The sequence below is a fragment of the Talpa europaea genome, assembly GCF_964194135.1.
Source record: "Talpa europaea genome assembly, chromosome: 2".
NCBI lineage: Eukaryota > Metazoa > Chordata > Mammalia > Eulipotyphla > Talpidae > Talpa > Talpa europaea.
The window spans coordinates 35,128,715-35,234,755 of NC_140068.1; the positions used below are offsets into that span (position 1 = coordinate 35,128,715).

The 106,041-nt window shown below is 37.5% G+C and overlaps 1 protein-coding gene across 1 annotated transcript; it reads left to right on the plus strand.

Annotated features, from left to right (window-relative positions):
* Positions 1-5,251: 5,251 nt before the first annotated feature.
* On the plus strand, positions 5,252-98,118 carry FAM184A (family with sequence similarity 184 member A; the record flags this gene model as incomplete). Its single annotated transcript, XM_084228200.1, has 18 exons — positions 5,252-5,419; positions 31,453-32,307; positions 33,203-33,338; positions 34,972-35,153; positions 37,404-37,601; positions 40,880-41,002; positions 49,883-50,044; positions 53,027-53,148; positions 54,348-54,498; positions 77,294-77,506; positions 78,939-79,092; positions 83,033-83,160; positions 84,506-84,690; positions 85,126-85,272; positions 91,471-91,588; positions 93,531-93,635; positions 96,379-96,581; positions 98,037-98,118. The coding sequence occupies 18 exons, from the start codon at positions 5,252-5,254 to the stop codon at positions 98,116-98,118; spliced, it is 3,432 nt and encodes a 1,143-aa protein (XP_084084326.1).
* Between the last annotated feature and the right edge of the window lie 7,923 nt (positions 98,119-106,041).

Consider the following 106,041-nt stretch of genomic DNA (forward strand, 5'->3'; position numbering starts at 1 on the left):
ACTTGAGCCCCACTGTCCTCAGTAGTCATAGGTACTCACATTCCCATTTTTCTTTTCTCAATAAGCTCACTCTCTCCACCCTACTTTCCCTTCTACCTCTGGGATCGTCTTGCAAATAAATTGCTTAAACTGTGTCCTGACTTTAGTGTCTGCTTTAGAGAGCCCAATCTAAGGCAATAATAGATATAATCCTGGAAAGCAGACCCTCACAATAGTTTTCTGGAAATAGTCTCCTCACCTGTTTGATGGAAATAAAAACTCTGTGGCTGGTGGTAATTGTGATGTCCATACCTCTGGCATAAATACTAAACTGTAAACTGAGATAATCTTACAGGGAAGTTTAACTTATATGCTATATCTAATGCTGGAAAGAAAAGTAACAATTGTCACGATAGATGGAGTAGAATTGAATGGCTTTTGTAGATTGCCTTAGAAGCTTTGATTTCAGCTATAGACGTGTTGGACAGTTCCCATGTGTTCCAAAACCCCCCTAAAGCGCTCGCGTATCTCTCTGCCTTTTGACTCACAGCTGTTCAAAGCCACAGTAGCTCATCAAATCCACACTGAATGACCAAACAGGGGAGTAAATTTCCCTGGGAGTTGCCCTCCACCAACGAGTGATGGAAGTCAATGGGTAATGTTTAGGTTTTCATCCTTGGGAAGCAAAATTCTCAGATGGAGTTCATACTAGGGTTTTTCAGAGTTCCTAGTGGGACTGGGTCCTAATTTATCAAAGTGGTAGCCAATTCAATAATATATATTCTAATGGCTTTTCTTTCTTATCTCTGTTTCTCTGCTTCCCAAGATCACCTACCATGTAAACTATCTAATTCAGGCTCTGATTTGTAGAGGGACAACACAATTAGCCTCTAGTTGTTGGTGATGTGTACAGAGAGAGTTGACTTTATTAAGAAAGGAAAATCTAATAATAGTTTGGTAGAGAAAGTCAACTAAAATTAATAGGCAAATATTGTCGAGTATTTATTATGTACTCACAATTTTAGAAGGTATTCAATACCATTTACAATTGACTGGTGTGATGGAGATAAGTTTTCTGAATGGGGGGGGGGAGAACAGGGGAAAAAAAAGGAAGGAACACATAGCAAGATATCAATGAATGAGGGCCTCCCTGGTGGCACAAGGAGTTAAGACACAATCTATGAAGCTATCTGCAGCCACTGCAGCATGAGTTCGATCCCCAGCCAGGGTGCTACCAACAGGGGGCAGCAGACCTCTCCTGACTCACCTGTTGTTCCCCTCAGCAGTTCATTTTAGTAGATCTGCCTATTCTGTTCCCCACTCTGTCTCTGGTAAATCCTCTCACCCCCACACCTGTGGTCTTTACCCAGTTCTTGTGTGCATAAATAAAATAAATCTTTTTTTAAAAGTTATCAATGAATGACAGTAAAACTCTTGTACAGCCATCTGGATTTTTCATTTCAAATCTAGACAGATTTACAATCTTATTTGGGATTATACTGTAATACTCTGCTTTGGGTGAGTGTGTTAAAAGGTGGAGCAGACCTTTTATGCCTAGCATCTCAAAAGTAACATATTCTATATTGAATGTACCATTTTATGCCTAGCATCTCAAAAGTAACATATTCTATATTGAACGTACCATTTTTTAAAAAAAGATTTATTTATTTATACATACAAGAACTGGAGTATAAGCCTGATGTGTGTGTGGGGGGGGGTGAGAAGATTCACCAGAGTGGGGAGCAGAACAGGCAGTTCTACTGAAATACACTGCTGAGGGGAGCAGTGGTGGAGACAGGAGTGGTCTGCTTGGCCATGTGGGTCAGCTCCCTGGCAGTGGCTGGTGATAGCTTGATAGTGCTGTCTTTAACCCCTGAGCCACCAGGGAGGCCCTGAAGTTACCACTTTTCCTTACATGTCTCATGGGGAGCACTTGCTTATTCTCTTGTCAGTCCCTTTTAACTTATGGGCAGTTTAGATCCATTTCCTTCTATTTTCACTGCCATATTTTAAGTCAACAATCTATCCTCTCTCACAAGAATAATGGCAATAGCCTCTTAAATAACTAATCTCCTTAAAGTTGCCCATGTAATCCATTTTCCACAGTCACAAGAGTTGTTACTAACGTGCAAATCTGATTATTTCATTCTCCTGCTTAAAGCTTTACAGTGGCTCATCACTGCTTTCAGAACGAAGCCTTAATGCCTTTATCAAAACAAATAAATTCTTCCTCCTATGGATTATTTGATACCTGTTCTACTCATGTTCTGACATCCCATCAAGCTCTGTGCTCTAGCCACATTATTTCACTTTCTATGTTACTATGTTGTCTCTCATCTCCAGAACTTTGCCCTTTGCTACTCTCAGAAATTATAGCCCATTCTCCCAATCCTCATTTATCTGAAAAACTCATCCTTCAGGAATGCCTTCAAGTATTACCTTTTTTGGTGTCTGAAGCCTTTTCTGACACTCCAAAGCTAGGTTAAGTGCCTTAAAGGCCTCTAAAGTGCCTTTAACACTTACCATACAGTGTTGCCATATTTTTTACTTGTCTGTTTTTCCTAGTGGTCTGCTAACTGCTTCAGGACAGAGATTGATGCTTAGTCAACACTGCAGCCTTAGTACTGACCAGAGCACCTGGCACACAATAGGCCTTGGATAAATATTCCACCATCAATCATCTCATGAAATAAACAGGACCTAAATAAACAATTCTTGTCTAACCAGCTTCTTCCATTTTCTCATATTGCATTATCTCCCTTGCTAGTTTTTTTTTTTTTAAGATTTATTTATTCATGTACAAGAACTAAGGTACAGGCCAGAGGTGCGGGGGGTGAGAGGACTCACCAGAGACAGAATGGGGAACAGAACAGGCAGACTGACTGAAATACACTGCTAAGGGGAACAGCAGGTGAGTCTGGAGAGGTCTGCTATGCCATGCGGGTAGCTCCCTGGCTGGGGATCGAACTCATGTTGTAGTGGCTGCGGATAGCTTCATAGATTGTGTCTTAACTCCTTGTAACACCAGGGAGGCCCCTTACTAGATTTTTAAGAAGATTCTGGGTGATAGGCCCACGGGTGTATTTATGTTTCTATGTATTCATTAAATAGAATCCTGTATCAGGTGATCCATTTTATCCTGCTGTGATAAGCCAAAAAATGTTAAATTCACAAGTAATATTGGGTGTCTTTTAAGCAAAATATTTAGGAAAAGGCTCCACTTTGGCTAAGTTGTATAGTGATAGCAGGAAATTGGATCATGGAGTTCAGAGTGAACTATCAGTGGATGAGGGTCACAGCCTCTGACTTCTGAAAGAGGCTGGTAAGTCTGTCTTTTCTCAGAGGAGTCACTTGAGGAAGCAAGAGGATCAGTGACTCACCTGAGGCTACACATTTGTCTCCTTCTTTTCAATCCTAAACTCTTTCCACAATATTGTGATAATAAAAACAAAAACACCTTTGCTCTAACAAGACTTAGTCATAAAAATTCAGAAACCATGGAGTTTTTTGAGTATATATTTCTGCTTAGAATGTAAATGACTTGAGAGTTCTGAAATGATTGCACATCTTTTATGTCTAGAATTTTATGAAATAACTCTAATTCTTAATTCTCTTTCATTTCACTTAACCATTAGAGCTTAAGAAGGGAGAAAAAAATACATATTTGTTTTTGCTCCATTGAGATCCTCAGAGTCTGATAACATTTCTTTCTGGAAGGTGTGTTGAGTCATGGTGGTTGACTGTCTAATATCTTTGTAAAGATGTCACCAATTTAGTCTTCCTTTCTGGAATCCCTATAATTCTAGAAGTATTTCAGGGTCTGATTCAATCTTTACCTTGTTGGCTTAGATTTTGTCACAACTAGATATTATATGTTTATTTGGCTTCGAAGCAGATTTATAAAATAGTTAATTGCATGCGAAAGAAAAATTACATAGATAATGTGGGGAATTCTGTGTCACAAAACTGCATAACAACAGATTTTATATTTAAAATAGGCACAATTCTATATTCTAAAGCTTGCGTTAAGATTGCCCTAAATGACTTTATTTCAACATGGGGTACAAGTTAAAAATCATTTGACCTGCAGGGCTAGAGATGTTACCAGAAAATCAGTAGGATATATACTTAGGTAGAGTAAATGCACAAGTAATGATTAGTTGGGCCCAGCTCTAAATCCTAAAGGAGCTGACAGCTTGCTCTAGCTTCTGTTCGCCTTCCCCACCCTTTGCTTGCAGACAATTAAGATTTTATATATAATTATCTGGAGTTCCGTTAAGACAGGAAATGTAGGAGAGCAATGCTCCACCAATCGACAGGTGAAGTGAGTGCTCTCTCCACAATTACACTTGGCATTGAATGAGGAACATTGGCCAGTGCGTAGTAGGTCAATCTAAAATATTGTATCGATCATATTTGTGTGTTGGGAAGGCAGAGTCCGGGCAGGGATTCTAAGAGTCCCCTCCGCTTCATTACCCCCTTCTGCGGTGCTGGGGTCATCGCTGAGGAAGAGCTGGATGTGAACTTGTCGCTCTTCTTGGGGTACAGTCACTTGGGCCCAAGGTAGACAGTGATGCACGTGGCAAGGCTAAGCAATGCCCCACGCGTTCTGCAAACCCAAGGTGACACGGCCCCATCTTCGCTGGCCGGACGCTTCGCCAAGACCCGCACCGGCCAGGGTGCCCGGGCGCAGGCTGCAGGGCAAAGCCCCTCACCCCTGGGTCCGGCTCACCCATCGCGGGGCGGGGCCTGGCTGCGGGGAAATGACGTCGCCATCCCCGCGCGCTCCCCCGGCCGCGCGCCGCGCGCCCTGGAAACCGCGGCCCCGCGGCTCCCGCGTCCTCCTCCTGTCCCCGCCTCCCCCCGCAGCAGCCCGCCCCGTCTCCTCCTGTCTCCGCAGCCCCGGCGGCGGCGGCCGCCTCGCCGGACCCGGGTGTCAGGTGGGAGCGGGAGCTGCGGGGCCACGCGGCCCGCGACGCACCTGCCAGGCGCGATCTGAGCGCAGGCGCCGGCGAGCCCCCCGGGGCAACCGCCGCCGGACCCCCGGCGTCTGGTCCGCGCCTCGCCGCTCGCGGCCTCGGGTCGGCGGGGCTGCCCCGTCCCTGGACCCGGGTGACCCGGGGGTCTCGGGCGGGAGGGCGCTTGCGGCGGGCGGGCGCCGGGTGTCGGGTCTGCGGGCACCTGTCCCGGCTCTTGCTTCCCAGACGCCGTCGCTCCGCGGCCCGCCCCCCGAGAGCGGGGACAGTTGCCCCGGCCGGGGTCTGTCGGGAAGATGGCGACCCCGGGCATGAGCTGGCAGCAGCACTATTACGGCGGCTCTGCGGCCGGGGCAGCCAAATTTGCGCCCTCGCCGGCCGCGGCGCAGCAGGCGGGGCACAGCATGGACTACAGCCAGGACCTACACCTGAAAATGAGCAAGAAGATCGCCCAGCTTACCAAGGTAAGGGCGCGCCGGCGGGGCTGGCACGGGGCGACCCAGGTGTGGGCCGCGCGGGACTCACCTGCCCAGCCCAGAAGGCTGCTGGCTCTGCGCGCGGGGCGGATTGAAGGGGGGCTCTTCGGGGGAAGCAACAGCCGGAGACTTACCTCCAAGAACCGTTCAAACTTCTGTAGAACGCTGGCGGCGTTCATTTAAACGAGGCAGCTCAACTGCACGAACTGGGGTTATAGAGCTTACACCCGGTTAGCCTTTAAGGGCTAGTCAGCGCGGTACAAATTAGTGCCTACTTTCTTTATTCCACAGTAACAAATCCCTCTAGTTTTGCTTTCATGCATCTGCTGAGGCTCCACGAGGCATTACACTACAGCAGTCTCTGAAGTACAGTGCTGTCTTTACCCAACGTGACCTGGAATCTTCGGAAATAATAAATATCTTTTATCAGTTACAGAGTTAGGGGGAGTATGAACCTGAGCGATGTGGGAAGGACAAAACATACCATGTGTGCCATTCTGGGGACTTTAAATCATTCCTTACCTTGACAGAATGTCAAAACAAAGCTTACTAGATGAATCATGTTCCTGCATTTAGTTAAATGTTTCAGACTATCAAAAGATAATTTTTAAAGAGCAAAAAAAGTCTGCACATTTGGCTAGCTGTAGTTTTGGAGGGTACTTGGATGGCTAAGGTATTATCTAATTCAGTAAATATTGATGATGAGGAGTTGGTGTCTGTGAAGCAAGAGCAATTCAGATCGCTTGTAGTGCTCTATTTATATCTAAACTATCTGGTAATACACATTAAATGAGAAGAAGTGATTTGTGGTTTCTGAAAGTTAATAGAAGTGATCCACCTAAATGTATTTAAGCTGAATCGTCTAACCACCTGTTTGAAGTGTTGGTAAGTGGATGAGAGGTGTGCCTCCTGAGGGTTTACTTTTAGATAACCTCTAAAGTATGTCAGCTCCCAAATTATCATTATGTAATTCCCTTGCTAGTTAGCACTCTTGAGAGTGTGAAGTAAATCAGAGTTGGAAGGGTAGGAGAAAGGAAATGGAAGTAAAAAGGGGATGAAAAAAGGGTTAAAAATTTGGGGGAGGAAATGTGACTGTTGGTAAAGAAAGATAACATGAAAGGACCACGGATCAGATGAAAGAGCAAAGAAAAAGGTGCAAGTACAAAACCTTAAAACTCAAGCATGCAAAGCAAGGCAACATTTTATGAAGTTTTGCTTTTTGTTTTTATGTCAGCTCTGTTGTTACATGTTGAGTTTTTACTGTTCTTGTGAGAGAAGGTCCTCAAAATCAGACGAAGGAATAAGAAGGAATCACAATAGTATACCATCAGAGCATTTGTACATCTGGGAGCTAAAAGCCAGGCTTCTGAAATAGTGTTTGGTCTTCAGAATACTGATGTCCACAATGAAACACATGAATATTTATTTATGCTGATTTTCTCTTATGGTGCGGCCACAGCACCCATTGTTCTCATTTTGGATTGTAAGCCTCTAGAGTCCTGCTGTAATAGAAACACTTGGCGATGGAACTGGGGACCGTTTAATAAAAGTTGTTTCTCATCTCTTCAGTAAGCTGCTTTTCTTTTTTATGATTTTTCAATTTCCTGGTTATTATCAAAAAAGAAATGCAGAGCAACTGTTAAAAGTAGGAGTATTGAGTAGAAGTTGCTATCACTTTATTTCTTTGCACTTCCCACCTCCAGTGAGGCAGGAAGCTACCCCACAACTAGTCTTTACTCAGTTACTTGGATGCTTTGACTTAGTGTTTATAGTTACAATCTCTAAACACTTACACCACTCTCTGCTAAGACATTTAATCCCTTATACTAGGTTTTCTCAACCTCAGCACAACCGGCAATTTGGACTAGATAATTCCTATTAGACAAGGCTGGGGGTAGGAAGGGAGCTGTCCTACGCACTATAAGATTTTAGCAGCATCCCTGGTGGTACCTAGCAGGTTGCAATAGCATACATCTCTCCCTCCCTCTCTCTCTCCCCGCCCCCCCACCCAGTTGTGACTATAAACCTTCTCTGCACAATACTAAATGTTCCTAGGGTGAGCAATGCGGTATCATCCCACACTGAGAAAAACTGACTTAAACTGAAATATGTCGGGATTCACCCACCCCTTCCTCTTGCCTTTATTAGTAAAATAAGACCCAAGAATGAAACACTCTGATAACAGGACTCTTTTGCAGCCAACACCCTTCGGTTTCTGAAACATATAATAAGATCTTCCCTTATGATCCATTCTGGAAGCTGTCAAATTTTGTAGTCACATATACTTTTGTAGATAATATACCATGAGGAGGACATCATGAGCAATATGTTGGCAATTAGAAACTTTCCTTCTATCTGCTGTATGGAATTGTCACTCATGAATAGTTTATTTACATCAGTAGAGGTATGTTAATAGAAGTATGGTTGGAACTTGACAATAACTTACGTTTCAAAATTAGACATAAAAGTAACGATTAAAGTAGGATTTTGTGTGTGGGGGGGGACTGAGGGGGGGCATGAGTCAATAGAATCCAACTCTTCAGCACTGTGGTTAGTGTGATTTGGGAATCTGACACAGTTTTAAGTTAAAACACTTACTGCTAGTGTGACCTTGAGTAAGTCATTAAATACTGTCTCAGTTTCCTAATCTTTAAAAGAGGAATAATGATACTATAACTCTTTAAGATAGTATACTTTTTTTTTTTAAAGATTTATTTATTTATTCATACAAGCACTGGGTACAGTCAGAAGCACGGGAGGGCTAGAGAATTCACCAGAGCCAGAGCGGGGAACAGAACAGGCAGAAGGACCGAAGTACACTGCTGAGAGGAGCAGCGGGCGGCAGGAGAGGTCTGCGCGCCCTGTGGGACCCTAACCCAGTGAGGCCGGGGGGAGGCCCAAGATAGTATACTTTTAATTCAAGCTGTCATTGAAAATAGATATTGTATGCCAAACAAAGTAATTAGCAAATACATAATGAACTTAATGGCATTATGTAATATTGCATTTTTTTGAGAATTTTCTGCTAAACTCTAAAAAGCATACTGTCATTTTTTCCCTATTTGAATATCAAAGTTAAAAATTTTCATATTCTACATTGTTGTAGTGCAGTATTGAAATGCAGTATGCATTTTTTGGCCATTTGATTGGCTTCAAAAGAATAAAGGTGAAAGTAATTTGTAATTTCGCAGATATTAAGAGTTAAAATGTATTTTAACAAAATAAACAGTGTTAGCTGAAGACATCTTGTTCAGATTCAGTTTCCTAAGAACCTAGCGTAGCAACCATCTCATAGAGAAGCAGTTCTTTAAGCACCTTTTATGTGAGGGGCACTTGGCTAAGTATTAGAGGTACAAGAGGGAGCAAGACATGGTCTCCACCTTTTAAAGTGAATCTATTATATTTAGCTTGCTCATGTCAAATTTCAAGAATTCCTATGAGATTCTTGAGTCATGTGCTGACAGATCTCTGGAACTGTTAGTGACTAAGCCATCTCAGGATAGGGAGAGAAGCTGGATGGGTTGAGTTATGTTTCATAAGATCACTTTTGTGTACTCTCAACTGTGTTGACTCTTTAGTTCATTAGGTTGAAAAGCTGGACTTGTGTGCACATAAAACAGTGTTATTTTTGCCTCTCCCTGTCCCTTTCAATCTACTGTGTGATACAGGCTCATTCTCTGCTCATGGATAACTTGACTTTTCTTGTTGCTCATAAAAAATACATTCTTTCTGCAGTAGCAAATTTGAAAAAGTCTCAGTATGATTTTTAAAATGTCCAGTACCAAAAAAGAGCTCCCAACCAAAGCTGAATTATAATGAAGCTTCTTCCCCATTCCCAGATGCCTAGTACATGTGGGCCGGGGGGCTTCATTGATTTTTTATTCTGATCAGGCTTGTCTAAGCCTTTTTCTCTCCCGTCCTGGTTTCTGACCCCTCTCCAGTGGGACAGGGAAGAAAGGATGAGAGGAAGGAGCAGCAGCAGACTTTTACTTGATTCTTACATGGTGATCTGGCTTCAGTACTGTTGTAGGTTTAACAGATGTTTAAATATCATCCTTTGCCTATTTAAAAAAAAAAAGTTGTCTTTCACTTGTGGTTTCTCCACCTCCCACATCAGTTGCTCAATGTTTCTCACCTCAAATACCTGACACTGAGAATACCTCAGCCTCTTGGAATGGGCAGGACCTTTTGTGTTCATTTTGCTGAGGTCTGTCAAAGTTCCAAGTCACCCTCTTGCATGGTTTCAGGTGACTGCACCACAGCTTGCTCTACCTCTTTCCCATAGGAATCACTCATTCTTTGTCTAGATAAGCTCTGGGGGTGGTCTGCATTCAGCCCACTCTTTTGCTCTCACAGTCCTCTTCATCCAGTTGCTTATCTAGATTTTCCATAGGTGAGTTAGGTGTCCTTTGAACATATATTTGAACATTAAGGCACATACCCAAGCTCTTTAAGTGGTCTGATCAATGCCCTTCTCCCTATGTGTTAGGTGCAGAACGTGTAAGCAACCACTTCCACCTTCCCCTTCATGGCTATGCACTGTTCCTTAGCTCTCCCCAAGAAAACCTGCTCCAGCATCTGCATCTCCCCTGCCCCATGCTCTGGAATGTTGATTGTCTTGGATTCTCAATAGAAAGTAATATCCTGTTAGCTGCTCATTCAATGCCTCTTTACATGATTGTACTTTTGATAGAACTTAGCCACCAATTACAGACGTAACTGCTTAAGGTAAAATATGAGGTTCTAAAGAGCAGGAATAGTTTCTCTAAGTTTTCTGTGCTTAGCAACAAGCCTTCCTCTTCTTTTTTATTTTTATTTTTATTTATTTTTTAAAAGATTTATTTATACATACAAGAGCTGGGGTACAGGCCAGAGGTGTGGGAGGTGAGAGGACAGAGTGGGGAACAGAGACAGAGACAGAGTGGGGAGCAGAACAGGCAGACTGACTGAAATACACTGCTGAGGGGAGCAGCGGGCAAGTCAGGAGAGGTCTGCTGCACCATGTGGGTAGCTCCCTGGCTGGCCGGGAATCGAACTCATGCTGCAGTGGCTGCGGATATCTTCATAAGTTGCATCTTAACCTCTTGTGCCACCAGGGAGGCCCCTTCTTCCTCCTCTTTTAATAACTGTCTTCTATCCCGGCTGAAAACTGATCTGATCTACCTAGGTTTATACAATACCAAATCAGGCCTATAATACCAGATATTTTCAAACAATCCTGGTTTCTCTACCTTAAATAAAACTGAGTTTTCACTGGTTGTCTTGTTTGAATTACCTAGAACTGTTTCATAATAATCTGTTTGGGTTATGATTGGGGTTGTTTTAGTTTAGCACATGCCAAAAGCCTCTTTTTCTTCTTCTCCTTCATTAAAGTGCAATTTTGCCATTCTGTTATACAGTAGCTTTTATGTAATCTTAGTCATGGTTGAGTGGTTGGAATTAAATTCTTTTATTTTACATGTGTGAACAAAAGCATGACAGCTATTGACAAAGTCTTATAAATGGACTGCCTTTAGAGTTCAAAGGTTCAGAGCTAGAGCAAACCTCAATTTCTGACCTCCCTCATTTTATGGGTATGGAAATTGAGGACCCAAAGGCATTTGAAGATTTTGTAGTTGATCATTAACGAATCTGAACTTGCACTCAGGCCTCTGAATTTGCCTAAGAGAGGGGCAACTGTACCAGCAGATTTGGTTTTTCCCTGTCTGCCTTCTTTCTAATAACTCATTGGTTCGCATGAGGTCACAGATTGTTGGTAACGGACCATCCAAACCAGAGACTTTTGTGCCTTACCCATACCCTGGATATATAGGTTGTACAGTTTGTAACTGTAGCTTTGGCAAGTTTGTAACCGAGCTGTTATTTTGTAGCCTCAGAAAAATGTCCTAATATTTTTCTGTTTTTATTAACAGCTTTAGTCATTTCAGGCTTTAAAAAAATTTAATTATGTTGATTTAGAGACTGTCATACTTGCTATCAATGTTACTACCATGCGTTTATTTTAAATGTTCTTTCTTTGCTTAACTGGATTGTTGCTGAAATTCCTAAAAGCAGTTTGGAAGCTTTCCAGTTTCCTCCATCTCTTTCTTCTCAACTTTTTTCTTTGCCTGCACCTCTGTCTTTCCTCTCTCCTCCCTCCTCCCACCCTTGTTTGCTTTTGAAAATCCTTTGTCATCTTTTCTAATGGACAACTTCTTTTTTTTAATTAAAAAATTATTTTATTTTATATATATTTTACATCATTCTTCATTTTTGGGCAAATGTATGCTTTCTCCTCCCAGGTGTAGTCCCTGTGAAATTCCCACCACAAATTCGCCTGTGTAATTGACAACTTCTTAAAAAGTAATAAGAATACAAGTGTTCATTGAAGTGTGCTTGAAGTGATCTGGTCATTTTAAGTAAATTAATACATTTAATTCTTAAGATTGTATTTCTAGAAATTATAAATATTTCTGAAAATTTTTTATCTCTTAAATTTGAGATGAATGAAGAGTAACCTATAAAGGCAGTTAGTTTTTGAATGACAATAGGAAGTAAAGGGCTAGGGGAGGGTTGATAGAATGTAGGTATTCTGACCTTTATATTTATCTTACAAGATTTAAGTTTTCTGTGCACATTTAAATAAATTTGAATTTTATGCTGTGTGATAGAAATATGTGAATAATAGAAACTTTTTAAAAAAATATTTATTTATGCATACAAGAACTGGCCAGAGGTGTGTGTGGGGGGGGGGTGAGAGGATTTGCCAGAGACAGAGTGGGGAGCAGAACAGGCAGATTGACTGAAATACACTGCTGAAGGTAGCAATGGGTGAGTCAAGGGAGGTCTGCTGCACCAAGGGTCTGCTGCTCCCTTGTTGGGGATCCATTCGCACTGCAGACAGCTTCATAGGTTGTGTCTTAACCCCTTGTGCCATCAGAGAGGCCCAATAATAGAAACTTTTAATGCCATACTTGGTTTTTTACCACAGAAAGTTTATTTTTTTTATTTTTTTTTTATTTTTATTTTTTTTATTTTTTTATTTTTTTTATAGAGGCATGCTTTATTTATTTAGTTTGTTTGTTTGTTTGTTTGTTTGTTTTATACATGCACTGGGTACAGTCAGAAGCGCGGGAGGGTGAGAGAATTCACCAGAACCAGAGCAGGGAGCAGAACAGGCAGAAGGACCGAAGTACACTGCTGAGGGGAGCAGCGGGCGGCAGGAGAGGTCTGCGCACCATGTGGGACCCTCCTCCAGTGGCCGGGGAGCAGCCTGGGATCGAACCGGCGCCGCAGAGGCCGCGGGCAGCTTCGCAACCCAGCGCTCAACCACTGCGCCACTGGGGAGGCCCCCACAGAAAGTTTAAATCCTACAGGCCACTTTTGAGTGAAAAGGACACTAGTTAAACTTGTCAGAATTGGTGTTCCTTAGTCTTTGGAAATAAACACCTGAGGAGGGGTGGGAATAAATAGCATAATGTTCAAACCTTCAGTTTAAATGTTTGTGGCAATCCTTTATCCAACAAGTCTATCAGCAGCATTTTTTCCATCACCATGTACTCATTTTATGCCTGTATCACATTCTGGTACTTTTCACAATATTTCAAACTTTTTTTTTAATCATTACTGTATCTGTTGTGATGATCTGTGAATGAGAAGAAACTGAAACAGCCTTATTGCTGACATGGAGAAAGTTGCATTGGTCAAATAGTACAAACCAGCTACAACATTCCCTTAAGCCAAAGCCTTACCTAGAGCAAGGGTTTACCTCTCTTCAAATCCATGAAGACCTAGACAAGTGAGGAACCTGCAGCAGAAAGTTTGACATTAGCAGAGGTTGTTGCATGAGCTCTAAAGAAAGAAACCATCTCTATGACATCAAAGTGCAAGATGAAGCAGCAAACACTGCTGTGGAAGCTATAGCAAGTTATTCAGAAGCTCTAGCTGAGATCACTGATGAAGGTGATGACACACAACAACAGATTTTCAATGTAGACTAAACAGACTTCTCTTGGAAAAAGATACCATCTAGAACTTCCACAAGTGGAGAGGATGAGTGAACACCTGGCTTCAAAGGACAGACTGTCTCTCTTGTTAGGGGCTAATGCAGCTGGTGGCTTTCATGCTCATTTACCATTCTGAAAATCCTGGGGCTCTTGAGAGGGATGATAAATCTACTCTGCCTGTGCTTTATAAATGGAACAACAAAGCCTGAATGATAGCATGTGCTTTACTGAGTATTTGAAGTCTGTTATTGAGACCTTCTGTTCAGAAAAAAAGATTTCCTTCAAAATATGATTGCTTATTGACAATGCAGCAGATCACCAAAAACCTCTGTTGGAAATGTAGGAGGAGATAAATGTGGTTTTCATGCCTGCTAACACAACCTCATTTTGTAGCCTATGGATCATGGAGTTGTTTAGACTCAATTTTTAAGGCTATATCTGGCATAGATAGTGATTTCTCTGATGGGGGCAGTCAGTTGAAAACTTTCTGGAAAGGATTTACATTCAAAATATCATTTAAGAACATTCATGATTCTTGAAAAGAGATCAAAATATCACTGTTCATTGGAGCTTGAAAGCAGTTGATTCCAGCCCTCATGGATGACTTTGAGGCATTCAAGACTTCAGTGAGGAAGTAAATGCAGATGCGGTAGAAATAGCAAAAGAACTTGAATGAAAAGTGGAGTCTGAAGATATGACTGAAGTATTGCAATCTCGTGATCAAACTTGAACAGATAAGGAGTTGCTTCTTATGGATTAGCAAAGAAATTGGTTTCTTGAGATGGAATCTGCTCCTAGTGAAGAGGTTGTGAACATTGTGGAAATGGCAACAGGATTTAGAAGACTACATAAAATTAGAGGATTTAGAATATTACATAGTTTATAAAGTAGTGGCAGGCTTTAAGAGGATTGACTCTAGTTTTGGAAGAAGCTCAATGTGAGTAAAATGCTATCAAACAGCTGAGAAATCTTTTGTGAAAAGAAGAGTCAATCGATTTACCACCCTTCATTATTGTCATTTAAAAAAAATTACTTCAGCCACCCCAACTTTCAATGGTCACCATCCTAGTTAGTCTGCAGTCATTAACATGGAGGCAAAACCCTCTGCTAAAAATAAAGTCTTGGGCTTCCCTGGAGGCACAGTGGGTTGAGCGCAGCGCTGTGAAACTGTCTACAGCCTCAGCAGTGTTGGTTTGATTCCCGTCCGGCCGGGGAGATTCCCATGTGGCAAGGCAGACCTCTCCTGTCTTGCCTGCTCTCCTTAGCAGTGTACTTTGGTCCTTTTGCCTGTTCTGCTCTCTGATCTGTCTCTGGTGAATTCTCTCACCGCCCCCACAACCCCGCACCTCTGGCCTGTACCCCAGTGCTTGTATAAATAAATAAATCTTAAAAAAAAAAGTTAATAGCCTTTTTAAAATAAATAAAAAGTCTTCCTGAAGACTCAGATAATATTTTCCATTTTTTTAAGCAATGAAATACTTTTAATTAAGGTATATACTTTTTTAAAAAAGAAATAGTAGTACTACATCCTTAATAATATACAGTATAGTAGAAATGTAATTAAATGCACTTGGAACCAAAAAAATTCATGTGACCCACTTTACCAGTATTTGCTTTACTGTTGTAGTGGTCTAGAACCAAATCCTCAGTATTTTTGAGGTGTGGGTGTAGGATACTTATATTTAATCTACACCAGTCTTGAATTACATGGAATGCTTTATCACCTCCAGATCTTTGTTATGAACTTCAGTGTATGTATGGGAGATTAGATCAAAACTATAACTAATCCTGTGGCAAATGCTGAATTTTTATTTCTGAATAAATTTTTGCATCCTTGTTTGCCTTGCTCTTTTTCTAATAAAATTAAATGCTATTTTGAGTATGCAAAAATTTTAGACATTAGACTTTCTGATTTGAAATATTATGTTTATTTTGCGGAATGTCTGTTCACGGGTATTTACATTTTTCAGCTTTCCTCCTTGGTCAGTCTTAGCAGAATCTCATTTCTTTCAGAAAACATTTCAGAGCAAAAATACTAAGTAGTATTACATTTATTGCTCTTCATGTTTTCCCTAGTGAAACACTATATAAAGAAAGTACATCTCATTTGGAGGGCAAGCATATGTTTGTGTGATTGTGTGTGTTCAAAGTAATAGCCTACTCAAAATAGCAAAAGAAGATTTACTTAAATTTGATTAAGGTGAGTGTAAAGGTCCATATGTTAAACTTATATTGAATGCCTAGTTTATGAAACATATTTGATAGGCACTATTGACTACTTTATATTATTAATTTACTATTACATTTTTAAATTGTATATTTTTATTTATTCCAATAGACTTTTGAGAAAATGTAACTAGAATAAAGTATGGTGAACAGTTTATATAGTAGTAGGTTAATCTGACAAATTTTAGTTATTGGCAACTTTATCTGTTTTTTGGTTTGGGTAAAATTTATGTGTCTGATTTTCTTAAAGAAACTCTACTAGTACCTAGTTTAAGGTTTTTAAGAATAATTTGAAAGAGTAATGTTGAAATACTATGTTTCCAAATCTCTGACATATTTTTCCATAAGTAAAGGGAAATTTCAGTCTTCTGAAAGCCAGGAGTGCATGGGTCTATATTAGATTGAGGTTTTTCATGGGCAGACCAAAGAGCACAATCTCAGAGCCACAGTGCCCACCATCTGGGCTAGAGGTGTGGTTCTGGGTTAGACAGGTCCAGTTTGAATTTCACTTACACCATTTACTAACGTACCAGGCCCTCAGTTCTTCATCTGTAGAAATGAAAGTAACAATACCTATTTCAGAATTACTGCAAAAACTGAGGTGGTTTGTGCAGGAGGAGAGGTCAGTTAATGGCAGTTTGTACCCACTCTCCAGGTCCCTGCCCCTTGGTTCATTCTCTCCTGGAATAGTCATTGATATATATGTTTTTGTATATATTCTTTCCTCTGATGGCGATAGGACAACACTATTAGGGACCACAGCTATCAAAAGTAGAGATGAGCAGCAAATAAAATAGAGTTGATTCTCATTATTTGAGGTAGGTATGTTCTATCAATTATGTTCTAGAGGAAATAGTTACAGCTGACATCCTCTGGTCATGTTTTCATCAGTTGTTCAATAAATAATCTTGTTTTAGGTGCATTTCTGTTTAAAGACTACGGACTTTGTACATATTATTGAGTAATGAGCTCATGATCAACACACTATAACCCATGCCTGAATAAAGTATATCGAACACATTGTTAAAAGAGCACATATAGGGCCTCCATGGTGGCGCAAGGGGTTAAGCACCACACTATAAAGCAATCCGAGCCTCTGTAGCGCAAGTTCGATTCCCAGATGGCCAGGGAGCAACCCACATGGCGCAGCCGAACTCTCCTGTCTTGCTCTCTGCTCCCCTCAGCAGTGTATTTCAGTCAGTCCGCCTGTTCTGTTCCCCAATCTGTCTCTGGTGAATCCTCTAACCCTCTGCACCTCTTGCCTGTACCCCAGCTCTTGTATGCATAATAAATAAATCTTGTTTAAAAAAAAGAGCATGTATAAATTTTAACAAGTAGGCAAATTTGGAAAATAGAGAACCCACAAATATTGAGAAATTACTGTATCTAAAAATGGAGGCAGATGGTTGCCTCTGCTGTTTACTTAGTTCCTGCTCTGGTTTGTTAGCTGTTGTCATGGGCTTGTGTGTCTATGACTCTTATTACCACCCTAAACACCCTCACATGACTGTGACTTTCACTTCTATTATCTCCCTAAGCACCCTCAGATGAGAGGGTGGAAAGGATAGTGAGGGTGGGAATACTCATCTTTTGTGTGAGTTGCCAGTCACCTGGCAGCCACCCTGCAATCATAAGCATGGGATCAAGTTACACTCAGATTCTTTCCTTGTGTGTTCATTGGAATCTTCATAAACTGACCTTGAATCTACCACATTGCCTATGTTAGAAAAAAAGAATAAAATTTATATTATTCTAGGGTATGAAGGGAAAACTGTAAAACATAATGTTAATTTAATTAAAATAAAGTCTTTTTTTTTTATAGTCATCATTTGCCTAAAATATGTTTGCAGTTACTTCCTTCCCAGCATAAACTGTCAGTGTGGGAGGTGGTTTTCTTAAAAGCCTTTTTTCTTTTAGATACCTAAAGATAACTAGAAATTTTATACTCTCTGAGGCTACAGTGCATTTGATTGGATGTTTTTGCATTAATTTTATGCAATAAAACTTTAAAAGAATCTATTCAATCATGGAATGTCTTTGGCATATAAATTAGTCTTACGATTTCTATGCTGACATACACCTTCCTTAAGTGACCTAAAAGAATGTGTACTTCCAATGTTGTTAGTTGAATATGTTTACATTGTCCACACATTCTTTTTTTTTTAAAAGATTTATTTATGCATATAAGAGCTGGGGTACAGAGCAGAGATGCAGGGGGGTGAGAGGATCCACCAGAGACAGAGTGGGGAACAGAACACAGGCAGACTGAAATACACTGCTGAGGGGAGCAGCAGGAGAGACAGGAAAGGTCTGCATCGCCATGTAGGTTGCTCCCTGGCCAGCTGGGGATTGAACTTGTGCTGCAGAGGCTGTGGATTGCTTCATAGTATTGTGCTTAACCCCTTGCGCCACCAGGGAGGCCCATTCTTTTTTTTTTTAAGATTTATTTATGCATACAAGAATTGGGGTACAGGCCAGAGGTGTGGGGGTGGGGTGAGAGGATTCACCAGAGACAAAGTAGGGAACAGAACAGGCAGATTGACTGAAATACACTGCTGCGGGGAGCAGCAGGAGAGACAGGAGAGGTCTGCTGCACCATGTGGGTAGCTCCCTGGCCGGGGATTAAACTCATGCTGCAGTGGCTGTGGATAGCTTCATAGGTTGCTTCTTAACCCCTTGCACCACCAGGGAGGCCCTTGTCCACGTATTCTTATACTAATACCCTGTGATAATCAGAAAAACTGGTGAATAAGGAGCCTGGATAAGAGTACTCTGTGGTCATAAAGGAGTTGGCAAAGTCAGCTGGCCTAGAAACAGTTTGAACTGAAGCCAAGTCTATTGCTTTATTTTGCCCTCTTCAGCGACCCTGCATGTCTTTAAACTTTAATCCTAGGTCACTTTTATTGTTGGTTTTCTCTGTTTTAACTTTTGGATTGTGGAGTGTTGATGGAGAAAATTATGGGACTGGATGATGGTAGAATAATGCCTCTTCTCTCCCTATAAGATATCTGCATTCTAATCCCTTGAATCTCTATCTATTACCACATTCACCATTGTGATTAAGCTAAATATCTTGAGGTGGGGAGATTATTCTTGATTATTTGGATGGGGCTACTGTAATCACAAGAATCCTTTTTGAGTGAAAGTGAGAAGCAGAATCATTGTCAGAGTGATAGGATATGAGAATGACTTGACCCACCTTTGCTGACTTCCAAGGTGGAAATGGCTTTCAAGATGGAAAGCAATGCAAGGGGCCTCTAGAAGTTAGAAAAGTCCAGAAAACAGAGTCTCCTCAAGAACCTCTAGATTTTAGCCTAGTGATGCTATTTTTAGACTTCTGACCACCAGAATTGTAAGCTTAATAAATTTGGGTTGCTTTAAGCCACTGTGTCATCAGCTGTTACCATGGCAAGTGAAACTAATGCATAGACTTAATGATGCTCTACAATACCATTTAACCCACTTTTATATAATTACTTATTATTGCTGCAGTATATCATGTTGCTGTCTCTGAATTATCCACAGTTGTGCCCTCTTTGGTTTTAGTATACACATGGGATAGATAAGCCAAAGCTGCTTTCTTTTCGCTAAAACTATCAAGACTATCCAGCTTAAGTTTACTTGCACACAAATATATTGGGGTCATTCATTTGTTGAGAGGACATTCTCCTTGTCCTGCCACTCTTGTGTATATGCTGAGTCTTTGTCTTAAATAGGTCACCTTAACGGGTAGATGGAGTCAAGGAAACTAGTAAGAGGCTCTTGTGAATATATTCTGGTGAGAAATTATGAGGGCCAAGATTAGGCTTGGAGCAGTTGAGATACAGGGGCAGATTTGAGAAACATTTTGAAGATAACCTGTCAAGACTTTGTGATGGAGACCAATAGATGTCTGTCACATAGTAGGAACTCAAATATTTGTTACATGAATGTTATACAAGTGTAAGGAGGAAGACTAACTCTAGTCATCACTCTCTGACATATTTAGCATCTGAAAAATCCACTGTTAATTCAAAGACCAAAATATATCTTGGTGCCCACTTCCAAACACAGGCCCCTGGGTCATCTGGCTTATCCTCAGGTAGCTGTGTGCTTTCTTTTCCTGGACACTCATGAGGTTTTCATTCTTGCTCTTTAGAACTCTTATTCCATGGTATAGCCACATCTCTCTAGAAGTTATTCTGTCTTCTCACTTTAATTACTAACCTGGCTTATTCCCTAAGATACTGAATTTCCTGCAGCCTTCATGGTGACCGCTGTTTTATTTTCACACATTTTATCAATCAGAGATCCTGGAGGTGACATCTTTTTCTTCTTGCTCTCATTGCCACCTGTAAATCATTACTCCTGACCCTTATGTAATAAGTTATTGAGGTTCAGGCCAACTGGTTCTTCTATCTGTACTTCCCCTCATTGTTTCTCATTCTCATCAGAGAAAAACTTGCCATGGGTGGGCCATCTAACATCTAGCCTCTCATCTCTTAAACTCTGACACATTTTCCTCCTACTCTTTAACTTCAGAATAACCGCATGGAAGTTATTCTGAATATCTGTTTAAACTTCTTAACCATTTAGCCCTCCCTCCCTTTTTCCAGTATAGCTCATTCTCCTTTGGTTTGTTCATCCCTTCATTTTCTTCTCCCCACTTTTTTTTTAAAGTACCTTTTTTTTTTTTTTTTTTTTTTTTTGTTTATACATGCACTGGGTACAGTCAGAAGTGTGGGAGGGTGAGAGAATTCACCAGAGCGGGGAGCAGAGCAGGCAGAAGGACTGAAGTACACTGCTGAGGGGAACAGCGGGCGGCAGGAGAGGTCTGCGCGCCATGTGGGACCCTCCTCTGGTGGCCGGGGAGCAGCTGGGGATCGAACTGGCGCCGCAGAGGCCGCGGGCAGCTTCGCAACCCAGCGCTCAACCGCTGCACCACAGGGGAGGCCCTTCTCCCTATTTTTCAACCCCTCCTTTCTTCACTTTTTATTTTTCATTCCTAGACTTCATGGGTTGTTACTTCAGCCACTAGCTAGCCAGTGCATCAGGAAGGGTTTCCTACCACACCTTCCTAAGGTAGCAAGAGGATAATATTGACCATATGTATAGTTTGTTCTTAATATATATCTGTGAAAAGCAGAAACTCACCAGAGCAAGGTAAAAGTAGAGGTGAAACTAGGAGATCAGGTCCTTGGATGGCAAAGAGTTCCAAAAGGAATTTTTGAATTGTAATTGATTATAATGCCAGAATCTAATTGAATATGTTCTGAAAGTCTTAAACTTTAATCTAGAAGTGACTAAAATTAGAAGCAATAGCATTAGGTTTTTCTTTGCCAAGTAGCTATAAAGACTCATTAAGGAAGTATGGTTCTGTCAGGAAAATTAACAGCTGGGGTTTTTTGTATTGTGATTTATGAGTGACCAATTTATACCTATTAGTTGTAGTAGAAAATTATAAAATAGACTGAGTTTATAAAATGTAGTGGTTTGAAGAATTTATATTGAGAGTATATATCAAATAAGAATAGTCTCTTGTTAAAAACATTAAAGTGTGTTTTCTGCTAAAATAATGTGGATAAGAGTAGATATATAAAAATCATTATAGCCAATTCTCATTAATAAAGTTTTTATAATGATAATCATCTGAAGTATTGGCATAGTGCCTTATTTACATTAAGTGCTGAAAAGTTCTTATGCCTGACAGAATGCTTACTTACCATGGGTAAATTTGGGTGCACAGCATCTTCAAGTAATGGTCTTTAGTCATCACCAAGTTAAACATAGATTAGATTTAAAAAAGTGAAAAAAACTAAAGTAGTTCAAAAAATCAAGAGGATGTTGAGAAAGAAGCTACTAAAACAAGCTGGAAACCAGGCCCCTAAGAAATTATTTTATTGGATATGATAGTTTCTGGATTTGAATTGTCTAAATAAATTGAGAAATTCGCAGTAGGCATTTATCACTGGCCAAAAACCAAAACCAAAACCAAAAAACAACAGTATTGAAATGAAAGTTACAGGAGAATAAAGGGGAAGAAAAATGTGGAATATGGTCAATAATGTGAGGAGATAGCCATGTCACCCAGTACAAACATTTCAGTTATCTATTGATTGCTGTCTTTCAAAACCCCACCATAATACCTATAAAAACAAAATTATTTTATTATACTCACAAATTCTTGAGGATTCACAGTCATTCTGGGAATGATTTGTCTCTGTTCCATAATGTCTGGGCTCACAGATGGGAAGACTTTACTGTCTGGGTATGACTCTCTCTGTTGGGAGTTAGAATAATTGGGGTTGGAAAATCCATCAAAGATGATGACTTTACGTATTCCTAGTTGGGGATGATTTGAAGGCCAGATTGAGCTAGAGTAGTTGACTAGAGGACCTCTGTGTCCTTTCCAGGTATCTTGGTCTTTTCACGGCATGGTGGCTGCTAGAATCTGAGAAAGATGGCTTCTGCTAATCTAGGTTTGGAAGTCATTCAGTTACACTTCAGCCATTTTTATTTGTTACATGCAAGTAAATCATGAAGGCCACCTTAATTTGAGAGGAGGAGAATTGGATTCACCTTTTTGATGGGGAAGTGTGATTTGTGATTTAAAGAAAAAAATATGTCATTTAAATGATCATGCTATATTACTCATGTAGATTTGATCTTTGTCCAAGGTTCCTGGCTCACAGCTTCCCAAACCTTTGGAATTTTCTGAGTATTGAGAGGAGAATGACAAAGGTGTCTTTCATTGTGGACTCCACTTAAAAGATGTATGCTGGTTGCCAGGAGAACCAACCATGTGAGGGAAAAATCAGTCCCATCCCCTGACCTCTGGGGAGGGTAGAGGGCCTAAAGGTTTACTCAGTGGCCATTGACCAATGAATTGATCAATTGTGCCTAATGTACTAAAGTGTCCATAAAATCCACACACAAAATGAACAGTTCAGAGAACTTTTGCTTGGTGATCACACAAGGAGATTTGGAGAGAATGGTGTGCTTGTAGAGGCCATAACAGCTCCATGCCACTTCCCACATATCAGGCCCTATGTATTTCTTCATCTGGCTATTCATTCATTACCTTTGTAATAAATTGGTACCTAGTGAGTAAGCATGTTTCCTAAATTCTGTGAGCCAGGAGGTGGTCGTGGCAACCTCTGATTTATAACCTATTGGTCATAAGCACAGTAACAGCCTGAGTATCTGAAATGGAGGGTAGTCTTGGAAGTCTGAGTACTGTACCTGTGGAATCTCTCTGGATAGTATCAGAATTGAGTTGAATTCTTGGATTCCTTGTTGGTGTCCAGGAATTGCTTGGTATAGGAAAGCCTTTCACATACACTTAAATGAAATTGGGTCTAGGAACTCATCATAGAGTTAAAGGTTCACATTGTAGAAGAACATGTAGGATGGGAAATATGTCAACATTTTGGAAAATGCAGACTGTTGAAACATATACTTTCTGAGAGTAGGGGGAGAATTTAAGCATATTTATAGCCCTTTGAGTGATTAGCCTCTGACTTTTAAGAGTGGGGAAAAAAGAGGTGGTAACCTAATAGGCATACTTAGGAAACAGCTCTTCCTGCCATTTTAAACACAATTATGCTCTTCAGAGTAACAGAGATTCTTTCCCACATTAGTTAGTAAGACATTAGATACAGTAATTTATGGTGAAAGTCTTTTTTATTAGAAGCATAGCATAAAATAAAATTTAAAACACTCTGTAATGATGTGTATTTTGGATATTGTCAGTGCTCAGTCACTTTCCAGTCTTTTACCTGCTGGGACAAAATAAGAGGACATAATTTCAGGGCTTTTGGAGATTGCTACTAAGATATTGGCTCTTTGCTTCAGTGGTAATAGTGGATATATGTGTATGTAGGCAGTGTATTTAGGATATATGTGTATTTAGCAGTTCTTTAATGGTTTCAAGTTCTGCTACATTAATTTATAACTGTATGTGGAAGAAATTTCTCAGTCTGTTTAAGGTCTTATTTCTATCCTCTTAGCTCCTTTCAGAAAGGGGCAGATGGTGAAATAAATACTGGTAAGTGTCTACCAGACAAGGTAGGATGTAGTCACATCTAGAGGTCTTCAAGGGAATTACCCATCTTGTGGTTTGAATACTGAATATTTGTGGTCATTGAGTTCTTCTGGTATTGTCTGTTGGCTTCATTTGATCATGTTATAAATGCTCAGCATGTGTGAGTGCCCAAATTTATAATAATTTGGAAAGGAAGTTAGTTCTTAGTAGATTACATCTATAGCTTTAGTCTTTAGAGCTATCTGTGATTTTAGTGATAGAGCTGATTAATTGTACGGTATGACCGTGGTTTTAGAAGTCAGTTACTTTTGTGCCCAGTGCCAACTGATGCCCTTGAATAAATTAAGAGCTTTGTGTGGCAAGCATTAAATGGTGTTATGAGGTGATAGAATCCTAAACTTATTTTAGAAAGTTTCTGTCCATTTCAGCTTTTAAGACAGCTGCTGGTACATGGATGTCTGCCATCACCTCAAATGCCACATGTCCAAAATTGAATTAATCAATTTCTCCATTGGACATCTCCCACATGCCAAAGAATTAAAAATAAATAAGCCAAGAAACCTAGTTTCCTTTCTTAATACTAGCATTTCTATCTGACCTTACCTTAAGTCCTATCTTTTATTTTTTTTTTAAAGATTTAAAAAAATCTTTTGCTTGGTGGATTCACCAGAGACAGTGTGGGGAACAGAACAGGCAGGTTGACCTAAGTACACTGCTGAAGGGAGCAGCGGGTGAGTCAGAAGAGGCCTGCTGCACCAGGTGGGTTGCTCCCTAGCTGGCCCTGGGATCGAACTCATGCTGCCCAGGCTGTGGATGCTTCACAGTGTGGTGCTTAACCCCTTGCGCCACAAGGGAGGCCCAAGTCCTATCTTTTAGCTTAGAATTTTGAATTCAATTTTCCTCTTTTAATATTTTTGTTTCATCCTTTGAAATATCTTTCAGATTTTCCTTTTCTTTTCCCCAGGTAGAAATTAATATAAACCCTTAACTATTTTTTTTAAAGATTTATATATTTATGCATACAAGAGTTGGGGTGCAGGCCAGAGATGTGGGAGTGAGAGGATTCACCAGAGACAGAGTGGAGAGAAGAACAGGCATATGTACTGAAATAAACTGCTGAGGGGAACAGCGGGTGAGTCAGAGAGGCCATCTGCGCCATGTGGGTCACCTCCCTGGCTGGGAATCCAACTTGTGCTCCATCGGCTGCCAATAGCTTCATAGTGCTGCATCTTAACCCCTTGCGCCACCAAGGAGGCCCCTAGATCTTAACTATTTTTAAGTCTCTCTCTTTTTCAATTTATCTTGCTTAGTGCTGTGGTATTTTCAATAAATGTAGTACTTCATAAGCACTCATTTTCTCTTTGTTTACTAGATCAAATTTACATCCTTTTTAATGTTTTGCCCATGAGTTTATGGGGTAAGGAGGTTCCAAGCCTTGAACACCTATATTCGATTTCTCTTTCTGCATATATTTTATATAACAACCTAATATAATATAAAGTGTCTAAGTGTTATATATTCTATACACCATTTCTCTTCCTCAGTTTCAATTGGTTCTCCCAGTTTCAATTGGTTATCTGTGCCCTGGGGGCAGGGAGATGGGGTGAGCTAAGGAAGCAGGGTTTTTGCCCTTATCCTAGTAGTTCATATCTTTTGTTTCTTAGATGAATGATATCTGAGGAGGGTTTTCTGCATTTTTTGCAGTTCTTGACTTGTCTCACTGAGGGAGGCTTACTCTCTGTCTTGGCTAAAGTATGGTAGCACAGCTCCAATTACATGGCCCGTAAATAATAAACCTTGTGGTAGGACTTAAGTTTGCTATTTTAGAAGTCAAGTTAAATGTCCTGGGGAAACACATGTATTTATGTAGAGAAAATTATCTCCAGCATTATTATACTTTATAAATACTTTCCAAAAGATTTTTTTCAACAATAATTCTGGAATCACATAGAGAGAAAATATACCATAAGAGGTAATTCTTTCTCAAAGTAATTGGATTTTAAAACTCTTTTTCAGTTAGGATTTTATAGTGCTCTTGGCTTAAATAAATCGAAGTTAACTCTTTTTGCTAATGTTAGGGTGCAGATGGAGGGGCACCCTGAGACTCCCAAACCTGCATGCGCTAAAGAGGTCCTGCTACCCACAGGCATAAGGAGAAAGCAAACTCTTAGTGTGAAAGAACTTTAATAGAAAAGAACTTTAATAGGATTTGTGTGCATAGAAAAGAGAAAGATAAGTTTCCCAGTTAAACAACCAAAGTTACCCATTCCCTCCTAGGTAAATGCCTAGTCAAACAGAATTGGCCCAAAGCAGGCCAATTCTCTCCACAAGTGGCCTGAAATCTCTCCACAAGTCTAAGGCACCTTCCATTGGGGAACCATAGGAGAGGGGCAGAAGGGATTAGGCAAGTCTGGGATAAAAGGAGCAAAATCAAAGTACAGGACCTCCCAGGTGGCGCAGCGTTGAGCACTGGGTTGCAAAGCTGCCCGCAGCATCTGCAGCGCTGGTTTGATCCCCGGCTGCTCCCCGGCCACCAGAGGAGGGTCCCACATGGCGCGCAGACCTCTCCTGCCGCCCGCTGCTCCCCTCAGCAGTGTACTTCGGTCCTTCTGCCTGCTCTGCTCCCCGCTCTGGCTCTGGTGAATTCTCTCACCCTCCCACGCTTCTGACTGTACCCAGTGCTTGTATAAATAAATAAATAAATCTTAAAAAATATATATATATAAAAAAAGAAAACTCTCAAGAAGTTTTCTTTAAAAAAAAAAATCAAAGTACAATTTAAAAAGTAATGACTGTCGTTGTCAGCTTCCCCATGGGTCTCTGAGCCATGTCTCTTCCAAGTGTCTCTGTGTGTCTCCATGTATCTCCTTCCATGTCCCCAGGTCCCTGGTATAATTACAATGCCAAGAAGCAAGCACAGCTTGTTCACGTCTCTGTTCCCCCAAGTCTTCTTAGCTTCTCCTCCCCACTCCACACCACTCTTCATTAGATGGGGCAGGAAATATGTACCCTCCCCCTTTTTATGGACATTATACTTTCAGATTTCATTTCATAAATAGCACTAAGCCTATTGTTATTAATTTGACCATACAACGTATGAAGAACAGCCTTTGTCTTTCAAATTTTTCTTTCTAACTTAAAAGAAACTAGCACAAGAAAAGGGGGAAAAATGACATAGTTCATTGTAGAAACTAAACTACTCTGTCTAAGTAAAATCTCCTTTTCCCCTCACCTTGATCATCAGAAATTCAGTGCATCTTCCTCCTGGATCGAGTTCTACAGTCATTAATAGCAAATTAATATGTGGCTGAATATTTTGTGAGAATATGGGTTAAGAGGGCTTAAATCTCTCTTAATATGTGAAATACCATTAAAACCCTCTTTAAATATCCATCTGCTGGTGCCTTATTTCTTCACCAATCTCACAGTCTCTTAAAAAAAAAACCCTCCAGGACCTCCCTGGTAGCACAGAGGTTAAAGTCTCAGCACTATCAAGCTATCATCAGGCACTTCTTCGGTATGAGTTCAATCCCCAGCCAGGGAGCTGACCCACATGGTGTAGAGGACTTCTCCCTTCTCGCCCACTGCTCCCTTTAGCAGTGTATTTCAGTAGATCTGCCTGTTTTGCTCCCCACTCTGGCTCAGGTGAATCCTCTCATCCCCTGCACCCCTGGCCTACATCCTAGTTCTTCTATGCATAAATGAATAAAAATAAATCTTAAAAAAAAAAATCCCCTCCATGTTTCTGAGCCGTTTCAGCCTGGCCTTTGGCTTTTCAACACCACTCTGGAAAAGTGAGGACAAGTAGCTCACAGAATCAGATATTATTATTCAGGCAAGTCCCCTGGGGGAAAATAGTTTTTATTTTCTGTGTCAATTATAGGTCTTGGCCTATAGCAGGACTTTGGTAAATTTTTTATGTTACTGAAGGCACGAATGTGTGTAGTAGAAATTGACCACTAAAGACTTATTAGTAAGATGTCAGATTTTATTTAGGTAATTGGATTTTTCACATTTTCCTAAAAATATTGTTTTTTATAAACATAATGATTCATATTCATTATTCTTGAAATATTTTTTAATGTATAACCTTTATAAATCAGTTTCATTCCACTAGATAAGTTTTAAGGAAACTAGCAGGGTATCTGTTACAATATCTCCTTAATTTTTTGTTTCCATTTTCATTGTCATTTTAAACTAATATAACACATACTTTACAATGAATGTACTTTATAACTAATAAGCTAGATTTTAGTGGGAGCATATTTGTATACTCCCAGTGTATTAGCTCAATCTGCCTTAACAAAATACTGTGGACTTACTTGATGTGTCCTCGTGTGGCAAAGGGAAGAAGTGAGCTTACTGATGTCTCTTCTTATAAGGACACTAATCCCATCATGAGACCCTAACCCTTATGACCTTATGTGAACTTAATTACCTCCTAGAGGTATTTAATTACCATCTCCAAAGACCATGATATTGGAGGTTAGGAATTCAACATAGGGGAAGGGAATTGGGTGGGGAAGAGAAGACACAGCTCAGTCCATAGAAACCCACAATGTTGAACACCTGAAACTTATATAATGTGATAATGCAGTGTTATTTCAATTAAGAAAAAAGGCTATTTTAAAAACTATTTTACCTAAGTAGATTTTTAAAGCTGTGATTTAGAATTGTTCTCATTTTATCTGTTGGTAAGATTATTTGAAACATCTTAATAGAAAAAGTAAAAATTATTTATCATGGAATATGTAGTTAAATTGTGTACTACTGGCATAAAATGGAACTGTGAAATTGCATGAAATTGCTGAAATGATTGTACTGTCATATTCTGTGAATGTTCATAGTTCCAGAAAAACTGCAAATGGCTCCTAATGTCTTTTAAAATAGTTATGAAAAGAGACATTAGAGCATTTCCTTTTCCTATGTTAAAAATAATAACCAATTTTATGGATGATTATGATCACTCACTGAAGTTTCTTTTAAAATCAGTCTCATTCTCTCCCTAAGTAAATGATACAAACTAATAAGGAAGCCTTACTATCTTTATGGTGCCTTATGTTTTTCAAAAAATCTTTATATGACATCATTTTATTTAAATGTTAATACTAGGCTGATCTTATAATTATGATGTCAGTAGGATAGACTGAATATGATCCCTATTTAATTTTGGAAAATTTGAAACATGAAGAAATTTAGTTACCTAGAGTCAAAAATCCAGTTTTGTTAGTTCATACAGTTCAAATAGAAGCTATCAGAACATATGTTCTGTTGTTCAAAGAACAAATTACATTTACATTTCCTTGATCTGAGATACAATAATAAATCAGAGAAGGATATTAATAAATGATTACCTTTATAACTATGTTAGAAAGATAAAGGATTCTGCATTTTATTTAAGTCAACTTGAACATCTATGGCATTCTTGTTTAAAAATAATATAGGGGCCTCCCTGGTGGCGCAGTGGTTGAGCGCTGGGTTGCGAAGCTGCCCGCGACCTCTGTGGCGCCGGTTCGATCCCCGGCTGCTCCCAGGCCACTGGGGGAGGGTCCCACATGGTGCGCAGACCTCTCCTGCCTCCCGCTGCTCCCCCCTCAGCAGTGTACTTCGGTCCTTCTGCCTGCTGTGCTCCCCGCTCTGGCTCTGGTGAATTCTCTCACCCTCCTGCGCTTCTGACTGTACCCAGTGCATGTATAAACAAAACAAATGAACAACTAACTAACTAAATAAATAAATAAAACATGCCTCTAAAAAAAAAATTATAAAAAAAATAAAAATAATATAATGATATATTCAAGCACTCATTTACAAGAATACCTAAATTTCTATTATGTATGCTAACCTTTTTTTTCTTCCTTTTTTTAATGTTTTTATAAACTTATTATAACACTCTTTTCCTAGAATAAAATATTTGATCAATATGGTATATTTTATATAATATCCTTTCAGAATCACATAATGGGTTTTCTCACTACCTGAGTTGTCATGCTAAGAACCCTGGACTGTTTAGTAGAGGACAACTTAGATTATGCAGTAGAATATGGAATTACCAGGGTATGTAAACCAGGTAATCTGACTCACTTGCTCTAGGCTGCATAAACAAGTTCTCTACAAAAATGGCAGAACTTATTGCATCTTAATTGCAGTTTCTAGTGTTTGGTGTTAGAATACATTTCTAAAGTCAAAGTAAGATGATACTCAAATGAGCAAAACTCCAGAGCACTGATTTTTGGTTTGTAGGATTATGTAGTGTTCATTTCTTTTACTTTAGAATAAAGTGGGCACATCTCTAAGCCTTAAATAACAGTCATAAAATGGTACTTTTTAAAAAAGATTTCTTTATTTATGCATACAAGCTGTGGTACAGCTGAGTGATATGAGTGGGGGTGAGAGGATTCCCCAGAGACAGAGTGGGGAGCAGAACAGGCAGATTGACTGAAATACACTGCTGAGGGGAGCAGCGGGCAAGACAGGAGAGGTCTGCTGTGCCATGTAGCTCCCTGGCCGGGGATATCTTCGTAGGTTGTGTCTTAACTCCTTGCACCACCAGGGAGGCTCCCAAAATTGTACTTTTTGATCACAGTGGTGTGATGGAGAATATCAAAAGACAAACAAGAATGGGAGTGTTACTCTAGAGGAAATAATGTTGTTGTTTGAAATTAAGGTTGGGTGGATCCCAATTGAATCCTTAAAACCAAAGGACAAAATGAAAATAAAGACAAGAACCCAGAAGACTCTGGTTGTAGGACTCTAGCTTGCTTTGCCAAAATTAGGCAGTGAATAAAACTACAGTATTTAATATGTGAGTTGACAAGTCCTTAATTGGAATTTGTAAAGAGACTACTGGGAAATAAGAGGATCGACTTTGAAAACAGACCATTGGATAAGCTGGAAAATAAATTACTAATTTAAAATGTATTGGACAGGGCCTCCCCTGGTGGTGCAGGTGGTTGCATGCAGTGCTGTGAAGCTGTCCGCAGCCTCAGCAGAGCTGGTTCAATCCCAGCCGGCTAGCGAGGGTCCCACATGGCTCAGCATACCACTCCTGTCACGCCCACTGCTCCCCTCAGCAGTGTATTTCAGTTAGTCTGCCTGTTCTGCTCCCTGCTCTGTCTCTGGTAAATGCTCTCACTCTCCCGCGCATCTGGCCTGTATCCCGGTTCTTGTATAAATGAATAAATAAATCTTCAAAAAAAAGTATTGGACATTAAACAGATGAAAAAGACCTTTGAGAAGACTTAGGGCTTAGAGAGCCCCTCAGTTGCAAAGCCTCTCTTACCCCGTAGGACACCAGTACTTGCTATGAAGCTTTCTTTCTGATCTCTGCAACAAGCCCTGAGGAAGGTAGACTGGGCCATGTGCAGAACTTCTTTCTCATAGTCCAGAAGGGCTCCCTTTGTCTTTTTCTTCCTCACTGTTTCATTTTCAGTAACATATTCTTAATTTTGGAAGCTTGAAATCCTAGTTTAAAAGTTTTCAAATGCAAAGTTTTAGATTTTGCTAAGGTGAGATTAAGGCAGATCATCTCTCCGGTCCTGCCTCCTGTTCCCTTGCTGGGCATTTACATAATTCCCCCTTTCCTGTTAAATTTTTTTTAAAAAAATGTTTGCTGAGTAAATCAATCCATGAGTACAAAAACAGTGTATGAAGCTTCAGTATTTAAATTTGTCATAGCCAATGTTATGTACATAGTAGAAAAATATCAGCCGAAGTGAAAAATTAATTTTCAAGTTAAAAAAAAGAAAAATGGTTTACTGATTCCTCCCATCTTCTTTAAAACCATGCAGGTAATATATGCTTTAAATACTAAAAATGATGAGCATGAATCTGCAATTCAAGCCCTTAAAGATGCTCATGAAGAAGAAATCCAACAAATTCTTGCAGAAACAAGAGAAAAGATACTGCAGTATAAAAGCCAAGTAACTGAGGAGTTAGACCTTAAGAGAAAGATTCAAGTTTTAGAAGCCTCATTAGAAGATCACATAAAAATGAAGCAGCAGGCATTGACAGAATTCGAAGCTTATAAGCACAGAGTTGAGGACATGCAGCTTTGTGCAGAAGCCCAGCATGTCCAACGCATAGTCACCATGTCTAGAGAGGTTGAAGAAATTAGAAAGAAATTCGAGGAAAGATTGCAGAGTTTTGGACAACTCCAAGTACAGTTTGAAAAGGACAAGCGGTTGGCATTGGACGATTTGCGAAATGCACACAGGAGGGAGATCCAAGAGCTGTTGAAGTCGCAGCAGGATCACAGCGCCTCTCTCAACAAGGGGCAGGAGAAGGCGGAGGAGCTCCACAGAATGGAGGTGGATGCCTTGAACAAAACACTTGAAGAGCTAAAAGTTGAACGGAAAAAGCTAATTGAGGACTATGAAGGCAAGTTGAATAAAGCTCAGTCCTTTTATGAACATGAGCTTGATACTTTGAAAAGATCACAGCTTTTTACAGCGGAAAGCCTACAGGCTAGTAAAGAAAAGGAAGCCGATCTTAGAAAAGAATTTCAGGGGCAAGAAGCAATTTTACGAAAAACCATAGGAAAATTAAAGACAGAATTACAGATGGTCCAGGATGAAGCTGGAAGTCTTCATGATAAATGCCAAAAGCTTCAGGTGGCACTTGTAACAGCAGAGAACAGTGTTCAGGTAAATTAAGAATGTTATGATGAACACATGGATGTTGGTTTCCAGTTTTCTCTTGTTCTTTTCAATTAGACATTTTCCCCCATTTGCTTTCCATACATTTCTTTTGAGAGAAAAAATATGACAGAGGTTTTTATTATCCTGTAGCTGTTATTTTCTATTAGAATTTCATATATGAAGGCCAGAAAAGGTAAGTTTAGAACTTTGATGATTGTTTAAGAGAGGATTTTATTTAAGTAATGTGAGAGTTAAAATACTGGTGCTAGAATTTAATCATGTCTCTTTTCTTTGGGAGAAAAGAAAATGGTCTGAGCATCAGTTGATACCCAGAACTGAACAAAAAAATTAAGATTGCTTTATAAATCTGAATTAAATAGGGATATGGCACAAGTCTGAAAACAAGCCAAAAGTCTTTCCAGGTTTTGTTAGACTGGCATGGAAAACAACTTGGCTGTATTTTAATATCTGTACAACATTTGAATGGATCAGGAAGGGTAGAATAGTCTTTGATGGTTGGGTCAAATGATCTATGAAGATAAGAAGTTATGTATCACCAATACATATTTTCAATTAAGTATTGTTAAGTGTGACTTATAAATTAGAAGTTGATGCTTCTATTTTTTTTAAAATAATAAATTTTATTTTTATATTCTCCATACAATTGCAACCCCCCCATTCTGACCCCAATCCCTCCCTTCCCGCCCCTCACCCCCAAAAAAGTGTCTCTGGTTCATAGTTTTTTGTTGATTTTGATTTTCGCTTTCTTATAGTTATTCATTTTTCTGGTCCCTTATTTAAGTTTTCTAGATTCCTGCTATGAGTGATGCTTCTATTTTAAATGAATTATTTAGCTTAGCATCACTCTTATATATTAAAAATGCTATTTGATCTTTCTCAGGTTCTTCAAAAACAACTTGATGATGCCAAAGAGGGAGAGATTGCCTTATTAAGCAAGCACAAAGAAGTGGAGAGTGAGCTAGCAGCAGCCAGAGAGCGTTTACAACAGCAAGCTTCAGATCTTGTCGTCAAAGCTAGTATGTCTGACCATAGTTCTTGGTGTATTCCTCAGCTGTAATCACCACTTAAATGTTAGTTCAGGACAAAATTAGTCTTCTCTTCTCATATTGTGACATTATTTATGGTCTAAATATATTCAAGGGCCCTGATATCATAGTAATCATAAGATAAGCAAATGATAACTTATTTTTCGGAAAAAATTAAGAATTAGCAGGTACTATAGTACCAATAAATCATTAACTTAAAAGAAAAGTGAAGCACTCTAGGAGGCTTTGTAGTTAATAATATACATTTTAAAGTATTTGAATATTGTAACTATTTAATACATCATCTCATTTCATTTGGCTTGTTACTAAGGGTATCATTTCATATACTAAAGCCAAATTGCTCTTTCTGATGTGGCTGACCTCCTCATTTCATAGTCCTTATGAGAAGAGGTGGGTGAACTCTGTCAGTTCTGAAGTCACTTTTGACTCAGGTATTTAATGCCAGGCAAAGCACACACTTTGAGCAGATCATCTGATTTGATTGGCCCATCAGTGAATTCCAGATTACCTGTCTCCTAGCATAGTTGTTTCCAACTTTAGCATATATGACAATCACTTGCAGGACTTGTGCAACCCCTGAAGCTGGGCCCCAGCCCCAGAGTTCAGATTCACTAGGTCTGCCTGGGGTGAGCTGCTTTTCCAACTAGAATTCCCAGGTGGGCCAAACATGTTGAGAATCACTTCCCTAATGCATGCTTCCTAAGGCCTTTTTCTCACATGCTTTTATGTATGCATGGATTTATTTTCAATTGAGATGATATTTGGATACCCCTTCAGGTATGGCCACTGCAGTCTCCTACCAGATCACCCACAGCCCACCACCATAGTCCATCGTGGTGCCTCTCCTCTGTTCTCACCCCTCCCTCCATCCTGCCTCCTCTGGATGCTTCAGCTCTATAGTCACCTTCCAAGGGTTAGTTTTGGAGCTTGTCTTTACCTGACCCTTAGTTTGGCTTCTCTGTATTCCACATATTAGCCTTATAGGCACTTTTCATCTCTCTGTTTCTCTCCCCATTCCCTCCACCCCCACCTTTTTTGCTGTTGTCACTAATTTTTTTTTTTTTCATAACCTTACTGTCCTTATCTGTCTCTTACTCTGCCTTAGTTCTTTATCAAGTCTCTTGTCTAAAATAAATTCAACTTCAGCTGAACTGCTGCCTGCCATCTTTGCTCCCTGCATTCCGATTTCTTTACTCTTTACACTAGAATTGAAAAAAGCAATTAGAAAAGAACAAATTATTCATTTTGATTCCATGGTATTAGCCAGCCCATCCTCTCAATTTCTTTACCACAAGACTAAAGAGGTGCTGCTACTTCAACTTGCATAGCTGTAATCTTTTTTTTAAAAAAGAAGAAAGAATGACAGTGGGTGTAGGGAGCAATATCAATGATGTGAAAAAGAATTCTTTCTAAGTTAAATTATTCTACTTGGGTAATAAATACTCCCATGGTAAATAGTTCCCTTTTACACAGTGAGGAAACCAAAGAAAGATCATTTATTTTACTTAGGTATTAAGTACAAATGTGTCATTAAATATACACTGTTTTATACCACAGCACAAATAAATTTTAAATTGAAGGGATTTTCTTTTTGGGGGAGTAGGTCATATTGGAATGCTTCAAGCAACTCAAATGACCCAGGAGGTTACAATTAAAGATCTAGAATCAGAAAAATCAAGGGCCTATGAGAGATTATCTCAGCTTGAAGAAGAAAGAGCTTTTTTGCAAGGCAAAACTCAGAGTCTGGATGAAGAGCAGAAGCAGCAGCTTCTGGAACTGGAGAAGGTAAAAAGCAATGGAGGACCTCTCTCCATCCCCTACCCTCCTCATGAAAGAAAAGGGAGAAAGTTCAATTATTATCTATTTCAGATTTATTATAAAGTACTTATTCTCACTCCACAGTAACAGTGTATTTCTTAATTCTAGTAGTTATTTTTATGTTGAAAAAAGGTATAAAGCTGGACTACCTCACATTGTGAATATGTTCAAAATTTATAATGTGAAATTTAAAACATTTCACCCTATCTTAAGACAAAAATGGAATAAACTTATTTTAGTGGAATGTGTAGTTATGGTTAATAATGTTTGTTTTTTTATTGATGAAACATTTGTATATATACCTAGGAAATTTCTGCAAAACTGTAAAGGATGACAAGCCTCTTGCTCTGCAAATTCATATACCAGCATTCTGAATTTCTAGATTAAACAAATACAACATATTATTTGTAGAATAACTACTGCATATTTATTCCAATTTTTCAGATATCTCCAATACCAAGTGGGAATTTTGGACACTCTTTCTCCTTCCCTCAACAACCAACCATGTTGAAAAATGTCTGTTCTCCTTGCCCCTTGCTCACCTCCCATTCACTCCTTACCCGGGTGCAGTCCAGTTTCTCTTACCACCACTCCACAGAATCTGCGTTTGCCTCAGCCTCCAGTGACATCTTGGTTGCTGGACTTGGTGGATCTTGTCTTACCGTGGTACTTACTCCTCTCTGACTTTTACCGTTTTCTTTTGGTATTTCACATTCTCTCATGTTTTCCTTCTATCTCCCTGGCCTTGCAGTCTTGTTCATGGTCTTGTTCCCCTTCCACTGCTCTCTCACCATTGATGTCCCCCCAGCATTTCATCTCATTCCATGTCACTGACATCACTTGTCACTTGTTCAGTGATAGCTCCAAAATCTGACAGTTTAGGACACATCTTTTCCCCTAACTTGAGTCCTACATATCTAACTTCCACTAGATATCTCTGTTTTTCACATGTGTCAAATCGACATGTCTAGAACTTGCTCCTCACAAAAGTACTGTATTTCTTTAGTTTCTTTCTTCTACAATATCCCTTCAGTCAAATTGGTTTAGTAAATCTAGGTAAATCTAGGAGTCTTTCTTGATTACCATTTCCCTAACACATTTTCTGTCACCATGTCCTACTGGTTCACCTCCCTTAATTTATTTTTATTCCATCCTCTCTTCTGCACATTCATTCACAGATCTAGGTTGAGGTCCCTGGCATTTCTAGCCTGGATTTCAGTTATACCCTTCTAACCATTCTTCCTGCATTCAGCCAGCTTGCTAGCTTCCTGCCAAGATAAATTTTTTAAAAATCAATTTCTTAAATCAGTGATTTCTCATTCCTGTCAGAATAAAATTCAAAGTCCTCAGAATAAATGACACTTCCCATCATTTGACTGCTGCCTACTCTCAGACTCATCCCTTGCCACTCCTAGCCTGATAGTCTATATTCTAGTCCGTACTGCTTAGCTGCGTGGATTTCCTATCTCCCTAAACTTTGCCACCTGGTTAACTATGTTTCATCTTTCAGAATAAATGGAAATGGTTACAAATGCAGGCTTTTGCTGTCAGATCCAGGCTTGAAATTTTCTCATCTCTAGTTTCCTAATGGACTTATTCAGAGAATTATGAGAGAATGTATTTTGTTCAGCTCTGGCTCAGATTTTTTTTTTCCCTTGGAAATCCATCCCTGATCTCTCCCTCTTTTACATACAAACACAGACACACACACACACACACACACACACAGCTTCCTAATTCATCCAGGTTAGACGCCTTTACTATATACTGTTACAGCATGTGGTATGAATTCCTTTCATAGGACTAATCAGTTGTAGCCACTGTCTTTGGCTTTTTTTTTTTATCATTATACTCTGAATGTTTCAAAGGCATATAATTGGCACTCAATAAGTTTGTATTGAACAATACTGAGTAGGTAAATGACAGGCCATTTTGTGTACAACTTTGACATACATGAAGTCTTTCTTCAGCTTGCAGATGTGCCAATTTGGTTCTAACCTAATAATAGTCTTAATTTATCACTTGCTTTAAAATTATTCATTTTGCCTGTGCCACTATGTCATTTTCTAGGAACACCGATGATGTATTCTCATGTTCCATAGTCTAAATCCGTAGCACTAAGTTCATTCAATTTTACATGTTTACTGCATATTCAAAATACTGTTAACAGGAATGAAAAAAGCAGGTGCCAATTATTGAACTTTGTTTTTATTCTAGAAAGTAAATGAAGCAAAGAAAACTCAGCAAGAATATTATGAAATGGAGCTTAAAAATCTGCAAAACAGATTGGAAGGGGAGGTGGCTCAATTAAATGAAGCCCATTCTAAGACTCTGGAAGAATTAGCCTGGAAGCACCATATGGCAATTGAAGCTGTCCATAGTAATGCATTAAAGGATAAGAAAAAATTGCAAATGGTGAGTAAAAATTCAGCTTAGCCTTGCAGTGAGTTTGGTAGAGTATCTGTAATGATCCAGTGTGTCCTATAGTATAGGGTATTGAATTGCTTCATTTTAATGGCTGCTATCTTATAATCACTTCGTAAATCATCATTCACAGTCCCATACATATATCTCTTGGTATGGAATGTCGTTTGTTACAATGGTATATGAGACATTTTCACTTTGTATAAGCCTAGTGGAAACACTCCCTTGATCGCGAGCTGTCTTTTCATGAGACAACATAGGTGGGCTCCTCAGGAAGCCTCAACTTGTCGAAGCACTTTCTGTCCTCTAAACAGTTTCCTTCCCTGAGAAAGTGACTTGTTTTGTTTTCCTTAAGTAATCAATTTGCTAATAGTAATTCATGATAACCTGTCATGCATAATAGTGTCTGACAGATCTGGACCTTGTCCTTGTGCTGAGCTCTTTGTTTACTAGCTGCCTAACCTTGATTGTAAAATCTGTGCCTCAGGCTCTTCATCTGATAGATGAAGGTAAGATTTACCTTGTGATGTTCCTGTGAAGATTAAGTGAGATGAAGTACTAAGACCCCAGGCAAGTCCTACCATATATTGATAAAGAATTGTGAATTATTAGTATTTCTTAATCAATGCCAGACACTGCAGTGATGTTTTAGTTTATTTTTACTTTTAATTCTTACATCACTAGTATAGGTTTGTTTTCTGAACCCATTTTACTAAAGAGGAGATGAAGTCACAGAGAGAGTAAACAAACCCTAAAGTACTTAAACATCACATCATGTGGGCATGCATTAATGATGGTTGTTTCATATAATTGTGCTTTATAGTTTACTAAATACTTTTTTATATAAAATCCTTATTTCTTCTGACTTGGAGATGAATGTCATTTTTATTTTTTTTTGGAATGTCATTTTTAATACATAGCTGGTGATATAAGTTTAACCTGATTTTCTCAGAGGTGCAGACTTAGTAAAAAGAAGTGATGTGAATTGAGATCTTCTACCTTTATGTCCTTTCCTTTCATTACACAACTAGTTGGGGAACATGTACTCAACACCCAATCTAACGTAATTGAAAATTCAAATAAAACTTCCTGTTAGACTATTACTTCTATTTAAGCATACCATTATATGTTTATGTAGCAAGAAACAAACCTTCATGACATGGTGTTTCTCAAGATTGTGATGGTTGTTCTTTCTAAGCCACCTCACTATCTCAGGACCAGTTTGTGCAAGTTTATGTAGGTGGTGCATGTGCATGTATCAAATGTTCAAGGTTTTATAGCAAAGTATTAGCGGTAACTGATGTTTCAGTAATATCTTCGATAGTTGTCTTTTCTTACTACTTTTTATTTCTGCATCCCCTTTTCATTTTACCCTTCTCTCTTATTGAAATATTTAGGTTGCAGGTGTCTCACCTTTAGCCACCCTTTATTCCTCTACAGTATGTTCTAAGTGCTAGAGTCAAGACATCTTTCATCAGTATCGTTTTTGTCTCATTATTTCACTCCCAATCATTCCCCCACTCATTAAATTTCAATTTATGAGCCATTTCAAAATCTTTAAAAAAGCTACTTAAATTTCTTGCAATCTCTCTGCCATAGACAGATGACACGTGTCTCCTATGTGTGAACATAGACAAAACCCCTTATGATACTTTGTATGTAAGCTTCTCTTTTCTCAAAATAGCTTATTTATTACTTGCTTCGCTTATTTCTTGCCTAGCTAACTCATGTCTGAGCCAAAGTTAAAACCAGCCTCCTTCCAGAATTATCTTCTTGCAATGAAAAATTATCTTTTAAAGATTATTTAGCTAAAGGTGACTTCTCCATTTCTTTTTACTTCATTATCAAGAAGGATTACATTTTCCTTAATGACGCTTGTTCATCCACCCCATTTGAAAATGAATATATAGAGAACCCATGCAATAAAGAGTTAACATAGCAGGTCTAAAACTATGTTGCCAAGTTAGTCCTCGGCTAGTAGTGGAAATGTGAATTTCATGAAGGTTCCCACCCTTCCCTAATAAAAATGGCTCTCTGCGTCTATACTGTTTAGTTGAACAGTGTGGTCAGTGCTAAACATCTGCTTTCTTTCTCAGAGTCTAGAATTTTGATACACACTAGTCAGCAGGTGCCTACCTGGCTGACCCGCAATAAAAAACATGGACACTGAGTTTCTTGGGAGCTTTCCTGATGGACAGTGTTTTGTGTGTGTTGTCATACTTGTTGAGAATCCTATGAGAGGACTCTTGGAAGCTTGCACTTGTTTTCCTGCAGAATGCCCAAGCACCTTTTCCTTTTGCTGATTATGCCCTGGTATCCTTTCTCTAATAAATCACTTCTGGGAGTACAACTATATTCGGAGTCCTGTGAGTCATCCCAGCAACTGATCAGACCTGGAATTTGCCTTGGAGACTCCCCAAAGAGAACCCTATTCTTTATTCTTCTCATGTTACCCTTTAGAAATATTGAGCTACTTGTAGCATAACATGCTATTTTGTACCTCTAAGGTTTTTTGCTCATGTCTTCTCCTCTACCTAAAATGTTGTATTTCCTCTTACTTCACCACCTTTCCTTACTCATACAATCTTTCAAACTACATAGCAATTGTTATCTCTGTGAAGGTTTCCCCACCAAACTAGAACTTAATCATTTCCCCATCCATATGCTCCTATGCTCCTTATGCATGGCAATTTCAGTTACATATTCATTAGTTACTTGATACCATGAGCCTATTAAAGGAAGTCACTAGGTCTTAATACTTAACCCAACTGTTAAGTAGCATGCCTGGCAGATAAAAGTTCTTCAGTGTGAATATGATTGACATTGCTCTTCAAAAGTCTCATTTTGTGCTTGTTAATTCTTGACTGCATTCTAGTGCTACACTATTGAGTTCCAAAAATGTTATTGGACTTTGGTTTTTAAAATATAAATATATTTGTTTATGTATAAAAATTCTGAATTCAAGAAGATAGTTAAAATTTTGTATTTACTCACCAAGTAAATAAATGACATATGATAAAATGACATATTTCTGGTTTTTGACTATAAGCAAATATTCTCATTGAAAAAATTATTTTACTAAATCATAAGTGCTTCAGAATCATAGCAACTAAGCCACCAGGATTAAGTAGTTAATCCTGATATTACTAATTAAGGGTAAATCTAACTTGCAAAGCAAAGCATCAAAATACAAAATAGTCTTTTCTTAGAACCTTTGAAGTAAACAGTATTTGAAGTTTTGTTAATTTTTAAAAATTTCTTTTCCTAAGGAATTGGAGGAACACTATAAAAAAGAGAAAATAAACCTAGAAGAGGAAAAAAATGAGCTTCATCAAGAGCTAGAAAGCCTGAAGGGGGAACTGGAAGATAAGCTGAATACAGCCAATCAAGAGGTAAGAGTTCTTTAGACCTGTCACCTATGTTGACATGTTTACAAACTATGTTATTGTTTGTCTTATCTCTTTCTCTCTTTTGCCTTAGAATAGCTTGCCTACTACCCTGTTTTCCTTCTGTTCCTGCCTTGTGTGGCTTGTAGAGTGGTCTTCCTAAAACCCGTACTTGGCTTGACACTTCTTGTCTGCTGTTTCTACCTCATTAGTTTCATTTTTCCCAAGAGTTTTTAAATCCTGCTTTCTCATCACTGTACTTTTGCTCACAGAAACCACACGCAAAACATGCTAAAATTTGCACTCAGTGTCCTTTCATTATCTTTAAACATTTATCCAGAGAAGGTACTGAGCACTGCATTTGGGACTGATAGAGAATTAAGATTGTTATTGGTATTTTTAGCTCAGCCTCTTTTCTATTGTCCGAGATAATCAACTGTAGGCTCCAAGTCTGCATGCCTTTCTTGGCAGAGCAGGATTTTTGTATTTACAGTGTCTCACTCTCCTGAGAAGTGTTCTTTGTGCAGGTCTCCAGGATACTATGCTCAGCTCCAAATGGTGTAAGTGTTTTTTTCAATCTGCATATTATAATCTCACCAAGAAGAATTCTAATAAATTGTTTTTCCTTCTGGATACATTTTTAGATGTGTTTTAGCACACTGATGATATTTTGGGGTCTCATTAGAATGGCTCCCCAGGAATCTGCTTGGCTCTTCCTCCCAATACACCTGCCTTTCCTTCAGCCTGGGGCATCTTTTTCTTGTCCTACTTTGCTGACTAGGCCAAGCTCTCCAGAGATAATAAGCATTCTTAATTTGTCCTTGCTCTTAAAGTGAAGAATGTCAACATTTCACATATAATTATGTTTTTGAAAGTTTTATTTTGTAAATTCTCTTTACCATGTTTGGGAAGTTCTCTTGTAATTCTAGTTTTTTAATTTAAAAAAATCACAAATTGATGTTGATTTTTCTGTACCTTTTGAGGTCATACTTTATCACCTTTAATTTGTTAATGTGGTAATACCTTCAGGTAATCTTCTAATATTAAATTAACTCTGGATTTCCAGAATAAGCCCAAGTTAGTCATGATAGGTCATATCATGTACACATGGTATATATACATACACGCACATATGTATCTTCTTAATATAATAAAAGATCCAGTTTGTTAGTAATCATTTAGGATTTTTGAGCCCAGTAGGTTCAGTAAGATTGCTTTGTACTTTTCATTTTTTTACTATCTTTTCTGGTTTTAGAATCACGGTTATACTATTATCATAAAGTGAAATAGGATTTACTCACTTTTGTTCTCTGGAAGAGTTGCATGAGATTGAAATCCTTTTTTAAATTTGTATCTTTTCCATCATTGTGTATTCCCTGTAAAATTCCCACCACCAATTCACCCGTGAACCATCACCATAGTCCCTTGTGCTCTTCTCTCCCCTGTTTTGATCCCTTTTCCTCCCCTTCCTTGTAGAATGTCTCTTATTTATGGTTGCCTGCTAGTTTTGTTGTTTTTTTAATGGTTTTTTTTTCCCCGATCCCATATTTGGTTCCCCTGTATTCCTCCTATAAGTGAAACCATTTAATATTTTTCTTTTTACTTCTGTCTTATTTCACTGAGCATGATCCCTTCTAGCTCTGTCCATGTTGCTGTGAATGGCATGAGTTTATCTTTTTGAATTGCTGAATAATACTCCATTGTGTATATATACCAAATTTTCTTGATCCAGTCATCTATTTTTAGGCATTTGGGTTGTTTCCTATCTTACCTATTGTAAATAGTGCTGCAGTAAACATAGGGGTGCAGTTATCTTTTTGAATTAATGTTTTGGTGTCTCTGGGTAGAGTCCTAGGAGTGGAATTGCTGAGTCATATGGTAGCTCCATTTTTAGTAGTTTGAGGAACCTCTATACAAGTTTCCATAGTGGTCAGACCAGTTTGCATTCTCACCAGCAGTGTAAGAGAGTTCCTTTTTCTCCGTGTCCTTGCCAACATTTGCTGTTGCCTGCTTTTTTAATGTGTGCCATTTTCACTGGTATAAGGTGGTATCTCATTGTAGTTTTGATTCGCATTTCCCTGATTATAAGTAATGTTGAACATTTTTTCATATGCCTGTTGGCCATTTGCATTTCCTCTTTGGAGAAGTGTCTTTTTAGCTCTTCTGTCCCTTTTTTGACTGGATTAGTTGCTTTTGTTTTTGTTGAATTGTGTGAGCTCTTTGTAGATTTTTGTGATCAGTCCCTTATCAGTTGTATTGTGTGCAAAATTTTTCTCCCAATCAGTAGGGTGTCTCTTTGTTTTGGTTAGTTTCTCTTTTGCTGTACAGAAGCTTTTTAGTTTGATGTAATCCCAGTTGTTTATCTTTTCTTTCACTTTCTGCTTTGGGGGAATGTGTCTTTTTTTTTTTTTTTTAAATAGAGGCATGTTTTTATTTATTTATTTGTTTGTTTTGTTTATACATGCACTGAGTACAGTCAGAAGCGCGGGAGTGGGAGAGAATTCACCAGAGCCAGAGCAGGGAGCAGAGCAGGCAGAAGGACCGAAGTACACTGCTGAGGGGAGCAGCGTGCGGCAGGAGAGGTCTGCGCGCCATGTGGGACCCTCCTCCGGTGGCCGGGGAACAGCCGGGAATCGAACCGGCGTCGTGGAGGCCGCGGGCAGCTTCGCAACCCAGCGCTCAACCGCTGCACCACCGGGGAGGCCCTGGGGGATGTGTCTTTAAAGATGTTACTGAGATGTATGTCGTATAGTGTTTTGCCTATGTTTTCTTCTATATATTTTATGATTTCAGGTCTTACATTGAGGTATTTTTTATTATTTCCTTTCTTATACTGCTTTTTGTGTTGTTCTTTTTCTAGTTATTTGAGATGGGAGATCGGTTGTTTGAGTTCTTGTTTCTTTTTTTTTTAAAGATTTATTTTATGCATACAGGAGCTGGGGTACAGTGGTATGAGGGATGAGAGGATTCACCAGAGACAGTGGGGAACAGAACCGGCAGATCGACTGAAATACACTGCTGAGGGGAGCAGTGGGCAAGCCAGGAGAGGTCTGCTGCGCCATGTGGGTAGCTCCCTGGCTGGCTGGGGATCAAATTCATGCTGCAGAGGCTGCAGACATCTTCATAGGTTGTATCTTAACCCCTTGCACCACCAGGGAAGCCCTCTTTCTTGTTTCTTGATGTGAGCCTCTGTTGCTATGTACTTTCCTCTTATTACTGCTTTTGCTGTGTCCCATATATTCTGAAAAGTTGTGTTCTCATTGTTGTTCATCTCTAGATTTTTTTTTTATTTCTTCTTTGATCTCTTCATTAATCCAGTGGTCTTCCAGTATTGTGGGTTTCAATCTCCATGAAGTAGGAGGGTTCCTTCTTTCTTTTCATGGTTTATTTCTAGTTTAATGCCTTTGTGATCAGAGAAGGTAATTGGTATGATTTTGATCTTAATGTATCTGTTGAGATTTGTCTTGTGACCCAATATGTGATCAATCCTAAAGTATGACCTGTGTGCACTTGAGGGAAATGTGTACTCAGATTTTTTGGGGTAAGTGTCCTGTAGGTGTCTGTTAAGCCCATGAGGTCTAGGTCCTTATTTGGAGCTCTAGAGTCCTTGCTTATATTTTGTCTCATTGATCTGTCCATTGGTGAGAGAGGGGTGCTAAAGCCTCCTACTACATATGTATTTTCTCTATTGTCCTTTTTGGGGCTGATAATAATTGTCTGATATATTTTGGTGCTCCTGCATTTGGGGAGTATATGTTGATGAGTGTTATGTCTTCCTGATATATTGTCCCCTTAATCTTTACATAGTGACCGTCTATGTCTCTTTTTACTTTTTTTATTTTGAAGTCCAATTTACCTGATATAAGTATAGCTGTTACTGCCTTCTTTTTTGGTCCATTTGCTTATAAGATGGTTTTCCAGCTTTACACTTTCAATCTGTGCTTGTCTTTTTTTTTTTAAAGATTTATTTATTTATTTATTTATTTATACAAGCACTGGGTACAGTCAGAAGCGCGGGAGGGTGAGAGAATTCACAGAGCCAGAGCAGGGAACAGAACAGGCAGACTGATGAAATACATTGCTGAGGGGAGCAGCAGGCGCAGCAGGAGAGGTCTGCACGTCATGTGGGACCCTCGCTGGCAGCCAGGGATCAAACTGGTGCTACAGAGGCCGCAGGCAGCTTTGCAGCCCAGCGCTCAATTGCTGTACCACAAGGGAGGCCCTCTAGTTGTATGTTTTTGCCTTAAACTTTAAATAGAAAATTTATTCCATTTACATTTATTGGCTGCTAAGATCTATCTAAGGAAAGGCAGAAAGAAAGAAATAGGGAGTACTTAATAAAGACTGAAAGCAGTTGTTTTAGAAAAATTTTGAAGTGTACTGTCTTCATGTAGTGATGAATCTCAATACCCTTACAAATGACACCCTAAAAACAAATAGCTAAACTATGAATTTGGGTCATAAATTAATGAATGCCAGAATCATAATAGGACATAAAGAGAAGCTAGTGATCATAAAATGTCAGGTGGCAAATAACCATATTTTCCTATGAAATGTTATTTGGATTCATCTTGGATGATAAAGTATTAGGCCAAACAGATAATCTTACCATTATGGTATTTTTAAATATTTTTATGGCATTTAAGTTGCAAATTTTCTTCTGGACCTGTTTTGTTTTGTTTTTTAATTAATTTATTTATTTATACAAGCACTGGTACAGTCAGAAGCGCGGGAGGGTGAGAGAATTCACCAGAGCCAGAGCGGGGAACAGAACAGGCAGAGTGACGAAATACACTGCTGAGGGGAGCAGGGGGCAGCAGGAGAGGTCTGCGCACCATGTGGGACTCTCCTCCAGTGGCCGGGGAGCAGCCGGGGATCTAACCGGCGCTGCAGAGGCTGTGGGCAGCTTGGCAGCCCAGCGCTCAACTGCTGTGCCACCAGGGGAGGCGCTGGACCTAAGTTTTTAAAGCACTTGTATAGTTCTTTATTTTGTTAAAATGAAAATCATTTGGATTTTTTATTATGAGATATTATAGAATACACACTGCCTAACAGATAGATCAGTAAATATCAATATTTGTGAATGAAAATATTTGCTGAATGAATTTTGAGGCATTGTCTCTTCTTATTTGAGGGGTGGGGATTGTCATAGAAGATGCTGACTTGACTAGCATGATTTTCTTTTTAAGGCCCATTCAGTATCCTAAATAAACCAAAAGCATATTTCAGCCATTTGCTCCCTCACTGTAAGGGAGCCAGGGGTTTTAGAGAAGCCTGATCAATCCTGTTTATTATATCTAGTTATTACTATCAAGAGGATAGTTATCAGGTCTGTAAATACTTTCATTCATTAAAAGAAATTTCCTTTTTTTTGTTGCTCTTGCTATAACTGAAATTCCTGAATAGGAGTAATTTTATAGCTCTCATTACTTATTACTAGCTTGGTCTCCTGAAAAATTAGAACTAGATCCCAGCAACATCAGTTATATTTGCATATTTTTATAATTTAGGAAACATTTATTGATTGTATAACTTTTAGGTGCTAGGGATACTTCAACAAAATGTTAAGGAACTTACAGTCAAAAGTGGCTGTTATGACTTGGTGATAAATACAATATATAGAGTTCAGAGGAGAAAGTGATTCTCCGGTTCATAAAAGCACTGGAGAAAATAATTGGAGAATTAAAAAATGGGAGATGGTCTTTGAAAGGTGGATATAAATTTGCCAGATACAGAATGATGAAAAAAGGAACATGGGTATGAGGAATAACTTAAATGTCTTCTTATTGGTGTAAGGCTTCAATATCTCGGTGAGCCATAAAAGTTCACTGTCGCTATGCCAATGTCTACACTCAGAACTATTGGCAGTTTGGGGCCAGATAATTCTCTAGAATGGTTAGAATATCCCTGTACGCTACACACCAGATAATAGTAGTGTGGACCATCCCTTCTCCATTTCTAGTTTCCAAAAATATTTCCAGATACTGCCAAATACTCTCTCAGGACAAAATTAACCCTGGTTGAGAACTGTTGCACTTGACCATAGAATATATGTGGGACTTGTGAAGAAGTACAGTAGAAGGCATATTTGAAGCTAAAATTATGAGGGATTCCTGTGCTGTAACATAGATTGGATTATATTCTGATGGTGGAGTGGTAGTAACAAAGCCACCACACTATTAGATGATCTTAGAAAAAGACCTCCAGAAAAAGACCTCCAATAGCAATAAGAAGATGAATTGTGTGGGGAGCAATTTGGTGATTAGAATTGATAGATGACTTAAGATGCTATTGCATTTGCCCAAGCAAGAAATTATTTTATCCTGACTAGGAAAGTAAAACAGGAAGTAGAGAGGATTATTAAAAAAAAAAAATTCATGGGACTTGATGTGATGAGTAGTAGAAAGTGAGTCCAGTATCTAGTTTAGGTAGTTGAAGAGATAGTGATGCCACTATTTGAAGGTAGAAAGGAGAAAAAAATACTCCGTAATGGCAAACATTGAATTATTTTAATAGGCTAACTCAGGGATTTTTATAAGACATCTCCACTGGAACGAAGTAGAAAGTTCAGGCTTGGAGCTAATGATCAGGCAGTCCTTGAAGGCATTTTAGTCAAAGAGCTCACCCAAAAGTACCTAATGAGAATAAAGCTGGTAATAAAGAAAAGCACCAATATGGAATTAATTGAGGTAGGCAAAGAGATTGAGGAAGAGAAATTAGGAGTATGAGAACAAGGATTAATGGACATCAGAAAACCATAAAAACAAATACAAGAGTACATGTATCACAGTGCACACAGTGATTCAAAGTCAGAGTATGAGACTTGAAAAGATTACGTGATCAAAAGTTCTCTGGGGAAAATTTCAGTAGAGAAGTAGGATAAAAGGCAATTAATAGATTTCATCTGAATAATGGTGGATGACACTGCTCTTTAAAGGCTATCTAAATGAAAGAGGAGAGATAAATCAAGTTAAGTTTCTTCTTTAACCTTATATCAAAAAAAGTTCCAAATGGGCTAAGGATTGAAATGTAATATCAAATCATAATATGAATTTAAATAAAATATGAAAATACAGATGACAAGCTGTAGGAGCAAGAAGGTCTTTTGAAAATGGATGACAAAATGAATTAAAAACCCTAATATATGTACAGTCAAAACTTCTATATATCAAAATACACCATAAGTAAAATTATGAGGGAGGAAAAACTAGGAAACATGGAGTAAGTGATTTTAAAATTGTATGAGTAACAAAAATCCATGTCTTTTTATACCTCAAGGACATTTATAAAACGTAAGAAATATGCAGATACCCTAATTTTTTAATGACTTAATGTGAAAAACAATTTGCACATCACTGTAATTTAAAAACTGGAAATGAAATCAATGAAATGCCATTTCCATTACCATAAATTAGTAGTAATAAAAAATTGAGACTTTGGAGTGTTAAGAAAGAAAAAAAAAGCACTCAAAAGTTACTGGTGGTAATATAAAAATCACATATTTTTCCCAGAAAGAAATTTAGCAATAGGTATGAAAGTCTTAATGATGGGCATGTACTTGTACATTTCTGTATATTTTACCTAAGCAAATAATTAAGGATCATTGACAAAATGTCAGCACTGTTTACAGTAGAAGACATTTAGAAACCTAGATTTCCAGAGAACTCTGCCTAGAGGAAGAGGATTCTTTTTCCAGTTCACACAGAAGCAGATCTTGTGCTTCTGTTCATGTTCTGAACTGCTTCTAGAGGAGAAGGCGACTGCCTTTTTCTGCTTAGAAGTGTAATATGACCTTGCCTGATACACAAAAGGTCAAAAAAGTGAAGGCATGGATGTTCCTTTCAGGAGTTAAATGCCTACAGATTAGAGGTAGTGCTAGTAATAGCAAAGATTTTCTCCTATTGACTTGTTCAATAAATAATGAACAACTGTTAAGTACCAAAGCACTGTGTTAGGCATTGTGGTTATGGTGGTGAATAAGTGTGATATGATTCCTTCTATCATGGAGAAATAGATAAGGAAACAAATAATTATAAGTCTGAGCCATATTGCTCAATGGTGATAAGTGATTTGCCAGAAGAATTAACTAAAAAAGTTTATGCAATGGTCCGAGGCATGAGTAGTTCTAGGAATTAGAGGGATGCCAATAGAGGTGGAGAATGATAGCAGCTATACTTGATATTTATTTAGTTCTTAAACCCCAGGCATTGTTTTATAGTCTTTCCTTTATATACTGTTCATTCCTTTATTTCTCACAATAACCCTATACAGTAAATGCTAGTTACTAAGTCACAAAAAAGTCCTATGACTTGCCCAAGTCACATAGTAAGTGGGTAATAACAAAATTCCAATCTAGGGGGTAATAACTCAATTCTTAACCACAGTGGCACTCTGTGTCAATGACTGTGAAGATCAAAAAAGGAAATCACTAGAGTTGGGCTGTGCCTTGGAGGCCTTGTGGTTGTCATAAAAAAGGATCTTTTTGGTCTTTTCAAAAAAACAGTTAAGTTTGTCATGATTATTTGTGTTTCCTTTACATTATCAAGAAAGATCTATTTAGTAAAACTATAAGAAAAAAAAGAATTTTAAGATAACTAATTTTATTCTTTTGCTAATCCATTACTAGGAGGTATATTAAAATATTCTGTTAAGGGGTTAAGCACCCCACTGTGAAGCAATTCACAGCCCTGGCCTGCAACCCACATGCTAAGCAGACCTCTCCTGTCTCGCTCCCCTCATCAGTGTGTTTCAGTCAGTCTATTCTGTTCCATTCCCCGCTCTGTCTCTGCTGAATCCTCTCACCCCCTGCATCTCTGGCCTGTACCCCAGCTCTTGTATGCATAAATAAATAAATCTTTGTAAAAAAAATATTCCATTTGTTTGCAGATTGGTCGTCTCCAAGACCTGGTAAGGAAAAGTGAACAAGGTCTTGGCTCTGCAGAGGGACTCATTGCTAGTCTTCAGGACTCTCAAGAAAGACTTCAAAATGAGCTGGACTTGACTAAAGGCAGGCTGAAGGATACTAAGGATGCTTTATTAAATGTTGAGGTAATGTAATAATCTGCTATAATCTAAACATCAACAAGGTAAAAATACAATTTAATTCCTTTACTTACAAAGTTTATACTGTAAACATTGCATTGTTTGTAATTAGTGTATTCGTTTCCTAGGTCTGCTGTAACAAAGAACTACACTAGATGGCTTAAAATAACAGAAATTTATTATTTTATAGTTCTGCAGACTGGAAGCTTAAAATCAAGGTGTTATTGGGACTATTCTCCCTTGAAAATTTCTAAGGGAGGATCCCTCCTTGCTTTTTGCAGTTTCTGGGGAACCCTGGAATTCCTTGGCCATTGGCTGCATAACTCCAGTATTTTCCTGTTTTTATATGTATTTCTTCCTGTTTCCTCACATCTTTAACAGGAATACTAGCCATATTAAGTATAACTTCTCCAGTATGGCCTCATCTTAACTAATTACATCTGCACTGACCCAAATTCCAAATAAGGTCGCATTCTGACATACTGTGGGTGAAGGAGGGCTGGTGTTAGTACATCCACATATCTTTCAGCCCATAACAATTACTATGCACAATTATTTTACTGGTCAGAGTTCAAACTCTGACTAAGTGGTTGTTTATAACCTACCTGTTTCAGGGAGATTCCTTCTTTCCAGTCTCATCAAACAGTAAATAGATTTTTATAGATTGCCTTAGAAAGTAGAAAAGAGAATCTATACAACTATAAAAATAGTTACCAAGGAATCTTACATTTTCTTTAAGAATAGTGATATTTAGAATGTGGACTCTGAATTGATTGGCTATGAATTCTGGACCTATCACTGTGGCACTTTATTCTATGCCTTGATTTTCTCATACGTATGTTGCAAGTGGGGTAGGGAATAACAGCATAATTTATACCACTGTTGTAACAAATAAGAGATACCATTTATAGCACAGTGCTTAGCAAAATAGTAAGTACTGGGTAAACATTACTGTTTATTATTACTTCAAATTTTTTAAAAAATTTATAATTGGTAACATTTCAAAAACATGTAAATAAGGGCACTTTAATGGAGGTACCTTTAGAATAGTGTATGTTTAATTCTCTGCATTTCATATAAAAATAATTATAGTCTGTACTTTGAATACTAACTACATTCTATTTAAAATTCTGTGGCAAAATAAAAAGATTATTTCATTCTTGAAACTTTCTGTTTATCTGTCTCTAATAGCTATGTAACATGATAGTGTTAATATTTAACTAGGAATAGGCCTCCCTGCTGGTGCAGGGGGTTAAGACTCTGCACTATAAAGCAATCCACAGCCACTGCAACACCAGTTCAATCCCCAGCCAGGGAGGTGACCCACATGGCACAGCAGACCTCTCCTGTCTCCCTGCTGCTCCCTCAGTGGTGTATTTCAATCTACCTGCTCTGCTTCCCACTCTGTCTCTGGTGAATCCTTTCACTCCCCCTGCACATCTGGCCTGTACCCCAGTTCTTGTATGCATAAATAAATAAAATATTTAACTAGGAATATGTTAGAATTTAGAGCTATTATAATATACAACTTGACATATTTAATTTCTATGATACCAAACATATTGACTATAACTTCAACGTAGAATTTTTGGCATAAAGTTAAAATATATGAGTGAAACTGTGTTAAGATTTTTTAACCTAGTGTCAAGAATAATAAAAAGGTGATTTTTAAAATAGTTGAAATATTTCTAACATGTTGGTAGAATACAGACTGTTGATCAGGTGTCATGGTGGCTACAAGTCCCTGGCTTATGGTGCACACCCAATTCCGCCTTCAGGGCATTTTGTATTGGTTGCCTTTTTAAGCTTGTACTGGGTATACTGGCAGTGAGAATCAGTCTTATGGATTCAGTTTCAAAACCCTGTTCTGCCGGACAATTTTAATTAAGAAAATATTGATATTCCATGGTTTACACAACTCTGGTAAGCTGCATAAAATCAAGTGTTTTCTTTAACTCTTTTCCCTCCCAATAATGTGAAATAAAGTGTTTCATGTTCAGTATAAGAAATACTTTTTTAAGTAATTGTATTCCATTTGATGCTGCTTATAGTGGGGGAAAGAAAAAGAGTTCCTCACAGCTGAGTACTTTTGAAAGGGACACTTGACTAAAATGACAGAATTCACTTTTCAGAACTTACTGCTGAATTCACTTTTCAGTACTTACTGCTGAATTCACTTTTCAGTACTTACTGCTTAATAGCCAGGCCAACAATGTAGAATGGCAATTTCAACATTGATTTGCTTCCTTCCTGTTAATCTGGATATACCCTTTAATAACTCCTACAACACATGCTTTAGCAAAGGAGTGATCCATCCATTCTTCTCTTGTACCCTAAGAGCAGCTTCATTGCTGCTAGAGACCAGTGGTTGATATTGCTATCCAAACAAGTCATCTCCAGCCTCAGGCTCTAAGGAGTCATTTGATTTATGCCAATCTACAGGGATTTCATATATATATATATATATATATATATATATATATATCATAGTACCATTACAAAATGGACCAATAGTTTAAAGTTAGTTAATACAGATAGTAGCCTAACTTTCTCATAATTATTTTAATCATGTCAGTGGGGTAAAGCTACAATGCTTAATCTTTGAATAAAAAGCATACTTTTAAACATGAATAGGAATAAATATGAATAATATCTCTATGTATAATGAGTGTACAAGTGAAAATAATTGAAGAATTGTTAGATTCCCATAATATGGAAAGTTAAGTTATAATTATACTGACTTTAAAAAATTTAAAATAATTTGTGAAGTTATAAGCCTTAATAAAATATAGTTTGCACAAGGATATTTAAAACGTAAAATGTGTACCATGTGATGTATTGTCAGAAAGTCTTGAATAATCATCATAGTGGCACTGCCAATTATTGTTCTGTAATATTGTGTTATAAACACTCTGCTTATTTGAAATAACTAGCAGTGACTTTGCTTTTGAAGACTATAGACTTCAGTGAAAAGCACTTTTTCTGCAGGGTGAGCTGGAACAAGAAAGGCAGCAGCATGAAGAAACACTTGCTGCCATGAAGGAGGAGGAGAAACTCAGAGTGGACAAAATGGCCCATGACTTAGAAAGAAAATGGACAGAAAATCTTAGGTACATTTTTCACTTTGTAATATAACCCACACAAATGTACCAACAACCTACACAGTTGTTCCATTCTGTGGCATATATTATGTTATTGTTAAAGATATAGCAATAGAATTTTAAATAAATATTCCCATCATTAGATGTAGTAGAAAAGCAGGAATTTTAATGTTTAAATACAGGTTACTTTTTTCTGATTTCATTTCCTTGAATATAAAATGGAGTACTATCCTGAAGTTGGAAGACTTATTTTTTCTAATACCTATTTTGCAGTGATAAGTCAATGACCTTGGGTGAGTTACTAGCATACTTTATAGTGCTGAACTATAAAATAATCAACCATTATTCTGAGTTGGCTTATAAAGGAGGATTGATTAAATACAGAAAGCCTGAAGCTACATGCACTATTTCAGTACGACATTCATTGAGAGATACTCTATCTTTTTTTTTTTTACACACTAAATAGTCAGTTGTCTTTATTTTTTTTATCTTTTTTTTTATAATAAATTTTATTTGTTATATTCCCCATACAATTGCAGCCCCCCCATTCTGACCCCAATCCTTCCCCTCCCGCCCCCGCCTCCCTAAAAGTGTCTCTGGTTCATAGTTTTTTGTTGATTTTGATTTTCACTTTCTTATAGTTATTCATTTTCCTGGTCCCTTATTTAAGTTTTCTAGATTCCTGCTATGAGTGAGACCATCCGGTATTTTTCTTTTTCTTTTTGGCTTATTTCGCTGAGCATGATTCCTTCCAGCGCCATCCATGTTGCTGCAAATTGCATGTGTTTATCTTTTTTGAATGCTGAGTAATATTCCATGGTGTATATGTACCACATCTTCTTGATCCAGTCATCTATTTTTGGGCATTTGGGTTGTTTCCAAAGCTTAGCTATTGTAAACAGTGCTGCTATAAACATAGGGGTGCAGGTGTTCTTTGGAATTGATGTTTCTGTGTCCTTTGGGTAAATACCTAGGAGTGGAATTGCTGGATCCTATGGAAGCTCTATGTTTAGTAGGTCCAGAAATCTCCACACAGCTTTCCACAGTGGTTGGACCAGTTTGCACTCCCACCAACAGTGCAGAAGAGTTCCTTTTTCTCCACACCCTCGCCAGCATTTGTTGTTGCTAGTTTTTTTTAATATGTGCCATTCTCACTGGTGTAAGATGGTAGAGAGATACTCTATCTTTATAAATGCATTTTATTTTAGACAAGAGTGTTCTAAGCTTCATGAAGAGTTGAGGCTTCAACATGAAGAGGATAAGAAGTCAGCAATGTCTCAACTTTTGCAGTTAAAAGAGAGAGAGAAAAATGCAGCCAGGGATTCATGGCAGAAGAAAGTAGAAGATCTCCTAAACCAGGTAATTGGTAGTTTGTATTCAATTATGACTTTCATTTTCCTTTACAAGTTTCTTATAAAACTCTGTGGTATTTCATTATTTTTCATAAGGCAAACTTGAAATCTTTAAAATGTGTATAATCAAGGAGACATTCATAAACTGAAGAAACATTGTGCTAAATAATTGCTATATTGATATAGTCATTCCTAATACTGAGAATTGATGTTTGGTTTAATATTTGAACTGAAGACATTAGAGATTTTAAAGGGAAAAGTTACCTACATATTAAAAGTATAAAATCTTTCTTCAAATCATTTGAAAGAATTAGATAATATCTGGGCAATGGACATCCTTATTGCCTAAAAGCACTTGCCAGAAATTAGCAGTGTACTTTTTTCTCACCAAAAGGATGTTCCCTGTTTTGCTTCAAAATGATGTAAAAGAAAGGTGGTGGTATTCCTAAATGTATTTTATGTCATGTGCACTTTTTCCAGAGCATTGGTAACTATAATTAAAAGAATCTGCACATTTTCACAACTTTTAAATTCATGAATCCCTAGCATTCTTCTGCAAAGACAGTAATTAAATAGGACTGACTGCATGAGTCATCAGTTGATAAGCAAGTGCAGAACTTGGGCAAGAGCAGCTCAGTAATTTAGTGTTAGAAATCCACTATTATCTTTCTATTTGTGATCATGATGAATTTCAGAATAAACAGTATAGGCTTTTGTAAGACAATTTGTTACATAGGTGCATATATGCAGTATTTTTTGAGAGTACTTGGGGTGTGCCAGTACTGTGAAAGGGGAGTATACATGTGTAGATATTTGTGAGCTTTTGTGACTAAATTTGAAATCTTTGAAACTCAAATGAAATTAAGAACAAAGAAACAATTCTGTCTAGAAGTTGGGCACTAAATTAGCATTTATTAATTACTTTCTGTTCACTGAGTTTATATTTCTGCTTAGGACCTAGAAGGACAGAATTTACTGAGTGGAGTGGTATTATTCTTCTATGTTCTGAATTTAGAAAGATTTACTTAGTTCAATTATATAGTAAAAAATGAAAAACACCCCTAAAAAATCTGCCTTGTTTTTCAATTAGAAATTATTAAACATAGAAATATTTTGTTAGATTTGGCACTGTAATGAAACCCTGAACTCTCCTACCTATTTTCTATTAAATTATTTTATTCATTATTCATTTAATCATAAAATTGTCAGATTTCATCCATGTTTCTATGAAATTTTTTTTTCTTGGATGTCTGTTTCTTATTGTCTGTTCCTGAAAGAATATGATTCTTTGCATCTTGTAGTTCTGTGCATTATAAAATATTACATTAGCTCTAGTTATTGCAAGTCTTAACATCAAAAATATTTTAATCAATTTTTAAGGCAGATAACACCATAAACACTAACAAGGAATTAATTGCCTTCAATGGTAAAACTATTCTATGATGCTCTGTGCTATCAGACCATTTCCAAAATTATAGTATCTTCCTCTCTGCTTATTTCTAAAATGCATAGCATATGCACCTTACCACAGAGAAACAGGCAAATAACTGCTGCGCTTCAGGATAGTCAGTACCTGAAGAAAGTTAACAGAATACTTGTCCAAAGGATTCCACATTAAAGTGATACTATGTTATTAAGGTTTCACTCTATCCAGACATAAGAGATGACAAAAATTGTACAAAGACTCTTGGTCTTTTTAATGGAACTTTGTTATGGACAAAAGATTCTTCCTTGACTCTTTGATTTTTTTTTAATATTTATTTTTTATTTATACAATAGCTGTGGTACAGGCCAGAGGTGCAGGAGGGTGAGAGGATTCACCAGAGATAGAGTGGGGAGCAAAACAGGCAGATGAACCAAAAACACTGCTGAGGGGAGCAGTGGGCGAGACAGGAGAGGTCTGCTGCACCATGTGGGAATCTCCCTGGCCGGCTGGGAATCAAACCCACGCTGCAAAGGCTGTGGACAGCTTCACAGTGCTGTGCTCAACCCACTGTGCCACCGGGGAGGCCCCGACTCTTTGCTTCTTATTCTCTTGACTCTTTTGGATGGATTCTTGATACCCACGCTACCACTTCCCACATGCCTGGCCCTTGATAAGCTCTGTTTCCTCTACTCTTCACTCCAGCCCTAACCTCTACAACGGTTTCACTCTTGTTACCTCTTATTGTCCTTACTAATCCTTGTCACTCACACAGCCAGGACCCTTCCATGCCCTAGTCCCCTCCATGCCCTAGTCCCCTGCTACCCCCACTACCCCGCCACGATACTTAGAGAAAATATACCTGGTTCAGGATATGGGGTATTAAGGGAGTAAGAATTGAAGGAGATGACCAGGCCTTAGGCAGAAACACACATTATGAAAACTAGCAGAGGGTCTGCATTTTCACATATTTTAACTTATTTTATGGGAACTGAACATGAATCTTTTCTTTGGTGCATTAGTTTGTCTATATTTCATCCTAATTAAAGCAGAGAAAACATAAAATAATCTATCATTCCTGTGAATTGGAACTATTTAGAGCTAATTTGATTTAAATTATATTTCTTGGCTGACTTACCAAAAAATTGGGCATAGAACAGCATAGGAATTTCACTTTTCTTGAATTAGATGATTTTTTATTTTATGAAAATTTTCAAAAACTCCAGTAAGAATCTAATTTCATATCTTTTAGTTTTCGTTTAATATTTTATTGTGTTCTTTTTTTCTGTCTGACAATTATAATTAGTCTAACTAATTATGCTTCCTGGGTTAACCAATTTATATTTCAATTCCTTTAAAGCAAAAGAACTACATTCTTATTCTTCAGCTTTGTCTTAATATAGTCCTCTGTGACCATATTTTCTATTTGTGTTTCTAAAATGTCACCTTCTATTTCTTTATTTTTCCTTTCTCAAGACAGATTTTATTTTCAGTCCATTATAATGACTTACTATTCCAATGCCTCATTTAAAACAGTAGACTGAGAAATATGAGAGACTTACAAATCATTCAGACATATTGCAGAATTTCATGGTTTGGGTCTGGACTCTTCATTTTGAACTTTGAGGCCCCAAGATCATTTAGCTGATTATAGCCATATTTAAGACACAGTATTCATTCTCTACAAATTTATAATTTAGTAAGAAGAAGATTTGTATGTAGATGCCTACAATAAGTCACTATATATTAAATGGCTTTATAATGATCTACACAGTTTGTACTATAGGAACAATGATGTGCTGTAACGGGCTCCTACCAGCATGCTTTGCACGACTTCCCACCTTCATATTTAGCAAAGTCATATTTATGATTGGGAGTTACCCAACATGGGAGTATTTATAGCAAATATACCAGCAACTACTACATATCAGGCCTGTGTTGTTCAAAGCTGTTAAACATTCATCAACATAACATTGGGAAGGAGTATGAATAGAATAGAGAGGAGTGATACAGCCAGTTTGACTGGGAAAGATTTCTTGAGTTCAGCTTTAGTGGACTCTTGTGTAGAGTGAAGGATGAACACAAGTATTTTTTATTAACTCAACAAGTGTATTATTGAACATATTCTTATCTCCCAGGCACTCTGAGGAATGCAGATGAACAAGAGGTGGGGACAGTTGGAGAGAGGAGTCATTGTGGAAAATATTGACTTTCAGATTTAGGAGTTCAGAGTTTACTTAGGAAGCGGTAAGATTCTGCCAAAGATTTATGGATAGGGTAATAACATGCTGCAAGTTTATTTTAGGGAGCTTAATATGATTGTGCTCTTGAAGTCAGGGTAAAATGGGGACCGCTCAATACAAATATCTAAATTAAAATGCTTGGAACAGAACTCCTACATATACATCACATACCCAGCAAGGACCCTTGACCCAAGTCAGACTGCTCCTCCTAGATATTGCCATGCTTTCACTTCTCAGTCATCCTGGCTCTTTTCTCTCACACAGTACAGTCTTTCCTACTGCCCTGTCTGCAGAGTACACTCAGGCTCCGCCTACTTCTCATCACTTCCTCCACTAACACTTTCAAGCCACTAGCAGTTCCCTCTTGTACTTCGGCTGGAACTAACCTATATTCTCCCTGCTTCCCCTCTTGTCCACATACATATTGTTTTCCCACCCAACCAAAGCGGTATTTTAAGTTGGATCATGTTATTCTCCTGCTTCAAACACTTCAGTCACCTTTCTTCTATCACCTCTAGAATAGAGTTCACACACTTGCTATGGTTTGTGGTAGCTTTGGCTGCATTGCCAACATCTCCTGCTCCTTGCTCCTCCTACAGCCATGCTGTACTACTTGAAGTTCTTGAAACACACATACCAAATTTAATTCATCTCAGAGCCTTAGCATCTGCCAGACCCTCCACATAAAGCCTACTTTTCCCAGGTCTAAATGACTTTCCTACATTCCATTCAATTCTCTGTTTAAATCTTAACTCCTTAAAAAGATCTTCCTTACCTATTTCTTTAAAACAGCAGCCTCTCTCACTGTCTTCCCCCTTATTTTGCTTTGTGCTTTTTCAAAATAATATTACAGGGAATCAATTGATTCTCTCTCCTAATCTAACTTAGTTCTTTCTATGAGAACTGGATCATTTTCTATATTATTCATGATTTCAACCCCAGCAGATCAAATTGTGCCTGACAGGCACTAAACTCCCAGTAGTTGTTGAATAGAGTGAACAAAAACAGAAGCACAGTGACCAAAGAGGAAGTTGTCAAAAATATGATGCACAAATAATTCCATTCAATTAGGACCTGAATTTAACTCATTTCACTGAGAATACAAGAGAAAACATAAAGAAACAAATCATGTAATTTGATGTAATACTTTGGCAAAGAAAAAGGAAATGTTAAAGTTGACTCAGAATTTGAAGCCAGGATATTGAAAATTACATCATCTGAGTAAGGGAGGGCATGATGACCTCCTTATTTGAGGGGGTTGAGATGATAAAATTGGCTTTGGATGTATTGATTTTACTTTAGGATTTTTCACACTCAAAAAGAAAGAGCAAAAAGATGAGTAAGATATAGAGCACTAAAATAAATGCTCTTGATCAAGAACAATTGAAAATCATTTTCTTATTAAGCCATGACTGTTACAAACCGCTTTCTGATTTCTAAACTAGTGTTGTCTAATATAGTAGCTGCTGGCCATGTATGACTAATTGAGCACCTGGAGTGAGTTTCATCCAAATTGAGATGTTGGTGTAAATTATGCACTGAGTTTTAAAAACTGAGTACAAAAAAAAAAATGGAATGTCTAACTAAGATTGTTTAAAATATAATTACATATTGAGATGACAGTGTTTTACATAATTAAGTTAAAAAAATATGACTAAAAATAATTATGCCCTTTTTGTTTTTTTAAGTATAGCTACTGAAAAAAATAAAACTACACATGTGATTTTTATTAAGATCTACGTAGCACTGGTCTGCACTATTTATAAGACAGAACTTTTGGGTAAATTTGGTACTAGCGGTCAGTACTCATTCTGCTAACTCCATTACTTTTTTTCCCTTCCCATCACCATCCTTTTAGATTTTCCCCTTCCCTACTTCCCTCTTAACCTTAGAAGCCTCACTTTCCTTGAATGCCTTCCATTTTGTTATAAAAGGCAATACTTCGTCTTTCCTTACGGTTGAATAATATTCCATTGTGTGGATATGCCACTTCTTCTTGATCCAGTCCTCTATCAGTCAGCAACAGTTTGCATGCCTGAACAATTTTAAATAATGCTGCAGTAAGTGTTGTAGAGGACATAGTTTTTGAGTTGATGGTTTCATGTTCTTTGATTTTTAACAATATGGCATTTTGGTCAGAAGAGAACTTGGTATGATTTCAGTCTTTGTAGTCTTATTTGACAATTAACTTGTGTCCCAACATTTGGTCTCTTCTTAAAAATGTTCCATGTAACCATTTTCTGGTGGAGTATTCTGTAGATGTCTGTTAAGCCTGTTTGTTCTAGCTCCTATTTAAGGCTATTGTTTGCTTTTTAATTTTCTGTTTTATTGATATGTTCAGAGTAACAAGTGAAGTATTAAAACCCCTCATTATTTTATTGTAACTCTTTAGTTCTATTAATAATTGCCTCGTGTATGTTGGTGATCCATCACTTGGTACATATATACTTGTAAACTTTGTTGCTTCCTGTTCGGTCTTTGATTACATTTCTATCTCTCATTACTCTTTTGATGTAAGTAGAACTATTTCTCACTTTTTTTTTGATTGTCATTTGCTTGTAGGATTATCTTCCAGTCTTTAAGTCTGCACTGGTCTTTGTCAAAAAGATTCATTTCCTATAAACTGTAGAGTGTTGGATTTTGCTTTTAAATCCATTCAGCCACTTTATAACTTTTAATTGGTAAAGTTAAGCCTTTGACATTAAAAATGATTACTGAGATATTATACTTATTGCCATTTTATTTTTTTAAATGTTTGTCTTTGTCTTTCTATATTGACATCTTTCTTTTTTATATTTTTTAGTTTCCATTTCTTTTTTTTTTTAAACTTTTTTTTTTTTTTTTTAGAGGCATGTTTTTATTTATTTATTTGTTTATACATGCACTGGGTACAGTCAGAGCACGGGAGGGTGAGAGAATTCACCAGAGCCAGAGCAGGGAGCAGAGCAGGTAGACAGACCAAAGACACTGCTGAGGGGAGTAGCGGGCGGCAGGAGAGGTCTGCGCGCCATGTGGGACCCTCCTCTGGTGGCCGGGGAGCAGCCGGCGCCAGGCCGCAGGCAGCTTCGCAACCCAGCGCCCTACCGCTGCGCCACTGGGGAGGCCCAAGTTTCCATTTCTATTATCTTATAGTCTATACTTGTGACCCATTGGATGGTTTAACCTCAGCTCATTCTGATGTGCCATATTTTAATGCTTTTCTTCTATTTTGCATAATTTAGGTATCTGTTAACTGTTGATTTCTTTTGTTTTTATTTAAAATAGCCTCTTTAGTACATCTTTCAAGTGTGGCTTGGTATTGATATATTCTTCTAATTTTTTTCAGTGATTCTTCTCATCTTTACTTTGCTTTGAGTGACAGGAAGTAAATTCTAGAAAATCTTTTTCTTCTTAGGGTACTTCAAAATGAGGGATGTTAACTTTGAATCCAGAAAAACGATGGATGTTAACTTTGAATCTGGGAACTGAAGTAGGGAGAATGAGGAATAATGGATTTTAATTGTCTTTTGTTATACTTCAAATACATCCCTCATGTTCTTAGCAGAGCAAATGTGAGTCCTGCTATTCCCACTCTTTCTAGCAAACTTTTTTCTTCATGTGCTAATTTTTCTACACTCTTACTTCTTTTTCTTTTGACTTCCCTTTTCCTTACCCTAGGCATCACAGAGCACAGGGTTCAGAATAGCTGTCTGATGGTCTGATGTTCTGCATAGCTTTCTGCTCTCCTAATTTCTAGGGAGAGGATTCAGACCTTCAGGGTCAAATTCTCTCATTTCCTTTCACTGTTCAGAGCTTCCTTCTGTCAAGATTGTTGTTTGATGGGCTGATTATTATTGTAGGTCCCTTTCTGTTCCTCTACCTTATATCTATTCTTCCACTTAAAGTAATATTGTTACTGATTTAAACAAGGTATAAGAAATTGATGAGGGCCTCCCCCGTGGTGCAGCGGTTGAGCGCTGGGTTGCAAAGCTGCCCGCAGCCTCTGCAGCGCCGGTTCGATCCCTGGCTGCTCCCGGCCACCAGAGGAGGGTCCCACATGGCATGCAGACCTCTTCTGCCGCCCCCTGCTCCCCTCAGCAGTGTACTTCAGTCCTTCTGCCTGCTCTGCTCCCTGCTCTGGTTCTGGTGAATTCTCTCACCCTCCCGCGCTTCTGACTGTACCCAGTACTTGTATAAATAAATAAATAAATAAATAAACAAACAAACAAACAAATAAACAAATAAATAAATAAATAAATCCTTTAAAAAAAATGATGAAAACCAATCTTTTCATTGAACATCTCCACAATTTCTATGATGGAATTCTAACAAAAAGTTATTAATTTAAGAACTAGGAGTTAAGGAGCTAGCTGGCATCCAGCAAGATTACTAGTGGGCTTGCCTCCTTCATGTATTCACAACCAAATTTCACCTAAACTAAGACAAGTAACAGGGAAAGGTAAATGGCTGACTATCACATACATCAAGGGCTGCAACACAGCACAAAGGAAATGGGCAGGAAAAACTGCAATTAAGTTGTGTTTATTGCGATACCAGTACTGTACAAAACACAAGAGCCATAAGGAGCCTCACTGCAGCAATTTACTCCAGGGCATATGCTCCCATCAGAGGCTTTAAAATCAGGGAGCTCTAATGGGGAAGGGAGTACAGTTGTCATACGGGATAGTGGTGCACCACCGGGAAGCTATAGGAATAAGGGTTCAGAGTGATGATTACTGACTTGAGCCAGAGGCTCCTAAACTAAGAATAATTGGCACCTGAATGGCCAAGATAGATTGGGTCACCTGTGTCTCCTCATAGATGAGGCTATGTGCCTACAATATGTGAAACACTAGCCTTACTCCCACCCATGGTCAAAACCGACAACTGAATGCTATCATTTTTCCAATGTTTGAAGCACCTGGATCTTAGCAGGAACATGTGCCCCAGCGTAAGATTCCTTACTGTGAAAAGCAAAGAGAACCATTCTAGGTTTGTGGCCCTGTCTCAACTGTAAACCCTATCTGATGCTCAGCCATAACCTAGAGGTTTAGGCTGGTGCAACACTATGAGGCATTTTAGCAGAGGACTTTGCTTATAGAAGGGTGTCATTGTTGATCCACCATTAAAGTCCGATATTCACAGTATGGTAGGGAGTTTGAACCCTCCTTGATGCTCATTAGAGGCAACCTTTCGGTGCCCTGTTGTCCAGTTCTTAGCTACTTACTACCTTTTACCTGCACCAGTGCACCAGCCACCTAACCAGGTGCAAAGGCACAGCTCTATGAAATAATAGACACCTAAAGCTCTCAATTTCTAATTAAGCACAACAGTTTTTTAAGTTATTTTTCTGCTTATCCTGAAAGTCTTACTTACCTGAAAGTCTGATTATATTCATCCTTCAAGAATAGAAATCCTGAAGCACATTTAGTGTTGCACTATCAACACCACACTGATAAAGAAATGGGAATCATGGAGCAGGCTGCACAATGCAGGATGCTGCTGAAAGAGCAAGATCCTGGCCTTTTTATCCTTAGAATAATCATACAGCATCAGTGTATGGGGGAGGAGGACAAAGAGAAGAGGAAAGGGTGAAACCAGAAAATGTACTAGGTCAGCCATAGTTTCAGGGGTCTTCTACCACCCAGGCACTTCTCATCTGCTTGATAACTCAGTATTATGATTGAAATCAAGCCCTAGATCCCCAGCCATGGTTTCAATCTTATCAGCAAGGTGTTCCACTCATCAGCTTCTGAGGTCCCTTGTTGTACCAGGCAATCCTGGTCATAGCTCATGATGCGTACCCTTCCCAGGGTGATCAAGCTTTCTGCTCTTCATTGATTTGAAAGGCACCTTGTAGGGTTGAGCTCCTATACCTGATTGATTGGGCAGACTGACCTTATATAGGAATGCGGGACAGTAGGTAACAAAAATGGTAGCTAAACAGGCCACTTAGGATTATCAGACTCACCATTTAGGAAGTCTTCTCTGTTGAAGTATTTGAGTACTCTAAATCACTTGAAGAGGATCTCTTGAGGCCTTTTTCAGTCATCTGAAAATCTAACATGAAGCTTTAGATGCTTCCAAACAAACTGTTATACAAAGCATCCATTTTTATTAACATGGATCTTGCTCATGCAGAACACTTGCCAAATAGTTTTTTTGCATAAAGATATTTAGATTATCCAGTATACTGTGAACACTTTCTTGGGTGATCTCATTCAGTCTTGTGGCTTAAATACCATGTATATGTCAGTGACTTCTAAAAGTTAAATCTTCAGTATTTAACTCTTCTTGGATTCACAATTATTTGGTTGGCTACTAAGCATCTCAAATAGCATGTCTGCCTCAGAAATGTTGATTTCCATTCCCTATCCCCCATTCTAACATCTCCATTTCTTATCATTGTTTGCTGCTCAAAACAAAAACTGAAGAGTCATATTTGATTATTCTCCTTTTTCAGTCTTATTCTACTCTCAAAACTTACCTCAGCTCCATCTCTTTCCATCTCCTCCTCTTTCCATCTCCTCCACTAAGCACTCTTCCAGGCCACCACTTTGACAGCCTTTTCAACTTCACTTTTCCTTACAACTTTTGATCTTCTTTTTGATGTAAAATTATATCATGCATAATTCTTCCTTAAAATTCTCTCAGGGCACCATAATAAATTAAGGCTGTTATTTTGACTCCTTTATTGTCCTACAATAAAGATCTTAGCCATTGGGCCCTCAGGTATCTCCAGTCTCATTGCAGCCTTGCAAACCTTTCCTTACAGATATAAACTGTACAGCCAGTCACTTCTACCTTGGGGTCTTTGTGCTCAGTGACCCTTTTGGCTCTACACCCTTCCCCTAAAGATCTCTTGTTTAGTGGTTGACTTCTTCACTGACACCTCAAATGATCTTTCATTATTCTCAACCTAATATCACCTCCAGTCACTTCCTAACATCAGTCTTTTAATTTTAAAATCATTTACTGTGAACTTTTTCTTAGTTTTAATATTTTTTTTATTTTACAGCCTTATTCAATTCTTTGTCAGTCTATATTTAAATGATATTTTCTGGGATTATAGTAGTACTCTAATACTTTTCAAGAGAAATGTGAATCTTCATTTATATTTAACCAATAATGATACTACCACCCTATGGTACTACTTCTGCCTTTTCTGATTACCATATCCATGTCTGTGATGGAAGTCACCTCAGGCCATGGTTTAGGGACCTGCCTGTTTATTTAGATATTTTGATGACTGGCAACAATATGCTGATAGAGGTAATGGCATATGAGTTTAGATTCCAAATGCTCAAATATACTTCTAATATATAAAATCCAAAATCTGGATTTCCTAAGGCAAGTCTTGGCATGCCACTTTCTGATCTATTATGTTGTCTAGTTTGCTAATTAGTTCAGGATTCCTAAATGCATATTGTTGTCTGATGATACCTTCAATCATTAAAAATAAAATCTACTTGTAAATATCTTCCCTATATTTTAGATTAATTTCTGGTATTGGGACATCAGTTCTGAGAAAAGCAAAGGTAAAAACCACTCATGTTTGCATAAGTTTTGTGAAATATGGAGAATTTAAGTGACTCAATATATAAAGAATATTATAATTACAAGAAAGCATGAAGAAGAAAGTAAAAGTATAAAATTAGTATAGTATGTAGAAATATATGAGAATATTTAAACTGTGGTTATGGAAAATCAAATAGAAAGTTAATCATTTTTTCTCAACTGATTTTTTCAAGTTTAGTAAACTGTATCATAAACTATATCCTATGTTAGTCTAAGTTATTAGTAAAAAAAAAAATGTTTTACCAAGTAAAAACTATCTCTAATTTATGACACTGCTAGGAATAATCACATTATGGGAAGGAAAAAAATGATTATGTTCTCTCTAAAAATTGATTAGTAGACAAAGTAAAAAATATTTTATAGAAACTACATTTAAATAAATAATATAAATTTAAAATATTATATTTTTGGAAGGCAAAAAAGTGAGGCAATTAAAAATTAATCACATTTTCCCATATATGAGGGTCAGAGGGAGTAGTAGAATTTTCCAGTGATTTAGCACGTAAAATTTTAACAAACTCCTGAAAAAGATGCTAGATCCTAAATAATTTTGCGGAATAGATTCTAGAAATACAATTGAAAGGCTATAAAGGCACTTTTTTTTTTAACCCCAAGTGTTCAATACAAAATCAGATTATTGTTAAGTCTTCACATTTTATTTATTTTTTAATTTATTTATTTATGCATACAAGAACTGGGATACAGGCCAGAGGTGTGGAGGGTGAGAGGATTCACCAGAGACAGAATGGGGAGCAGAACAGGCAGATTGAACAACACTGCTGAGGGGAGCAACGGGCAAGTCAGGAGAGGTCTCCTGCGCCAAGTGGGTAGCTTCCTTAGTTGGGGATCAAACTTGTGCTGCAGTGGCTGTAGATAGCTTCATAGGTTGCGTCATAACTCCTTGTGCCACCGGGGAGGCCCAGTCTTCACATTTTTTTTTTTTTTTTATAAATTTTATTGTTATATTCCCCATACAATTGCAGCCCCCCCATTCTGACCCCAATCCCTCCCCTCCCAGTCTTCACATTTTAAATGATTATCTCACATCTATTTCTGGTCCCTTAATTTTGTAGTTAATTAAGTTAGTGTTTCAATTTTTATCTACTTATTATAAATCTGAAGAGAAATCTTTCATGAACCTGTACCAGTACTGAGAATAATACTTTGCAGCATTGTATCATAGAGTTTTGGGGGAGGTATTTAGAACAGTAATGTCCATTTTAGGTCCCTCAATAACCATTATCATTTAAACTGAACTCTGATTTATAATCATTAGTCTTTGGTATTTTGCGATAGTAAACCTACCAGCCCACAAACAAGTCAGACACTGTTTTAAGGGACTACTGATACTATGAATGTGGGTCTTAAATTTCTGTTTCTCTAATTTCTTTTTCAGTGCTCTTTTCAAATTATTTTTTCCTTGAACATACTATAATTAATGTTCTGTGTTCTACTCTCCCTTTTTATCCCTTTTTCTTTCACATAGTTGATTTCTGAATGTTTCCCTTTATTCCTGTGATCTTTTCTTCATAGTGGCACACTCTGTGTGAAGCTTTGCATAAATCTATCAACAATGTAAGTGAATGGCACTTACAATTTGCACATAATTTGCACTTTTGATTTTGCATAAACATCATCATTACTTTAAAGTTATAACTTATGATGTAAAGAATATACTTTGTGGGATTCAGTTGGACATGTATATGGGTAATAAAAGCTTTTAATTTTTATTTGTGTATGTGCATACATCTACCACATAGTATTAAAGATTTTACATCTCAAACATAAAACTCATTTTAACATTCAGTTTGAAAGATACGGTAATATTCTTGAAAAACTATTAATAGTAGACTATCATAAAAATGGAAATAAATATAAATGTATTTTGTTTGTTAAACTATTTTTTGAAAAGTAATATCAATAGATTTCTTTATTTGAAAGGATTAGATAGTAGTAAAGATTAATAAGATTCATCACATATTTTATATCTTAATGTTTTAATTATTCAACATTTAAAGGAAAATGGAGGAAATTCCTAAGAATTGGCCAAGCTATTGTTTTTTATTTATGTATATCAAGTATGCAGGAATTGAGCTTCAAAGTAATACCATTAAACACAATTTAAATTTTTTCTTCACATGTAAAAAGGAAAAAATGAGATTAAATTTCATATCAAACCCATACCCATCTTGTTTTTTAAAATACAATAACAAAGAGCTGAACATCTTTGGATATTTTTCTTGATGTCCTAGGGCAGAGGTCAGCAACCTTTTTCTGTAAAAGGAGATATAGTAAATACTTTTATTGTGGGTTGTGCAGTTTCTCTGGCAGCTTCTGAACTCTCCTTTTGTTCTTGAAAGTCACCATGCACAATAAAAAGACAAACCTTTGTGTCTATATTCCAATATAGTTTCACAACTATATAGTTTCACAATATAGTTTCACAACTATTCCTCCTGTCTCGGAGGAATCAAAACTTTGATCTAGGGCTGTCCTCTGAGGTTTTGATACTTCTCCGGTGAAGTTTTTCCCCTTGTCTCCCTAAGTTCTTACTACTATGCAAGAAAATTTTTACCTGCCTTTCATATTCAACTTTGTTTCCTACATCAAAAATAATTAGAAATACAGAACTATGTTTAGCACCATTTCTTTAATAATTTAAAAATAAGCAACAAAGATATTTACCTCAATAGTAGTGATATAAGACTGTTTGCATACAACAAAGTAGCACCCAGGGACCCCTAACGTAAGGGGTGATCCACTAAAAAGGGGTCCTGCCATCCACCACACGAAGACAAAGGAAACATACTGTTTGTGTGAAAGATCTTTAATAGAATTAATGTACAAAGAGACAAAAGAGAAGATAGGCTATTTCTAATAATAGTTTCCCAGTAAACCCCCCAAAATTACCCATCTGCTTGTGGGCAAATACCCAGCAAACAGCATTGATCTAAAGAGGTGCTGCTGAAGCTTGAAAGTTTGCCACGTGTCTAAGGCACATTCTGATGGGGAGCCACAAGACAGGGGCAAAAGGGGCCAGGTGAGTCTGGGATAGGAAGAGAGATACAAAAATGCAAATCAAGATAATGACTACTATTGTCTCTACCGAGGAGAGTATCATCACGTGTCTCATCCATGTGTCTCTCCCATGTCTTCATTTCTCTCCTCCACATGTGTCCTCCAATTCTCCTTTCCAGCAGTACCAGGGAGCAGTCAGGGACACAAAAACAAGACCTCCGAACCCTGCAGGTGTTCAGTTATACACCAAACATGCCTCTTTTAACTCCACCCTAGTTCCCAGTAGTTCCCCCTGCTCAGGAAGTCTGATTCATGGCATAATTGGGGCTTGTAATAAGGGGAAACTGCATGTAAATAGAGACAGGGAAAATGGCAACTCCCTCTCATAGAACTATATCTGTAGCAAGGCTACATTAAAAATTCTATTTAACCATCACATAGAACATGAGATTGGGTATGATCACTGTGTTAATTCAGACTTTCTGATATATGGGCTAATTAGGTTAGAAATAAGAATGCAAATTAAACATGATGATTATTAACATTAATTGAATTTTACTTCAGAATACTTTAACAACATAGTCACCTTTCCCTTAGTATAGTTATAAATGAAAAGGTGTTTATTAGAATAAAAGTGACATCTTTAAAGTTACATATATTAAAAACTGGAATGGGAATGCCTTGATTTCTCTCCCACAAAAAAAGTAGACGGGGTTGGTAATATAGTGAAATCTCTATTAATTAGTTCTCTTTTGTAACATCATAATCATGAAGGATTGATTCTTCGGTCATCATCCAAACAAAAGATGACCTTGTCACAGTGTTTGTTGTTCAGTAAGGTGAACATCTATCTATCCGTTCTCTATGATTGTCTTTGCCCTGTCTTCCATGCAGGAAGATTTCTGCTATATACTCTGTTATTCTAAAGTACATGTGATTATTGATACCTGTGTCTTTTCAGAGCTTTCTAATATTTTCAACTAAGACTGAGAGGATGACTGGAAATATAGTCCAAAAATACCTTAAAGACAAGTGGGCACTATTGTGGTTCTTAATCAGTAAAGTCAGTTTATAGGTGTTAGGAAATAGCAAAAATTTATGAGTAATTCAGAATTTTTTCAGAATGGTAATAATTTCACAAGCATATTTTACATAACTAGACTCAAAAATAGTAAATTTGTGGTTAAGAAAGAAAGAAGGGACCTCCCTGGTGGCATAGAAGTTAAGTCTTAGCAGTATCATGCTATTACTGCTGTGGCCTGAGTTCCATCCCCGGCCAGGGAGCTACCCACGTGGCACAGCAGACCTCTCCTTTCTCGCCCACTTCTCCCTTTAGCAGTGTATTTCAGAAGATCTGCCTGTTCTGCTTCCCACTGTCTTTGGTGAATCCTTTCACTCCCCACACCTCTGGCCTATACCCCAATTCTTCTATGCATAAATAATCTTAAAAAAAAAAAAGCCACAGAAGTAATTAAAATATGCGTGCCTTCAAACATTTTACATGAGCATTTACTAAGTTGTTAGCATAGTAATAAATTATCCTCTATTAAATTTATGTTAACAGTTTTTAATGTTACCTTATATATTTGAAGGTATTGAACTGAAAATTAACACCATGGTTTGGACTTTATAATAATTTGTGTTGACTTTGTCAACATTGATAAGTAGTTGCTCAACACAATTCCTTATATTTTTTCAAAAGCTGAAATTATACCTCCCATTTAAAAAAAAAATTGTGAATTTACTTGTTTTTACAAAAATGAACAAACCCTGTTACATAAAACTTCTACCCTAAAAAGCAAATCATTTTTGAAAAATCATGATTTACTCACAGTCTTCTTCAAAAATACACTTTCTACCTGCCTTCACATATATTCACAGAAGCACCTTGATAAGTAGTTCACCATTATGTTGAGAAATAGATAAAAGCTATAATATAGAATGCCTTCAGTAGTATTACTTGAGGAAAATAACTTATATACCTATTTAATGTCATAAAATGAACTGAGAGCAGTGGACAGGTAAAAGACCAGGGCTTCACAACTTCTCTAGACATTGCCTTTAGGATTAATTATCATTAAAACATTTGACTGCTTCTTTGTACCATGAATTCCAGAAATTTGTCGTGGTACAGGGTAATGGTTCCCAGCTGTGGCCATGCATTAAAACTCTATGAAACTTAAGAAGAGGTGCAGAGCCTTCCAATAGGCTCACACTTGTACATGATCGAAGCATTTGTTTTTTGTTTTGGAGAGCAATATTTGTAATGGCAAAACTAGGTGAGATGATCAAAACTTCCGTCAGCAAGAATTAAAGTAATTATAGCATGTTTATATTTTGGAATTAGATCTGTTAGCATACATTTGGCAATAAGCAGCAACTAACTAATAGTGACTCTAGCAATTAAGATGTTTCAGTTCTTTGTATACTTCTGCAGTGTGGTGCAGTCATCACAGTGTGATGACTTGGACATTTGGTTTGTCATCTGCTCCAGCTTCAGCTATTCTGTTCTTGAACAGCTGTGCTAATGCAAGATACTCTCCTTAAGCTCTTTTTTTTTTTTGTTTTTGCTTTTATCAGGAAATAACATCTTCCTCCATACTCCTCCCCCCCATACTTCCTGTTAGCTTATTAACTAAAAACATGGTTAACTCATCTTTAGAATAAGACTGGGAATTTCTTATCCCAGTCCTAATTCCTTCCTTGGTGCTAGGACAAGGGTCTATCTTCTTTTAAGATAGAGATTTGCATTCAGTTCCTGAACAAACTTAGTTCAGCTAACTGGTAAGGAAAGAAAAAGAAAAGTAAAGGTGTTGGAGAGGTAGTGATAATGTCTGCCATAGGAAGGCTTTGTAGTCAAAATAGGGCGTATCTAAATATCATGGATATTATATGTATATTATAAGTCCCACTGTGAAGAAGGGGGATTTTTCCTAATGGAAAAATCATTAACTGTGTAATTTCTGATCTAGTCCTCTTGGAGGAAGCTACATAGAGTTAGGTGCATGAAAATCTACTCCACAGCTTATCAACTCCTGCAGAACAAGATGCCTTCATGATTTCATATTTCTTTTTTTCTTTCTTTTTTTTTTTTTTTTGTGTGGGACCCTTGCCGGTGGTCGGGAAATGAACCGGCGCTGTAGAGGCTGCGGGCAGCCTTGCAGCCCAGCGCTCAACCACTGCGCCACCAGGGGAGGCCCCATGATTTCTTATTTCAAGTGATGTTTATGCCTCTCTACAAGACCTATGGAGGATCTGGCCCAATAAACAGCCTAGGTGTCTCTGTTTCTTCAGCTACTTTGGAAATTTAACACTGGTCTACTGAGGTATGATCTAGGTTCCCAAGAAACTTTTATGTATAAAACAACCAATGTGCTGGTCATGGAACATGTGCTATCTACATTTAGTGGAAATTGTTTAGCCATTTACACACAAGGTAGTAAAAGCAGGGCCTCCCTGGTGGCGCAAGGGGTTAAGACACAACCTATGGAGCTGTCCGCAGCCTGTGCAGCATGAGTTCGATCCCTCGGCCTGCCAGGGAGCAACCCACATAGCGCAGTATACCTCTCCTGGCTCGCCCGCTGCTCCCCTCAGCAGTGTACTTCAGTCAATCTGCCTGTTCTGTTCCCCACTCTATCTCTGGTGAATCCTCCTCACCACACCTCTGGCCTGTACCCCAGCTCTTGTATGCATAAAATAAAATAAATCTTTTTTAAAAAAATAGTAAAAGCAAAAGAAAAAAGAAGCAATTCTTTCAAGAGAAATAAGTCATGAGAGTGGTGAAATGCCACTGTTAACACTAGTTACCGTTGGAGATTGGGATTTGACAAGAAAAGGGCATGAAGGAATGTTCCTTTTTATTTTATATTTAATAACCTATGTTTAAAATTTTTTCACAGTAAACATTTATTACCTTGGTAATTAGGACTAAAAGTGTTGTGCGGTCTGGGCCGCATCCCAAACTTTTAAATCAGAATCTCAAGGGGTAAGGCATCTGTATGTATTAAAATATACAAAGATATTTATAATACATAACCAGACTTGCGAACCAGTTTACTATTTCAGGAAATAACTTTGCCTGGAAAATAAATGTTTGTATATTTTCTGTGTTTTCTGTTCACTTGTATAACAAGACTGGTATTTGATGGGTGGGAAGGAAACCAATAATGTATCAAAAACCAGAGCTTGTAGGTAGGTGTCATAAGTAGTGACATGTGCCATGTTGACAACTGGTACCTCAGATTTGATGTTTCAGTTCCTATCTTGAATGATTTTTGCAAATACCATTGTAGAAGTACAGGATTCTTATGAAACTGCTTTATAGGAAATGGGTAAAACTTTTCTTTTTTCGGGATAAAATGTATCCAAATGTTTATAATTTCAAAATTACTAAAATTATATTTTTTATAAAACTTGACAACAATATTTTAAGTGGTAGAGATCAAATGATGGCAGTTGCAGTGTAGTTAGGCCTTTAAAATTGTGTGACAACTATCTGATAACTACTGATTAGTATATCTAAATTGCTATAAAAAATTCAGTGGAGAATTAATATATTTCTGAAATAAGGATTCTTTGGCTTATTAAAAATGTACATAATATTAAAATTTAAAATTATAATAAATGTAGAGAAGTTAATACTATATGCTATTTGAGTACAGTATATAGCATATATTACTGTAATTATTGTTTCTCATGTATTTAATAACTTTTTAATAAATCTATAATAAAAGTACTGATCAAGTTACCCAAACTCTTCAATGCAGTCTACCTTTGTTCTTTTTTGTTTTGAATTAATGAAATTTTATATTAATATATATTTCCATAAAGTGTACTAAAATTAGCTGTTAAACTATTGCTATGAAACACTAGTTCCTATTATACTGCTTCGCTCATGATTTTTGTTTATTAACATGCCATGTAATCATGCTGATAAAGCCTAATATTTATAAAAAGAACAAAGTAAGTTTTGATGCTGTACTGCATGATAAAGGCTTTCTGCATATAATTCATATTACGTCTTGAGCATGACTCCAAGTATTTTAGACAGTCTTGATATTATTTTGGTGTGGTTTCAATGTTAAGCATACAAAATACCTAAACTTGAGTTTATTTGAATGCTGTTGCATGATAATATCTTTTTCCATATACTTTATATTTTTTTAAGCATAAAAACAAAGATTAATCATAAATCCTAAAAGGCAAAATGTTATTTTGGAGTTCTTTCAAGGTAAAGTATATTATGGTGTAAAAATGTAAGCATATTTATTCTAACAGGAGAGATTATTTAATGCTGTTGAGATTTTTATTTTTATTTATTTATTTTTAAAAGAGTCATTTGTTTATTTATTTATTTATTTATGCAAGCACTGGGTACAGTCAGAAGTGCGGGAGGGTGAGAGAATTCACCAGAGCCAGAGTGGAGAACAGAACAGGCAGACTGACGAAATACACTGCTGAGGGGAGCAGCGGGCGCAGCAGGAGAGGTCTGTCGTGCCATGTGGGACCCTCACCGGCGGCCGGGGATCAAACTGGTGCTGCAGAGGCTGCGGGCAGCTTTGCAGCCCAGTGCTCAACTGCTGCGCCACCAGGGGAGGCCCCTGTTTAGATTTTTAAATGAATAACTATTGTATTACTTGGTAATTCATTCATGTAAAGTGTTATATTCATAATTTTCATTCTTAAGTATGATGAAAGTAAGTTTGAGTGAAATTAACATGGGGAGCTCTTTTGATTTAGTGAATTCTTAAAATAGGTATTGCAGAAAATAAGATACACCACTGTTAACTGGCTTCTTACTAACCTAAGTGAACACTTAGTTGGAGCTCAGGGTCCAGGGTGACTGCCAGGCCATATGATGTCTTTATGCAAATAATAATAATAAAAAAAAAGCCCATTCTCTTTGAAAAATCATAGACAATTTGGTGAGTAGAATTTAATCCACGTATAGACAAGGACAAAGTAAAAGCTTTGACAATATCGATAATTATCCTGCATGCAATGTAGTCTTTCCCTTTGCTCCATAGATTTTCTAACAAATCTTGACCAGAGTCAAAGCAGGCACCATTAGTTCCCATGCAGAGACTAGGACTAGGGTTGGCTTTGGGATGAGTGGGAGGTACCTTTTATATTTTAAAAGCCAGCATGCTGGGAGGAAAATAACTCTGCCAATTATATACCAGTATCCACAGAAACATATTTTTGTTGTCTCACACTATTTTATGAATTACTTTTTCTTTCGTGAATGAGTTATTTTTTCTTATATTTATTTATTTTTTTAAGATTTATTTATGCATACAAGAGCTGGGGTACAGGCCAGAGATGCAGGGGGTAGGGTGAGAGGGTCCACCAGAGACAAAGTGGGGAGCGAAACAGGCAGGCGGACCAAAACACACTGCTGAGGGGAGCAGCGGGCGAGACAGGAAAGGTCCACTTTGCCATGTGGGTTTCTCTCTGGCTGGCTGGAGATCGAACTCATGCTGCAGAGGCTGCGGATTGCCCCATAGTGCAGTGCTTAACCCCTTGCGCCACCAGGGAGGCCCTTATATTTGTTTTATCTCAATTTTCCATGTATAAAGTGGCGAGAAGTCACATGGTATAATTTGTTTTGGGCCTCATACTCTACAAGTATGACCTTAGCTCATGATGTGACATTCTCCTGCAGTTCACACTTGAACCTCCCGTGCATCTGGCCTGTACCCCGGTTCTTGTATAAAAATAAAAAAAAAAAATCTTTAAAAAAAAAAAAAGAAATTAAGTAGAATTCATGTAACTTTAATAGACAGTCACTATGTCAATACATTAAAACAGATTATTCATCTGTGTCAGTTCTCACCATTGCTTGATTGTCTCTATAAAGTCGTGTGCTAACCTTTATAATTAATCGACATTTATAACTTTTCCCAGAACACTTCCAAACAGCTAATCACCTACCCTAACCTCACTGCAGTAAGTGACTGCTTCCTGTTGTTTTAAGGGGAGATAGCTAACTGCTTGCTTCTGACCTTCCTGCCTTCTTCCACTTTGTCTTTCCTTATTTTTCTTTCTTATTTTGAATCTCTGGTGTTGCTCCACCCTTTTTCTTTTCCTTGTCTCTTTCTTTCCATGTCATTGTGAGACATGTGAAGCAACTTATATCTGCCTCCCAACAATCAAAAGCAGCTTTTTCCATTTATAAAAATTGTAAAAGCTCATTTTAATGTTTCCTCTTTCCATTAGCTTTCTTGGCCATAGGGATCTACCCAAAGGACACAAAACATTGATTCAAAAGAACACCTGTACACCTATGTTTATCGCAGCACTATTTACAATCGGTGAAACCTGGAAACAACCCAAGTGCCCAAAAACAGATGACTGCATCAAGAAGATGTATATATACACAATGGAATATTATTCAGCAATCAAAAAAAGATAAACACATGCCATTCACAGCAACGTGGATGGAGCTAGAGGAATTATGCTCAGTGAAATAAGTCAGAAGGAAAAAGAAAAATATCAGATGGTTTCACTTTAGCAGGAATATAGGGGAACCAAATAAGACATTGGTATAAAAAATAGCAACAGAATAAAACACAACAAAGCAAAAATAGACAATTATAATTTGGAGAAATACTGCAGGGGAGGAGGTGGGAGAGGGATCAGAGAGAAGAAAGAAGGAACACAGGGGACTGAGGTGATGGTGCACGGGTGCATTGGTGAAGGAAATTCTATGATGACTACACCTGAGGGGGTGGGGGGAAGCAAATATTGTTTAAAAATGAACAATGATGTAAAAAATAAATAAATAAATAATACTTTTTTTACACAAGCATTTTAAGTTATAAATTGATAAATCTGCTAAAGAGTGTCTTTTAGCCCTCAAGTAATCTTAGTTAACATTTGCTAAGGACTTACTGATTGCCAAGGGAGGACACTTCTAAGTGGATTACGCTGTAGTAGTACACTTAATTCTCACAAAGCTCAGTTAGGTGTTGATACTAGCAAGTAGTAGAGCTAGAATTTTAACTCAGAGCCCATGCTCTTACTGGCTCATAAATAAGAATTTTAGCTTTTCATACTGTCTTCTTGAAATGACTGTAACCTAATAAGTGCGTTAATAGTCTTCTGTTATTACTTCATTGTCATTTTTTATTGCAATGCAATACAGATGTTCATTGTTTTTCTAATGTGGGTTTCATTGTTCTTTAGAGAGGCTACAAACTTACTGTCACTAAAAGTCAATTTTGAGTGTAACTATTAAAAATAGAATTAAAGTAGTAACACTCAATGATATCTATGGATTATTGTAAACCATTTTATGTGAATACTTTCTTAAGGCAGTTCTTTTCTTAGTCAAATTTTGTTGATTGACTTTTTTTTTTTTAATAAAACTTCAATCTGGGGAGTACAACTTCACACCTCCACATGTGCACAAGCTTCACTCACCCACCTCCAAAGTGCCAGTGCTTAAGGCATTTTACTATAGCCTATGTCTTCAAAATGTTTTTTTTTTTACTTTAAATTGGCAATTTGTAAAATATGCATTATGTTTATTCTTCATTGTGTACCATTTTGTGGCCTAGATTTCCTTGCTGAAACAGAATCTGGAGATGCAGCTTTCCCAGTCTCAGACTTCTTTGCAGCAACTGCAAGCCCAGTTTACACAAGAGCGACAACGACTTACACAAGAGCTTGAAGAATTAGAGGAACAACATCAACAAAGACATAAATCTTTAAAAGAAGCACATGTCCTTGCCTTTCAAACTATGGAAGTAGAAAAAGAAAAAGAACAAAGAGTAAGTTTAATGTGACATATTTTCATTTTTAAAACATCAAATTGAATAAATTCAATAGTCTCACAGTAGCTAGCCTTCAAATTCTTAAGAATTTCGTTCTTAAGAAAATTATTATGTATCTTTATTTTCTATGTGTTTTCTGGGATATGACTCCTGTAGAGGTCATGGTGATTAAATATTTTTACTAGTTACATACAATAGCAGACAAATTAGACTGAGGCCAACATTTTATTTCTCTTTGTCATCATAATGCCAAGTTCATAATGAGACTGATATATCATCAAAGCTATGTATGCTTTATTTTTCAGAACTAAAATACTTACAAATCAGTGAATATACATGTTAGAGTAATGGTAAACAAGCACATGTGTTACAATAGTTAAATATATACTGTCTTTCTCAGAAACCATTCATGTTCTAGATTATGGTAAGAAATACCCTTTCTGGAACAATTCAGTCTCTAAACTTGAAGTATCCTAAATTGGATTTTCTTTTTTTCCTCCTGTGGGGGCCTTGTATCTTCTCTGTCTTTTTCACATGTAGTCTTCTCGCTGGCTAGGTCTTTAAAATTAATCACATGAAAGACTTTAGTTTACTTTTCAGTAACCATTTCTTAGAGATTGTAATTTTGTACAGAAATGCAGGAGCAAAGAATGACTATAGAAAGTAGCTACAAAATATTTGTTATGGCTGGCATTATAAAAGTCTTTACCTTGGGCCTCCCCGGTGGCGCAGCGGTTGAGTGCTGGGTTGCAAAGCTGTCCGCAGCCTCTGCAGTGCCGGTTCGATCCCTGGCTGCTCCCGGGCCACCGGAGGAGGGTCCCACATGGCATGCAGACCTCTCCTGCCGCCCGCTGCTCCCCTCAGCAGTGTGCTTTGGTCCTTCTGCCTGCTCTGCTCCCCGCTCTGGCTCTGGTGAATTCTCTTATCCTCCCATGCTTCTGACTGTACCCAGTGCTTGTATAAATAAATAAATAAAAATAAATTTAAAAAAAAAATCTAAAAAAAAAACCTTAAAAAAAAAAGTCCTTACTTACCTCATTTTCCTTTCAGAAGGAAATTGTTTCTTGTTAATGTTTTATTCCTTGCCTTTCTAAGTCTAAGTCTTTACACAGAGAGGAATTATTCATTAATTTCATGTGGTTTTCTACCCCTTAATTGTTTTAGAAAATAGTTTTATTTGAAAACTGCCTTAGGAAAAAACTCCATATCTCAATTCAAACACAGTTTAGTGAGTCAAACTGTTTTCATGTTGATTAGCTTATTTTACTAGAGTGATCTTACTACTTTCTATTTATGATTATCATATCAATTTTCTAGAAAATGAATTGCTACTCCTTTTTCTTAAATGGTTTTAAGTTATTTTCTGTTTTGTTTGTATTTTCTTCCTGTATTCTAGCATCATAATTTCAGTATGTTTCTCTTGTTCTAGGCTCTTGAAAATCATTTGCAACAAAAACATTCAGCAGAACTTCAGTCATTAAAAGATGCACACAGAGAGTCAATGGAGGGCTTTCGGGTAGAAATGGAACAGGAACTTCAGACTCTTCGATTCGAATTAGAAGATGAAGGAAAGGCTATGCTTGGTATTTTGGAAGTATTTTTATACTGTCATATTAATTTATACATTCTTCTGCTTTAAAATTCAACATGAAATCAACATCAAAAAATTTTCATTTTTAAAACATAAAATTGAATAAATGTTTTACATTATTTTATTTTAAGTTACTGGATGAAGAGCTAAGTAGAGTAGAGTGGGTAGAACACAAGCAGTACAGTGAGGTCCTGTCAAAATTCTCTGTTCTCTGCTATGTAAGCAACACCCACTGCTGCTTCCACCGTTCATTAAGAGTCCCGATGGGGCCTGGAAATTCCTAATGTCCACTGACTAAAAAGAATAGTTACACAGGGAGCCATGTGTCCTTAAACTTTTATAGATAGTCATATTGGATTTTCCACTTGAGAATTTTGTTTAAGATATTTTTCATGCTTTTTAAAATAAGACTTTAATCTTTGAGTTGTTCAAATCATTACCCTTTTTACAAGAAGATGAGTTGAATCTTGAAGAAAAATTAGATATGTGTTTGAAGGGGTTTTTGTGTTAGTTTTTGCAGTGTCATTTGGTAACTCTTCCTACTGCATCATTTTCCTTCTGTTTGGCTTTATTTCAAATTCTATTAATTTAAACATATGTTATCACACATCAGTGGCACACTCTTTCCTAATAGGACTTAGGAACAAAGAAGACCAGAGTATTATGAATATTTTGACCCTTGAGGGGAAAGCCAATTGACCCAGTTCATCATTTCTGTATCTGGGTATCCTAGGCCAAATTAACATAGCTCTTTTGAAACCACTGTGGAAAAAAAAAAAATTTAGTTAAAAAAATAAATAAAAGTCATTGTGATAGTGAGGATGAAAATCTTATTAAGTACAAAAATTTATCAATGGAAAACCTACCTGCATGGTACAGACTCTGTTAAGCAAGGAGAATTAAAAAAATGAACTGCTGTTCTGTCTTTGCATTCAAGTAGCTTCCAGTCAACTGCAGAGTTAACGTTTGTAGAATTGGGACCCCAGGAGAGCACACACTTTGCACAGTTGTGAGAAGAGAGGCCAAGTCTCAGAACTTTGTTCTTTAGTTCTTTGAAACATGACTTAATACCTTTTTGTTGACAAAAGAAATTTTTGTGATTTTTAAAAACTAAATGTTTTAAGATAATTGCAGATTCACATGAAATTGTAAGAAGCAATGCAGAGAGCTCCTCTGAACCCTTTACCCAGTTTTTCCTAATGGCAATAATTTCCCAAACTATAGTACAACCAGGATTTTGACATCAATATGATCAAGACACAGAATATTCCCATGACCATGAGCTTCCCTGTTGCTTCTGCCTTAAGCCACACTTAAACTGCCCTTTCTTCCCCACCTTTAACCTCTGGCAACCATTCATTTCTTCTCCATTTTATAATTTTGTCTCTTTAAATATGATATAAGTGGAATCATATACTATGTTAGCTTTTGGGCTTGACTTTTTTACACTCAGCATAATTCTCTGGAGATTAATCCAGGTTGGTATATGTAAGCAATACTTTGTTCCTTTTTATAGCACTGAGTACATACCTCTTTTCCAATTGGATTATTTATATTTTTACTGTTGAGTTTCAGGGTTTTCTATATATTCTATTTGCTAGTTCTTTGTCAGCATCCCTTGGTGTACATTTTTTCCCCAATGTCCCATTGAAATTACTTTCCTTGGGCCTCCCTGGTGGCACAAGGGATTAAGCATTAAGCACAGCACTATGAAGCTATCCACAGCCTCTGCAGCATGAGTTCGATCCCCGACCAGCCAGGGAGCAATCCACGTGGCATAGCAGACCTCTCCTGACTCACCCACTGCTCCCCTCAGCATTGTATTTCAGCCAATCTGCATGTTGTGTTCCCTACTTTTTCTCTGGTGAATCCTCTCACACCCCCGCCATCTCTGGCCTGTACCCCCATTCTTCTATGCATAAATAAATAAATCTTAAAAAAGAAATTACTTTCCTTGAGTTACTGCTGAATATTTGGATTCAGCAATTTGGATTTTAATTTTTGGATTCAGCAATTTGGATTTGAATTTCTAAATCCAAAGGTTTCTCACTTACTAGGTCTCATCTTATTGACTCTGTATCATACAAACTCTTTGACCTTGAATTGTTTTCCCTCCTTGGGTCTGTAACAGTATACTGAAATCAGCTCTACTCCTACTTTCTGACCTCTGCTCTTTAATCTCATTCACCACTTTCCTTAAATAGATATTGTTGTTTCTCAGAAATGTTCTTGATTAATTGGACTCACATCCATGGCTTGAACTACCATCTATTGTAGCTGTAACTGGTAACTCCAGATATGCATTTCTAAACCAATATGCTTTCCTTGTGAATTAGTTTATATTTCTCACTGCCTATGAGATAGTTGTATATTGTGAATCGTCCCCTACAGTTTTAAATATGAGCTCACCATCTCCCTTATGGTCCAAAATGTGTTTCTACTCTTGTGTCTCTGACTTTGATTCATGGTACTATCATTTACTCTGTTACCAAAACCAGAGATCTGGGAGTTAATTTAACTTTTTCTTTCACTTCCATCTTTGTTCTTCCTCTTAGTATTCCCTGTGTATGTTTCCTCTTTAGTCCTTCTGCCATATTTGGTTCATGGTATTGTGATTTCTTGCCTGGATTATTGCTCTAAACTTCTCAATGACCTCCCATTCTTGTAGACCATCTTCCAGGTGCCCTGTAACTTCCCAACTTTAAATCCTTCAGTGATTTCCCATGTCCTCCCTCAGTACCTGTCAAGTTTTTCCATGGAGGGGAGTTTCCTCCCCTTAACACCAGGGGAGACTGTACATATGCCCTATGTGTAGGTCTCAGAAGGAGTCTATAAGCACAACATTTCTTTGAAGTTTCACTTTAGCTTTAAACTATATAATTTGTATTTTACTCCATTTATATCTCTTTTGTATTGATAGGAAAATAATTGCTTACCCAAACACCTTCAAAGTAAAACTCATGTTTTGGAGATGTGTGTACTCTACAGGTTCCCTCAGGCATACTGCTCCACATATCCCAGTTTTAGAATCATGAGCTTTAAGCATCCAATAAAAAGCATTTTATCTAAAATTTTCAGAGATTGGGCTCCTTTTACTTTCCAATTTGAGCACATGTACCATGAACTCCTGCAACACCAGACCTATTAGAGTTTGCTAGATACATCAGGTGCTTTCTGGTTTTATGTTACCTCTTCTTCCTGAATGCTTTTCTCTTTCTACTTAGGGAACTACTTCTCATTCTTATTGACCTAGTTATGTGATAGTTCCTTTGTGGTAGCATTGCCAGCTTCCATCTCCAAGGAAATTCGGGTGCTGGCAACACTGTGCTTTTATTATACTTACTAATCATCTCTAATATCCCACTATATTTCCTCACATGATGTCTTCCTCTGTGGTCAGGCAGTTACAAGGATGGGGTAATATTTTATTCTGTCTCTTAGTTCAATATATGATATTCAATAAATGTGGGTTGTATGAAAGTATCAATTCTAAATTCAAAGGAAAACAATGACTTCTAAATTACTAAAAGCATTTGCCAATCCATGCTTAACTTCTTTCAAGGATATTGTAGAAGAAATTTGTGTTTGGGTGAGAAGTTGCCTTCAGGTATGCTATGGTCCAATTCACTATTATTCTAATAGTGAATGAGGAGATTTAAAAATATCCATCTCTATTTAGCACCTCACTTGCAATTTGGTAGCATATTTATAAATACCTTGATCCATTTGAATTGAAAGTTTTCTTATACTCATCAAAATTAGATGATCTCTAATTCTTGATATTCCATCATAGTCTGTAATAATTTTGAGAAGCATGCAGAAATGTATGAAATGTTAATGCCCTAATAAATATTCTATGACTTTCATCGTTTCTCTCTAAATTTTTAATATTTCAAAAATATGTTAAATCTCATTTTTTCCTTGGATTCCAGCTTCCTTACGCTCAGAACTAAATCACCAGCATGCAGCTGCAATTGATTTATTACGGCATAGTCATCATCAAGAATTGGCAGCTGCTAAAATGGAATTGGAGAGAAGCATAGACATCAGCAGAAGACAGGTAAATAAGAACATTCTGTTCTGTGATAAATTGTTAAATGTGACTATATTTGAATATAAACAATTATCTGAAAATTATTTTGCAATTTATACTTGCACAAATTACAACTTACTATCTGCATTGAAGTTATTTTTAAAGAAAAATAATTCCACTTTAGTATTTTTTACTTTTAATTGAACATTTTGAATTTTACGTGCATCTTGAGAAAATGAACAGTGAAATATAAATGATACAAAGAGTGAAGAAAGAATAATACAAAACACACTGCCTAGTAGAACTTTCTACGTTGATGTCTCTGTACTGTCCTCTGTGGTAGTCACTAACATAAACCAAATGTGTCTAGCATGACCTTGAACTTGAATTTTCAGTTTTATTTAATTTTAATTCCAATTTGAATTGAAACAACCATATTGGGTAGCATAGCTATAGTAGTAGCAGGTTCTTGAGACCTATTCCATATCTCCACTATTTACACTTTAGAAATTTTGTTTTACCAAATGTTACTTCCTTTAGGTTGTAATCTTGCACATATGTATGTATGAGTGGATGGATGGATTTTTAGGTATAGTTCAATGAAAGCTGTTTGTTAGTTTATTAAACTTAGGACTTCAAACTTGTTTGTCTTGAGCTATGTTAAATGATCAGCTCAAATTTTCTCTTCATGGCTAGAGTCTTAAATGAACTACCTTATAACTGTAGAGGGAAGTTTTGTTCTCTTCAGTAAACTGACACTGAAATAGACAATATCTAGGTCTACAGAAATTGTAGAAAACAGTCTTACAGGAAATGCAACAGAGTTTCTCTATAAGATGAGATTGCTACTAGACCATCATTAGGCAGACAGAGCTACTTCTAAGCCATGGAGATGTGTGTGTGTGTTTTGTTTGTGTACATGCACATGTGCTAGGGTGACCTCCATAGATGAAGAAGGTTCTTTTTGGATTAAAGGATTAAAGTGTGCCAGCATTTTACTGCAGGACCATATAACTTACTGTGTATGTAAGTGTACCCTATATTCGAGTCGCAACTCTGCCATTGATTATAAATCATCCTTGGACAAATCATTTCTTGTGTACTAGTTTCCTCATCTGCAAAATGAGGGAGATAAACTTTTGTGGTCTTTTGAGTCCCTTGTGGCTTTGACATTATTGAAGCTATGTCCACATAAAGACTTTATGTATATATATGGAAAAGAAAGCAGTCTTGAGGTTTTCTCATTTTAACTTTTTGCTTTCGAAGCAATATAAGTTTTATTACACTTGACATTCCAGTATGTCATTTTCTTTCCTTGCTACAGAGAAAGCAAATATGTAGTAAAGTTTTAAGAATTGTTCTTATTTTGCAGAGTAAGGAGCACTTGTGTAGAATAACAGATCTACAAGAGGAATTAAGGCACAGAGAGCATCACATTTCTGACTTGGATAAGGAGGTTCATCACCTTCATGAAAATATAAGTGCCTTAACCAAAGAATTGGAATTTAAAGGGAAAGAAATTCTCAGAATACGAAGTGAATCTAACCAGCAGATGAGGTATGCCATGAATTACAACAGAAGGCACATGTAGTATTATCTGAAAGAATGCAGTAGTATATAGTGATGACATGCCTGTATTTATGACTAGACTGCCCTTTTAGGGAGAAATTGAAGCTACTTTTTACTTTGCTTGCTGACTATGTTAAATCTAGAATGTAGATACAGTGTTTATGTTGTGCATGATGTATTTGCATTCATTAACTTTGGAAATTACATATAATTAACTAAAGTCTTTAAAATATTATTTAAAAAAGCATTAAAGGAGACAACTTTAACAAACTGGAAGATCAGAGCAAAGTAAGTAACTTACTTTAGGTTGTTTCCATTGAATTTCTTTATGGTATACCTAAAACCATTTCAAATCTGGTAGAATAGAGAAACTTTCAAAAGCTTGACTTCAGAATAACATTTTCTTAACTAAAAATAAAACAGGTTACATGAACAAGATTTAAACAAGAGACTTGAAAAAGAGCTGGATGTCATGACAGCAGACCACCTCAGAGAGAAAAATATCATGCGGGCAGATTTTAATAAGACTAACGAGCTACTCAAGGAAATAAATGCAGCTTTACAAGTGTCGTAAGTCATATTATATTAAAGAAAATTAATATGTAAGTAGTAAACTGAGGAGCTCTGTGTCTAACCTCAGATTAGCTGCTCTTTTGAATCTAATTAAATGATACTTAAAAAAGAAAACAAGTGCTGTATTACAAATGGTAATTGCAGTATGATATATTCTTCAATTAGGATGAGGCCATTGAATGATTGTTTTATTGGCTGCTATTGCAAGGGTTTTCCTAAGACAATACTTGTCTAAAGACCATCCCTCACCTCAGGATCATGAACTATCATGTGGCGGTGAAAACTCAAAAGATGTTTATTGTATAATTATTAAGTGAAAAGAGCATACGGTGACCAGTAGGAATATTAAGATTCTATACATACATTAATAATATATGTATTTTACAAAAATGCCAAAGATCTTAAAATCAAATACAAATTTTTAATGATAGTAGTTCCCACTAGGGAATGGATTAGGATATATTAGGGGTGGAGAAAGAGCGAAGACTTCCTTTTTATTTTCTATACCCTGCCTACATATTGTTTAGAATTCCTACAACAAACATTTAATTGTTTTATTTTAAAACTCAATAAAGCTAACACATCACAAATAAAATTACTACTCATACATAATAACTCCAATATTTTTAATACCAGAATTTCTAATTGTTGTTGTTAAAAAATATATAATAGCTCATTTCTTTGCTAGATACTTATAAACTCTTATAGCCAAAGCATGTAGTATTCAGTTCACCTCTGTGACCTAAACCCTAATTCAACTTATTTCAGAGTTATTCTACACTAAAGTGCTGCAAGTGTTTTTTTTTTTTTTACTTTCCATCCCTTCTTCCAATCAATTAAAAAACTTCATTAAAAAAACTCCATATAGGGCCTCCCCGGTGGCGCAGCAGTTGAGCGCTGGGTTGTGAAGCTGCCCGCAGTCTCTGCAGCGCCAGTTCGATCCCCGGCTGCTCCCCGGCCACCACCGGAGGAGGGTCCCACATGGCGTGCAGACCTCTCCTGCCGCCCGCTGCTCCCCTCAGCAATGTACTTCTGTCCTTCTGCCTGCTCTGCTCCCCGCTCTGTCTCTGGTGAATTCTCTCACCCTCCCACGCTTCTGACTGTACCCAGTGCTTGTATAAATAAATAAAAATAAATCTTTAAAAAAAAAAACAAAAAAAACACCTCCATATATTTGAATAGTCAAAATAGTGACTAATCTCATTACCCTCTGTTTTAAAGTCAAATTTAGCTCCTGTATTGTCTTAGTCTGCCTCACCCAACAGCTACCCTGATTCCTGGTCTATTGCCTTGTGGCAACCATGCTGAGCTCCTTGGTTTTCTTCTAAGATTCTCCTATGATGTCTCCTATGATGTCCTTTATGGTCTAGAATAACCTCCTAAATCATTACTACTTTGTTATCTTTCCCAATCTAAACATTATTTACGTTTCATCATTTAACCAAATAAGTATCATAGTAAATATTGTTCCACACATTCATTTAGGAGAGACAGAAAACAGACTGCCAGACTTTAGCTTTAACTTCTGTAGGCTTAGTGGTGAGGTATCCTTTCTAATAGACATACACACAATTTTCACAGAATTAGTAGGCACTCATTGTTTCAGGAGTGAATTTTTTTTAGGATTCCCTATAACATATACTATTTTGTGAAGTTGCCCTTGAATTGGTGAGGAGACTCCTGTCATAATTTCCAGTCAGAGTGACTTTTGTTTTTACTCTTATTGGAGATGATTTTTAAATCCTTTTGAGTCATAGTAAGAGCTCAAGTATCTGCCATGTAGAAAGTCACAACCTTGAACATTTTGCAAAAATGAGTTAGATTGCCTGAAATCTTAGCATCCCTAGAACATAATCTAAGAAAGTATGCATGAGCTTACACAGACACACACACACACACACACATACACACACACAAATCTGTTGGTGTGTCCTGTCTCCTTAAGAGTGTTAATTTAAGAATAAGGTTATGTTGTTTTTACTTTTTTCTGCTTTATGTGATTTTGCACATATGAATTTTCAGTAAATAGTAAATAAATTTAGTATTTTCTATATTATGATCCAATTTAGTAATTAAAGAATTAGTATTACCTATAAGTCAAATATGTTAATGCCTTTTTAGGTTTACCATTTGTTTTATATTTCAACTAGATCCATGCTACCCATGGTATTCTTTCACCAGATAATTAGTCTCTAGCTTTAGGTATTTCCTCTTTTAGTTAAACAAACACACATGCAAATGTGTTTTAGAGCAGTGCTATCTAATTCAGTTTTTCTGGGGTACTGAAAATGTCCTGTGTCTGTTTTGTTCAGTACAGTAGCTACCATCCACAGTGGATTTGAACACTTTAACTGTGGCTAGTGCAACCAAGGAATTGAATTTTTAATTTTATTTACTATTTATTAATTTAAATATAATCACATATAGGCAAAGTGGTTACCATATTGAAAAGCACAGTTTTAGGCAATTGGATTTCTGCTCCATATCCTTAAATGCAGCCTGCTTGGATTACTAAAATGCTTTGCATTTAGACAAAGGTAGTAAGCAGGGGGAGTCCATTCTGGTTTAATGAACTGGGGGAAATCAACATTTGAACCATTCTAAGCCTGTTTCAAAGAACTCAAGGTACTTGATTGAGTTTGCAGTCACCTGCATGGTGACTTTAAAGCTTTGAACTTGAAAAATCCTGTGGATTCTTAAAAGTGGTGATAAATGGAGGGACTAGAGGAAATGGGTCAGCCAGCCAGAATGAAGCCTGGAGCTAAGGGGTTACTGAAGCAGCTGGAAGTATCTTGCTTTTGTTCCTACCTCCAAACCCTGGTGCACTTTTTAGGGACAAGGGGGCAAGAAATGTAAAAGTTGGAAGGCAGCCTCTAGACATTGTAGAAATGGTGGTAAGAATTTAGTATCTCTTACAGAGTGATTGTTGGAAGTCTTTTCCTCTTGTGTTGGATATTAATATTCTTAGATTTTCAGATATCCAATAGTTTTTTTTTTTCTTGAGTGATAACTTAGTAAAAACTTTCTAATAAAAATGTCATGGTGTTTGTTTTAGAAACAAATGAGAGAATGGGCTGTTTTAAAGAATTTAAACTAAAATTAAACTTAGAATTTGGACTTGGGAAATCATTATTATGCAAAAAAGGTGGTTCAGAGATTATTGTCATTTAAGCTTACTTTACATTAACTTCTCTCTATAATGAAGCAAAAAGATTATTTCTTCTTGGTCTTGGACTTATGTATGTCAGTAATCACTAATTTGAAAGATGTACTCGAACCACACCAGAATGAGTTCTTGTTAGTGTATCTTTTATCTGTAGTACTCTAGTAATTTTTGTTGTGGTTATTTGATATTTAATTACTATTGAGTATATTTTCATAAGCTTTGTGAAGTAAGGATGTACTAATTGTGCTACAAGTTGGAGTGTGTGCCATAATTTATGGGGAAGGAAAAGTTCAATATTAAAATGCTTCAGTTAAAAAGTTTGACATTAAAATGTTTCAATTACTCTTATTTCCTTAAGGCTGTAGAGGGAAGACATGATAATTCAGTTCTTCTACTTTTTGTATTTGAAATTCTAAAATATGCATATGCCTAAAATGTGATTGGCTCTAAAATCTCAATTCTCTGAGTTTTTGTCAGTTATTTGTTTTAAAAAACAGCATGGATAAACAATCAGGACACTTTTTATACAATTTTGTATAATATTTTGGACATTCATATTTTGGTTTGTATTATTCATGAACCATAGTCATAACCTGCATATGATCAATTAAAAAATAAGGGCACCCATGCCTGGGGAGAAACCAATAATGAGCCTAGTTAGTCATGTTACATGTTACATGTTCAGTCTCTGTTTTTTTCTTTGTATTACATTGAATCTGTAGTTTGGGTCAAAGCCTTTATGTACTTGTGTGGTTCCATCAAAGCAGTATTTCCCAGGTTTTAATCATTTCTATATAACCATTGGGAATTTGGTCATTTCTAACTACCTTTGATATTATTTTCAGATGACTCATTTTAATGTAAAATTTTAATAGGAAAATGTGATTATGTCTACAGTAAAACCATGATCACTACTGAAAAATCCATTATTCAAAATAGAAGCTAAACTGTAATTCTATAAATATAAATCTGGCATTGATTTTCAAGGGCTGCCTTAGTGTTATTGAATGGAGTAATAAGCATATGTTATGAAGGCTATGTAAGTTGTAGAGAATCAGACTGATACTTTGTTTCTTGTCATCACCATGACTAAAGGAATAGACAATAAAAGCCATCTCCTGTATCACTACCAGTTTCATACTTAGTCTTTGCGATATACTGCAATATGTAGAGCGGTGTGGGGGCAATTAAAATAAAGTGTTCTGTTGGCTTAAAATGGATATTGCATATTGGAATAGACTAAGTTTTCTTCCTCTTAGGATTTCAAAAGACTAATAATTCTGGAAATATATATATAAATTCTGAAATAGATTTTCAAGTTAAATTTATATAGATTATTTTCTTGTTCTCTCCTTTAATGCTTTCCATTTGCATTTACAGTGATTATGTTTCTTAATTATTTTTCAGTTTAAATATCCAGGTATTCTTTCATTAATTTTTTTTTGTAATGTAGAGGTATTTTGTAGAGAGGAGTAACTGATGATGATTTTGTAGGTAAAGAATATTTAATCTAAATGAAAGCAAACACTAGAATTTTGTTGCACAAAAAGGTGGTTTAAGGATGTAAATGATTGTTTTAGATTGACGTTTTCTTTGTACCATAACAGAAAGAGAAAAATAATAGCTTTAAACTTAGAGTTTTTACTAAACTACCATTTACTACCAGATATTCTTGTTAAGCTACAGTAAACAGTTCAAAAATCCTGTACTTTGCTTTTAATGATAAAGTACTCCAGTGACACCTTGTGGCTACTCCAGTATTAAACCCAAAAGCTTTTATCTTTGATGAGATCACTGTTTCTCAAAAGGCTTAAAACTTTGGTTATGAAACATATAAATGCTATATTATGATAAAATGCAAGGTCACTTTATGTGAGCTCAGTTGATAACATCATTTTTCACTCAGTTGCACTGTCACAAAAGATAGAACTTCAGCCATGGGGCTAGATAGGGAACCAAGTATGTTATCTCCAAATAAACCTTTATTTCAGATTGAGTTAGTGGAGTTTATGAAAATTACTGAAATATATAGGAATTGTGATACCCCTCTGGAATTGGAGGGTGGGAGTATATTACTGATTCCTCGTAGATCATCTAAAAGTTACTTAATATTTGTTGGGTAAATAAATTTTTTTATGGATATTCATTAACAATATTATTGAGCTTAAGTCCTATTCTTCATATTCTGAAAACAATGTTTTAAAATATTTCTAAAAAATAAATAATGAAAAATTAACAACTAAAAAATTCTAATCCTTTTTTTAAAACTGAAAGTGTTTTTTCCAATTAAACCATTATTCTCCATTTGCATCCTTAAAATTCTACCCTATCCTAAATATTAGACTCTGCAGCTTCTATGTCACTCCTGCTCATAAAAAGTGACCTGTATAGTCTTCAGTAGTAGTCATTCTTATTTCTCATTTCATTCAGGGAAGAATAGACCTAGAAGAAAATATACTTCTTTTCTTGTCTGTTGAACCATTTTTTTTTTACAGTTTGTATGTATTAAATGATAACACAGAATTTTTGAACTGTATTTTCCCATAAATGAGGAATGAATGATATCATATATGTGTGGAATGATGTTATGTATGTGTGTCCTTTGTGCCCTTTTCCTCTATATCTCTTCTGTCTCTTTTATATATGTTATCAAGACTTATATCATCATACAATATTGTATTTGTGGTAAGCTCTCGTAATAGTAAGCTTCCATTTCTAGCATCAAACCTGTATTTGCTAGATTATCATTTAGTATATCATTTTTTCTACAGCACTTACCTCATAAATAATCCCCATATACTCTTCAATAACAAGCTGCATGAATTCTTCAGTCACCTGCAAAGCTTTTAATAATATCATATACCCTGGGAGAACCTTTAGTACTCTGCAGGTCTTGAGGCAACCATGTCATTATGCTTAAAGGTTTTAGAGGGAAAACTTCGGTTTTAAATTTGGACTAATTTGAAAAATATAGTACAAAAGAATTTGTCTGACTCATGTCAATGAACTAAAAGTTTTCTTGTTTTTAGACTAGAAGAAATGGAAGAAAAGTATCTAATGAGAGAATCAAAACCAGAGGATATACAGATGATTACAGAATTAAAAGCCATGCTTACAGAAAGAGATCAGGTTATAAAGAAACTAATTGTAAGATAATTTTGTTTTTGGTGCAGCATTGTTAGTAATCAATAGATTGTTGATTGGGAAAATATTTTAAATAATTCTAAATGAAAATTGAAAGTATATCTGTACATTGTGATTAAAACTATTAAAATGTGTATGAGTAAGGAGAAGAAATACAAAGTAACTGTAAAGTTAAAATTTGGTATTAGGTTCAGAGGTGCCTCTCTTTTCAATATTTTTAAAAAAGAAATAGTCTTTAATACACATGAAATGTTTCATCATATCACTGCCAATGTACAATTAATATACAACTGAAGAGTGTGTGTGTGTGTGTGTGTGTGTGTGCGCGCGAGAGAGAGAGAGAGAGAGAGAGAGAGAGAGAGAGAGAGAAAGAAAGTGAATAGTAAAGAACAGTCTACACATGCATGCATTAACCTGCATTGTGCATTTCAGGTTAGTCATGCTAATTTCCTAAAGTGTGTTCTACTGAACCCTGATCCCAGAAGATACTCCATGACAAAAGGGTTCCATAATCTAATTTAAGAAAGATGGAAACTGAGAGCCTCAGTACACACAGAAGTATTAGGGATCTGAAAAGTTTATCAGGGAAGAAAATACAGATGTAACAATAGTTATATTACCTTTATTAAAGCCATTATTTCTCAAAAATAAAAAAAAAAATACATAAATATTTTAAAATTCATAAAACCTTTCAGAGTCTTTTAAAATGTTTTGATCAACAATTAAGACCACTTTTTACTTCCACCAACACAAAAATCTTTAGAGTAAAACTACAAATAGAATGCTAATCGCTGCTTATTCATTGATTTCTTAAACTGAAAACTGGAATTAGAGTGCAAAGAAAACTTGAGTGCCTTTCGTTCTGAATTCCTTTTTCCTTAACAAATCTCTAGACAGAATGAAGCCCAGACCATTGTCTGATATGAGAAATTCTGCCTAAAGCAACAGCTAGTAAATTGGGGCTCATAGCTAGAACCAAGGCGCAGGCATTGAAAAGATGAGTGTGTGCTACTTTAACCCACTAACCTCCCAGTTTTCTAAGCATTGTAAACATGAGTACAGGCCTTATAGATTGCCCTATCGGTAGCAGAAGACTCATGGGAAATTGCCTTATATTCTACACATGAAATTAGTAAATGTATTATATACTTGTCATCTGTGGAAATAGCTATTGATTTCCTAGTTCTTACTAAGTAGGTTTTACAGATATAAGTGCTTTTTCCACACTACAGAATAGAAATTAGAGTAAAGAGAAAAGTAACTATTCAAAGCAACACAGCTAGTTGGTAACAGGAATCACCAAGGATATTTCATACTCTTTATTACATCCCAATTCTATGAATTATGGGGCACACAAGCTGAGATTGACACAAATGATAGTCATCACTAAGAGTGAGGATGAGGAATCCTGCATTAAACACTCACTGTACCATTTAATTACTATGTGTCTACTTCCTAAAGTTTGGTTGTCCAGTTAGCACATGTTGGTGAGGTCAAAGGGTAAGGACCCTTCACATTTATGTCTCAGAGACATTAGGCAGGAGCAAAAATTTCCAATATTCACGAATAATGATATAATAGTGTCATCTTCACATATGGAAATAATTAACCAAGCATACATCCCAGGAAATGGAAGTTAAGCATGCTCAACCCTCACAGTCAGCCCTCTGGAACAGGGATGGCAACAAATAAAACATTTAGGTCTCATTTCAGAGGAAAAGGGTGTTGAAGGGTAGAAGAGAGTCTGGGGTATAAGATCTGGAAGGTGTTGAACTCTTATTCAGGAGCGTCTTTAACACTGAAAGTCAAAGCTACAAATCTTTGTACAGGCAACATAAATCTTCAGATTTTATGTTAAATTTTGAGTGAAATGACCTTTATACAATTAAGTATTTAAATATTCATTAGCAAATGTTTAAAAGCTGTTTGTAATTCTTTTCCATAGGAGGATAATAAATTTTATCAGTTGGAATTAGTCAATCGAGAAACGAACTTCAACAAAGTATTTAATTCAAGTCCCACTGTTGGTGTTATTAATCCACTGACTAAGGTATGTGCTGTAAACACTGTACAGAGGAATGTGTTGTAAAACTTGATTAAAATGTTTATAAAATATTTAGGGTAGCATGAATCTTCCAAAAAATGTTTTCTTAAATTTAATAATCTAGGACTAAAATCTATGAATTTTTTATTCTTTTTTCTAAATGAGAAATGAGATACTAATATTTATTTGTTGAAAACTTCTACCCCTTAAAATACTATAAAAACCTTAATATCTCTAAGGAAAACTAACTGCTAAATGTCCTTAAAGTAACTTTTCATTTTCTTAGTTTTCACTCTATCTTTGCATTCCCAACAGCTCCCATTACTAAGACCTGCCATCTTAATGGACCTTGGGTTGGGCATGTATTTTGTTGTCTACCATTCTTTAGAAAAGGACTTTACTTCTCTCAGTCATATGGCCTTTCTTGATACTTAAAATTGAATGTGATGTATCCCAATACTTTGTTAGTCTCATAAGGCAGATAGAGAAATGAAATGAAATGAAATGAAATGGATATGGCTAAGTCTTATACTTCTTTGTGCCCCAGCATGCTCTGGCTCCTCAGTAAATATTATTCAGTTGCAAAATTAAATCTCATTTTCTATAGTTGACCACAAATTATTCTAGTGAATAATGTAATAAGGGATTAATAATTATGTCTATTGACTTTATGTCTATTGTGTCTATTGTGTCTTTTGTCACAAACAGTAAAAGAAATGAAGTATTAGGGGCCTCTCTGGTGGCATAAGGGGTTAAGTCTCAGCACTGTGAAGCTATCAGCAGTCACTGCAGCACCAGTTCAATCCCAGAGAGCTAGCTAACCCACCCAAGAAGTAGACCTCTCATGTCTTGCCCGCTGCTCCCCTCAGCAATGTATCTCAGTAAATCTGCCTGCTCTGCTCCCTACTCTGCTCTGGTGAATGCTTTCACCCCTCTGCACCTCTGGCCTACACTCCAGCTCTTGTATCCATAAATAAATAAAATAAATGTTTTTTAAAAAAGAAATGAAGTATTAAAGGTATTTTTGAATTTAGATTTTTATTAATTTGCATATGATGCCTAATTTCTGTTAGGTCCTTAGCTGGAGATTTTTGCTTTTAAAGTTCATAAAATTTCTCTGTTAAAAATAGGGAATCTATCCTTCCTTCACAAGTTAAAGTGCTCCTAACTTTAACATAAATGTTTTATAAAATAGATTAACTTAAATATTTTGTAAATACTATCTCTAGAGCCTAAAACACTAAAATACTATCTCTAGAGCCTGATACATAGAAGATACTCAATAAATAATTGGTGGATAATATTGTTCATTTCCATTATTAGACTTAGACAAAATATATTAGAAATATTTCTCTATTTATTAAAATCAAAGTTTTAGCTATAAAACCATTACTATAGAATTTTACCAGTGATATTTTTGATTCTTAAAATAGAAATCTTATGTTGGTTTAATTATGCCCCCTTGTGATCAGAACAAGAAAATGCAAAAGCTACATTTCTGTAAAAACTTTGAAAGTACTTTGACTGCTAATAATGACTTTAATTTTCAAAAACAGTTCTGAAGAAATTATTGTTCCTTCCCTTTTTTTTCAATTCTGTTAAAACAGACTCCTTGTCAGGAACTCATTTTTAACTCTAACTCTTTGTCACAGCTATGACAAAGAACAATGTCTAGATAGCAAGATCATAAGTGAAGGAAAAGGCTGTCTTGTCTACTATATTTTTTTTCCAAGCGCTGGAACCATTTTGTAAAATGTTTCATACATTTAATTATATACATCTAATTAGTAGACTATAGTTGTATTCAAAATATCTTGCATGTTAATTTTCATTCTGCATTGCAAGATGATGCTCATTGTTTCTAAAAATGTAATAGCACAGAGACTAAAATTAATGATTTGCAAGCTGATAGGTTTTGATAATCTGTGCTTGTATTCTTATTCCTCTTTTCATTGGTTAAAAAACAATTGAAATATATATTAAAAAAAGCATTGATCACTTTTGTTTTATAACCTTTAAATTTTTTTTAAATTGTGATCTAATTAATCAGGAAATAAGAATTATGCAGATCGAATTTTTTTCTTCAGAATAGTGGTGTAGTGAATTTAAAACTTAATTCTTCCTCTAGGTCAGCTTTAGATCTTAAGTAGAAATGTGAGATTTGTTTTAAACTACATTGCCAAGCATTTTCATTCCTCTTTTTTTTCTAGGCAAGGACTGCATCCCTTTGACGGATGGCTAAAGTTCACGGACCTCTCTTTTAAAATTATGTTTAGGGCCTCCCCTGGTGGCGCAGCGGTTGAGCGCTGGGTTGCGAAGCTGCCCGCAGCCTCTGCGCGCTGGAAAAAAATTATGTTTAACTTTCCCCCTTCTCCAAATTTTAACCTAAATCCATTTAACTCATGGTATCTGCCAGACCTACTCTTTCCCTCTCTCTCTGCCCCTTTCCTCCCTGGATTCTTCATCCCTTGGTGTTCTTTTCAGCTTCGCCTCTCCCCATGAACCATGCCTAAGTGTTTCTTCCTCATTCTTTGTCCTAGCAGCATGTTTGTCTATGAGGATTCCATGTAGATAAAGAACACCTCCAAGGATCCCCAGACCACACTTTGGGTAACACTGGTTCATTTTAACATCTGAATTTACAAAGCTTTCAAAATTTTCCCATGCCAAATTTTTATCCTCTGCTATTCCTATTTTCTCATTTGTCCTTATGCAGAGACTATCCTCACATGTATTATTTTTAATGCAGCAAAAGAAGAAGAATGATAAATCACCATCAAACAGGTTTGTGAGTGTTCCCAATCTCAGTGCTCTGGAATCTAGTGGAGTGGGCAATGGACATCCCAACCGCCTGGACCCCATTCCTAATTCTCCAGTCCACGACATTGAGTTCAACAGCAGCAAACCACTTCCACAGCCAGTGCCACCCAAAGAGCCCAAGACATTTTTGAGGTGAGCCCGTCTCACCAGTGACTTTTTTCTTTTCTTTTTTTTTAACTTGAGAAATATACTGTTTTACATTACAGACATCCACATTACCTTAAAAATAACCTAGAAAAAAGGAATATTACTGTGAAATATATTTATTACCTCTCTAGAGAATTCTTTTTTGTTGCTAATTTCTTGTCAATTTTCTAAATGCTTAAAGAGATGGTAATGTAATTCAGAAGCTAACAGTCTTAACATTTATGGACACTTGCTTCATTTCTTTATTGTCACCAAGTTCTCATTAATAAGCCATCCTTATGAAAGTTATTACAAAACTTTAAGATAGTATTTATTAAGCGTTTTTTATGTTCTGTTCCCTTTCTTGTTTACAGAGCTTATTTATAATATATATGTTTATTACCAAAATGAAAAATATATAAGCTCTGGGAACTTGATCTCTCTCTCTTAGAGAATGATAAATCCTCTCTCTCTTAAAGAGAGAGGGGTAATAGATATAAATGAACAATTTTTATAGTAACAAGAAAAATTTGAATTAAATTCAATTATCAGAAAGTACTATCATTTTATGGTTACCTATTACTGATTTTGTGCTGCTTTATTTTTACTTATTCTTACTAAATCTGAGTTTTGTCACCAACAATAGTCTTACAAGTAAACAAAAATAGGAAGAATAAAAAAAAAAGTCATTTACAACTGTGACTGTGTCTCCTGCTAAATATTTTGTGTTGCTTATTTTCCCTTGTGCATGGGGATGCTCAGGAAACAGTAGGATGCATGTGCATGAGCTCAAGGAACATGACTACTGGAGTTTCCATTACACATTGTTGCGTGCCTTGTAATTTCCCCCAAAGACGGTAGGGATTCTTTCGTTTTCTCAACTAGCCCAAGAATATTAAATTAGAATTAAGATAAGTATAAATGATCTAACTTGTAGATGGAGGGGAAATTGGCTTCTTAATATATTCACTTTCCCTCTAGAGTGTATGTTTATGGAATTACCAAAGTTTATAAAATACATATAGTAAGATATTATAGCTTTGTTTTTAAATTCGGTTATATTTAAGAACACGTGTGTAAGAATAAAATGTTTGTGTTAGGTTCTGAAATTCTAATTAACAGAAAGGTGCTGAAAGAGAGGAGTATTATCTTGGTTTCTCCTCCCTCATTTCCTCCTGAATTTTCAAATATGGTGACACTATTTTTTCTCAACTGTTTTTGTTTTTTGTAATTGCTGTGTGATGTGGCTCCTCCCTAGTTGACCTCACCTGAGCTGCTGCTGTACTCTCCTGTTCTCTTGGAGTGGAGAACGAATCTAATGTAGGGGAGTAGCAAATCCTTCAAGCACATTTCTAACAAAGGGAATGTGTTGTCATCTACATTGATGTTTTATGTGCTTTTCCCTTCATTTTGCAAAACAGCTTAATGCTGGGTTACATGTCTCTCTTTTTATGAATTTAGTCCTCCTCAGAGTGAAGCTTCCCCGGTGGCTTCTCCGGATCCCCAGCGCCAGGAGTGGTTTGCCCGGTACTTCACATTCTGAAAGAATTGTGTTGACACAGCTCTGTGTGGACTGTTACTAAGAGCATGACCTTATACGAGTCATTATGTGAGCAGGCTTTCCAATGTCAAACACTGTGAATGAGAAAGTATGTGTCACTCCAATTTGAAAATACACTGTATTTCCTGTGGTATTTATTGGAATCACACTATAAAGTATTATATTATGTGTGTAATTATAAGTTATTTTTATTTGAGATGGAAGAGTCTTGAACCTTTGTAATTACTGCATAATAAATTTTGTTAGAACAAACAATAATGCTTTTCATTTCTTTCTAGTAATTTTTAGACACCTTAAATTCTAGGTAAGACTGCCCAAAAAGAATTTTACTGTGTCAGTAATCATGTGAAATTATTTGACTTTAATACTCATGATAAAATCTGAACAGGGAAATACAATCTATTAATTTGTTCCATTAACATTACCCTGTATAGGGCATCCCCAGTGGCGCAGCGGTTGAGCGCTGGGTTGTGAAGCTGCCCGCAGCCTCTGCGGCGCTGGTTCGATCCCCAGCTGCTCCCCGGCCACCAGAGGAGGATCCCACATGGCGCTTAGACCTCTCCTGCCGCCTGCTGCTCCCCTCAGCAGTGTACTTCGGTCCTTCTGCCTGCTCTGCTCCCCGCTCTGGCTCTGGTGAAACTCTCACCCTCCCGCACTTCTGACTGTACCCAGTGCATGTATAAATAAATAAATAAATCTTTAAAAAAAAAAAAAAAAACATTACCCTGTATAACTACAAACTGTGTTCTCTAAATTTATAAAGCTGGAATGAAAACACTTGTGGGAAACTGTAGACTTTCAAATATATAAAATACTGATGATTTATTTTTAGGGTTTTTTTTAATTCTTACAATTGAGGATCTAGAACTTCTAGAAGAGTTAGTATGTATGGACTGTATTATTGGGCAAAGGAGTCAATTCTTAAAAGCTGTGTAAATTGTTAACCACATCATATATTAATGAGAGTTTTTATTCCATTAAGCTTATAGTCCATCTGGGCAACTATATTGTATTTTATGGTCCAAAATAGTACATTATTTCTAAAAGTGTCAAATTGACTCAGTAGGCTCAATATATTTTAGAAATATTTGGATGAACAAGATAAATGCAAACACATGATCTGTGAAATCATGTCATGTGTCAGGCACTGTGCAAAGAGGGCAGTAGAAAGATTATCTTCTTTAATCCTCACAAAACCTTCAAGGAACAAATCATTGCATTGAATGTGTGTACAGTTGATCGCATTTTCTTATACTGAAAAAAAAAGTTTTTATAAAATACATGCTCTGATATTTTTTCTTCCACTAAGAGACTGAATTTAAGAAAAATGAATATGCATATTTCAGAAAATAAATCTAGTTATATGTAAATTCTTGCCCCTAGTTTATATATCTCTTATAATTTGGATAGTTACCAAAGATTTGATGGTGCTCATACTGATGACTGTATTAGTACAGGCATACAAGTTGATGAACACTTTGTCCTGAAGGAGCTAACTATGTATTTAAAGAAATAGTCCAGAACTAAACTTTTTAAAAAATATTATCAGAAGGGCCACAAATAAGATTTTTGAAACATACAAAGGGAGCAGAGGGAAGAAGTCTACCTGAGTGGTACAGGGAAAGCCTGACATCATACCCAGGCATCATACTAAAAGATGAATAGGAATTAACCATTAGCCAATGATACGTAGGTGTGATTGAAATTTGTGCTTTGGCTAACACCATATCTTAAAATATTTACCTAAGGCCTTTCATCATCATCGAACAGTAAGTTTGTAAGTTGAAGTTTTTTTCCCAAACACTGATTTGATTTGATTTTTTTGAAATATTTATTTATGCATAGAATAGCTGGGGTGTAGGCCAGAGGTGCAGGGGGTGAGAGGATTCACCAGAGACAGAGTGGGGAGCAGAACAGGTGGATTGAACTGAAATTCACTGCTGAGGGGAACAGTGGGCGAGTCAGGAGAGGTCTGCTGAGCCATATGGGTCAGCTTCCTGGCCAGCGATAGAACTCTTGTGCTGCAGTGGCTGCAGATAGCTTCATAGTCTGAGGCTTAACCCCTTGTGCCACCAGGGAGGCAGCCCAAACACTCTGATTTTAAATATGGGGTAAAGAGAATACTTTCTCTGCATAGATGATACTGTATGCTTGTGGGTCTGCTAATCCAAGCGGCCTACTTGGCCAGTTTTGTTACCTTCAGTTCTGCTTTCCTATACAAGGTCAGAACTGCTCAGTCAGTTATAGGAGCCTAACATTACAAGGTGCCTTTCATATCAAGAACAGAAAGCTTAATCACCCTGGGAAGGGTATGCATCACAAGATATCACCGGGAACACCTGGGGGGCTGTTGACTGATATATAACAAGGGACCCCAGAAGCTGATCAGTGGAATGCATTGTCAAGATTGGAACCAAGCCTGGGGTCTGGGGTCTGGTTTCAGTTACAGCACTGATCATCAAGCAGGTAAGAATTATCTGGTCAGGGCCTCCCTGGTGGTGCAAGGGGTTAAGACACAGCCTGTGAAGCTGTCTGCAGCCTCTGCAGCACAAGTTCGATACCCGGCCAGCCAGGGAGCAACCCACATGGCGCAGCAGACACCTCCTGTCTCACCTGCTGCTCCCCTCAGCAGTGTACTTTGGTCGAATCTGCCTGTTCTGTTTCCCACTCTGTCTCTGGTGAATCCTCTCACTGCCCACACTTCTGGCCTGTACCCCAGCTCTTGTATGCATAAATAATCTTTAAATAAATAAAATTATAAAAAAAAATGATCTGGTCAGCATCTTCATGTCCCCCTGAATCCTTAGATGACATAAGCACCTTTTCAGTTTCACCCATTTTTTTTCCTCCGACCCCACGTAACTGATGCTGTATGATGATTCTCTCAGTAAAAAGTCCAGGATCTTGCTCCTTCGGCAGCATCCTGCATTGTGCAGCCTGCTCCATGACTTCCGTTTATCAGTGTGATATTGCCGACGCAACATGTGCTCGAGCTACAGCAGAAGGGCTTCTTGGACAACTAAACCATGACAATTCTGCTATGTTTTTCATCAGGTTTTATAGAGTATTAATGTGGATTAGGGGATAAAGAAAACAATTTATAATGTGGTTGGAAATGCTTCATGTCCACATATGAAAGTTACAACCATATACAAAAATTTTTCAAAAAGCAACACAAATTAGATATTTGGAAATCTATCACAAACAAGTTTCTTAGTTAAGTTTCAAATTCCAAATATTTTGAGAGTAATGTCTTAATTTGGACCCAGCTAAAAATGAATCGGAAAAAGTCTCAAATATTTTCACATATGAGAGGGAGAATAAAATTTATCTTCCTTAAAAAAAAAGTTTTCTTAGCCCTGATTTCTAGAATGAATTCCTCATCAAACTTCATTGTTGTATATAATTAGATAAAGTAGGGTATTCTCAATTATTTTTTACAGTAAAACAAGTTTCACAAGTTTGTTAAAGTAACCTTTGAGAAAAAGGGAAAATACAGCATTTAGGACTTTATTTTGATTATCGAGGTAACAATAGTTTACAGCACTGCACACGATTCAGGAGGATACAAAAATTCATGTGATTTGTTTTATTTTTATATTCACTTTATTGAGTAGTTTGGAACGAATCTGCAAGTGCTCTGAGGTATGCTTGCACTCCGTGGGTAAAAGACAGTCTAGTCTCTTCAATAAATAGTGCTGGGATAATTGGATATTAACATGACAGAATAAAACTAAACCCTAATCACACACCCACCACTCACAACAATTAATACAAAGTGAATTAATGACTTAAATAAGGGCCTCCCTGGTAGCACAGAGGTTAAAGTCTCAGCTAGCAAGCCACTGCCAGCCACTGCTGCATGACTTCGATCCGTGGCCAGCCAGGAAGCAACCCACAAGGCTCAGCAGATTTCTCCTGGCTGCTCCCCTCAGGAGTGTATTTCAATCTGCCTGTCCTGTTCCCTGCTGTCTCTGGTGAGCCCTCTCACACTGCCTCCCCACCCACCTCTGGCCTGTACCCCAGCTCCTGTATGCATAAATACATAAACCTTAAAAAAAAAAAAAGATATCCTGAGTTCTCACCACAAGGAGAAAACTTTTTTATTTTCTTATTGTATCTATATGAGAAGGTGAATGTTAGCTTGGCGCTCACTCAAGATATATATTAATCGAACCATAACGCAGTATACCTTTATCAGTGATACGTATCTATTATTTCTCAATAAAAGTGGAAAAAATATGATCCCGTGGTCCCACATGCTATTAGGGCTAAAACTGAGCTCTGACAGAAGAGCAAAATACTGTTAAGACTAATTAACACTTAAATCAGAGGTTAGATTTACTTCCTTCAAGGTCATGACGCAACAAATTAACATGTAAATTCTTCCCACTTGAGGGACAGATTCTATGCAACCCTAATAAGAATTCCAGTTTTTTTTAACAGAAAATGACAAGCTGGCTTGAAATGCATATGGAAATAGAAGAGCCCAGAATAATCTGAAAGGTCAAAATTGGAGGTCAAACACCATCTGACTTAGACTCATTCTCTGAGAGCAGAAAATCAAGTCACAGACTCACACGCAGAAGTACTTCTCCTCTTTCACCTAAGTGCAAAGGCTATTCAACAAGTGGCGCTAGACAGCCCCGTGCAGGGGTTCCCTATAATCCACCCTTCTCGCCATGTACAAAAAGTTAGCTCAACGGACCGTAGACCGAAACCTAAAACCTTACATTCTGAAACTTCTAAAGGAAAACATAGCTGAAAATTTCGTGGCTTTGGGGATTGGCAGAACTCTTTGATAGCAAAGCAGGACCGCACATCACCCCGCCCCTTCCTAAGTCGCCCTGGCGGCAGCTCGGCTCCAACCGCGCCCCGCCCAGCCCCGGACTCGCCCCGCCCCTCCCCAGGACTCGCCCCGCCCCTCCCTAGGACTCGCCCCGCCCCTCCCTAGGACTCGTCCCGGACTCGCCCCGCCCCGCCCCACCCCGCCCCACCCCAGGACTCCTCGCGCCCCGCCCTGGCCGGCCCGCCCGCCCGCCTTCTAGCGTCCCGGGGAGCTGGCGGGGCGAGCGCCCGCCTGCTACTGCATCCGGAAGAGCCTCCTGGGCTTCGAAGTTGAGGTGCGGCGAGGCCCGTTTACGTCGGGAACGCGGGCCGAGCCCAGTCGCCCACGTGGCGCCTATCCCACCGTGGCGCGCGGCAAGCCCGCCAGAGCCCGCGCGTCCCCGCGGCCGCCGGCGCCTCCCGCGGCCTCGCGCGCTGCGCCCCGCCCCGCCCCCACGGGCCCCGCCGCCCGGCCGCGGCGCCGTCCCCCTCGGCCCCGGAGACGGCGCGCCCGGTGACTCCCGACGCCGCGCCTCCGCCCGTAAGTGACAGCCGCCGCCGCGCTCCCGTTTTTGCGTTTTGTTTTCTCTCCCCGCCGCGAGTGCCGACTCTTGTTCCCATATGGTTACTCCGAAAGCGTCAAGTCGGGACCGTGCGGGGCGGCGCTGCCCGGAGCCCGCCGCGAGCGGAGGACGCCTGCCGAGGCGGTGCGGGCGGGGGCCGCGGCCCGCGGTCCGAGCGCGCGGGGCTGACCTGTCAGCGCCGCGGGGGAGGCGCCGAGTGACGCAGGCGCGCAGGCGCACGCGTCGCCGGCCTGGCGGGCTCTCCGGCGCCCGGCTCCCCCTCCTTGGGGGCGTGGCTCCCGCCGGGAGCCGCGCGCCCGCTGGACGTCGCAGGTCCCGCTCGCTCTTCTGGTTGGCGCGACTCTGGCGCAGACGCTCGGGGAGCGCAGCTCGGCTTTAGGTTGACCCCAAATCGTAAGGAAAAGGAAAGGGAGCTTGAAAGTTGGGAAACAGTGGGTGCCCCGGTCTCTGTCTTGATGGGCCTGTTTATAGGGCGTGCAAAGAGTTTAGAAACGGTTGATAAGTCAGTTTTGCGCAGATACTGAAAGTGAATGCTGTTTTTTAAAAAGCGAAATTTTATCGGACCCTAATTTGAACCATGAATTGTGTGGCCGCCAGCCCTATGTGGAACGGCTTTTCAAATTGCTACATTTTGGGCTCCAAATTTAATACTGTGTGAATTGATAGAATCTTAGAGAGTCTTTTGTAACCAGTCTTGGGTATCTAGGTTTTTTTTAAGCAGAGGCCAAATCGAGAAAATGCTGTATGATATGTTCATTCCTAAGCACTTTTTTTTGCTCTACACTTGGTTGAATTAAAGAAAACGGTTTATTTACCAGTGTCTTGGCCACAATTTGCTCTCATTTTCTCTTGGACAGACATATGCGTTTCTCTTCATCTTACACTTGTAGTTGTCGGAATTCATAGCCTAACTGGTGTACTCCCCCTACTCATTTCAGAATAGTAGATTCTCAGGAAAGGCAAAATATTGCCAATAAATAGTATAGGTAACACATTTAGGATACTAACCTGTTAATTTTATAGCAATTTTCTTTGCTCATTTTTCTATAGTTCAAGAGTTTTTTGTAGTTCTAGAGTTTCTTAGATGATCAGTTTGGACAGTTTATTTGTAACTGCCCGTTATCCCTTCTGGGATTATCATCCCGTGTAACTTGAATTGTCTGTCTTCTATTCCTCTTCATCTTCATTTTTACCACTGTTGAGCACACTTTGATCTGTTCCTTGATTCTCTGCAAGCCTAGAGAACCTTTTACTGTACTTGCCATTTCCTAGCGTTAGTGTCTAGTGTGTAGTAGATGCATGAAAATAGAATGGAGTGACCCTTTTAATCTGTAGATGTAAAAAATGTTTTAAATATTACTCAGGAAGTGAGATAGGCAAAATAATGGTATACATTGTATACATTCAACATGTATACATGTTAGATACTAGTTATTTATCATTTAAAAAATGATTTCCCCTTCTTTAGCTTATTTACACTATTGACAGTTGTTTTTGATGAGGCCAGTAGTTTCCCTACTTTAGGAAGAGGTCATAGTGAACAAATTTGCCGCTTCAAATGTAAATTTCTAAAGCCTGTCTGTTAATTATTCAAGTTAGAACTATCAATCTGAATATATAGCAGAATACACATGAGTGTGTGTGTATGTGTGCGTGTGTGAGAGAGAAAGAGAGAGACTAAAGAGAAAGAAAGATTATGTTCTCTGTGAAGAACTCTACCAGGAGTAACTTAGCCAAAAGATTGGCTATTAAAATATTTGCCTATGGGTCTCCCTGGTGGTGCAAAGGTTTAAGTCTCAGCATTGTGAAGCTATTGCCAGCCACTGCAACATGAGTTCCATTCCTGGCCAAGGAGCTAACCCACATGGCACAGCAGACCTCTCCTGTTTCGCCCGCTGCACCCCCAGCAGTGTATTTCAGTAGATCTGCCTGTTCTCCCCACTCTTGTCTCTGGTGAATCCTCGTCTTTCCCCCTCCTTCTCTGGCCTATACCCCAGTTCTTTTTTTTATACTCCAGTTCTCATATGCATAAATAAATAAAAATAAATGTTAAAAAATAAATTATTTGCCTATCACTGGTGGAGGGATGCAAAAATGCAGAACAACAAACGTTAACGTGAAGAAGCAAAATCATACGCAAAGGAAGCATTATCAGTATTACCACCAACTTCCATACCCCTGCCAATGAACGTGCAAATGGGCAACAGACCATCAACCAGAATGAAGGCTTGACTATTGACCAGAAGAATTTTAGGAAAGAGAGAGAAGTCCTTCACTGCAAGCAGAGATTGGCCAAAAGTGGAGCTGGCCAGCATGCCACTTTGTGGAAAGCGGTTGTGTGCCCCCTCTGCTTGCCATACTACATCCCTTACAGTTTGAAATGTTGCTCAGTTGTGTGTCTGATGAAGCACTGGAGGAAACCTCTTGTGAATGGCCAGGTGGAGAGGGCTATGACTGTAACACATAATTTCAGCTCAAATTAAGATTGGAATTT